This window comes from Triticum urartu, chromosome 6A (assembly GCF_056163025.1).
Source record: "Triticum urartu cultivar PI428250 chromosome 6A, HENAU_Tu73, whole genome shotgun sequence".
NCBI lineage: Eukaryota > Viridiplantae > Streptophyta > Magnoliopsida > Poales > Poaceae > Triticum > Triticum urartu.
Window position 1 is genome coordinate 37788667 of NC_141878.1, and position 144179 is coordinate 37932845.

Genomic DNA, 144179 nt, shown 5'->3' on the forward strand with positions numbered 1-144179 from the left:
CTCAGCGTGCCCCCACTGGTTCGACCAAAAAAAATCGACTGCCCGTAGCCGACCGTGTATAGTTCCATTCGACATGGCCTGACCAGACCGAGTGAAGAAGTTCAGCTAAAGCAACACAATATAAAGACCACATCGACTGCCAGCAGTCCACCGTAGTCTCGGGGACTACACCCAGTGGTGCACTTAGCGTGCCCCCACTCGTCAAAAAGATTAATAGACACACCCAGTGGGCGTACAGATATAAAGATCTTCGGAAAAGAGATTCTTCAGATAGCATATCCTAACAGAACAAGCGGTGAATCGTCTGACCTGGACGTTGCTCTGAAGAGCTGAGCTCGCGTCATAAGCTGCTTGGCTGGCTTCCCGAACCACCTTCACTTGCTCCATCATGATCCCCGCCTGGCGTATAGCCTCTTTAGCGGCACCCACTTGGTCCTCAGGGACGTGGTGTGTGGCAAAAAGCGAAGGCGGATTTGCAGTCGACGTCGAAGGCCGGACACTTGTCAGAGGTTCAGCGAAGGTCACAGAAACCCGAGTGGTATCACCACCCTCCCGGACTGCAGCCTCAGGCGCCGGAGTAGTTTGTGGGGTCTTGCCAGCCGGCGCCCTCCTGTTCCTTCGCGCCCTCAGCGGCACTTCGTCGTCATCATCAGGGAGGTCAATGACATGAGGAGGAGCTACAAGAAAAATCCAATCGACCAGAATTATAAGAAATCTTCAGTCGACTAAAAGCAGAGCATCAGTAATCGTACCGGGGTTGGAGGTAACAGCGTCTTCCATCTCTTGATCATCGTCCTTGGCGGAGATCTCCGAGGTGGCAGCACTGCAAATTTCGAAAGTCAGTCAGCTTATTCAATGAGTCGGCCAAGAGTCCGTCACGTTCGACAAAGGAAAACAAATTCTACTATTACCCAGAAATGGTGGGGACAGTTATCTTCATCTTGGGCAGAGCCTTGGGCGGCTTGGACGGCGTCGCGCGTGGGTGCTTGGGAGATTTTTCTGTCGGCGCTGGAGATGAGGTCCGAGGGCGCTTCGACGACTGCCCAACAGGGACAGTCGCCTTACCACGATCCCGCGTAGGGTCGTGTGTAAGCTTGGATCGCCGTTCCGAGCGGGGAGGTTCGACTTCTTCCTCCTCCTCTTCACTGGAGTCGTTGTCGTCATCCCCCTCTCCTTCGTCTCCACTTTCGCCTCCGCTCGCCTCTCCTTCCTCGCACCGCTCCTGTGCTCCATTGGGTGTCGAGTACATCTCAGTAGTGGCCTAGAGGACAACAAACGAGACAAAAGTCAATCGACTGATCCAAAAAGAACAAATAAAGAAAGCAAGATCACAGTCAGAAACGCAAGGTCAGACCTTGTCCACTTTGTATGTTTGGTCGAGTGGAGGAATCCTCCTAGCTCCTCGGGGGTTGTCCTTGTTCCCTGTGATACTCGACAGCCACCCTTCCAACATCTCGTCAATGACCTCCTCTGGGTGAATCCGAGTGGTGTCTTCGAGACCCGAGTACAGCCACATCGGGTGGTCACGAGCCTGAAGCAGTTGGATGCGCCTCCGAAGGAAGACTTCCAACAAGTCCATGCCAGTCACACCCTTGCGGACAAGCTGAACCACTCGACCGGCCAGCACCTTGACTTGCGCCTTTTCCTCCAGCGTCACTTTCAGAGAGGCGGGTTTTTATGCTCGATTCAGAGAAAAAGGGGGAAGCCCAGTCGACTGTCCTGGGGTCACCTGGTCTTTACAGTAAAACCAAGTCGACTGCCACCCACGGACTGACTCGGGAAAAGTGATAGACGGAAAGGAACTTTTTCCCCTCATCTGGATCGCCAGGCCCCCGCACAGCTGGATCACCTGCGTCCGTTTGTCACTCGACTTGGCCTTCTTGACCGACTGAGAGCGGCAAGTGAAGATGTGCTTGAAGAGTCCCCAATGGGGCGGCAACCCAAGAAGTTTTCACACAAGGAAACGAAAGCAGCAAGATACACAATAGAATTGGGAGTAAAGTGATGGAGCTGCGCTCCGAAGAAGTTCAAGAAGCTCCGGAAAAAAGGATGAGGAGGCAGAGAGAATCCACGATCGATATGGGTGGCGAGGAGGACACACTCACCATCAAGAGGCTGGGGTTCGACTTCTTACCCCGGGAGGCGCGTAGATTCATGGGGAATGAATCCCCCCTCGACCAGATCATCGAGATCATCCTGCCGAATCACCGACGGCATCCAGTCGCCCTGGATCCAATCCTTGGGTAGAGCAGTCCTCGAGGAAGATCCGCCACGAGCGGACTTCTTCCCCTTCCCCTGCACCGCCGCCTTCTTCGCGCGCTCCAGAGCCGACGTCTTCTCCTTCACCATCGTCGCCGGCGAAGCTCGAACAGACCTACGGCACCAAGGTGGGAGCGGAGGTGGCGGAGGATCTTGTGAAGGAAGGGGGAAAAGTGAAGGCGCACTGTTCGGGGGTCCCGAGCCGGCAGCTTATAAGAGGTCGCTTCCGAGTGGCTGACTGGTAGGCCCAGGCAATCCCGTCAAATCCCGCAACAGGCGCGTGCGCGGTACGTGGCGAAAAAGGTGGTGCGGGGATCGAGGAGCTTCCGTCCTATCCCATCCGATTACTGCAGTCGCCCCCGTCCCGCGCGCTTCCCGAAATTCAAATCCCGCAAAATCCGCGGGCCGCAGAACAACTCGTCAAACAGAAGATCCCTTTCACACCGTCACTCGGAACTTCACAAGTAAAGAAATTCACTCGACAAGAGGCCAAGAATGGATCAAGGCGACTGAAAGAAGTTGACGACGTCATCCGTGACAATTGATCCAAAACAAGACGTTCATATAACATGAAGAACCAGTCGGAAAGATCCCCAACTCCTTCCCCACTCGAACCTCGATCCATTCGGGGCTAATGATGAAGCTATGTACCTAGGATAGGGGCATGGACCTGTCCTAAGTACCCTACCCAAGGACATCCCTAGAAGAAGTCACCTTTCAATCGACTTGGAGGTATCCCACTCGACAGATTCAAGACACTCGACCACGAAGCAATCACTCGACCAAATTCCAACCACTCGACTGCCAAGAGATCTAAAGTCACCCTGCACGCAAACGGTCGGTCATTAAGTAGCTTTTATGGTCATCATAGCACTTTATTGGGGGCGTTACCAGTAACCCCCAGTCTTAATGTACTTTAAACCTTGCATTACTGAGGGCTGGAGGGGCCTGGCGAACTCTATATAAGCCACCCCTCTCCTCAGTATCAAGGGTTGGCACCCCTGTTATTCATACACACATAATTCAGTCGACCGCCTCCGGGCACCGAGACGTAGGGCTGTTACTTCCTCCGAGAAGGGCCTGAACTCGTAATCCTCGTGTGCTTACAACTCCTCTATAGCTAAGATCTAGCCTCTTCATACATACCCCCTACATCACTGTCAGAGTTAGAACCAGTCGGAAGGCTAAAACCCCTCTAAAGATCAAAGTCTTTCTATGGCAACTCTGCCAAGATCGCCTTCCTACCTCGATCAACCTTGCCAAGTGCAACGGCCCCGCCTCTGGCCCTTGTGCTTTGTGTGGGGTGCCGGAAGATGCGGACCACGCCTTCTTCCGGTGCTCTCTGTCGCGTTTCGCTTGGAGCGCGGTTTGCGAGGCCGCGGGGGTGCATTGGGATACCAGCTCCCGTGCCGCGCTTGTGTCTTCCTTGTCTTTGGTTCAAGGCCCGACATGCCCGGTCATGTGGACGTGTGCGGCGGCCATGTTATGGGCTATCTGGCATATTCGTAACAAGTTTATTATTGAGGGTGTGTTTCCCTCGCACCCTGTTGATGTTATCTTCAAATGCATCGTGTTCTTGCAGCAATGGGCACCACTGGGAAGGCAACAGGATTCTGATCTCCATCGTCATGCTATTAGCCGCCTTCGCTCTGTCTACGCCGAGTCCCGCGCCCCGTCGTCTGCGCCGTCTGCTGTCCCATAGGGATGGGCAGCCCCTTTTGGTTATAGTTTCAGCCGAGCCTGCGTGCTCGTTTCGCTAGGCCGGTCGCGCCTTGTAATGTACTTATTTCCGTCTCCGGTTTGTTGCTCCCCAAAACTTGCTCATCTTTAGTATGTTGTCGCGTGTTGTGGTTGTGCTACGCTGCCTATGTTGTGGGCTTTATTAATTTAAAGCCGGACGCCCCTGACGTCTTTGTTCTAAAAAAATGTATGCTCCCTGTCGCAGCTCATCGCTGGTGAGGAGCTTCCAACAAAAACCTTCCGATGTTGGGTCCCAGCATGGCGCATCGTCCCCTCGAAGCCAGCGTGGGCACGTCCAAGTTCTAGCGTAGTGGTTTGGAGCCTGCAAACGATAGCCCGCCGGGTCCGCACCCGCATGGCCCGAGTCAATAGCAGGGGTCTCGATTTTTTCGGCGCGCTGGGAAGGGGCTCGCCACAGTGGTGGCGGAGCTGTCGACGACGGCGAGCTCAGTGGTGCAGCCGTGAATGGAAGTGCAGATGCAAGAGATACAGAGAGGGAACCAGAGGGTTTAGGATGGAAGGAAAACGATGGGGAAGAAGATAAGGTTGGAGGGGCCCTGTGCGCGTGCGTGGCGGTGCAATGTCCTCTCATCTGATGGCTTGCGCGCGTCCGGTCGAAGACTCAGGCGGCCAGCCGGTGGCAAACGTTCCCCCCTTTATATTGAGTAAATAGCATAAAACTACTACTTTACAGGCTAGGGTTTCAAAAAACTACCTGTTTTTAATTTTTCTCAGATACCTACTAAACGAGTGGTCGGCTGTTTCAAAAAACTCAAATCTTCGAGTGATTTAAATTTGATCGCGATTATGACAAGTCGGGCCCGCAGCTAAACGAGCTGCCTATTTGACCGTTAGGTTGATCGTTAACTTACAAGTGGGGCCCACATGTCAGTGTCTCTACCTCATATTCAAACAAAAAAATCTTCAATCCCCCGGTTCATTTCCAAATTTACAAATATGTCCCCACCTTTTACAAAACAACCCCTATAAACATTGCTAAAAAAGCAATCGGGTCCCTGCTGTTTTTCTGAAAAAGCAATCGGGTCCCTATAGTTTTTCTAAAAAAGCGATCGGGTCCTTGTACATGGCCGCCGCCGCGCCATGCCGTGCTCCATGCCGCCGCCACGCACCTGCAGGACGCCCTCTCCTGCTCCTTGGTCGGAGAGACGGCCACTTCTGCTGCTCCTTGGCAGCCGCCGAGCTGTGGCGGCCTATACTGTTGCTCCTTGGCAGCCCCCGAGCCGTGGCGGCCTCTGCTGCTGCTCCTTGCAGCCGCCGAGCCAGGACCAGGACGACCTCTGTTGCTGCTCCTTGCAGCCGCCAAGCCCCGCCTCGCGAGTTGGTGCGGCGCGTGTCCGCCGTTGCCGGTGCCACAACCAAGTTGGTGCGGCATGTGGTGGCTTCCGGCGGCGCCCTGGTCGATCTGGCGCATCCGCCTGGCCGTTGGACCTAGTCGCTTCCGGTGGCGGCTAGCTGGTGGCATTTGGCGGCGCCGAGTTGGTGGCTTCCGGCGGCGGAGGAGAGAGGGAGGCCGGGGAGGGGTGGTGCCGGCTTGGGAGAGGACAGAGTCGCCAACTCGGGAGGGGGTGCGTATCCTGCTCGTGCTCGAGAGAGAGAGAGAGGGGAGGGAGAGAAAGAAAAGAGAAGGAAGAGACAGTGACATTTGGGCCCCACTTGTAAGATAACGGTCAACCTAACGGTCAAACAGACAGATCGTTTAGGTGCAGGCCCAACGTGTCATGATCGCGATCAACTTTAAATCACTCGATAATTTGGGTTTTTTGAAACAGCCGACCATTCATTTGGTAGTTATCTGAGAAAAATTAAAAACAGATAGTTTTTTGGAACCCTAACCTGTAAAGTAGTAGTTTTATGCTATTTACTCCTTTATATTGGCAGAAAAGAGAGAGTTTAACTTCCTCACTACCTTGTGTTAAAAAAAATACCACACTACCTCAGGTGCACAACTGAAGAACATCAGCTAGCCAGATCATGAGTGAGTATTGTCCTCGCAATTTGACAAGCATCTTAAATAGAGAATCTTGATTTACACTCATTTAAATCTGGGTTCTAGATTCTTCAGAAAATACACATTCAGTTTCTACATCTGATACTTCAGCCCTGTTCGGAACTTCCCCGCTCCGCGGAGTTGGGGAGCTAGGTTTTGGCAGCTCCGTCTAATTAAGCTAAAGTATGGTCCGCTTCGGGAGCCGAGTTAAATTAAAGGAGCCAAGAGAAACCGAACGCAGCCTTCACTTCAGGCTCGTGCTGCTCAGCTATTGGCTGCCTCCTCCAGCGTGTTGTGCTCAATCGAACATTGAACTGCAGGCCACGTCGCGCCCCAGGCTATGTGTTGGTAACCCTTCAGTAGGTTCATGCCTTCTTAACAAGGAAGAATGGTTCTTAGCTCGTGATGTTTGCGCAAGAGAAATTTCTGTTTGACCTGAGGGTGAGTTCGCCAATAAAAAAAGAGATTGAAGGTACTCCCTCTGTTTCATATTACTTGTCGCTGATTTAGTACAACTTTGTACTAAATCAACGACAAGTAATATGGAACAGAGGGAGTAGTATAGTGCTAAGGAAAGTTGTTCTTTTATCTTCGATATGGAATGTGATTTAGAATGTTTTGGATGACCGGTGATGTTTATAGACTGTTGCTAGATTAATAAAGAACCAAAAAAAAATCCTGCACCCATGCAAAACTCAATTTTCGGCAAGATAATTGTAATTCTTTTGTTGAACAGACATGTTTGTGCTCAAATGAAATGTATATGTTTGGTGCCATCTCTCGCTGCACATGAAGCTCATTTTTAATACCAATGCATGTTGTGCAGTGATCATTTTGTATTTAATAGTCAGTCTTAAAAATGATCATCTCAGGTTGTGTATCACCTGATATGCATGCATGTATGTTGACATCAACATTGTGCAGATTTGGAAACGGATGTGATTTAGAGGTCGTTACCGCAAAAGTCATGTATTATATCCATCTGTTAATAGGGTTGTGTTTCGTGAAGTGGGAGCAGATCCCTCTACCAGAATCTGTGCTGCCACTCATCTCCCATCCGACGGCCCAAGTTCATTTATTCTATTTTTTCGCACCTGAAGCTCAGATTCCATACTGGCCGCGCTATTCCGCGAGCTTGGTGCTACCTCTCCAACTGCATATAGACTCTCGAGCTTATCCCTGGTCAGTGCTAACTAGAAGGAGCTGCCCCACGTTCTGGCTTATTAAGGTCGCCCTCTTCGTCTCTTCGTGCATCGAGTATGGCTAAGAAATCATCTGTTTGAACCAAGCCACCGGCAGCCCCTACCAAAGCCCGGTTTGCGGGGCTGCGCTTCGCGTACTGTTCGAGGAAAGGTTCAGCTTCAGTAAGATATGTCGAGGATGACGGTTGCGCGTCCCCACACTCCTGTCTGATGTAGACAGCCCTGCCAACAGGTAAACCGATTGAATTAACAAAACCATTTGTAAGGATACAAATGCTTTGAAAAGAGAGGGAGGGAAATTAGCAATGTACCATTCGTCCAACATTTTGGCAAGCTCTTTTTGCTTACTAGGTGATGTTCCCCAGATCTCCATTTGCCTATAAACCATTTGTATTGATATCAGGGGAAGCGCTTTTTGTGCATTCAATACAAAAGCAGCAACGATCGTGTATGTATAGTAGTCACAATTGACAACTCAGCTACATCAACTGCATACGTCTAGAGTCTTCAAGCATGAAACCATGACTTACCCAAGGGAAATTCCTTGCATTTCAAAGACATTTGTGTGGCCATGTATAGTAGAGAAGCAGTGGAAGAAAACTGAAGCTTGAAAGTTAGGTAAGATTGGCCTACACAACATACCTCAGGTAGTAAGTTCTGTAAGCAGATGGGCCATCTTTGAAGAGGGTGGACAGGCCATTTCGAATTAAAAACGTCCTTATCTCTCAGGTAGAAATATAAGAAGGTAGTTACAAGATACATATTCATCTTCCATGCACAAGAACAGAAAATCTAGTTAAGAAAAGGAAGTCCAAAGAGAAAGTAACCAATCCAGGGTAAAGAGCATAGTATTCATATTTCAAAAAGTGACCACCGAGCAAAGTGCCAAAATAAGCTGAAAACAATGGCAAAGTACCTTATAGGTCAGGAATTTTAGTTTAACCATCAAATTTGAATCTTCATCAACCAGACCATCCTTAGTTGACGATCTTGAATTCGAAACACCATTGACATTTTCTGGTAAAGCGTTAAAACTGTCTTTGGGAAGTTCAGCAGCCTTGAACAAGTTTACATCAACAAAGAAACCTAGCCATGAAACATAGGTCAGTCAAAGGTGCATCAGTACAGGTATTAATTGCAAGAGCTGAGAATTAGTTGTCAAAAGAGGTGAGAGTTTTATGAAACAAAAGGTTCATCTTACCTCTGTACAGTGGCCACAACTCTTGATTTTTCCTAGAAAGAAAAATGCAGGATTCATGAGAATTAATAAATAAATATCAAAAAGAGAAAGCTAATGAGACACTTTCTCTATTTCATATTACAAGGCGGGCGTGGGAACTAAGAAGCCATTAATAGTATAAGAAAATGACCATGGTAGACAGGAACTCGTTGTATAGGGAAACAGAGCAAATAGTTAGTATGCGTATGTAACCATAAATGGCGAAGGGAGATGAGAGATAAACTATGGCAAAATCTTACCTTATCTCTTGCTGATAACGTCTAAAAGCAGAATCCTTGTGCACATGGATAACCATCTTGTAATGGAAAGATGTGGTGGCTCCCGGAAGTCCCGGCACCCTCTTATCTGGCCGTCCAGTCCAGCTGAGATTCGTGTTGGGCCTGACTAGTACGAGACCATTTGCAGCTTTGTCAGCTTATTTAATTCTTGTGATGCGGTAGCTGTAGGCACCTGTTTCCACAGTGGTTCCTGACAAAGGTTGCAGGTCACTGTAGCGCTGACAGGCCCGATGTAGGATCCTGTTCTCACTGCTAGTACATGATAAAACAACGGCACAGATAACTAAATGTACAGCACCTTTTTCCTTTCTCTCTCTTGTATCTCTGACAGAATACCTCTCTCCCTTCTCTCTCATAGCACCTCTCTAATTAAAAAGCGTCCTCTCACAACGTGAAAGAGACTGCTTATGGCAGTGGAAAAAGAAATGCTCTCTCTCTCCTCTCTTTTCTTCATATCTCAAGACTGCTTGTGACGTGAGAAAAAGCTTCACACATCACGGGAGATGGCAATGATGGGATGGGTCCATGTGCATGCATACAGTGGCACTGCCCCATGCACGTCAGTTGGCAAACACAAGGAATCGCAGCAGTGCAAATAAACAATGCCATGGCAGACCGGGGCACCAGATCACGAGGCAAGACAACCATAGAGAACGGGGAAGATAAGAGGGAGCTAAAAAGCCAGTCTCATCTTATAATGCAAGTTATCATTTGAAAAAGAATCAATTTTTTGGTAATTCCAGTAACATTTGAAAGCTGCAGGGAGATTTTTCTTCTTCATCAGACGCATCATCTCCTGTAACAGTCCAGAACAACAAGCTATTGACTTGCTGACGTTGCAGTCAAGAAGAATCTATTGTTGGACAAGAACCAATAACATCTGCTAACCTGCAATTTCTTAGTTGCATAGTCCGTGGGATGTGCTTGCAAAAAATGAGTGACAACTGATCTATCAGCATTTCGAGATTGAGCGTCAAGACCACTGTTTCCAAACCGATCGCAGTGGTCTGAACACAATGATGACCCAGCATTTTCAAGAAGTGCTTTAATTTGCTGTCATGTAAAAATATATGTTACAGCAAGATAGAACCAATACAAAAGTTAAGATAAGTCATGAAGGAGATGGGAATACCACTTCACAACATTAAATAATACCTGCTTCTCATCTGACCTATTAGCAGCGCATATTTCTCGTAAACTTGGTCCTAAATCAGAGTCGCCTGCATATAATAGAAACTTTCTGAATCAGTAGAACATATAAAGTGTTCACAAATTCACAGCTCAGAAGCATCAAACAATCTCGGAACATGTTTAAATGCATCAGAAAATCTTTGTTAGGATAGAATAATAGTGTACTGACATTAAGGTTCCCAGATCTGTGACACCCATTTCCAGGAGTCAATGTTTCCTCTTTTTTGTTAGTTTGAGCTTGAACCACATATGTTAGGCTGAGCTTAATACCACCCGCTGAACATAAGTTCATACTCCATACTTTCATGTTTGCTGGAATCACTTCTTTTGTATTCACTTATGCAGAATTGGTCAAATGTGATCAACCGCTGTGATCTAAAGTTCCAACCATGATATATCAATTGCTATTGATTAAAAATAGTTCCAATACATATAGTTGTGTGGGCACTTTTTTGGAAAATGGTGAATCTCCGTATATGCATCGGACTATCAGGTCAACAATATGTATTGACTATATGCATCAGTGTTTGAAAGTTTACCATGCTCAGAGTCAGAAGCAGACTAAGTGACTAACAGGAAAAGCACTACCATGCGGTATAATATTAAAACAACAAAGGTTGCCTGGTTTTCCTCAGATGAGAGGAAGTTTTACTAGGTGACTTCAAAAAATTAAAGAAAATTAAATTAGAGATGAAAGCTTGGCCAAGGTCATTTATAAATAAACTGAAATCTTCTTAAACAACTCATATATTCACTCAAACAACAAGACAACTTCATTATAGCGGCCTACCTCCGTCTAATGAAGGTTGTCGAAAGTCCCTCAGAACTCCCATTTGAACCGAACTTTCGCAACTGACAATACGGGCAACCAGACCTTCAAGTATCTCACCTTGCACAATTACATGATCCTTTGATCCTAGAACAAATAGTCAGTACTTCAATGATGGGGAGAGATGAAAATATACAGTCTAGTTTAGAGCAGCAGTAAAAGATAAAGAGTGCCAGGCAAAAACAAAAACTTTTTGAGATAGTCATACCTGGCACAGATATATCAGCTATTTTACCAAGGACTTTGCAAACGGGTGTGGCTGTCCCCTCTTCACACAATGTGTCGTAGGCAGTAAAGAATGAAGTGGCAGATTTCCTAATGGAGATGTAAACAGAAAGCATAATAATGTTATGAGCGGACCCAGTGCCAAATGCATATGTACGTTCATCTGAGAGTTATACTTGCATGCCATCAAACAGATGAATGACATGAAAATAGCTGCAAAGTGACATAGACACAAAAAAGAACCTAGCTGTTGAACAATTTCTAGCAATAATACAATACAGACAGTGCATTGAAGAGCTCCAATAGGCTATAATTCAAAGGATACACATCAATGTAAAGAATTCAGTAACATTGGTTGATCATCGTATTCAAGCAACACTTACTGCGGAAACATAATAACACTGCATTTGTTTTCGAAACACTGGTGTTGACACCTGATTTTGGCAAGATACAGATTGCAATGAAGATGGTCTCGAGTGAATGATTTTTCAGCATAAAAATATTCACGTCACCGAGTGGAACCACTTTGATGTTTCGGTTATATTCATTCGACTTTATCTTACGGACCGAAACTATACTCCGAGTGGCATAGTTCAATGTTCCGAGTGGTTTTTGACCAATCACGTCTTCAAGATGACCTCGGATGAAGGAGCACTCTTAAGGAATTGTCTTCGTCTCGTCGAAGCAATCGATTTTGATATATAAATCATCTCAATCCGAGTTCATATGCAAAAGTTAGAGGCAATATACTGCAGACTGAATCTCAACAGAAATATGGCGCGAGGTGCCAGACACTTGTCTGATAGGTTGCGCGAGTAATTTGGCCATCAATACGGCCTTGAATCGAAAAACCTTCAACATGGAAAAGTTTCGTCTCGTCGAGCCGATCGATTTTCATATATAATTCGTCTCGATCCGATATCATATGAGGCCTGGAGAGACAAATCAAGATCGGGCTATGTTTTCAGTCGGAAATCCGAGTGAAAAGTTTACCATCCGAGTGAAAGTTTACGGTCGAGTGAAAGTTTACGGTCGAGTGAAATTGTACGGTCGAGTGGAAGTTTGCTGGCCGGATGAACTTATTATTATCCGAGTGGAAATATAGTCATCCGAGTGAAAATATGATCATCCAAGTGAAATTGTCGTCCAGGTGAAAATATTCCGAGTGAAAAGATTACCATCGGGACGAAAACTTGCCGATTGAATAAGATAGTGCCTTCCGAGTGGAAATATAGTCATCCGAGTGGAAATATAGTCATCCGAGTGGAAATATAGTCATCCGAGTGAAAGATTGTCTTCCGAGTGAAAAAGTCCAATCGGACGATCCGTGTGAAAGTATCTAATATCCGAGTGGATGAGCTCAAGTCCGAGTGAAATTGAACATGTGCTCGAAAGTTTATCAAAATGACCTTGGATGAAGAAGTGTTCAATACAGAAGTTGTGCGTATCATCAAGACGGTAAATTTTGATTTTGGAGTCATCATCATCAGAGATAATATATAGCCTATAAATTCACTACGAGACTCGGATAATCCAGTCTACTGCAAAACCGAGTCCGACTGGAAGATAAAGATGACCATGAAAAGTATTCAAGATGGCCTTATTTGAAAAAATGATCAACATGAGAGTTGTTCGTATCGTCGAGGCGCACAAGTTTGATATTTGGGCCGTCTCGGTCGGAGATCATATGCAAGCCCGGCGGCCCGCGCAAGAAGGAAGACAGAGTTTGGGCCAGATTCAGACTGAATCCGAGTTGGAATAGAATTAGGACTTTAGGACGTGAATTGATGTAATTTTTCTTGTAAGGAAAGCCTAGATGAATCCTTTACTTGTACGGGAAGTCCAGCCGCCTCTTATATATGTTGGGGGTGACGGCCGATTGAACAACACACAATCGAACAAATCAATATACTACTTTTTCATCTACGTTTTATCTCTCCGCCGTTTTTCTATCTCGTTCTTCGTTGTTCTTTGTGTTTGGGAGCTGCGAATCCCGAGGCTCTAGGGGCGAGCGAATCGACCTAGGGCAGCCCATAGCCGCCGCACTCCCTGACGGGGTCCCTCCGGGGGTGTGGGGGTTTCAGGTCTGCAAAAGCGCCCGTCGACTGTCTTGCGTATCGCGCTGTCGGTCGGGTCTCCTTCGACGTGAACTACGGTGCATCACCCCGGCGTCGAGGGTACACGTGACGTGTTCGTGTGTCAACACACTTTTTGGCGACTCCGTTGGGAACCGAAGATCAATCGTCATCATCCATCATGTCTGATCTTCCCAAGCCATCTGAGGTAAACGCTGATAACATCATTAAGCCTAGTCTTGATGAGATATCGGCCGATCATCGCCAAGTCTATGAGGAGTGTTCGACGAGATTTTGTCACGCGAAGTATCTATGAGCGCGGAAAGTTTTTTTATAATGTTTTTCCTAACTTTTCTCTTAGAATCACAGGAGAAACAAATACGATAGTGTTTTGTATGTGCACGTGAATGGGAAAGCTTCTCCATGCCTATGTGTATCTAGCTAAAGCTCACAAGATGGCCATTGCTGTTTCACTAACTTTTTTTTCTAGTGTGGACTAAAGAATCAGAAACGGATGCATGCATACATTGCATGTTAACTAGCAGGCTTAATCATGGATATATAATTAAATATTACGGCCAGTGTTTCAACCTGACACGATACTAGTTCAAAAGCCACGCTCTAGCTCACCGCATAGATATAATTTGTACGTGTCTCAGCAGGTCCACCGTATAGTCATAGGCTGATTAGGCACAGATTAGTGGGCTGGTCAATGGTTGGGATAAGCATGCACGAGCAGCCACCGTGGGAAGAGATAAGCACCGCTCCACGCTTCTCGCTAACGAGGCGCTCGCCCAACTGAAAATCGGCGGCGTGCTACCTTGCCGCAGGGATCGCACGCAACCCTAGCCGCCTGCCTATATAAAGGCACAGATCCTTCACGCAGGGAGACCACGGAGAGACGCCACAAAGCCGCCGCCCTTCACAACGCACACACCCATCCATTAGGAGATCCATCCATTCATCACGCACATCCATTCGTCGCCGGTGCTACATCCATCCGTCGCCGGCGCACTCACCAGCCACCAAGCACGCATCCATCCAACTCACCAGCCAGCCATCACGCCCATCCATCCAACACACGGCAAACCCCTCACAAAACACCAGAGGCAAAACGCATCTTGCAGGAACCGCAGCCGCAACGGAGACCGACGGCCATTCGTACAAGGGCGGCAAGGACTTCAACGACATGAACACCAAGCTCACGTTCCCGAAGGGCGAGATTTTGATCTAATACATCTATTTCCTTCTGTCTCCTCTCTAGCATGCATGCGCTACGCGGAAAATATGTGCCGGTCACCGGAGATGACCCTCGTGTGATCCCATCGCCGCCGCAGGAGATGACGGCTCCGAAACAGCAAACTGCACCGACACCGCCGGAGATCGTCTACGCCAAGCCTTTTATTTTCAGGTGTCATGTTCTTAGCTGGAGATGACTCAGGAGCTGCCGGAGCTCGCCAACTACGCGGCGCAACCGCTAGCTCCGGCGCTCTACCATGGCGGCCTTCATGGCGCTCGGCGAATAGCCCACGGTGTACAGGTCGCGACGCATGGATTGCGACGAACAGGACCACTGTGAACAGGTTCACGGCAAAGGATACACAGGCGTACAGGTTTTGCATCACGTTCTTGGAGGAGACGGCATGGCGGAACCGGAGCTCGCTGACGACGCAGCCCGAGTCTCGCTTTTCCCTTCATGACGCATAGATTGCGATGAACAAGGCCACGGTGGACAGGTTTTGTGTCACACTCTTGCAGGGGACGGTGCGGCGGAACCGGAGCTCGCCGACAACGCAGCCCCCCGCCTTTCCCATCACGACGTACAGATCCTTGGTGGAACCAATATCCGCAACGACGGGTCTAAGACCGGTTCTTCCTTTAGGGGGCCCGCGTCCCCGACGAACAGGTCAATGGCGTACAGATCCATCACTGAACCAAAGATTGCAACGACGCTGTCCAAGACCGGTCCCTCCTTCGAGAGGCGCACCCACTATGGCGGACAGGTCCTTAGTGTACAGGTCCATGGCATCGCCGGCGCACAGGTCACTCTTTCGCGTAGTACCAGCCCAAGGCGACGCGGCCTTTGCGACACCACTTTCCACGGCCCTGTGAGGCGGTGCCTTTGCCTTGGCAGACCGCCAAATACTTGGCGTCTAGCCAAGATGAGGCGCCAACCACCCCGGCCACGCCAATGTGAGCGCGTGTCAGTTTATTTTTACACTGACGCCGGTCTCCCCAAACCGTTACTCCCGCAAGGCGTAGCCCCTTGAACACCCCGATGAAGCAACAGGTCATCAAGAAGTCTGAGCTGACCGCGACCCATGCTACCCCAACACCAACTACTCCAACGCCGCCAAGACCGACGAGGCACGACGGCGAGGGCGGGCGCGGCCACCGCTAAGGCCACGCCACTTGCGGCGCGTGTACCGACGAGGACGAGAAGCGAAGACGACGAAGACGACCACACAGCTTAATCGGAGGTATCTCGCGAAGCAACCCGCAGGAGTAATTAACCGGGAGCCTTCCGAAGCCCCGGGAACCAGGAGACATCAATCGCCATAGTCAGGCTGGCCGCGCTAGTAGGCCACAGAGCACACTTTTTCTTTACGGGATCTTGTACTTTTGTTTCTCCAATGAGATTAATGAAATCCTTGTTTCCCGCATCCTTTTCATTGTGTACTCAGTACACTGGCACGCCCGCAATTTTTCATTTCCCCTGGCGCATAGAGAGATAATTGTTGGAAATATGCCCTAGAGGCAATAATAAATTGATTATTATTATATTTCCTTGTTCATGATAATCATTTATTATCCATGCTAGAATTGTATTGATAGGAAACTCAGATACATGTGTGGATACATAGACAACACAATGTCCCTAGTAAGCCTCTATTTGACTAGCTCGTTGATCAATAGATGGTTACGGTTTCCTGACCATGGACATTGCATGTCGTTGATAACGGGATCACATCATTAGGAGAATGATGTGATGGACAAGACCCAATCCTAAGCATAGCACTAGATCGTGTAGTTCGTATGCTAAAGCTTTTCTAATGTCAAGTATCATTTCCTTAGACCATGAGATTGTGCAACTCCCGGATACCGTAGGAGTGCTTTGGGTGTGCCAAACGTCACAACGTAACTGGGTGGCTATAAAGGTACACTACGGGTATCTCCGAAAGTGTCTGTTGGGTTGGCACAAATCGAGACTGGGATTTGTCACTCCGTGTAAACGGAGAGGTATCTCTGGGCCCACTCGGTAGGACATCATCATAATGTGCACAATGTGATCAAGGAGTTTATCACGGGATGATGTGTTACAGAACGAGTAAAGAGACTTGCCGGTAACGAGATTGAACAAGGTATCGGGATACCGACGATCGAATCTCGGGCAAGTGTCGTACCGATAGACAAAGGGAATTGTATACGGGATTGATTAAGTCCTTGACATCGTGGTTCATTCGATGAGATCATCGTGGAACATGTGGGAGCCAACATGGGTATCCAGATCCCGCTGTTGGTTATTGACAGGAGAGTCATCTCGGTCATGTCTGCATGTCTCCCGAACCCGTAGGGTCTACACACTTAAGGTTCGGTGACGCTAGGGTTATAGAGATATTAGTATGCGGTAACCCGAAAGTTGTTCGGAGTCCCGGATGAGATCCCGGACGTCACGAGGAGTTCTGGAATGGTCCGGAGGTAAAGAATTATATATAGGAAGTGCTATTTCGGCCATCGGGACATGTTTCGGGGTCACCGGTATTGTACCAGGACCACCGGAAGGGTCCCGGGGGTCCACCGGGTGGGGCCACCTGCCCCGGGGGGCCACATGGGCTGTAGGGGGTGTGCCTTGGCCTATATGGGCCAACGGCACCAGCCCCAAGAGGCCCATGCGCCAAGAGAAGGGGAAAAGGAAGAGTCCTAAAGGGGGAAGGCACCTCCGAGGTGCCTTGGGGAGGAGGGACTCCTCCCTTGGCCGCACCCTTCCTTGGAGGAAGGGGCAAGGCTGCGCCCTCCCCCTCTCCCTTGGCCCTATATATAGTGGGGGGAAAGGAGGGCAACCATACCTAAGCCCTGGCGCCTCCCTCTCCCTCCCATGACACATCTCCCTCCTCCCACAGCGCTTGGCGAAGCCCTGTTGGATTCCCGCTACTTCCACCACCACGCCGTCGTGCTGCTGGATCTCCATCAACCTCTCCTTCCCCCTTGCTGGATCAAGAAGGAGGAGACGTCGCTGCTCCGTACGTGTGTTGAACGCGGAGGTGCCGTCCGTTCGGCGCTAGGATCATCGGTGATTTGGATCATGACGAGTACGACTCCATCAACCCCGTTCTCTTGAACGCTTCCGCGCGCGATCTACAAGGGTATGTAGATCCAATCCTCCCTCGTTGCTAGATGACTCCATAGATAGATCTTGGTGACACGTAGGAAAATTTTGAATTTATGCTACGTTCCCCAATAGTGGCATCATGAGCTAGGTCTATGCGTAGTTTCTATGCACGAGTAGAACACAAAGTAGTTGTGGGCGTTGATTTTGTTCAATATGCTTACCGTTACTAGTCCAATCTTGATTCGGTGGCATTGTGGGATGAAGCGGCCCGGACCGACCTTACACGTACTCTTACGTGAGACTGGTTCCACCGACTGACATGCACTAGTTGCATAAAGGTGGCTAGCGGGTGTCTGTCTCCCACTTTAGTCGGATCGGATTCGATGAAAAGGGTATGCTATGTGATGTGATATGGCCAAAAGGATGTGATGAATGATATATGTGATGTATGAGATGATCATGTTCTTGTAATAGGAATCACGACTTGCATGTCGATGAGTATGACAACCGGCAGGAGCCATAGGAGTTGTCTTAATTTATTTATGACCTGCGTGTCAACATAAACGTCATGTAATTACTTTACTTTATTGCTAACCGTTAGCTATAGTAGTAGAAGTAATAGTTGACGAGACAACTTCATGAAGACACAATGATAGAGATCATGATGATGGAGATCATGGTGTCATGCCGGTGACAAGATGATCATGGAGCCCCAAGATGGAGATCAAAGGAGCTATATGATATTGGCCATATCATGTCACTATTATTTGATTGCATGTGATGTTTATCATGTTTTTGCATCTTGTTTACTTAGAATGACGGTAGTAAATAAGATGATCCCTCACTAAAATTTCAAGAAGGTGTTCCCCCCTAACTGTGCACCGTTGCGAAAGTTCGTCGTTTCGAAGCACCACGTGATGATCGGGTGTGATAGATTCTTACGTTCACATACAACGGGTGTAAGACAGATTTACACACGCGAAACACTTAGGTTGACTTGACGAGCCTAGCATGTGTACAGACATGGCCTCGGAACACAAGAGACCGAAAGGTCGAGCATGAGTCGTATGGTAGATACGATCAACATGAAGATGTTCACCGATGTTGACTAGTCCGTCTCACGTGATGATCGGACACGGCCTAGTTGACTCGGGTCATGTAATCACTTAGATGACTAGAGGGATGTCTATCTGAGTGGGAGTTCAGAAGATGAACTTAATTATCCTGAACATAGTCAAAAGGTCTTCGCAAATTATGTCGTAGCTCGCGCTTTAGTTCTACTGTTTAGTTATGTTCCTAGAGAAAATTTAGTTGAAAGTTGATAGTAGCAATTATGCGGACTAGGTCCGTAAACTGAGGATTGTCCTCATTGCTTCATAGAAGGCTTATGTCCTTAATGCACCGCTCAGTGTGCTGAACCTCGAACGTCGTCTGTGGATGTTGCGAACATCTGACATACACATTTTGATGACTACATGATAGTTCAGTGCGTAATGCTAAATGGTTTAGAATTGAGGCACCAAAGACGTTTTTGAAACATCGCAGAACATATGAGATGTTCCAAGGACTGAAATTGGGATTTCAGGCTCGTGCCCACGTCAAGAGGTATAAGACCTCCGACGACTTTCTTAGCCTGCAAACTAAGGGAGAAAAGCTCAATTGTTGAACTTGTGCTCAGATTGTCTGAGTACAACAATCGCTTGAATCGAGTGGGAGTTGATCTTCCAGATGAGATAGTGATGTTTCTCCGAAGTCATTACCACCAAGCTGCTTGAGCTTCGTGATGAACTATAATATATCAGGGACATATATGATGATCCTTGAGATATTCGCGATGTTTGACACCACGAAAGTGGAAATCAAGAAGGAGCATCAATTGTTGATGGTTGGTGAAACCACTAGTTTCAAGAAGGGCAAGGGAACAAAGGGATACTTCATGAAACGGCAATTCGGCTGCTGCTCTAGTGAAGAAACCCAAAGTTGAACCCAAACCCGAGACTGAGTGCTTCTGTAATAAGGGGAACAGCCATTGGAGCAGAATTACCCTAGATACTTGGTAGATGAGAAGGCTGGCAAGGTCGATAGAAGTATATTGGATATACATTATGTTAATGTGTACTTTACTAGTACTCCTAGTAGCACCAGGGTATTAGATACCGGTTCGGTTGATTAGTGTTAGTAACTCGAAATAAAAGCTACGGAATAAATGGAGACTAGCTAAAGGTGAGCTGACGATATGTGTTGGAAGTGTTTCCAATGTTGATATGATCAAGCATCGCACACTCCCTCTACCATCGAGATTGGTGTTTGCATTGAGCATAGACATGATTGGATTATGTCTATCGCAATACGGTTATTCATTTAAGGAGAGTAACGGTTACTCTGTTTATTTGAATAATACCTTCAATGGTCTTGCACCTAAAATAAATGGTTCATTGAATCTTGATCGTAGTGATACACATGTTCATGCCATAAGATAGTAATGATAGTACCACCTACTTGTGGCACTGCCACGTAAGTCATATCGGTATAAAACGCATGAAGTCCATGTTGATGGATCTTTGGGCTCACTCGTTTTTGAAAAGTTTGAGACATGCGAACCATGTCTATTGGTGTATATGCATGAAGAAACTCCATGCAAATGGACCGTTTGGACTCACTTGATTTTGAATCACTTGATACATGCAAATCATACCACATGGGCAAGATGACTGAAAGCCTCGTTTTCAGTAAAATGGAACTAGAAAGCAACTTGTTGGAAGTAATACATTTTGATGTGTGCAATCCAATGAGTGCTGATGCATGTAGTGGATATCGTTATGTTCTTACTTCACAGATGATTTGAGTAGATGTTGAGTATATTTACTTGATGAATCACGAGTCTGAATTATTGAAAGGTTCAAGTAATTTCAGGGTGAAGTTGAAAGATCGTCGTGACAAGATGATAAAAGATCTATGATATGATCATAGAGATGAATATCTGAATTACGAGTTTGGCACAGAATTAAGACATTGTGGAAATTGTTTCACAACTAATACAGCCTGGAACACCATAGTGTGATGGTGTGTTCGAACATCATAACTGCACCCTATTGGATATGATGCATATCATGATGTCTCTTATCGAATTACCACGATAGTTTATGGGTTAGGCATTAGAGACAAACCGCATTCACTTTAAATAGGGCACCATGTAATTCTGATGAGATGACACCGTATGAACTATGGTTTAGAGAAACCTAAGCTGTCATTTCTTAAAAGTTTGGGGCTGCGACGCTTATGCGAAAAAGTTTCAGGCTGATAAGCTCGAACCCAAAGCGGATAAATGCATCTTCATAGGACACCCAAAACAGTTGGGTATACCTCCTGTCTCAGATTCAAAAGCAATAAGGGATTATTTCTAGAATCGGGTCCTTTCTCGAGGAAAAGTTTCTCTCGAAAGAATTGAGTGGGAGGATGGTGGAGACTTGATGAGGTTATTGAACCGTCTCTTCAACTAGTGTGTGGCAGGGCACAGGAAGTTGTTCCTGTGGCACCTACAACAATTGAAGTGGAAGCTTATGATAGTGATCATGAAACTTCAGATCAAGTCACTACCAAACCTCGTAGGATGACAAGGACGCGTACTACTTCAGAGTGGTACATAATCCTGTCTTGAAAGTCATGTTGCTAGACAACAATGAACCTACGAGCTATGGAGAAGCGATGGTGGGCCCGGATTCCGATAAATGGCACGAGGCCATAAAATCCGAGAGAGGATCCATGTATGAAAACAAAGTGTAGACTTTGGCGGAACGGCTCGATGGTCGTAAGGCTGTTGAGTACAGATGGATTTTGAAAGGAAGACAGACAATGATGGTAAGTGTCACCATTAAGAAAGCTCGACTTATCGTTAAGATGTTTACCGGCAACTTCAAGGAGTTGACTGCGATGAGACTTTCTCACTCGTAGCGATGCTAAGAGTCTATTGGAATTATATTAGCAGTCAATGCATTATTTATGAAATCTTGCAGATAGGATGTCAAAACATTGTTTCCTCGACAATTTTCTTGAGGAAAGGTTGTATGTGATACAACCGGAAGGTTTTGTCAATCCTGAAAGATGCTAATAAGTATGCAAAGCTCCAGCAACCCTTCTAAGGACTGGAGTAAGCATCTCGGAGTTGGAATGTATGCTTTGATGAGATGATCAAAGATTTTGGGTGTATACAAAGTTTATGAGAAACTTGTATTTCCAAAGAAGTGAGTGGGAGCACTATAGAATTTCTGCTGAATATATGTTGTTGACATATTGTTGATCAGAAATGACGTAGAATTTCTGGAAAGCATATAGGGTTATTTGGAAAGTGTTTTTTAAATGAAAGCCTGGATTAAGCTACTTGAACATTGAGCATCAAGATCTATAAGGATAGATCAAAACGCTTAATGGTACTTTCAAATGAGCACATACCTTGACATGATCTTGAAGGTGTTCAAGATGGATCAGTCAAAGAAGGAGTTCTTGCCAGAGTGGTAAGGTATGAAGTTAAGACTTAAAGCTCGACACGGCAGAATAGAAAGAAAGGACGAAGGTCGTCCCCTATGCTTAAGACATAGGCCCTACAGTATGCTATGCTGTGTACCGCACCTGAAATGTACCTTGCCATGAGTCAGTCAAGGGGTACAAGAGTGATCCAAGAATGGATCACAAGACAGCGGTCAAAGTTATCCTTAGTAACTAGTGGACTAAGGAATTTTCTCGATTATGGAGGTGGTAAAAGAGTTCATCATAAAGGGTTACGTCGATGCAAGCTTAACACCTATCCGGATAGCTCTGAGTAGAGATACCGGATACGTATAATGGAGCAACAATTTAGAATAGCTCCAAGTAGAACAGTTATTTGGAATGGCTCCAAATGTAGCGTAGTAGTTGCATCTAGGAGATGACATAGAGATTTGTAAAGCGCACACGGATCTGAAAGGTTCAGACCCGTTGACTATAACCTCTCTCACAAGCATAACATGATCAAACCCAGAACTCATTGAGTGTTAATCACATGGTAAATGTGAACTAGATTATTGACTCTAGTAAACTCTTTGGGTGTTAGTCACATGGGGATGTGACCTTGAGTGTTAATCACATATCGATGTGAACTAGATTATTGACTCTAGTGCAAGTGGGAGACTGTTGTAAATATGCCCTAGAGGCAATAATAAATTGATTATTATTATATTTCCTTGTTCATGATAATCGTTTATTATCCATGCTAGAATTGTATTGATAGGAAACTCAGATACATGTGTGGATACATAGAAAACACCATGTCCCTAGTAAGCCTCTAGTTGACTAGCTCGTTGATCAATAGATGGTTATGGTTTCCTGACCATGGACATTGGATGTCGTTGATAACGGGATCACATCATTAGGAGAATGATGTGATGGACAAGACCCAATCCTAAGCATAGCACTAGATCGTGTAGTTCGTATGCTAAAGCTTTTCTAATGTCAAGTATCATTTCCTTCGACCATGAGATTGTGCAACTCCCGGATACCGTAGGAGTGCTTTGGGTGTGCCAAACGTCACAACGTAACTGGGTGGCTATAAAGGTACACTACGGGTATCTCCGAAAGTGTCTGTTGGGTTGGCACGAATCGAGACTGGGATTTGTCACTCCGTGTAAACGGAGAGGTATCTCTGGGCCCACTCGGTAGGACATCATCATAATGTGCACAATGTGATCAAGGAGTTTATCACGGGATGATGTGTTACGGAACGAGTAAAGAGACTTGCCGGTAACGAGATTGAACAAGGTATCGGGATACCGACGATCGAATCTCGGGCAAGTGTCGTACCGATAGACAAAGGGAATTGTATACGGGATTGATTAAGTCCTTGACATCGTGGTTCATCCGATGAGATCATCGTGGAACATGTGGGAGCCAACATGGGTATCCAGATCCCGCTGTTGGTTATTGACCGGAGAGTCATCTCGGTCATGTCTGCATGTCTCCCGAACCCGTAGGGTCTACAAACTTAAGGTTCGGTGACGCTAGGGTTATAGAGATATTAGTATGCGGTAACCCGAAAGTTGTTCGGAGTCCCGGATGAGATCCCGGACGTCACGAGGAGTTCCGGAATGGTCCGGAGGTAAAGAATTATATATAGGAAGTGCTATTTCGGCCATCGGGACATGGTTCAGGGTCACCGGTATTGTACCGGGACCACCGGAAGGGTCCCGGGGGTCCACCGGGTGGGGCCACCTGCCCCGGGGGGCCACATGGGCTGTAGGGGGTGCGCCTTGGCCTATATGGGCCAAGGGCACCAGCCCCAAGAGGCCCATGCGCCAAGAGAAGGGGAAAAGGAAGAGTCCTAAAGGGGGAAGGCACCTCCGAGGTGCCTTGGGGAGGAGGGACTCCTCCCTTGGCCGCACCCTTCCTTGGAGGAAGGGGCAAGGTTGCGCCCTCCCCCTTTCCCTTGGCCCTATATATAGTGGGGGGAAGGGAGGGCAACCATGCCTAAGCCCTGGCGCCTCCCTCTCCCTCCCATGACACATCTCCCTCCTCCGACAGCGCTTGGCGAAGCCCTGTTGGAATCCCGCTACTTCCACCACCACGCCGTCGTGCTGCTGGATCTCCATCAACCTCTCCTTCCCCCTTGCTGGATCAAGAAGGAGGAGACGTCGCTGCTCCGTACGTGTGTTGAACGCGGAGGTGCCGTCCGTTCGGCGCTAGGATCACCGGTGATTTGGATCACGACGAGTATGACTCCATCAACCCCGTTCTCTTGAACGCTTCCGCGCGCGATCTACAAGGGTATGTAGATCCAATCCTCCCTCGTTGCTAGATGACTCCATAGATAGATCTTGGTGACACGTAGGAAAATTTTGAATTTATGCTATGTTCCCCAACAATAATAACATGATAACCATCGTTGTTTGTTATTATTTTTCATGTCAAACAAAATGGCTCGCCCAGTGGGACGTGGTTCTCCTCCCATCTTTGCTGCGCAACAATGGTCGTCGAATTCATCTTCTGGCTCTTCTCCAACTTACAAGATAGTGTGGATATTTCTCAACTCGGGTTATTCTTCCTGATGCCCTATCTCTTATGGAGGCTTCAATTAACCTATTTGTGATCCAACTCGGGTTGCTATTCTATGGAGAACCGTGGGTGCAATTTCAATATGCCCTGATCACAGGTTTCCTCCAATATTGCGCGGCCATGGCAAGAAGGCGCCGCAATTCGCTTCAAGTACCCAAGATATTGCATTTATCTTGGAGGCATTCTCGATGGTTGAACAAATAATCCATGTATCATCGTTGGCTTTGGCAACCTCGACCTCACGCCCAATGTGCTGGGGGCATTTCTTGAGGTGGCCACTACACCGAAGGCACTTCGTTGAACTTGACTATAAGCTCCAGTCGGCGAAGCCTACATAAAATGAGATGGTCTTTCATATGTAAAGAAGTCTTCCTGAACACACGCTCAATAGTAGCCAACCTGATAGGCCCATATCCTCCAACCGACTGGTGCCTTGACGTGATGGCGAAAAGTTGAGCGGACATCTTCACCGGGCGTAGGTTCAACTTGAAGAGCTATAACAGATATGGCCTTCTCATATTGCATTTCCTTTCAATTTACACCACACCCATCACATTTCATTCACATGTTTGCATGATTGGGGGAAATTTTGAGCATAAATACTGGCTTTCCTCACAAGTCCATGCTAGTGCTCCAGTAATTGGCTACCCGAGGGCTTGTTGACGGGCGGCACAATGTGCCATGTTGCAGGTGAAGCGGCTCCCACACCCATAATGCACCACACGTGCCAAGTGTATGCTTTTGGAGGTAGTAAATAAGACTACTTGGGCACTTCTGTTATCAGACCCCGCGCCCATCATGTTTTCCGGCATGTCTCAGGTTCACAGAAGCTCACGTCCCAGGGAAGACTATAGGAAAAGATCATGGAAGGGCTACCTGACCCAACACAAGTTGGGTTTGGTGTGTAGCCACATGGCAACCCTGGGTCATGCCACCAAAAGCCCCAGATAAAGTGCCAGAGGGTTTTCTTAGTACACATAGGTGAATGGTTGTCTTCCAAGTTCTGAAGGTGGGCCCCCGAGCAAATGTGGAAAGTGATCCCCGAAGAAGTGAAAAAAATAGTCATGAAGTCCAGGGTAATGCAGCCAGCCCATGCAAGCAATCCTCACAATAGAGGAAACCTCAAATTCCAAGAAGCAATCAAAAAGTCCCAAAAGTGCCAAGAAGCAAATCCGGCAATCTTGAGCGGTAGGGGAACCACTGGAAAGAAGGCGGAAGATAGCCATTCACCACCCCTCGTTAATGCATGAAAAAAAATAGCCAAACTGTTATCCCAAAACCATCACCCTTATCAACCTCACCTAAGTCTCTGGGTTCTTGAGGCATTGCGCGGGGGGCATGATCGAGCTGTGGGGTTTCTCGATACCATGATGGGCTAGGGTATGCTTTTCTACTTCCTGTCAGAGGCATCTCTGAAGCACGGTGTCCTCATACACATAAGCTAAAGCTTATTCAGTTCTTAACTTGCAACTGTCATGGTCGTTTCGACGGTCCCCAATGATAAGCCCTTTGGTAGTCTTTATTGATGACACATTATAGCTGGTTGATTGTCAGAAGGGCCAACATCTTCATCCAATCTAAGAAATACTTCATTTTTTATGACATTACATTTCATAAATATGCTTGCATGCACTCTTTTGTTCATCATCAGTGCAGCCATCACTAGTTAACGGCGCACACGTTGAGCCTGCGCCGACAGGATGGCTACTTGGACATCAAGAAAACTGCGTCATGATAATGTCGATGACATCCTGACATTTGATTGTCTACCCCAATATACGGCAGACACTGGGGGCAGCGAACCCGTGTGTCCACAATGTCGTCGACAACATACTCCATCAACATTGGGGGCAATTGCATAGTTCATCCACGACGTCGCCGACGGCGTCTTGGCTTCACCAACCAGCTCCATCGACATTGGGGGTTAACACTCATGTGTTCACAGGGTCGTCGACGACATCCCGACATAGAGCTTTCTACACCAACACATCCCATCGGCACTGGGGGCAGCGAACCCATGTGTCCGTGACATCGCCGACGACATCTCAGCATCGAATAATCTACACCAACAAACTTCACCAACACTGGGGGCTGCAACCCCAATGCATCTATTATGTCGCTGATGATTTTCCGGCGTACTTTTGGTCTACATCAACATGTGTTCTTAGCACTGGTAGTAGCAGCACCAGTACTCCTACAACACCGCTGTGGCACTACAGGCACCCTTATCTCCAACAACAACGACGGGAGCCGACGTCTATTCCGGCGCTCTCATTTATGACCACACCGATAGCCTTCTGGTGTAGATTCTGTTTTTCGATATCGACCCAACATCTTGGGTTGCCTCGACAATTACAAGGTGACCCACCAATGGCTTTCTGGTGGCTCATCTACATCAATGCGTCAACTTCACGGGAGCAGTGCAACGTGCCAGTGCGGCCAGCGTGAATCTGTGAAACCCTTCAGTTTAGTCGGCTGGCACCACGGTCTCAGTGGTCGCAACTAGACTGATAAATTTTCTTCAAGGCACAGCATGGTATTTCGCTGTCGAATGGAGATGCAGTAAGGTTTCTTTGTCGGCTGGCACCTTATTAGCAAATGGTCGCAATAAGGAACTTGAATATTTTTAGTCCATGGAATGGACTTTGCTCCGTAGCCTCATATAACTTAGTTGGTGCATATGCTCTTGTCTGGCATCATTTTCAATTTACAGCATGCATTATGTGGCATGGACACTCGCTACAGATGGCCATTAACTATCTGTGGCATGGTTTTGTCGTAGGATACATATTCCCATTGTGGCATGGTTTTGCTGCATTACACCACTATTACCCCGTTTCGGCATGGATCGCCGTAGTGTTCCATTTCTTTTCGCATGGACCTTCGCCACCTTTTGTCTCCCCCCTGTCTTTCCTATACACCCGAGAAAGACTATGCCTTGGTCAAAGGGAGGGCAGCAATTGATATTTGCGCCAAGTTAAAAAAAATGAAAAAAATGAGGTTGTTTGCTAATGCAACAGGATCATGATGATGATTTTACTTTGAAACAGAGGCACCAGTTTGATAGGCATCCGGATTAAAATTTTCACCAAGTCGAGTTCACCCTGCTTCGCAGGCGTACTCCACTTTGTGTGTGTGTGGGGGGGGGGGGGGAGGGGGGGGGGCATTTGTTCAACGAGATTTTGTCATCATTTATTAATTACATACACATGACAAGCTCAAAGGATAAAAAAATATACAAGGGATATTGTGTAAGTAAGGAGATCAGTACGTGCTTATTTCCACCAAATATTGTGCAAGTCTCCTGGCTTAAATAATTGGGTTGACACTATGCAGCCCAAAGCTTGGCCAGGATGGCCGGATGGTTGGTATTTATTTATTGTATCTAGCACTCCTAAATAGCATGCTTATCCAACCCAAGAGTTAACACGTACATGGTAGCATGCGTGGACTAGCTACTGCATGCGCACGGCTGAGCGGCCTGGTCGTTAGCTGCGTGCATGAGCTAGCTAATGTCATCTTTATCCAACTGATGAGCTAGCTAATGTCATCTTTATCCAACTAAACGGCCTGGTACTTGCAGCTTGACATGCAGCGTGACAAGGCTAACATGCAGGGGCAGCCACGGGAGAGTCGCACCTTCTCCAACTCCTCGCGGCGGCGCTCCGTGGATTTCTCATCTTCTGGCTGCTACCCTAGCTTCCCATTATAAAAGGCCAATGCTTGATTCACTCCTGGGGAGAGGCGGAGACAGATGGGCTGGCTGCCAGGCCGCTCTCACGCACGCAGCCGCAGCCGGCGGGCTACACACCGGAGAGGGGCACAGCTACACACACGGCCGTCAGGCTGCCCACGCACGCGTAGACGCCGCCTCCCTGCACATCCTCGCATGTCCGGAGAGGCAACTCACGCAAACTTTCATCCATCACGCAACACCTCCAGCATCTATCCATCCGTCAACGGCGCACTAGCCGGCCACCAAGCACCACATCCATTCATTCACCAACGCACACATCCATCCATCAATAGATCCATCCATCACGTAGCACACATCCATCCATCAGGAGATCCATCCATTCACGTACGCACGGCCGACGCACACACCCATCCATCCATACACCAACGCACGGCCGGAGAGGCAACTCACGGAGCAGACGGGAGAAGACTAGATCGCATAGGCGGACGAACGTAGCCGGGCGAGATCACCAGCGGCAGCGACATGGACACCAAGCTCACGTGCCCGGAGGGTGAGATTTTGATCTAATACATCTATTTTCTTCTTTCTCCTCCACATCCAGTATGCATGCACTACATGGAGAGTACGTGCCGGTCATCGGAGACGACACTCGTGTGATCCCGTCGTCGCCGCGGAGATGACGGCGCCGGAACTGAAAGCTGCACCGACACCATCGAAGCTTGTCTACGCCAAGCCTTTCATTTTCAGGTGTCATGTTCTGGCTAGAGATGACTCAGGAGCTACCGGAGCTCACCAACGACGCAGCCCAACCGCTAGCCCCGATGCTCTACCATGACGGTCTACATGTCCCTGGCGAACAGGTCACGATGTACAGGTCACAACGAACAGGTCACTGGTGCACAGGTCCATAGCGTTCCGATCGCGGTGCACATGTTTGGTGTCTTGCTTCCCGGATGAGACGGCGAGACGTAACCGGAGCTCACGATGATGCAGCCCAAAACCGTCCCCTCCTCCGAGAGGCGCACCCATCGCGGCGGACAGGTCGCGCCGGACAGGTCTCCGGTGTACAGGTTCATGGCGTCCCGATCGCGGTGAACGGATCTAGCATTTTGCTTCCCAGAGAAGACGACGCAGCCCGAGACTCGCCTTTCCCTTCATGGTGTACAGATTTTCGATGGAACCAGTGTCTGCAACGACGCGGCCAAGGACTGGCTCCTCCTTCATGAGGCGCACGTCCCCGACAGATAGGTCAATAGCAAACAGTTTACAGGCGTACATGCTTTGCACCATGTTTCTTAGAGGAGACGGGGTGGCGGAATCGGAGCTTAGTGACAACTCGGCCCGGGACTCACTTCCCCCTTCATGGCGTACAGATCTTTGGTCGAACCAGAGTTTGCAGTGACACAATACAAGACCGGTCCCTCCTTCTAGAGGTGCACCTACCGTGGCGAACAGGTCCTTGGAGTACAGGTCCACGGCGTCGCCGGCATACAGGTCACCCTTTGGCGTAGCACCAGCCCAAGGCGACGCGGCCTCTAAAATGCCACCTTTTCCACGGCCTTGTGAGGCGGCCCCCTTTGTCTTGACGGACCGCCAAATACTCGACGTCTAGCCGAGACGAGGTGCCAACCATCCCGGCCACGCCCATGTGAGCGTGTGTTAGTTTTTACACTGACGCCGGTCTCCCCAAACCATTACTCCCGCAAGGTGTAGCCCCTTGCACACCCTGATGAAGTAACCTATCGTCAAGAAGGCTAAGCCGAGCGTGACCCATGCCACGCCAACAACAAATATTCCAACGCTGCCAAGACCGACGAGGCACGATGGTCTGAGGTCTACATCGACGAGCTCGCATTTTTGTCATCTTGAAGCAACGCCGCCACCCGGCGACACTCGAATCTACTCCGACTTCTACGTCAACACACTCCCCCAACCCCGTCCAAGCTCCGACGAGGCGAAGTCACTTCACCGACATGTCTCCTTCCGATGAAGCTATCCATATCGTGCCGGGCACCGACGAGGCGAAGGCAAGACACACCGTGTCTGACACTGACGAGGCGGACACCACCAGGCCGGGCACCGACGAGGCGAAGGCCGACCATCTGTCTGAGCTGACGAGGCCAGACATCTTCATCATCGGACATCGACAAGCCGGAGGGATGTGACTAAGCATCGCTGGAGCGACGGACGTACCGCTCCACTCTTCTATTCCACCACTTCATCACCATCACCTACACCGAGCACTTGGAGAAGACGAGACTTGAAGACGACGACCATTGCAGCAGCTTAATCGGAGGTGGTCCGTGACTTTGACTCGTGGATGTAATTAATCGGGAGCCTTCCGAGGCCCCGTGAACCAGAACCTCACATCGCCCAAGTCATATCGGCAGCGCTAGCAGGCCATGGAGCGCTTATGTAATGGAAGCTTGTAATTTTGTTTCTCCAATGAGAGATTAATAAAGTGCAAGTTTACCTATCTTTTATTTGTGTACTTAGTACACTGACACGCCCGCATGTTTATTTCCTCTGGCGCGTAGAGAGATAATAACACGATAACCATCGTAGTTTGTTATTATTTTTCATGTCAAACAAAATGGCACGCCCGGTGGGACATGGTTCTCTCCCATCTCTGCTTCGTTGTGGTCGTCTGAATCGTCTTCGCCCGTCTCCCAATCCACACAGCATGCTGCATGACAAGGCATCGGCGAGGATTTCCGTTGATCGAGATCCCTTTTTCTGCAGGTGGACTCTCACACGGAAGCAACTGGGAGCCATCGGTGCTTCAGTTTAGATCGATGCCAGCAATGATCGTCATCGAGCTCGGTGACAAGGTCTACGTGCATGAAGCTCAAGATCCTGCGCAGTTCCAAACTGTGCAATCGAGGAAGGCGCAAAGGCGGCAGGCCGCCAAGGCGAAGAAGGAGCGTCGCGAGCTAATGCTCGAGGCACGTGCCTTGTTGAAGGAGTCGACAAGGGTGGATATGAAAGGAGACACGGAGGCGGCTCAACGCCTTCGCGCCAAGGCTCCCAACAGGCGGGCAAGAGCGGCGTCCCATCACGCCTCTACCCCATTTCCACACTTGAAGCCTTCACGACCAGCACCCCGACGCACCGAGGTTGAGCTGCTCGAAGGTTTGGAGGCCATCGCCCAGAACTTGCGGAAACTCATGGCGAACGCACATTTGTCAGAAAGCCCGCGCCCTCTTCGGAACTATAGGAGGAAGTATCGGAAGGTACAACGACTCCACCAACAAATTACCTCACGCCTTGCTCAGAGCACGGTGCCTGAGGAGGATTGGTCCCTCGAAGCAAGGGACTTGGCGGACAAGGTATTCACTTACCAGAGCACCCAGGCCCCTCCGTACGACTTGTTCCCTGACGACTGGGCGCACGAGCCAACCAAGATCAAGCAGCTGGTGAGGAGGGCCATTATGAAGGAGTTCTGGGAGCGGCGTTCACGCAAGGAGCCTGTTCTACCAGGCCCTACAGTCTCCATCAACCTTGAAGATACTCGAAGGGGGGCATGGGCGCCATGCCTCCACACCTCCGCGGTTGACGGACGATCTCTCACCAACAACAACAGGTTTTCTGTCCTTCGCCATGAAGCACCAGCGCCACGTGACGAAGACGCTCGGCGAGAATTTCGCCAACTCCAAGAGCAGATGAACAACATCCAGAGGCGGCTACTTGATCCCGCGGCACCAAGTACATCATCAACACAGGGTGCAGGAGGGACCAGATGTCAAGCCCTGAGTCATCGCCCTCAACATGAGTGCCACACGTTGGCACCTCGACGACCACCGTCACCAACCTGACACTTTCAACAATGGAGGCATCCCAACATGCCCCCACATTGGAACCGATGGTCAAGACACCAGGAGGAAGAAAGGAACACACAGCCCACTCAGCAATGGCGACCACGGGAGCCTTTGCGACCGACGCTTCCACCACGGCCATCTTCCCCTCCCAGATGGGGAGATCGTCCACAACTACAGGCAACGATGGACAGGACTTCCTCATCTGCGCGACGACCTGCACCACCACTTCTCCCCACGCCACCAGTGCCACTAAGAGTTGGCGCCGTTCCAACGGATAACCAACACAAGCGCGAGAGGCGTCGGAGAAACCGCCAAGTTCTATATAAAGAACTCGAGGACTTAGTCCTTCGACACACCCAGGTACGCCTACGACCAGATGGCGCGGTCGTTCAAGAAAATGATAGAATCAGGTTCCGCATCTCCCCCGACTTAGAACGGCACGAGCGGTATAACTACCTGCTCAGTCGTTTGGCGCCGAAACCGCGCAAGTCCTCCACACGCAGCGCAGAGCAAAGGAGCAAGGAGATGCCTTCTTCATCCCTTCCCCCAAAAGACGGTGAACAGGTGAAGGTGTCCACGACACCACCCCCATTGGAGGACCGGAAGACACCGCCCCCGACGGCCACACCGATGGACGGCATTGAAGTAACCAAGTTTACGACCTCCACCAACAACGAAGCGGCTCCTGATGCTACATCCAATTCCGCTCTCGAACCAGACGCAACACTTCCCACGAATCCTCCTCTTGTTCCTTCTGATAGGTTGGACCAAGATGGGGAGGCTAATAAGCTTCAGCACGAGGCAGACAAAGCGAAGGAGCCAGTTGAGAAGAACCTTGCTTTGTGTGGTACACTAGGAGTGCAACCTAGTCAAGAATCAAGTAATGGATGGTGACCTCCTCGCATCACCCAGGAGTTTGGCTATCCTTCAGATGAAGAGATAGTGCCAAACCCTAAGGCGGACTTCCGGAAGACTTTCTTACCCCGCCTCGGCCATGTGTGTGCATGGTTCAAAGGAGCACAGGGGGGCCCTAAGACAAGCTCTCCGACATCACAAGAAGGTGCAAGATCCAAGGCCCCATGTCTTCCTGTAACTGTAGGCAAAGGATCGCTAGCGGATGGAAGCACTTCACGACATCGAGACATATCACCATGCCGCTACACCGACATTAAGGCTCGTCTTCCTGAAGACCCTAATGAACTTCACCAGGTTGCAAGTCGGCCTGGAGCGAACACGCGACTGAGGTCCATTGCACGTCAGAGTGTAACTGATGGGCCTGTTGGAGATGGAGAGCACCAGGACGACCTCGACGACGAAGAGAGCTTCTCCAACTCATCTTCTTCGCCTTCGTTGGAGATGCACCCGAAATCTCCTCCTTACCAAGACCTTTTTCCGTCTGACTTATCAGATTCTGAAGATGGTATGGGAGATCTCCACACTGCGCCAGTTTGCATAGTGAACAGTGGCGGTGCCCCTGAAGATCCCGATGCAGTCGTCCAGGAGCCAGGTGCCGCAAATGCGGTAGCGACGCGTCAAGCTTCCTTAGAAGAACAGGTCAGGGACCAGCGTCAGACAATCAACCAATTGTCGTCAAAGCTTGACCAGTTCATCGAGCTCATGATGAACAACCAAGGCGCTCCATCACGAGGCGTGCCGCAACGGGTGGTGGATCCACAAGAAGAGCTACTTGGTGACACTCATGCAGTGCCACCACTTAATGATGTGCGTCAACGCCAAGACCCTAGCACGCACGCTCGACCATTGGTTAGCCCCGTTGGTTCTGCCAACATGGCGCCAAATGCGAGCATGTTGAAGGACTGCCACGACATCGTTGAAGATATGGTGGCCAAAAAGTTCAAAGCAAATGATGATAGATCAAGCCCCTCGCACCTCAGAGAGTGAGCTGGAGAAGCCTTATGAGGCGTGGCACGACATGGTCGCATACCCCTCAGGGTGGCACCCACCGAAGTTCCGCCAATTCGATGGAACCGGTGATGCAAGGGAGCACTTGGCGTACTTTGAGGCGGCATGCGGCGACACGGCAAACAGCTCGTCACTCCTCTTGCGTCAATTTTCAGGGTCGTTAACAGGACCTGCATTCCATTGGTACAGTCGTTTACCGGTTGGATCCATTGGAAGTTGGGCGGGCATGAAGGAAGTCTTCAAGAAGCACTTCGTCGCCATGAAGAAGGACTTCTTCATCGTCGAGCTGGCGCAAGTTCCACAACGACGAGATGAGTCCATCGACGACTACATCATCAGATTCCGCAATAGCTATGTGCGCCTCGCTAGAGAGATGCACCTGCCAGGACTTCCGTGACTTGAATCGAGCCTGCCCCAAAGATGACTTTCCCTTGCCGATCCCGGAGATAGTCGTCGACTCCACCACGGGACACGGCGCACTATCCTTCATGGATGGTTCATCAGACTACAACCAGATCAAGATGGATCCGGATGACGCCATCGACACCGCTTTTAGAACCCCAAAGGGCAACTTCTACTACGTCGTCAAGCCGTTCGGATTGAAGAACGCCGGTGCAACGTACCAGCGTGCCATGACGTACATTCTTGGTGATTTGATCCACTATTCGGTGGAGTGCTACGTCGACGACATGGTGGTCAAGACCAAAGAACGCGAGCATCATCTAGAAGATCTTTGAGTGGTCTTTGAGCGGCTATGACAACATCAACTCAAGATGAACCCGTTGAAGTGTGCCTTCGGTGTTCAGTCGGGCCTCTTCCTTGGCTTTGTCGTTCGTCATCGAGGCATAGAGATCGAGCCTAAGAAGATCAAGGCCATCATCGACATGCCACCACCCCAAGATCTTAAGGAGTTGAGGTCATTGCAAGGGAAGCTAGCGTACATCCGACGCTTCATCTCCAACCTCTCCGGAAGCATCCAACCCTTCTCGAGCCTCATGAAGAAAGGAGCTCCGTTCGTGTGGGATGAGGGATGCCAACGCGGCTTTGATGATATCAAAAGGTACCTCCTTAATCCACCTGTCTTGGCAGCTCCTGTCAAGGGGCGCCCACTCATTCTATACATTGCAGCGCAGCCTACTTCGGTGGGTGCTTTGTTCGCCCAAAACAATGACGAAGGGAAGGAAGTGGCCTGCTACTACTTGAGCCGCACCATGGTGGGGGCCGAGTGAAATTACTCTGCAATAGAGAAATTATGCCTGGCCCTAATCTTCGCGTTAAAGAAGTTGAGGCAGTACACGCTAAAGCACCAAATCCAGCTCTTCGCAAGAGCGTACCCCGTAAGGTACGTGCTAACTCAGCCCACGCTCATGGGACGACTGGGAAAATGGGCGCTTCTCATGATGGAGTTCGATATCACTTTTGTCCCTCAGAAGGCAATCAAAGGGCAAGCCTTGGCGGAGTTCCTCGCGGCGCACCCGGTGCCACATGATTCCCCTCTCATCACTGATCTTCCTGATGAGGAGGTCTTCACCGTCGACCTCGACGCACCGTGGGAGCTCTACTTCGACGGCGCCTCTCGCATGGAGGCCGATGCTGATGGAGCCCCAAGACGAAGGGCAGGCGCAGGTTTGGTGTTCAAGACGCCGCAAGGAGGGGTGATGTATCACTCATTTTCCCTCCTCAAAGAAGAATGCTCAAATAATGAGGCAGAGTATGAGGCACTCATCTTCGGCCTTCTCCTGGCGCTCACCATGGATGTCCGCTCTTTACGGGCCTTTGGTGACTCCCAGCTCATTGTTTGTCAAGTCAATGACATCTACGAAGTTAGCAAGCCTGAACTGGTGCTGTACTACACTGCGGCCCGGAACCTCATGAAGAAATTTCAACATGTTGAAGTGCTCCATGTCCCACGAAGCAGAAATGCGCTTGCTGATGCCTTGGAAAAACTAGCGGCAGCATTGGTGCTCCCAGATAATAAAACCATGCAGGTAAATATTGAAGAAAGGTGGCTCCTCCCAGCTGTTCTGGATCTTATCCCGGCGGAGTACGAAGTCAACTCCATCATGACGAACACCGTGGAGGAAGACGAGTGGCTGCAACCCTTCCTTGACTATTTCAAGCATGGCAGTCTCCCCGACGACCCCGTCGCGAGACGCCAACTACAACGACGACTCCCCTTTTATCTTTATGAAGCAGGTGTCCTATACAGGCGGTCTCATGGATAGAAGGTTCTACTTCGGTGCGTCAATCAAGGTGAAGCCGAGAAGATCCTCCAGGAGATGCACCATGGAGTCTGTGGCGGGCACCAAGGAGGAGCTAAGATGTATCATAACATACGTCTTGCAGGATACTACTGGCCCGGCGTCATGGCGGAATGCCTTCTGGTGGCCAGGTCATGCCACAACTGTCAAGTACATGGCGACTTCAAGCATCAGCCGCCGGTCCCGCTTCACCCTACAGTTCCCTCTTGGCCATTTGACTCCTGGGGAATCGACGTCATAGGCCTCATTGAGCCCCCGTCATCCGGGGGGTATCGTTTCATTCCTCGCCGCAACAGACTACTTCTCCAAATGGGTGGAAGCCGTCCCACTACGGGAGGTGAAGAGCGACAACGTCATCAAGTTCCTAGAGCGAAATATCATATATCGCTTTGGGATCCCACACCGCATTACCTCCGACAATGCCAAGGCATTCAGGTCCAACAAGATGTACAGGTTCAGGGAGAAGTACAAGATCAAGTGGAACTTCTCCACCGGCTACTACCCTCAAGCCAATGGGGCGATCGAAGCCTTCAACAAGACGTTAGGCAAGATACTCAAGAAGACGGTGACAAGACACAAGAGAGACTGGCATGATCGTCTCTTCGGGTCCTTATGGGCTTACCGCGTTACAGTCCGTACCCCGACACATGCTACTCCATTCTCTCTCATTTCTGGGAGTGAAGCCGTACTGCCATTGGAAGTCCAACTACCCTCTTTACGGGTGGATCTCCAGGAAGGACTCACCCATGATGAACAGGTACAACTTCGTTTCCAGGAGCTTGACGCCCTTGAAGAGGAGCGACTTCATGCCCTGCAAAACCTGGAGCTCTACCGCCAGAACATGGTGAGAGCCCACGACAAGCTCGTCAAGCAGCGCGTATTTCGGAAGGGCGATTTGGTCCTCGTGCTCCGTCGACCCATCGTCATCACGCACAAGACGAAGGGGAAGTTCGAGCCAAAGTGGGAAGGACCATATGTCGTCGGACAAGTCTACGACGGGGGTGCATACTAGCTGATTGATTCCCAGGGAGTCCGGCCTATGCCTCCAATCAACGGAAGGTTCCTTAAAAAAATACTTTCCTTAAAATGTTGCCTCTTTTGTTGCCTTTTTCTTTTCTTTTCTGGGGAAGACCCTTTTTCAGTGGGCTATCGGATCCATGATGCACTCTTCGTTGCATGTTGTGGATATTTTCTAGGTCTCCCCAGTTTTAACGGACTCAGTCCAACACCAAAAAAACTGGCTTTCCCCTACCACATCATGTTGTTGATTGAAGTTTCGGCTACCCCAGGACTTGTTGGAGGGTGGCACAATGTGTCAAGTTGCAGGCAGAGCGGCTCCTACACCGACAATGCACGACACGTATTAGGCGTATGCTTTCGGAGGCAGCGGAGACGATTACTTGGGCACTTCTGAGCGCCGAGACCCCGCGCCCTTCATGTTTCCTGTCATGCTTCATGTTCACTGAGGCTCGCATCCCAGGGGAGACTATAGGAAAAGATTCATGGTGGCTACCTGGCCCAATGCAAGTTGGTTCGGTGCCTAGCCACATGACAACCCTGGGATACGCCACCAAAAAGCTCCAGATAAAATGCCAGAGGGTTTTCTTAGTCCACAGAGGTGAACAGGTGCTTTCCAAGTTCTCAAGGTGGGTCTTCGAGAAGTCATGAAAGAAGAATCCCCGAGAAGTGCAAGAAAAATCCTCAAAAAGTTCAAGCAAGTTCATGAAGTCTGCGGCCAATCAATCCGCACAAAAAAAATCCAGAATCTCCACGAAGCAATCAAAAAAAGAAAAATCCCAAGAGTCCAAGAAGCAGTCAAGTTGTCCCAAGCAGTAAGAGACACACTGGAAAGAAGGCGGAAGGTAGATGTTGACCATCCCTCAATCAGGCATGAAGAAAAAACCGCCAAGCTGTTCTCCCAAAACCATCTACCCTAAACCTACCATACCCAAGTCCCTGGGTTCATGAGGCATGTACAAGGGGCATGGCGGGCTGTGGGGCCCCTCCGCACGATGATGGGCTAGAATATGAATCTCTGTTGCCTCTCGGAAGCATCCCGAAACACGGCGTCTTCATACACGTACACCGAGGCTTATGCAGTTGTTGAGTTGTAATCCTCATGGTATTTCGACGATTCTCGATGACAAGTCCTTTGGTAGCCTTCTCGGATGTCACACCTATAGCTGGTGTATAACGGGAAAGCCAACATTAAAAAAAACAACCAAACCTTCCTTTTCGTTTTCTTCCTCCTTGTTCGCTTTGTTTTTTTGGGTATTTCTAGTTGTTGTACTTCCCCAACATCTTTTGCAGGCAATGAATAGGTACTTCTCGGCGTTGCTGATGCCAACACGACGTCAAGTCTCTACACCAACCAACAACACAGGCATCGGGGGCAACCCCGTACGCCTGTGGATGTCGATGATATCCTGACGTCAACCTGCTATGTTGATGGCATCTCGGCAACCAATCATCTGCACCAACATGAACAATGGGTGTAGGAAAGAAGCACCTGAGCTCAGGAGGTGCCGATGTCACTCCGGCACCCTGTCTCCAACAACAATGAAGCTTGGGGGAAATATCATCCCTCGATCATCCATAAGGCTGATGGTGTCCCGGCATACCACCTGGCGATACACTATTCATGGTGAAACAGAGTTGTCGATGGTCTACTGACGCCTCACCTACATCATCACTGGAAGATCACGGGAGCAGTGTAATGCGCCAGTGCGGCTAGCATGAATCTGTGAAACCCTTCGATCTAGTCGGCTGACACCGCAACAGCTAGGCGGTCGCGACTAGGTTGATAAAACTTCTCCAAAATGTAGCATGGTATTGCGCTGCAGAATGGAGGTAAGCTGAGATCGCTTTGTTGATCGGCGCCATAGAAGCTACATGGCCCAACAAGCTGTCTCAGAAAGCGGAAGGATCTACCCGCGTTATCTTTAAATTAAAAAAAAAACAAGGCTACAAGTAAATTGCGCCCGTCGGTCGAACATTTTCATCAAGTCAAGTTTGATCGCTCCGCGCTCGAACTCAACTTGGCGAGGGGGCATTTGTTCGACGAGATTTTGTCGCGCGAAGTATCTATGAGCGCGGAAAGTTTTTTTATAATGTTTTTCCTAACTTCTCTCTTAGAATCACAGGAGGAACAAATACGATAGTGTTTTGCATGTGCACGTGAATGGGAAAGCTTCTCCATGCCTATGTGTATCTAGCTAAAGCTCACAAGATGGCCATTGCTGTTTCACTAACTTTTTTTTCTAGTGTGGACTAAAGAATCAGAAACGGATGCATGCATACATTGCATGTTAACTAGCAGGCTTAATCATGGATATATAATTAAATATTACGGCCAATGTTTCAACCTGACACGATACTAGTTCAAAAGCCACGCTCTAGCTCACCGCATAGATATAATTTGTACGTGTCTCAGCTGGTCCACCGTATAGTCATAGGCTGATTAGGCACAGATTAGGGGGCTGGTCAGTGGTTGGGATAAGCATGCACGAGCTGCCACCGTGGGAAGAGATAAGCACCGCTCCACGCTTCTCGCTAACGAGGCGCTCACCCAACTGAAAATCGGCGGCGTGCTACCTTGCCGCAGGGATCGCAGGCAACCCTAGCCCCCTGCCTATATAAAGGCACAGATCCTTCACGCAGGGAGACCACGGAGAGACGCCACAAGGCCGCCGCCCTTCACAACGCACACACCCATCCATCAGGAGATCCATTCATTCATCACGCACATTCATTCGTCGCCGGTGCTACATCCATCCGTCGCCGGCGCACTCACCAGCCACCAAGCACGCATCCATCCAACTCACCAGCCAGCCATCACGCCCATCCATCCAACACACGGCAAACCCCTTACAAAACACCAGAGGCAAAACGCATTTTGCAGGAACCGCAGCCGCAACGGAGACCGGCGGCCATCCGTACAAGGGCGGCAAGGACTTCGGCGACATGAACACCAAGCTCACGTTCCCGAAGGGTGAGATTTTGATCTAATACATCTATTTCCTTCTGTCTCCTCTCTAGCATGCATGCGCTACGCGGAAAATATGTGCCGGTCACCGGAGATGACCCTCGTGTGATCCCACCGCCGCCGCCGGAGATGACGGCTCCGAAACAGCAAACTGCACCAACACCGCCGGAGATCGTCTATGCCAAGCCTTTTATTTTCAGGTGTCATGTTCTTAGCTGGAGATGACTCAGGAGCTGCTGGAGCTCGCCAACTACGCGGCGCAACTGCTAGCCCCGGCGCTCTACCATGGCGGCCTTCATGGCGCTTGGCGAATAGCCCACGATGTACAGGTCGCGACGCATGGATTGCGACGAACAGGACCACTGTGAACAGGTTCACGGCAAAGGATACACAGGCGTACAGGTTTTGCATCACGTTCTTGGAGGAGACGGCATGGCGGAACCGGAGCTCGCTGACGACGCAGCCCGAGTCTCGCTTTTCCCTTCATGACGCATAGATTGCGATGAACAAGGCCACGGTGGACAGGTTTTGTGTCACACTCTTGGAGGGGACGGTGCGGCGGAACCGGAGCTCGCCGACAACGCAGCCCCCCGCCTTTCCCATCACAACGTACAGATCCTTGGTGGAACCAATATCCGCAACGACGGGTCTAAGACCGGTTCTTCCTTTAGGGGGCCCGCGTCCCCGACGAACAGGTCAATGGCGTACAGATCCATCACTGAACCAAAGATTGCAACGACGCTGTCCAAGACCGGTCCCTCCTTCGAGAGGCGCACCCACTATGGCGGACAGGTCCTTAGTGTACAGGTCCATGGCATCGCCGGCGCACAGGTCACTCTTTCGCGTAGTACCAGCCCAAGGCGACGCGGCCTTTGCGACACCACTTTCCACGGCCCTATGAGGCGGCGCCTTTGCCTTGGCAGACCGCCAAATACTTGGCGTCTAGCCAAGATGAGGCGCCAACCACCCCGGCCACGCCAATGTGAGCGCGTGTCAGTTTATTTTTACACTGATGCCGGTCTCCCCAAACCGTTACTCCCGCAAGGCGTAGCCCCTTGAACACCCCGATGAAGCAACAGGTCATCAAGAAGTCTGAGCTGACCGCGACCCATGCTACCCCAACACCAACTACTCCAACACCGCCTAGACCGACGAGGCACGACGGCGAGGGCGGGCGCGGCCACCGCTAAGGCCATGCCACTTGCGGTGCGTGTACCGACGAGGACACGGGCTCTGCCGCTACCCACACACACATCACCATCATCATGCATGGAGGACGAGAAGCGAAGACGACGAAGACGACCACATAGCTTAATCGGAGGTATCTCGCAGAGCAACCCGCAGGAGTAATTAACCGGGAGCCTTCCGAGGCCCCGGGAACCAGGAGACCGCAATCGCCATAGTCAGGCTGGCTGCGCTAGTAGGCCACAGAGCGCACTTTTTCTTTACGGGATCTTGTACTTTTGTTTCTCCAATGAGATTAATGAAATCCTTGTTTCCCGCATCCTTTTCATTGTGTACTCAGTACACTGGCACGCCCGCAATTTTTCATTTCCCCTGGCGCGTAGAGAGATAGTAACACGACAACCATCGTTGTTTGTTATTATTTTTCGTGTCAAACAAGGATTACAAGAAGGCGCGCGAGGAGAAGGACCTGCAGGAGTTTCTTGCAAAATTCAAGAAAGATCGCCAAGGCAACATCACTCCGATTGAAGAAATCAAGTTCCCTCCTCTTCAAACTGAACATGTTAAGCCTTCTGTAAGTACTGCCTTTTCTCCTGAGCAGTGGGCTGAGATTGAAAGTCGTATTGCTGAAGGTAACAATCTAGTCTATCAAACTTTTGTAGAAAATACTAATGCTCAGAAGAATATATCTCAATCGTCTAGTGGTAATAATGGTGTAGCTGTTAGTGTGCAAAACCCTAATCTGACTTTACCTATTGCATCGGCGCCTCTCGTGCCGATGACTTATTATCCTACCAAAACAAATCAGATTGTGGCTACACCCATTAATCCTATTATGAGCATGACAGGTTCGGTGGCAACGCCGAACCAAACTCTACCCACAGCTACAACCACTCGACCACTACCAAATTATGGGTCGAGATACATGCCACAATTCCTACCTACAGCTAGTAACCATACTCTTCCTATATCACTGCCACAAGCTTCATTGTCCACTACGGATGATGGTCTAGCTAATCTTAGAGAGGAGATGGCTAAGATGCTTAGAGAGAATTTTGGAGTTGAGTTACCTCGGAATCGGATTTACCAAAAGCCGTACCCTGAGTACTTTGATGCCATCCAGTGCCCTCCGGGATATAAGATTCCAGATTTTGTTAAGTTCAATGGAGAGGGCACAAAAACCACATGGGTGCATGTTAGTCAATACTTACCACAACTAGGTGAAGCAGGCTCACTAAATGAGTTGAAAGTGCGTTTGTTTCCTTTATCTTTAACTGGTACTGCATTTTCATGGTTTTCTTCTTTATCACATGGTTCCATTCGGGTTTGGTCACAGCTAGAGCAGAAATTTCATGATCACTTTTATAGCGGCAACAATGAACTCAAGTTATCACATCTAACATCGGTTAAACAGAAGCATGATGAATCGGTCTCCGATTACGTCAAGAGATTCAGAGAAACAAAAAACCGGTGTTTTAGTTTGATGATAACCGAGAGAGACTTGGCAGACCTAGTGCTGAGTGGTTTGAGAACTCCCATTAGAGAAAAGCTAGACGGTTATGAGTTCTTAAATATCAACCAAGTCTTACAAAGGGCTTTGGCTCAGGAAAGCCGAAGCAAAGATCTCAAAGAAGTGCATAGATACAAAGCCGATCGTCCAAAGATGAATATGGTGGAATATGATAGTGATCACTCGGACGATGAGGGTGATGTTTTTGCTACTGAATTTGTTTGGCCATGTAAGTCCAAACCCTTTACTTGCAATGATCTGAAACCGATTCATAAGAATCGTGATGAAGAGATGAAGTTTACTTTTAACATTGCCAAGTGTGATAGAATATTTGATGCTTTGCTGCAGGCTAAGATTATTAGAATATCTCATACTTTACCGCCGTTTGAAGAGCTAAAACGGCGTGCTTATTGCAAGTATCATAATTCTTTTTCTCATGCTACTAATGATTGCAATGTTTTTCGACGACAGATACAATCGGCCATTAATGACGGACGATTGAACTTTTCTGAGATGCAAGTTGATAAACAGCCTTTTCCAATGAATACCATGGATTTGGAGGGGAAGAAGCTACTCATTCGGCCGGAGGTAGCCGAATCTCCTAATAAAGCTAATGTCATTGTTGGTGAGCCCAGGAAAGACAAGGAGGACAACAAGGTCTTGGGGAGACAGGTTGTGCTTGGTAAGCAACCTGATGGCAAGGAAGTGATCAAAATCATCATCAAGAATCCTACACTCGGGGCAACTGCAAGTGCAAGAAAATGCTCATGTGAGATTTGTCAAGCCCAAGAGTCCAGAAATTGGCAAGTGGAAAAGGAATGAAGTTAAAGTACAGCGCAAGCGGATCAAGCCAACTTTTGATATGTTGTTGTCCAAGTACACCAACCAGTCGGCCGGTTCTAGCTTTAATCAGCCGACTCATCTGAAGCGACCAAGGTCACCATCAGCTGATATGTTCAGTCAGTATATGAAACCGAGTGGACCAAGGGTGCCGCTTCCAGAAGAGCATACGCAATCTGTTTGGGATCGACTTAACTATTCATATAGAGGCCGACTGAACATCGGTAACTATCGGTCGGCTGGTCAAAACATGCGACCGGATGGAAATTATCCGAGTGTAAGAATGCACCCAGGTGGAAGCTATCCGAGTGAAAAAATGTGGACGAGTAGATTCCATCCGACTGAATTCCATCCGAGTGATATTCATCCGAGTGGATTCCATCAGAGTAAAAAGGTGCGCCTGAGTGGAAATTTCATGCATCTGAAAAGTCGAAAAGAATGGCGTGTTAAATCACCAAGTGTTGCAGCAGTTGAGCCGGGAAAAGGCAAGGAGAAAATGGATGCCGACTCACTTATCTTGGGCACCGAAACATTCGCCATACAGCAGCCGATTGTGCATAGCAATCCGACTGAGCCGATACTTGCTATCGCGCCAAAGCACTCGGCTAATGACCATGAAGCAAGCACCAGCCGAGGAAAAACGAGAGATCCTAAATACACTCAGCCAAAGTTGTGTCCTCCAGGGCTAACAAAGACACAAAAGAGGAAACTACAGAGGTTAAGGAGTCAAGAGATGGCAGAACAGGAGGCCGAGAAACAAAGGGATAAGTTGTTCAATGACACTCGACCCATGGTTCCACCAAAACAAGTGTGGGGGCCTAAACAAATACAAGATACAGCAGCTTCTACATCTATCACAGCAATACCTACATCACCAAAGGAGGACGATGCAACATATATGACATCGTCTGCAACACTTCTTACTTATCCATCACTCGGACAAATTTTAGAATCGGTGGATGCACTCGAGGAGGAGGCTGATATGTTGGACTATGAGTCTACGCCGGTTCATGAAGGTATGGATATCAATATGGTGTACTACTTACCTGCTGAGTTTCGTGTTGTAGATGAAGAAGGGGAGGTGGCTCAGCTGGATTTTGGCCCTAAAAACGCAATATTCGAGAAGCCAAAAGAACCAGTAACGCATCTTAAACCATTATATCTCAGAGGTCATATCAATGGGTCACCGCTCACTCGGATGCTTGTTGATGGTGGTGCTGTGGTAAATCTTATGCCCTATTCGGTCTTCAAGAGATTGGGTTTGCCTGATGAAGAATTGATCAAGACCAATATGGTGCTCAATGGATTTGAAGGCAAAGAGAAAACTGAAGCCAAAGGTGTGATGTATGTGGAGCTTACAGTCGGAAGCAAAACTTTGGCTACTGCATTCTTTGTCGCTGAGGTGCAAGGTAACTACAACGTCATACTAGGCCGTGATTGGGTTCATGCAAACCAGTGCGTGCCATCCACTATGCACTAGTTTTTGATTCAATGGGTTGATGATGAAGTGGAAGTTATTCACGCAGATAACTCGGCCTGTGTTGCTTTGACCAATGCATCAGTGGATGGGCAACATCCCAATGCTACTTGCTTGACGGGACGTGACTTATCAGAATTTGATTTTCTCAGCGCAACCAAGAATGGTTTTGTGCCCGTCTCTTTAAAGCCGAGTGAATGCAATCGGCTCCAAGGTATGATATGTTTAAATGGATCCTAATTCCGAGTGGTTACAAAAATGTCTTGTAAAGTATCGGTCCAATGAGAACGATATGTATGAGTCTATAGAGGAGTTGGATGAAATGGATAAACTTGGACAAGGTTTTACATCAGCCGATCCATTAGAAAAGGTAGATATTGGAGATGGTTCAGTCACTCGACCGACATTTATAAACAAAAATTTGAAAGCCGATTGTAAGGCTAAGTTAATCGAGCTACTGAAAGAATATGTTTGTTGCTTTGCATGGGAATATCATGAGATGCCAGGGTTAAGCCGAGAGCTAGTGGAACATCGGTTGCCTATAAAGGCCGGTTTTAGACCTTATAAACAGTCGGCCAGAAAATTTAATCCGAAAACATATGACCGGATCAAGGAAGAGATCGGTCGACTGCTTGAAGCTAATTTCATTCGACCTTGTAGGTATGCCGAGTGGATTTCTAACATTGTCCCAGTAGAGAAGAAAGGATCTGGCAAGTTGAGGGTGTGCATTGATTTCAGAGATTTGAATAGGGCTACACCCAAAGATGAGTATCCTATGCCAATAGCCGATATGCTTATTAATGATGCTTCCGGACATAAGGTTATTAGCTTTCTAGATGGTAATGCCGGATACAATCAAATTTTTATGGCCGAAGAGGACATGTACAAAATGGCTTTCCGATGTCCTGGTTTCCTTGGTTTATTCGAGTGGACAGTGATGACATTCAGATTAAAAAATGCTGGCGCCACGTATCAAAGGGCTATGAATTTGATTTTTCATGATTTACTCGGTGTCATAATTGAAGTTTATATTGATGATATTGTTGTCAAATCGGATGCTTTTGAATCTCACTTGGCCGATTTGCGTTTAGCTTTTGAAAGAATGAAAAAGTATGGATTGAAAATGAATCCTTTGAAGTGTGCTTTCGGCGTGTCAGCTGGCAAGTTTTTGGGTTTCATTATTCATGAAGATGGTATAGAGATTGATCCCAAAAAGATAGAGGCTATACAGAAGGTGGAGGCTCCAACATGCAAGAGAGATATGCAAAAGTTCCTTGGCAAGGTCAATTATTTGAGAAGGTTCATAGCTAATCTATCAGGGAAAGTTGATGCATTTACTCCTATCCTTCGGTTAAAGAATGATGTTGATTTCACTTGGGGGGCAAAACAGCAAGAAGCATTTGATATGATCAAGAATTATTTGTGCACTCCTCCGGTGATGAAAGCACCCAAGCATAGGGAACCCTTCAGACTTTACATTGCAGCAGAGGAAGGAGTTATTGGTGTTGTTCTAACTCAAGAGACCGAAGGAAAAGAGCATGCCATCACTTATTTGAGCCGCCGTTTATTGGACGCAGAGACAAGGTATACATTTATTGAGAAATTATGTCTATGCTTATATTATGCTTGCACAAAACTGAGACATTATTTAATGCCAAGTGTTTGTGTAGTACCTTGTCAAACCGATGTCATTAAATACATGTTGCATAGGCCAATTCTTAGTGGTAGAATTGGCAAGTGGGCTTATGCTTTGATTGAATATGATTTGGCTTATGAATCTCTAAAATCCATGAAAGGCCAAATTGTTGCTAATTTCATTGTTGAACATCGGATTAATAACAAGCATGATGTTGATATGAACCTTGTTTCATTAGTACCATGGAGATTATACTTTGATGGTTCAGTTTGTAGCAATGGCCAAGGTGTTGGTATTGTTTATATATCTCCTCATGGTGCTGTTTTTGAAGCCTCATGCCGCTTAGAATATTTTTGCACAAACAATGAAGCCGAATATGAAGCATTGTTATTCGGCCTAGAGATGTTACTTGCTATAGGTGCTACACATATTGAGGCTTATGGTGATTCGTTACTAGTGGTGCAGCAAATATCCAAAGTCTTTCAGTGTTTGGACGAATCACTTAATGTTTATCTTGATAGATGTCTAGATATAATTTCTACTTTGGATTGCTTTAGCATTGCTCATATATCTAGACATGACAATTGGAAAGCAAATGAATTGGCACAACAAGCATCCGGATATCATGTTGATCATGGCATGTTTCATATCTCTCAAAGACTGATGTCTTGTCTTGCCAATATGGGAGAGGCCGAACCTGAACCCACTGATTCGGCCATTAACAAAAAGTCTAGTGCAGGTGACAATCCTGACTGGAGGAAGCCCATTGTTGATTACTTGTGCAATCCGAGTGAAAGGGTGGACAGGGCTGTTCGGCGTATGGCTTTCAAGTATACAATGAGAGATGATGGTCTTTATCGCCGAACCGTCGATGATGTTCTTCTAAAGTGTTTGGACGAGGACCAGGCAAGAGTTGCTATGGGAGAAGTACATGAAGGTATTTGTGGCACTCACCAGTCGGCTCCCAAGATGAAATGGTTATTGCGACGTGTTGGGTTTTATTGGCCGACTATGATTAATGATTGCTTCAGATATTATAAGGGGTGTGAAGCTTGTCAAAAGTTTGGTGATATTCAATTGGCTCCAGCTGCTATGTTACATCCTATTATCAAACCGTGGCCTTTCAGAGGTTGGGGTTTAGATTTGATTGGACAAATCCATCCGTCTTCCTCAAAAGGGCATCGGTTCGTATTGGTGGCAACCGATTATTTCACTAAATGGTCTGAAGCAGTACCTCTCAAGAACATGACGCATACGGAGGTAATTCAATTCATATCCCAGCACATTATTCATAGATTCGGTATTCCTCAAAAGTTAACTACAGATCAAGGTTCATCTTTCATGTCACACCAAGTCAGAGAGTTTGCCGAATCTTATAACATAAAGTTGCTCAATTCCTCTCCATATTATGCCCAAGCTAATGGACAAGCTGAGTCTAGCAATAAAATTTTAATCAAGCTCATCAAGAAGAAGATTGAGGATAATCCAAGGAGATGGCATGACTTGTTGTCTGAGGCATTATGGGCACATAGAATCTAAAGGCATGGTGCTACGAAAGTGACTCCATATGAGCTAGTATATGGTCAGGAGGCTGTTTTACCGATGGAAGTAAATTTGAATGCTTTGAGAATAGCCAAACAAAATGATTTATCGGCAATAGACTTCTATAACTTGATGATGGACAACATTGATGAGGTTGCTGATAAACGTTTGGCTGCTTTGAATGCCATAGAGAGAGATAAGTTGAGGGTGGCAAGGGCTTACAATAAGAAAGTCAAGTTGAAGAATTTTCAAGTTGGTGATCTCGTTTGGAAAGTGATTCTGCCGATTGGTTCAAGAGATAGAAAATTCGGGAAGTGGTCTCCAAGTTGGGAAGGTCCTTTTAGAATTACAAGAGTTGTTCCCGGAAATTCATATTTGGTGGAATCAATACAAGGGGCATTGTTACGTCGAGCTCTCAATGGCAAATATTTGAAGAAGTACCACCCGAGTGTGTGGCAGGAAGCCTAAGTGGGCATTGGCCGATATATGATTATCGCCCTTAGTACAAACATGGCCGATACATAATTATCGCCCTGAGAAAAATAAATGGCCGATGGAGTGTTGATATCGTCCTTAGAACAAACACTATGCATATTATTTTTCGGCGTGCAAGCTTTGCCGAAAAACAGGGGGGCATGTGTTGACACCTGATTTTGGCAAGATACAGATTGCAATGAAGATGGTCTCGAGTGAATGAGTTTTCAGCATAAAAATATTCACGTCACCGAGTGGAGCCACTTTGATGTTTCGGTTATATTCATTCGACTTTATCTTACGGACCGAAACTATACTCCGAGTGGCATAGTTCAATGTTCTGAGTGGTTTTTGGCCAATCACGTCTTCAAGATGACCTCGGATGAAGGACCACTCTTAAGGAATTGTCTTTTTCTCGTCGAAGCAATCGATTTTGATATATAAATCATCTCAATCCGAGTTCATATGCAAAAGTTAGAGACAATATACTACAGACTGAACCTCAACGGAAATATGGCGCGAGGTGCCAGACACTTGTCTGATAGGTTGCGCGAGTAATTCGTCCATCAATACGGCCATGAATCGAAAAACCTTCAACATGGAAAAGTTTCTTCTCGTTGAGCCGATCGATTTTCATATATAATTCGTCTCAATCCAAGATCATATGAGGCCTAGAGAGACAAATCAAGATCGGGCTATGTTTTCAGTCGGAAATCCGAGTGAAAAGTTTACCATCCGAGTGAAAGTTTACGGTCGAGTGAAAGTTTACGGTCGAGTGAAATTGTACGGTCGAGTGGAAGTTTGCTAACCGGATGAACTTATTATTATCCAAGTGGAAATATAGTCATCCAAGTGAAAATATGATCATCCGAGTGAAATTTTCGTCCAGGTGAAAATATTCCGAGTGAAAAGATTACCATCGGGACGAGAACTTGCCGATTGAATAAGATAGTGCCTTCCGAGTGGAAATATAGTCATCCGAGTGGAAATATAGTCATCCGAGTGAAAGATTGTCTTCCGAGTGAAAAAGTCCAATCGGACGATCCGAGTGAAAGTATCTAATATCGAGTGGATGAGCTCAAGTCCAAGTGAAATTGAACATGTGCTCGAAAGTTTATCAAAATGACCTTGGATGAAGAAGTGTTCAATACAGAAGTTGTGCGTATCATCAAGACGGTAAATTTTGATTTTGGAGTCATCATCACCAGAGATAATATATAGCCTACAAATTCACTACGAGACTCGGATAATCCAGTCTACTGCAAAACCGAGTCCGACTGGAAGATAAAGATGACCTCGAAAAGTATTCAAGATGGCCTTATTTGAAAAAAATGATCAACATGAGAGTTGTTCGTATCGTCGAGGCGCACAAGTTTGATATTTGGGCCGTCTCGATCAGAGATCATATGCAAGCCTGGCGGCCCGCGCAAGACGGAACACAGGGTATGGGCCAGATTCAGACTGAATCCGAGTTGGAATAGAATTAGGACTCTAGGACGTGAATTGATATAATTTTTCTTGTAAGGAAAGCCTAGATGAATCCTTTACTTGTACGGGAAGTCCAGCCGCCTCTTATATATGTTGAGGGTGACGGCCGATTGAACAACACACAATCGAACAAATCAATATACTACTTTTTCATCTACATTTTATCTTTCCACCGTTTTTCTATCTCGTTCTTCGCTGTTCTTCGTGTTTGAGAGCTGCGAATCCCGAGGCTCTAGGGGCGAGCGAATCGACCTAGGGCAGCCCATAGCCGCCGCACTCCCTGACGGGGTCCTTTCCGGGGGTGTGGGGGTTTCGGGTCTGCAAAAGCGCCCGTCGACTGTCTTGCGTATCGCGCTGTCGGTCGGGTCTCCTTCGACGTGAACTGCGGTGAATCACCCCCGGCGTCGAGGGTACACGTGACGTGTTCGTGTGTCAACAACTGGATGATTGCAAAACATGACATGTCAAAATTAAAAAGTGGTTAGGAGGTCTTCTGTATAGTGCAACTACATGAGGTGTCTCCCATTTAAGCAAGTCAGCCACACACTCTGGACGGAAAACTTCCCACATAAAGTTATCAGATGGGCACCTCGTGGAGAATAGCCAGACATGGTTTGTTGGTAGGCGCCATGCCCGACAAAATTTAATCAACTCTGGAGTAGAATAGAACTGAGGCTTGCCATGACCGAATTCCGTCACAGCTGTAATCACAGCTACAAAAGCCAAAATAGAATTGATAATGTGGAAATTGATGAACTGGAACAAATGCAGCAAGTGACTTCATAGTTCAGAAGGAAAATGAAAGGATAATACAACATTTATAGCCTGAATACAATATCAGAGTGAACTAACAATGACAAACAAAGTATACACTGAGCACTATTTAGTCAGGAGAAAAATAGGCATACCATAATAATCCTTAGGCCTTTGCCCATGGTCTCCTAATACAGCCGTGACAAGTTCCATTGAAACGCTTATTCGGTTTTTCTAGAACCACAAAACAGAGGCAAAATCAAAAATCTTAAGAGAACTGCTGACAACAAAAGGCACAAAGGATAAAGTAAGCATATGCTTGTTTGTGCTTAATTCCAACAAACTAGCTCCAACAGTGAACTAAGCACCAAATCGTGTTGTAATTTAATAGCTAGGCTTTAGATTTTATATTTTGCTTATGTGAGTTTGTACTAGTTAAGAAAGATGTCAAATTAAAGAGCCATGCTGACTAAAATACAAGTGCAAAAATATATATAAGAAAATAATATTCCCCTAGTTGCACCCAAACTGTGTGCTAAAGAATTGACGTGTATCAAGTACTGAAAGGCTAACAGACACATGAACATGGAAAACAGAAGTCAACACATGAAATTCTTGACAAAACCTGCATTGGGTGTGGAATACCTCGAGACAATCATTGAATTCCGCTTGCATCTTAGGAGCTTCTCTCCCCCAAGCTTCACGAAACAAGCGACCCAAAACAAAAACGCCCACAGCAGTGTAGCTACAAGCAGAATTTTGCCTTCAGTCAAAACACAAATAGCTCAAGAATAATGCAGATAAAAGAGCAGAACGTACATATGTCCAAAGCTGTTCTTGGAATATGCACCACCATGGTTACCAGCATACATGAACAAAGACCCTGAATGCTTGAGTGTAACCTGAAGAATACAAAATATCTTAAGCAGGATAAACACTTCTTTTTTAGGCAGCAGGGTAAACACATCAAACAATCAGTATAGGCTCTAATTTTAGAACAGTTAATAAGGAAAAAATGACGAATTAGATATACCTCCATGGTAGCTAATCCATGCGACACCATCTCAATCATCCGGGTCCTTGACTGCAATCACACAGGGGAGTCACAGTACAGATTCTAGAGTTAATATCGAATTTACTGAATGGGGATAAGAGACCCCAAATGAGCCAGAACTCGCTGTGTTACTAAAATGGTCTACTGTACAGTCTGTTCATCAATATATTTTTATTAAGGACAATAAATACGTTTGTATTGATCGAACCCATCAAGGTCTCTGCAGCGCTGTTAAAGACTTACAAGGACAAAAAGAAAAAGGGGGGACATCCAATGGCTGAAAAAACAGTGGAGCGCATGCATTACTCAGAAATAAAACTCATATCACCACAGTGCGATGGAAACCAAGAAAGTGAGCAATGTTTACTGATTTAAGGAGTTAAAAAAAGAATCACTGGAAAACAGAATCTATCTATTGATCAGATTTACTGAACACAGTAATAGTAGAATCGTCACACGTTATTTTCCGAACCAACTTAGACAAACTGAGCCCAGTTCAGGTGTACCAGGAGCATTAAGGCAGCCAGTCCCATCAGCACTAGCTAATGTAACTAATTAAAGTTGGGTCGTCAAAGTAATACTTCCTCCATTCTAAAATATAGTGCGCCCGCGCTTTCCGAGATCTAACTTTGACCATTAATTTAACCAACGAGACCGACTGCGACAGGAAAAAAAATTGTATAATTGAAAACTTCTTTCGAATACGAATTCACTAATATAACTTTCGCTCCCGCCGTAATCGGTCTTGGTAGTTAAATTTACGATCAAAGTTGAAGCACGAGGATAGAGGAAGCACTATATTGTGAAATGGAGGGAGTACTGACTAACGGAAACTGTGGAACTGCTAGCAGCAAACGGCCGAGCAATTCCCCACGCCCACGGTTACTCGGGGGGCACTTTGTGCTGTGAAGCAACGAGCTAATGAGCTGTTCAACAAACACCCATATGCTGCGGGGAACCCAACCAACGAAGCACGCACCTCCTGATCGGATTCCTCGTTCTCGAACTTGGGGTAGAAGGTGGCCCGGATCCGCACCTCGGCGAAGGTGCTGCTGCTGTCTAGCGAGAACTCGTTGAGCAGAGCGGAGAGCTCGTCGCCGGCGCCGCCCTGCTCGGCCGCGTTGCGGGGCGCAGCGTCCATCTTCTCGTCGATGCCCCCGGCGGCCGTGGACGAGGGGGCGGGGGTGGGAGCGGCCGTCTGCTGCGCCTGCTTGCCCTGCGAGGAGAGTCGCGGTTAGGTTCGGGGAGCCGGAGAGGAGGAGCAGGGTCGAGAGGCGGCGTACGTGGTCGCGGCGAGGAGGCATTGCGAGGCTCCGCGGCGGAGGTGCAAGTCGAAGGGGGCAGCGGCGCCGCCGGCGCGGCGCACGGCGTGTTCCGGCGGATTTGGCAGTGGAAGGACCTTCAGTTGACTGTTTTTTTTATGGGTTTTTATCAGTTTTGCCATCGGCTGTCTAACGCTACTCAGTTTTGCCACTAAATGTTTTCACTAATCAAAAATGCCACTGTTCCGTTAGACACAAACTCGAAAATGCCATTTTTCACCGTTACCGTCTGGTCAATGCACGTTGACTGGAGGTAGATGACAAAAATACCCCTGTCCCCCGTCTCTCTGTGTTGACTTGTGGGACCATTTATAAGGTGTGCATGAAAATAGAATAAAAATTGTCGTCTTGGGGCAACCTCCAGTAAAGAGCGAGCAAACCAACTGAGCTAAGGAGATGTTATGTTGCAGAAGGAGATATATCCATTATATGTTATATGAAATAATATTTCAACACATCAACGTCTCGTATATTTTCCTGTTGCTAAATAGTTGAACTTCGGTTTGAAAGTTACTATAGACAACAGATCCGCACGAGCGGCTGGCCGGCTAGAAGAAACTGTCTGGTACTAGTAGACATAAACAAATGAGGCAGACCGCCACGCCCAAATTTTTTGATGGTCACACGCTAATTGACAGAAACAACACATATAACAGCACGATCACATATTATTCTATATTTCTATGAAAATTTCAGCATGGTTGCTGCCCATTTTTCTGAAAATGACACAAACACAAAGTGGTTCACAGCCATAAATAAGGTTCGAAATATCAACTTGTTGTTTTTTCAGCACACACAAATCAGGTTCACAAACATAAATAAGGTTCAATAACATCCACTTGTTGGTCGAAATATAAAGGTCCAAATTCTCAAACATGCATAAGGTTGAAAGGAAACATGTCCAGGTTCACAAGCAAAAGGTCATGATCACACAAACTTCACATATGTAGCTTCTTTTTGCTTCTTGTGTTTTTAGCAGGACTGTCTGGTGGTTCCGCATTTGCAATTCGAATATGCATGGGAGACGAAACAAATCCACTTGCAGGTCCATCGGTTGTGGTACAAACTTCATTTTGTATGTCCTTCCTTTTCCTAGTGTTCTTCACACTTGTTTTCTTCACACTTGTTTTCTTCACACTTTTCTTTGAGCTGTATAGAAGTTAGTCATGCTGCAGAAAAGAATAAAAATAGATGTTGAAAATACATATAGAAAAGCACATGTTCTTTTGATGTTACCTAGCAGAACTTGCAACCATTGATAGTTCAGGGTCGCCTTCTCCTGCCACAAAAGGGGCTTCCCTAGCTTGGAGGTCAGCCTCATCTTCTCCAAATGCTGGGTCAACTGGATTTGTGCACAATCTGGCAATGTGCCCAAAGCCTCCGCATCGCTTGCACTTCCTTTTCCTGGCGCCCACGCTAGCACCTTCAGCACTAGATCTAATTCTAGTCTTCCTTGGTCTGCCTTTTGGCCTCCTCAACACTGGAGCATGTAGTTTGAAGCCAGGGTCAACAATGTCCCATTGTTGCTTGCCTACCATTGCAGGTATGTTGTCCGCATACGCAGCCTTAAATTTTGCAACAGAGTAGAACTCATGTACATATGGTTCAATTTCTGATACTGGACCTCGTAGTGAAGTAATAAAGTACAGGGCATGGATACATGGCAAACCCTTGACCTGCCATTTCCTGCAGCTACATGTTTCCTTTGCGATGTCAACAGGGTACCTCCATTCCCTATTCTCTTTGTCCACTGCAGTAATTTCTGCCTCAACATCACTGCATCTAATTACCATCATCTTCAGCCCTGAAAAGAACACAAAACATTAATTATTGAATTGAGTTGTTATGAAATTAATCAATTGAAAGAGTACAAGATATTTACCTTTGGATTTGGCATGCAGTGCCTTTATCACACTTGGTATTATGAGATGGCCAAGCCATTTTTCTAATGCTATCCTCATCCGCAGATCAAACTTCTCCATTATCATCTGCCTAATCTTGTCCAACATGTCGACAATAAGAAGAGACTTAACTTTTCTGACTTTGCTATTAAATGACTCTGCGAGGTTGTTGTTGACGTAGTCAACCTTGCATATTTCATTGAACTTGCTTCTATACCATATCTTTGTGTGGTGTTCAGCCATATATTTTTGGACACTCTTCTTAGCAAGGATCTGTTTCATATGCCAGTTGTGCTTTCTAGAGCTGAAAGTTAAGCTTGCAGCCCAAAGATTATCATCATAGACCTTGCCCTTGAATTTTTTTCGAAAATTTGCAGCAAGATGCCTCATACACTCCCTATGCTCCACTCCAGGCCACACTTGTTCTACTGCTGTCTCTAAACCTTTGCAAGCGTCAGTGTGTATGACTAGTCCTTCAGGATGCCCAATAAGCCCATGCAGATTTTGAAGAAACCAAGCCCAACTTTCAGATGATTCTGTCTCTAGCACCCCATATGCAACTGGGTAAAGCCAATTACGACCATCAATGGCACAAGCAGAAGCTAGTTGCCCTTTGAATCTCCCATTTAGTGCAGTTGAGTCTACGGCCAAGTATGGTCGACATCCATTTAAAAAGCCTTGCCAACATGCCTTGAATGAAACAAACACCCTCCTAAAGCATTTCTCCCTCACTTTTCCTTTGATCTTGTACTGCACTATTTCTTTGTCTGTTTCCACTACACTACGAGGAGAACACTTCTCCACCTCAGCCTTGAAACTATAGAGACGATGGAAGCTATCTTCCCATTTTCCACTAATCATATCCATTGCTTTGTCCTTACCACGAGATACATGCATGTATGGCACCGTGAAGTGGTACTTCTCATGGATCTTCTCTTGAAGAGCAGTAGGGCCAATATCTGGGTTCTTTCTCACCCACTCCAGCACAACATCAGCAACCCACCTGCTCTTTGCCGGCTTGAACTTCTTGTTGGGGAACGTAGTAATTTCAAAAATTTCCTACGCACACGCAAGATCATGGTGATGCATAGCAACGAGAGGGGAGAGTGTGATCTACGTACCCTTGTAGATCGACAACGGAAGCGTTTAGTTAATGTAGTCGTACGTCTCCACGGCCTGACCGATCCAAGCACCGTTACTCCGGCACCTCCGAGTTCTTGGCACACGTTCAGCTCGATGACGATCCCCGGGCTCCGATCCAGCAAAGCGTCGGGGAGGAGTTCCGTCAGCACGACGGCGTGGTGACGATCTTGATGTTCTATCGTCGCAGGGCTTCGCCTAAGCACCGCTACAATATGACCGAGGTGGAATATGGTGGAGGGGGGCACCGCACACGGCTAAGGAACGATCACGAAGATCAACTTGTGTTCATGGGGTGCCCCTTGCCTCAGTATATAAAGGATGGAGGAGGAGGAGGCCGGCCAAGGCAATTGGTGCGGCCAGGATGTGGAGTCCTACTAGGACTCCAAGTCCTAGTAGGAGTCCACCAAGAGGGAAGGAAGGGAGAAGGAAGTGGAGGAGAAGGAAAGGTGGCCGGCCCCCTTTTCCCTAGTCCAATTCGGACTAGAGGGGAGGGGGGGCGCATCAGCCCCTTGGCCCTTTATCCTCTTCCCACTAAAGCCCATCAAGGCCCATTGCTTCTCCTGTAACTACCCGGTACTCCGAAAAATACCCGAATCACTCGGAACCTTTCCGATGTCCGAATATAGTCGTCCAATATATCGATCTTTACGTCTCGACCATTTCGAGACTCCTCGTCATGTCCCCGATCTCATCCGGGACTCCGAACTCCTTCGGTACATCAAAACTCATAAACTCATAATATAACTGTCATCGAATCCTTAAGCGTGCGGACCCTACGGTTCGAGAACAATGTAGACATGACCGAGACACGTCTCCGGTCAATAACCAATAGCGGGACCTGGATGCCCATATTGGCTCCTACATATTCTACGAAGATCTTTATCGGTCAGACCGCATAACAACATATGTTGTTTCCTTTGTCATCGGTATGTTACTTGCCCGAGATTCGATCGTCGGTATCTTAATACCTAATTCAATCTCGTTACCGGCAAGTCTCTTTACTCGTTCTGTAATACATCATCCCGCAACTAACTCATTAGTTGCAATGCTTGCAAGGCTTAAGTGATGTGCATTACCGAGAGGGCCCAGAGATACCTCTCCGACAATCGGAGTGACAAATCCTAATCTCGAAATACGTCAACCCAACATGTACCTTTGGAGACACCTGTAGAGCTCCTTTATAATCACCCAGTTACGTTGTGACGCTTGGTAGCACACAAAGTGTTCCTCCGGCAAACGGGAGTTGCATAATCTCATAGTCATAGGAACATGTATAAGTCATGAAGAAAGCAATAGCAACATACTAAACGATCGGGTGCTAAGCTAATGGAATGGGTCATGTCAATCACATCATTCTCCTAATGATGTGATCCCGTTAATCAAATAACAACTCTTTTGTTTATGGTTAGGAAACATAACCATCTTCGATTAACGAGCTAGTCAAGTAGAGGCATACTAGTGACACTTTGTTTGTCTATGTATTCACACAAGTATTATGTTTCCGGTTAATACAATTCTAGCATGAATAATAAACATTTATCATGATATGAGGAAATAAATAATAACTTTATTATTGCCTCTAGGGCATATTTCCTTCAGTCTCCCACTTGCACTAGAGTCAATAATCTAGTTCACATCGCCATGTGATTTAACAGCAATAGTTCACATCACCTTGTGATTAACACCCATAGTTCACATCGATATGTGATCAACACCCAAAAGGGTACTAAGGTGTGATCATGTTTTGCTTGTGAGATAATTTTAGTCAACGGGTCTGTCACATTCAGATCCGTAAGTATTTTGCGAATTTCTATGTCAACAATGCTCTGCACGGAGCTACTCTAGCTTATTGCTCCCACTTTCAATATGTATCTAGATTGAGACTTAGAGTCGTCCAGATCTGTGTCAAAACTTGCATCAACGTAACTTTCTACGACGAACCTTTTTGTCACCTCCATAATTGAGAAATATTTCCTTATTCCACTAAGGATAATTTTGACCGCTGTCTAGTGATCTACTCTTAGATCACTATTGTACTCCCTTGCTTAACAGTGTAGGGTATACAATAGATCTGGTACACAGCATGGCATACTTTATAGAACCTATGGCTGAGGCATAGGGAATGACTTTCATTCTATTTCTATCTTCTGCCGTGGTCGGGCTTTGAGTCTTACTCAATTTCACACCTTGCAACACAGGCAAGAACTCTTTCTTTGACTGTTCCATTTTGAACTACTTCAAAATCTTGTCAAGGTATGTACTCATTGAAAAAACTTATCAAGCGTCTTGATCTATCTCTATAGATCTTGATGCTCAATATGTAAGAAGCTTTACCGAGGTCTTTCTTTAAAAAACTCCTTTCAAATATTCCTTTATGCTTTCCAGAAAATTATACATTATTTCCGATCAACAATATGTTGTTCACATATACTTACCAGAAATGTTGTAGTACTCCCACTCACTTTCTTGTAAATACAGGCTTCACTGTAAGTCTGTATAAAACTATATGCTTTGATCAACTTATCAAAGCGTATATTCCAACTCCGAGATGCTTGCACCAGTCCATAGATGGATCGTTGGAGCTTGCATTTTTGTTAACACCTTTAGGATTGACAAAACCTTCTGGTTGCATCATATACAACTCTTCTTTAAGAAATCCATTAAGGAATGTAGTTTTGTTTATCCATTTGCCAGATTTCATAAAATGCGGCAATTGCTAACATGATTCGGACAGACTTAAGCATATATACGAGTGAGAAAATCTCATCGTAGTCAACACCTTGAACTTGTCGAAAACCTTTTGCGACAATTCTAGCTTTGTAGATAGTAACACTACTATCAGCGTCCGTCTTCCTCTTGAAGATCCATTTATTTTCTATGTCTTGCCGATCGGGAAAATCCATCAAAGTCCATACTTTGTTCTCATACATGGATCATATCTCAGATTTCATGGCCTCAAACCATTTCGCGGAATCTGGGCTCATCATCGCTTCCTCATAGTTTGCAAGTTCGTCATGGTCTAGTAACATGACTTCCAGAACAGGATTACTGTACCACTCTGGTGCGGATCTCACTCTGGTTTACCTACGAGATTCGGTAGTAACTTGATCTGAAGTTACATGATCATCATCATTAGCTTCCTCACTAATTGGTGTAGTAGTCACAGGAACAGATTTCTGTGATGAACTACTTTCCAATAAGGGAGCAGGTACAGTTACCTCATCAAGTTCTACTTTCCTCCCACTCACTTCTTTTGAGAGAAACTCCTTCTCTAGAAAAACTCCGAATTTAGCAACAAAAGTCTTGCCTTCGGATTTGTGATAGAAGGTGTACCCAACAGTCTCCTTTGGGTATCCTATGAAGACATATTTATCCGATTTGGGTTTGAGCTTATCAGGATGAAACCTTTTCATATAAGCATCACAATCCCAAACTTTAAGAACCGACAACTTTGGTTTCTTGCCAAACCACAGTTCAGATTGTGTCGTCTCAACGGACTTAGATGGTGCCCTTTTAAACGTGAATGCAGCTGTCTTTAATGCATAACCCCCAAAACGATAGTGGCAGATCGGTAAGAGACATCATAGATTGCACTATATCCAATAAAGTACGGTTATGACGTTCGGACATACCATTATGCTGTGGTGTTCCATGTGGCATGAGTTTGTGAAACTATTCCACATTATTTTAATTGAAGACCAAACTTGTAACTCAAATATTTGTCTCCGCGATCAGATCGTAGAAACTTTATTTTCTTGTCACGATGATTTTCCACTTCACTCTGAAATTCTTTGAACTTTTCAAATGTTTCAGACTTATGTTTCATCAAGTAGATATACCCATATCTTCTCAAATCATCTGTGAAGTTCAGAAAATAACGATACTTGCCGTGAGCCTTAACACTCATCGGACCGCATACATCAGTATGTATTATTTCCAATAAGTCAGTTGCTCGCTCTGGAGAATGGAGTCTTAGTCATCTTGCCCATGAGGCATGGTTCGCAAGCATCAAGTGATTCATAATCAAGTGATTCCAAAATCCCATCAGCATGGAGTTTCTTCATACGCTTTACACCAATATGACCTAAACGGTAGTGCTACAAATAAGTTGCACTATCATCATTAACTTTGCATCTTTTGGTTTCAATATTATGATTATGTGTATCACTACGATCGAGATCCAACGAATTATTTTCATTGGGTGTGTAACCATATAAGGTTTTATTCATGTAAACAGAACAACAATTTATTCTCTTACTTAAATGAATAACCGTATTACAATAAACATGATCAAATCATATTCATGCTTAACGCAAACACCAAATAACACTTATTCAGGTTCAACACTAATCCCGAAAGTATAGGGAGTGTGCGATGATGATCATATCAATCTTGGAACCACTTCCAACACACATCGTCACTTCACCCTTAACTAGTCTCTGTTTATTCTGTAACTCCCGTTTTGAGTTACTAATCTTAGCAACTGAACTAGTATCAAATACTGAGGGGTTGCTATAAACACTTGTAAAGTACATATAAATAACATGTATATCAAATATACTTATGTTCACTTTGCCATCCTTCTTATCTGCCAATCACTTGGGGTAGTTCCGCTTCCAGTGACCAGTCCCTTTGCAGTAGAAACACTTAGTCTCAGGCTTAGGACCAGACTTGGGCTTCTTCACTTGAGCAGCAACTTGCTTGATGTTCTTCTTGAAGTTCCCCTTCTTCCTTCTGCCCTTTTCTTGAAACTAGTGGTCTTGTCTACCATCAACACTTGATGTTTTTCTCGATTTCTACCTTCGTCAATTTCCGCATTACGAAGAGCTTGGGAATCGTTTCCGTTATCCCTTGCATATCATAGTTCATCACGAAGTTCTACTAACATGGTGATGGTGACTAGAGAATTATGTCAATCACTATCTTATCTGGAAGATTAAATCCCACTTGATTCAAGCGATTGTAGTACTCAGACAATCTGGGCACATGCTCACTAGTTGAGCGATTCTCCTCCATCTTTTAGCTATAGAACTTGTTGGAGACTTCATATCTCTCAACTCGGGTATTTGCTTGAAATATTAACTTCAACTCCTGGAACATCTCATATGTTCCATGACGTTCAAAACGTCTTTGAAGTCCCGATTCTAAGCCATTAAGCATGGTGCACTAAACTATCAAGTAGTCATCATATTGAGCTAGCCAAACGTTCATAACGTCTGCATCTGCTCCTGCAATAGGTCCGTCACCTAGCGGTGCATCAAGGACATAATTCTTCTGTGCAGCAATGAGGATAAACCTCAGATCACGGATCCAATCCGCATCATTGCTACTAACATCTTTCAACACAATTTTCTCTAGGAACATATCAAAATAAACACAGGGAAGCAACAATGCGAGCTATTGATCTACAACATAATTTGCAAAATACTACCAGGACTAAGTTCATGATAAATTTAAGTTCAATTAATCATATTACTTAAGAACTCCCACTTAGATAGATATCCCTCTAATCCTCTAAGTGATCACGTGATCCAAATCAACTAAACCATGTCCGATCATCACGTGAGATGGAGCAGTTTCATTGGTGAACATCACTATGTTGATCATATCTACTATATGATTCATGCTCGACCTTTCGGTTTCTGTGTTCCGAGGCCATATCTGTATATGCTTGGCTCGTCAAGTATAACCTGAGTATTCCGCGTGTGCAACTGTTTTGCACCCGTTGTATTTGAACCAGCCTATCACACCCGATCATCACGTGGTGTCTCAGCACGAAGAACTTTCGCAATGGTGCATACTCAGGGAGAACACTTCTTCATAATTAGTGAGAGATCATCTTAAAATGCTACCGTCAAACTAAGCAAAATAAGTTGTATAAAAGATAAACATCATATGCAATCAAAATATGTGACATGATATGGCCATCATCATCTTGCGCCTTTGATTTCCATCTCCAAAGTACTGTTATGATCTCTATCGTCACCGGCATGACACCATGATCTCCATCATCTTGATCTATATCAATGTGTCGTCACGTGGTCGTCTCGCCAACAATTGCTCTTGCAACTATTGCTATCGCATAGCGATAAAGTAAAGCAGTTATTGGGCGCTTGCATCTTATGCAATAGAGAGACAACCATAATGCTTTTGCCAGTTGCCGATAACTTCAACAAAACATGATCATCTCATACAAAAACTTATATCTCATCACGTCTTGACCATATCACATCACAACATGCCCTGCAAAAACAAGTTAGACGTCCTCTACTTTGTTGTTGCAAATTTTACGTGGCTGCTATGGGCTTAGCAAGAACCGTTCTTACCTACGCATCAAAACCACAACGATAGTTTGTCAAGTTGGTGCTGTTTTAACCTTCGCAAGCACCGGGCGTAGCCACACTCGGTTCAACTAAAGTTGGAGAAACTGTCACCCGCAAGCCACCTATGTGCAAAGCACGTCGGGAGAACCGGTCTCGCGTAAGCGTACGCGTAATGTCGGTCCGGGCCGCTTCGTCCAACAATACCGCCGAACCAAAGTATGACATGCTGGTAAGCAGTATGACTTATATTGCCCACAACTCACTTGTGTTCTACTCGTGCATATAACATCAACATATAAAACCTAGGCTCGGATGCCACTGTTGGGGAACGTAGTAATTTCAAAAATTTCCTACGCACACGCAAAATCATGGTGATGCATAGCAACGAGAGGGGAGAGTGTGATCTACGTACCCTTGTAGATCGACAACGGAAGCGTTTAGTTAATGTAGTCGTACGTCTCCACGGCCTGACCGATCCAAGCACCGTTACTCCGGCACCTCCGAGTTCTTGGCACACGTTCAGCTCGATGACGATCCCCGGGCTCCGATCCAGCAAAGCGTCGGGGAGGAGTTCCGTCAGCACGATAGCGTGGTGACGATCTTGATGTTCTATCGTCACAGGGCTTCGCCTAAGCACCTCTACAATATGACCGAGGTGGAATATGGTGGAGGGGGGCACCGCACACGGCTAAGGAACGATCACGAAGATCAACTTGTGTTCATGGGGTGCCCCTTGCCTCAGTATATAAAGGATGGAGGAGGAGGAGGCCGGCCAAGGCAATTGGTGCGGCCAGGATGTGGAGTCCTACTAGGACTCCAAGTCCTAGTAGGAGTCCACCAAGAGGGGAGGAAGGGAGAAGGAAGTGGAGGAGAAGGAAAGGTGGCCGGCCCCCTTTTCCCTAGTCCAATTCGGACTAGAGGGGGGGGGGGGCGCAGCAGCCCCTTGGCCCTTTCTTCTCTTCCCACTAAAGCCCATCAAGGCCCATTGCTTCTCCCGTAACTACCCGGTACTCCGAAAAATACCCGAATCACTTGGAACCTTTCCGATGTCCGAATATAGTCGTCCAATATATCTATCTTTACGTCTCGATCATTTCGAGACTCCTCGTCATGTCCCCGATCTCATCCGGGACTCTGAACTCCTTCGGTACATCAAAACTCATAAACTCATAATATAACTGTCATCGAATCCTTAAGCATGCGGACCCTACGGTTCGAGAACAATGTATACATGACCGAGACACGTCTCCGGTCAATAACCAATAGCGGGACCTGGATGCCCATATTGGCTCCTACATATTCTACGAAGATCTTTATCGGTCAGACCGCATAACAACATACGTTGTTCCCTTTGTCATCGGTATGTTACTTGCCCGAGATTCGATCGTCGGTATCTTAATACCTAGTTCAATCTCGTTACCGGCAAGTCTCTTTACTCGTTCTGTAATACATCATCCCGCAACTAACTCATTAGTTGCAATGCTTGCAAGGCTTAAGTGATGTGCATTACCGAGAGGGCCCAGAGATACCTCTCCGACAATCGGAGTGACAAATCCTAATCTCGAAATACGTCAACCCAACATGTACCTTTGGAGACACCTGTAGAGCTCCTTTATAATCACCGAGTTACGTTGTGACGTTTGGTAGCACACAAAGTGTTCCTTCGACAAACGGGAGTTGCATAATCTCATAGTCATAGGAACATGTATAAGTCATGAAGAAAGCAATAGCAACATACTAAACGATCGGGTGCTAAGCTAATGGAATGGGTCATGTCAATCACATCATTCTCCTAATGATGTGATCCCGTTAATCAAATAACAACTCTTTTGTTTATGGTTAGGAAGCATAACCATCTTCGATTAACGAGCTAGTCAAGTAGAGGCATACTAGTGACACTTTGTTTGTCTATGTATTCACACAAGTATTATGTTTCCTGTTAATACAATTCTATCATGAATAATAAACATTTATCATGATATAAGGAAATAAATAATAACTTTATTATTGCCTCTAGGGCATATTTCCTTCACTTCTCACTTCTCAGCTTAGTTGGGCATGTATGAGAGAAAGGACACACCTTGATCTGTAGGAAACAACAAAATCAGTTAGTATTTGCTAGTATGTTAAACTTGCCACATTTGTATAGTTACCAGTTCCACAAAATAAAGGGTACAATAAACAAATCAATTAGATGTTAGCAAGTTATACCTGAAATATTGTGCTATTCCTCATATAAGAGCCATGAATTCTCCACTTACACCTCTTATATGCACAACTTGCTCTCAGCCTCTTAGAATCACTCTTTTCGACTGTATAGTCAAATTCACGTTTAATTGCAAAAGTAGAAAGTGCATTCTTGCAGTCCAACAAAGAGGGGAATACCGAGCCTTCTGCAAATAATGGGTTCTCCTTGTTATATACTACAACAGGTCTGTCCTCCTCCTCCTCTTCCTCTTCATCAACTAAACCCATGTCTCTATTCTCTTCTTCCTCTTCAGTGTCAGTGGATTCATATGCTGGAGGATTATCTTCCTCTTCCATATCTGCCAAATCATCTTCTTTGGTAGACTTCTTGACCAAGTCTGGATACTGCCGCTCATCATCATTATCCGAGAGAATAGCATCATCAGGTATAGCATCATCAGTTATGTCTCTATTAGCATCATCAACACTATTAGACTGCTTGACTCCCTGTATGTTGACTGTATCAACATCAACTGCCTGACTCCCTGTATGTTGACTCTCACTGTAACAAGGTTGTGTAGGTGGATTATGGCTAGGTGTGCTAGGAGTTTGGGATTTTTGAAGAACCTCAATTTGCATAGATATTTTCTTTGAATCTTGATGTTTTCCAAACATCAAAGCTGCATCATCATCACATACAACAGCAACCCATTTATTCTGCTCCCTGTCATAGTACTTCAACTCAACGTAATCACGCCACCCCCATGGATAGGTATCACACAGTTTGTGCAGCAATGTTTTGTGTGTGATACTAGGTTCTACGAATAGATGAAAATCAAAGCCGCCAACATATCGCTTGAGACCATCGCTATTCTCACGGCTTGTTTCCATCCTAACTGTCAGCATACAAGCAGTATCTGCATCCATCCTGACCATCAGGAACACAAGTACCAAATTGCACACGATTATCAGTAAGGCAAAGTCAGCTACTACAAATTCTATGTACAAATTTCGACCTCTACAAGTTATATTCAACCGCACACGCACACTAAGAATTAGTATACTCACAATGCAGGAATTTCAGAGCATATGTCATGTTGGGGCGTCCTGTGGCCGATGCAAGCCTCCGATTCGGTCCTGCTGTCCGTCGCCATTGCCGTGGAACAATTGCACTTCAAGACTCGGGAGGAGCCGCGGAGTCAGCCGGGAGAAGCGCCGGAGCTGCCTGCCTCCGGTGGCGGTGCCGGGCGGGAGGAAGAGCCGAAGCTGGGATGGGTGGCGGCACTCGGCGGGAGGTGCCGCAGTTGCGGCGAGTGGGGGCGCGCCGGAGCTGGGCGGGCAGCCCGGCAACCGGCGGTGCCAGGTGAGGATTTTGGCAGGCGGCGGCGATGACTGGGGATATTGGTTCCGGCTGGGGAAAGGGAAACTGCCACGAACAGATCGGGTCAAGGATTAGATAAGATTTTGTTTAGTTACGTTCAGACATCTGTATATAAGATCTGTATCTCCTCACAAAACAAGTTTTTTCCATGGTTCATTTGGTTAGCTCGTGCGCCTGTGTAGCCCGTGGTCTTGGGTTCGAACCCCCAGCTTCCCAATATTTCTTCTCTTTTTCTCATGCGGCCCTTACAAATGGGATAGGGGTAATTTCGTCATCTAACTTCAGTCAACGTGTATTGACCAAACGGTAACGTTGAAAAATGGTCTTTTTGAGTTTGATTTAACAGAACAGTGGCATTTTTGAGTAGTGAAAATGTTTAGTGGCAAATTTGAGTAGCGCTAGACAGCCGATGGCAAAACTGATAAAAACCCTTTTTTTTCACGCAAAAAGGGGCGGGCACAGATCGACGGGCTCCGAGAGAATCGGGTTGGGTTTGGGCTGTTGACAATAAGGCCTATTTCTGGGCACATCTACTACGGTAGTGTACCAGTCCGTGTGTGTGGCCTCAGATTGCTTGGAAGTAGTGACGAGTATACAAGCTGAAGTTCCTTGTCGGTATTATTCCATCGTGCAAGACATCAAACACCAGAAGAGGCTATTTCAGGATATCAAGTTCATTTATAAAAATAGGAAGTATAACGGGGAGGCCCATGCCTTAGCAAAGGCAGCTGCTTCTCTTAGTCCCGGGCGCCACGTGTGGCTTAGCTGTTTGTCCTATATAATATGTATCCCAATGTGTTTGAACGCTTAATAAAGGATGTAATTTGTTAAAAAAATATACATTATACAGACCACATACATAATATATAGTTTTTGCGTCCTGACTTCTCGAAACTGATAATGCCTCCGAAAACAAAATTAAAACTATTGCATATAGATTATTGATGATTGTCATTAATAAGCTGTTCCATCATCATCTTTTTTTTCAAAGACGATTTACTGGTTCCTGTGAAAAGGACTCCAACAAAACCAACAAAAAATATATATGATGATAACGATGAGCGGTTGAACTTCATCAATAGAAAAAAATCACAGCATTGTTCTTTATTTCGAAATTGCGCATCAGCTGGCGCATTAGCATGATCACTTGGAACACGATAAAATTGATCAGGGTGTATGGGACGGCAAAGGAGGATGGGCCGGCGTCGCCGATGCGCCTGGAGAAGAATATGTTCTTTTGCACGCATCCATACATTCGTCCACTGAAATATAGCAGAAGTCGTTTAGTAAACAGCAGTCTAGACCATTCTTATGCACGCACAGTCCATGTGGTAAATGAATCTTCTTGTTGACTTGGTCATCCATGATTCGGCCTATGGGACAAAAAATATATATCAACCGTTAATATCCACAAGCTAGCATTATTTGTAAAGACAAATATGCACGAGTAGGGCATACTAGTTTGCAGAGACGAGGGTTAAACTCGTTTTCATTTCTATCATTTTGATGCGATTATAATATTAGCTAAAGATTTCGTTATAGTGAGGAGGGGAAATACTAGTAACTCAGGACGTGACTTACAATGTACATGGATAGAAAAGTACATCAGAAGCAGCAGCGAGAGCAGTGTTGGTGCATTAGCAAGGCCGGTGCGCTTGTCCATCAAGATGATGCAATTAAAATTGCAAATTCTTCCTTGGGGAGTGTGTATGTATGTTTTCTGATCGAAGTACACTACAATATGCTTGTTCTATCTACACATTGTTTCCATATATATACACACACACACGAGAGAGAGTGTGTGTGAGAGAGAAAGAAGCAGAGAGAGAGAGAGGAAAAAATCAATTCAGGGATACAATACCATACCCAACAGATATGTTTACCAATATACTATATGATTACTTAGAATACATTAATTGTAACCAATGTATATCCTTAGAATACATTAATTGTAACCAATGTATATCCTTAGAATTCAGGCTGCAGGTGAGACTGACCGTGGGCTCCCACCACAGTCCACTCAGTTCCACCAAGATTTGGTGGGTGATAGCCAACATCCCAGTACGATTTAGGTAGATTAGATGGGCATAAGTGGGATCCCACTTCCCTGAGTACTTAGCACTACTGGCTAGCTACTCAATCACACTTGCCCACTTCGCCTCTGTGAATCACTGGAAGTTTACTGCCATGCTTGATGCAGAAAGAACTCTAACTACCGCATATGGTGGTCGTCGTGCTCGTGCTTCATCAGTGGCTTACCTGCTGGAGGTTGCTTGACTAACAGTAAGAGCGCGACGAGCGCAACAGCCTCGCGCCACAGTGATGACGGCCATTCAAGTACATGCTCGTCCAGGTGCTCGTGGATGAGCGCGGCGGCTCCATCTACGCCGTCGTCCTCGCATGCATGGGACAACCAGGCTGCGCTGCCCGACTACATCCCGCTCCGCCCCACCTGTGCGCCCCACATGCGGGGAACCAACCAAGCAAGCACGCACCTCCTGGTCGGATTCCTCGTTCTCGAACTTGGGGTAGAAGGTGGCCCGGATCCGCGCCTCGCCGAAGGTGCTGCCGAGAACTTCTTGAGCAGAGCGGAGAGCTCGTCGCCGGCGCCGCCCAGCCCGGCCGCGACCCCTGTAGCGTCCGCGTTGGGATCTGCAGGGTCCATCTTCTCCTCGATGCCCCCGGCGGCCATGGACGAGGGGGCGGGGGTGGGAGCGGCCCTGTGCTGCGCCTGCTTGCCCTGCGAGGAGAGACGCGGTTAGGGTTCGGGGAGCCAGAGAGGAGGAGCAGGGTCGAGAGGCGGCGTACGTGGTCGCGGCGAGGAGGCATTGCGAGGGGCGGAGGCGGAGATGGAAGTCGGCGGGGAAAGGGGCGCCGCCGGCTCGGCGCACGGCGTGTTCCGGTGGAAGGACCTTCGGTTGACTGGGTTATTTTTTCAGGCAAGCGGGCGGGCACGGATCGACAGGCTGCGAATAAGCTTGGGTTGGGCCCGGTTGCCTTGCCCATAGCGAATAAGGTCCAGGGCACATCTTCGATCCATATTACATATTAATTATCGTTCATATATGCCTCGAAAAAAAATTAATTGCCGTTTTCAAATGCATTATCAGTTTCGGGAGCTCAGGGCGTTTTTTTAAAATTAAAACCATTACATGTAGACTCTTGTTGATTGTCATTAATAAGTGGTTCTAGCATCATCTTTTTTTGTTTGTTTCGAGACGATTTACTGGTTCCAGTGAAAAGAACTTCAACAAAACCAGCACAATTATATATTATGTAACGATGAGCGGTTGAACTTCATCAGTAAAATGATCACACCATTGTTCTTTATTTCGAAATTGTGCATCAGCTGGCGCATTAGCATGATCACTTGGAACACCATAAAATTGATTAGGATGTATGGGATGGCAAAGGAGGATGGGCCGACGCCGCTGATGCGCCGGAAGAAGAATATGTATTTTTGCACCAATCCATGCATTGGTCCATTGAAACATAGCAGAGGTTGTTTGTTAAACAACACTCGCAATGAGATGCACCTGCGCAGTCTATACCACTCTTATGCACGCACAATCCATGTGGTAAATTAATCTTCTTGTTGACTTTGCCATCCATGATTCGGCCTATGGGACAAAAAATATAAATCAACCATTAATATCCATAAGACCCCGTTGGTTACCAAATCGAATGACGACTATGGATCTAGCAGGGCGAATACACACACCTAAATCGCAACAGGAATAAACTACAGACAACCTTTGTGGTAGTGCACGATCAACTAGAGAACAAGCTAGCATTATTTCTAAAGACAAATGTGCACGACTAGGGCATACTAATTTGCAGAGATGAGGGTTTAACTCTTTTTCAGTTCTATCATTTTTATGCGATTACAATATTAGCAAAAGATTGTGTTACGGCGAGAAGGGAAAATATTAGTAACTCAGGACGTGACTTACAATGTACATGGATAGGAAAGCACACCAGAAGCAGCAACGAGAGCAGTGTTGGTGCATGGGCAAGGCCGGTGCGCTTGGCCATCAAGACCACGATGCAATTGAAATTGCAAATACTTCCTTCGGGAGTGAGTATGTATGTTTTCTGATCGAACTACCCACAATATGGTCGCTCTATCTACACATTGTTTGCATATATATACGAGAGAGAGAGAGAGAGAGAGAGAGAGAGAGAGAGGAGGATATCGATTTAGGGATAGAATACCCCACCTCTAAAAATATGTCTACCAATATAAATGATTACTTAGTATACATTAATTGTAACCAATATATATCCTTAGAATACATTATATCCTTATAATACATTAATTATATATATTCTTAGACTACATTAATTATATATATATATATATATATATATATATATTCTTAGAATACACACACACACACACACATATATATATATATACATATATATATATATATATATATATATATATATATATATATAGGACAAATGTTTCCTACCACTGTTAGTTACGCTCATGTGAGTCTTTTATGTTGTATGTCTCTGTCAAAAATGAGAGTATGTACGTGCAGTATATGTCGTATTAAGAATATTTGGGTAATATATATCCGACTTTTTAGGCAGTATGCACTACTTCTTTGGTATATTGTTTTATACGTACAAATATGAAGGTATTTCAAAAAATATATATGAAAAACTGTGGGCTCACACGAATATTTTTCGTGTAGTTTGCTTTGAAATATCTTATATATAGTACATGCACATACTTAAAATGGTAAAGTACTACCCCAAGTGATAGGATATATTTTCCATAACTGGGGCACCCCCTAGGTAACTGGGCACCTAGCTGGGTTTTCATTAATGCATCATGATTTCCAAACCCATTAAATTTTGCATGCAAGAGTTTCCATATATGATATTACTTCCCTTCCAAATTTACCACATATGCATTTGTATCCAAATAATAAACACATGCACAACTTCCCTTGCGTGCACGATCTTCATTTGATTCTTTCAAAAACATAAGTTTGTACCTTAGCAGATATGACGTGTCGATGATATGTCACCTTGAAATGATATACCCGAGGTACGATGTAGAGAAATCATACACCCAGAAACACGTCCCAAAAATGATATACCCCAAAATAATAATTAAAGCGTGACATACTCAAAAATTATATACCCAAAATCAATATACTCGAATGTGAAATGTCCAAAATTTTGTGAGTATGGACTATCGTTCCAAAATACTTCGAAGTAGGTACTCCCTCGTTTCTTTTTAATCCGCATATAAGGTTTGGTCAAAGTCAAGCTTTGTAGAATTTGACTAACTTTATATTAAAAAATATAAACATTCACAATATGACATCAACATTATCAGATACACCATGAAACGTATTTTTATACTATGTAGTTTTAATATTGTAGATGTTCATATTTTTTTATATAAATTTGGTCAAAGTTTATGTAGTTTGACTTTGACCAAATATTATATGCGGAGTAAAAAGAAATGGAGAGAGTATATATATCTCCAAGATATTAGTACGTGCATACATATAGTACTATGCATGAGAATTACGCATGCATACCCCCCAAAAAGTAATAGGGTTCTATGCATATACCTTACACAAATTATACCCCAAAAAGATGTTACATATTTCAAAATTCTGATATTTGGATATCCTACAAACAAAATTATGGGTAGATACCCATATTATATTTTGTAGCATATTCTCGTATTACAAGGTATAAAACATCATAAAAAGTGTGCAACAAGCTTTATAAATAATCTAATGAATCAAACAACATATAATAATCTAATATCATATTCTCATACGTGGACACATGCCCGAGGTATCAATCTATTATATACTTAAGACAGAAGACAAATAAGACACCACATTGATCCATGTATATTAAATTATATCAACCATTAATTTTGGAGATTGACGGTTAAGATTTAAAGATGTAAACGTTACATACAAATATTGTGTACGTGCCTGCTTATCACTAAAAAAAGCATGTACAACTAGAAACGTCTAAAACTATCCCATATGCAGTGGACTTGCCTGGGGATGTATTACGGTGGATTTGGTTGGGTACGTATTATGGTGGAGTGCTTACTAGCGCGCTCCTTCGCAGAGGCACGTCAGGAAGAAGCGCCGGGCTAGCGCAATAGCAAATCATGAGCTGGCCGATAACGGAGGTTGTCAAGATCGCATCATGCTTAGGTCCGGCCAGTTCATCTACCACGACCACGTAGTCGCCCACATAGATTGCATCAATGCAAGTGGCGAGGAGATGCACTAACTTGATCATGGAGTGCTCCTCCTTGCATCCACCCACTTCCTCAGAAACCGTGAATGCAGACGGGAATGTCGGGTAAATGAGATGCTACATGACTAGTCTATGTAGTACAGCATGCCGACACTATTGGTGGTTGTAGTACCTTCGATATATGGGACCAACTACTAGTCTGTAACATGAACCAGGTGTGAAGACTTCTGATGCACATCATGTATGCATGAAATTGAAGTCCTACACATACATTTCTTTCAATTCGAATAGAATGTGGTGCTATATGGAAATAGGGCTGCCGTTAGAGGTCGATGGTCAATATATATGGCGGAGAATAGATGGGGGCTTGCGGGTGGATTTAGGATTTATTGTCAAGGTCAATCGCATAACTACACATACTTGATTGCGTCACACTTGCATATACGAGGTCCGGTCATCCAAAGAATCTTAGCACGTCTAATCTAAATAGGTTTATTTTAATTTCAATGCATAAAAGACCTGGGTACATGTACATACATACATGGACTCGACACCAATTGAAGACAAGCATTTGCAGGTAACAAATGAAAACTATACAACAATATTATCCTTATCAGAACATCAAATACATGTCAAGGATGGTGAACGGCCTGCCGAACACATAAAACAACATGGAGGATGAAAAGAAAACCTACGGTGAGTGAGGTCAGCTTCATTACCCAAAGCTATGGCTACATGGGGGAAAATTTTGGTAGTATTGCATGTGTTCATGTCCGGCGGGATGTGAGCAAAATACTTGGGTTGTGATTCACATTTTTTTATTTGTTGCATCTTCGAGAACCAATCTAATACTCCCTCCGTCTCACAATGTAATATGTTTTTGCAAGCTATGTTAGCTTGCAAAACTGTCTTATAACATGGGATGGAAGGAGTAAATGATAATTTTAGTATACTAAACTTTCACATTTATCTTATAAACATTTTATGTCTTCCAAGATTTGACCATGGCAATCAAGAATATTTGCTTAAAAATGGTAAAAAATTCCACTCGCAATATCATTTTCTGTTGTGGAAAGTTTATAATAAATCTAGGAGAGGAAAGACTTGAGAATGCAGAAGTGTCAAACGCTTCACAAACTGGGACAAAACACATAATTATAATTAAAAATCCATTTAGCAAAATCAAACATGTGAAAGTTCTATGTCCTATTAACATATGTTTTCCCCACGGCTCTGGTGACTTCTGCTCTCTTAACCATACCAATGCCATCATAGCCTGGGTTTGGGAAACTGGGTAAAAGCAATGCATAGTAAAATACTAATTATAAGCTTAGGGGTTAAATGTTGTTAATTAGGGACATGACTTTGTGGATAACTAAAACCATTTTACTTGGGAGGGGAGGGACACTAATCCATGGTGCTTGCAGATTGAGAGATAGATAGATAGATAGATAGATAGGTAGGTAGGTAGGTAGGTAGATAGATAGATAGATAGATAGAAGATAGATAGATAGATAGATAGAGAGAGAGAGAGAGAGGGAGAGAGAGAGAGATTTGATATTAGGGAGCAAGGAGACAAAAATACACATTGCAGTTGCCACAATTAGGCTAAAAAATAAATAATGATATGCTTAGTATTGGACCATGTAGAAGGCCCTAAAGTACAAATGACAATATGCCAATAACACCACAAGTAATGAGAATTTATTAGAATTAAAGCACGGAACAACAACACATTTTGTATGGAACTACCACCTATGTTACATCGTGATTGATCCCATAAGATATTCCAAGTTTCTCATGGAAATAATAATTTTTTTAAAACTTTGTAGTACAATTTCCCTAATAAACAACACAGACATATGTAGCTAATGTAGGCAGACAAGGTAACTAGTTCATCCCAATCCTATGAGGAGAGAGGTCTTGATGATCCTATGATGGGGATCTTTCCCTAGATGGGGGGCTTGAATCCACTAGGGATATTCTCCATAGGAGGTCTTGATCTCCATAGGAGAGGTCTCTCTCTCACAAGAGGAGGTACAAGGAGCAAAGCTCACCAAATAATGTCATATACTTTGCTATCCTTCTAATGAGCTAGGGGAGGTGTTTATATAGTCTAGGGACGAATGGTGAGGGAGAGGGGGATACAAGGGTCCAAAACACAAAAGTGCACGCAGGCACACGGAGGGGTCTGGGAACCCGGGGCAAAGGGACCCAGGCACCCGGAGGTGGCGCGGCTGTAGGGGGCCGGGCGCCTGGGGGTTGAGGGCCTGGGCACCCGGACCGGTTAGGGGCCCCGGCCGGGGTGCTGTGGGAGGCGGGGCTCCCGGGGGATGAGAGCCCGGGCACCCGGAGGGGCGGCTGGCGAGGCCCAGGTGGCAGGCCGGGCACCCGGGGCGGGCTGGGCGAGGCCCAGGTTGGTGGCCGGGCACCCGGGGCCGGCTAGGGCGCAGCCCAGGCTATGGCCGGGCAGCCGGTGCCGAAAGTCGGGCACCCGGGTTGTCCAGGGGCTTTAGCCCTTCGTTCTTCTCTTCCTCTTCTCCTTTCCCTTGCTTCGTGGATGCTTGAGTCTCTGTCCTCTCCTTCTCACACTCCTCTTATTGGTACCTAAGAATGCATAGCAAGTCTCATTGAGGTAGAACCCAATTCATATGTGAATCTGAACGAAACTCGAAGAGGAAAGAGTTCACCTTGTTTTCGATGGTACGTGCGTGAGCTCTTGTCAACGGTCCTCTGCGTCCTTGCGGTGGTGGTGTGACGTCCATTGTGATGGTCGAGGATGCTCTGCATCACAATTGCTCTAGTATTGTCACAAAATATTTTCATTGGACCCGATGCACTAGGTATTACACCTATATCGGATATGAACTCCTTCATCCAGACTCCTTCATTTGCTGCTTCCGAAGCAGCTATGTACTCCGCTTCACACGTAGATCCCGCCATGATGCTCTGCTTGGAACTGCACCAACTGACAGCTCAACTATTCAATATAAATATGTTACCGGTTTGTGACTTAAAGTCATCTGGATCAGTGTCAAAGCTTGCATCAAAGTAACCATTTACGACAAGCTCTTTGTCACCTCCATAAACGAGAAACATATCCTTAGTGCTTTTCAGGTATTTCAGGATGTTCTGTTGACCGCTGTCCAGTGATCCACTCCTGGATTACTTTGGTACCTCCCTGCTAAACTTATAGCAAGGCACACATCAGGTCTGGTACACAACATTGCATACATGATAGAACCTATGGCTGAGGCATAGGGAATGTCTTTCATTTTTTCTCTATCTTCTGCAGTGGTCGGGCATCGAGTCTGACTCAACTTCACACCTTGTAACACAGGCAAGAACACTTTCTTTGACTGATGCATTTTGAACTTCTTCAAAACTTTATCAAGGTATGTGCTTTGTGAAAGTTCAATTAAGCGTCTTGATCTATTTCTATAGATCTTGATGCCCAATATATAAGCAGCTTAAAGGAGGTCTTTCATTGAAAAATTCTTATTCAAGTATCCTTTTATGCTATCAAGAAATTCTGTATTATTTCCAATCAACAATATGTCATCCACATATAATACTCCCTCCTTCCATCTATATAGGGCCTAATCCGTTTTTCAGGACCACCTTTGACTATTCACAAAATTAATACTACATGAGATGTATAATGTGAAAATTATATCATTGAATGCTCCTTTTACATACGAATTTAACAATATGCTTTGTGTAAGTTGCATGTCATATATTATTGCTCTAACATTTGGTCAAAGTTAGCCTCGAAAAACGCATTAGGCCCTATATAGATGGAAGGAGGGAGTACTAAAAATGCTACAGAGCTCCCACTCACTTTCTTGTAAATACAGGCTTCTCCAAAAGTATGTATAAAACCATATGCTTTGATCACACTATCAAAGCATATATTCCAACTCTGAGAGGCTTGCACCAGTCCATAAATGGATCGCTGGAGCTTGCACACTTTGTTAGCACCTTTAGGATCGACAAAACCTTCTGGTTGCATCATATACAACTATTCTTTAAGATATCCATTAAGGAATGCAGTCTTTACATCCATTTACCAAATTTCATAATCATAAAATGCGGCAATTGCTAACATGATTCGGACAAACTTAAGCATCGCTACGGGTGAGAAGGTCTCATCGTAGTCAACTCCTTGACTTGTCGAAAACCTTCCGCAACAAGTCGAGCTTTGTAGACAGTAACATTACCGTCAGCGTCAGTCTTCTTCTTGACGATCCATTTATTTTCTATGGTTTGCCAATCATCGGGCAAGTCAACCAAAGCCCACACTTTGTTCTCATAAATGGATCCCATCTTAGATTTCATGGCCTCAAGCCATTTTGCGGAATCTAGGCTCATCATCGCTTCCTCGTAGTTTGTAGGTTCGTAGGATTCTCATACCACTCTGGTGCGGATCGTACTCTGGCTGACCTACGAGGTTCGGTAGTAACTTGATCTGAAGTTTCATGATCATCATCATTAGCTTCCTCAATAATTGGTGTAGGAATCACTGGAACTGATTTATGTGATGAACTACTTTCCAATTCGGGAGAAGGTACAACTACCTCATCAAGTTCTACTTTCCTTCCATTCACTTCTTTTGAGAGAAACTCCTTCTCTAGAAAGGATCCATTCTTAGCAAAGAATATCTTGCCTTCGGATCTATGATAGAAGGTCTACCCAATAGTTTCCTTTGGGTATCCCATGTAGACACATTTCTCCGATTTGGGTTTGAGCTTATCAGGTTGAAGCTTTTTCACATAAGCATCGCAGCCCCAAACTTTAAGAAACGACAGCTTAGGTTTCTTGCTAAACCACAGTTCATATGGTGTCGTCTCAGCGGATTTAGATGCTGCCCTATTTAACGTAAATGCAGCCGTCTCTAAATCATAACCCCAAAACGTAGTGGTAAATTGGTAAGAGACATCATAGATCGCACCATATCTAATAAAGTACGGTTGCGACGTTCGGACATACCCTTACGCTGTGGTGTTCCAGGTGGCACGAGTTGCGAAACTATTCCACATTGTTTCAAATGAAGACCAAACTCATAACTCAAATATTCACCTCCACGATCAGATTGTAGAAACTTTATTTTCTTGTTACGATGATTTTTCACTTCACTCTGAAATTCTTTGAACTTTTCAAATGTTTCAGACTTATGTTTCATTAAGTAGATATATCCATATTTGCTCAAATCATCTGTGAAGGTCAGAAAATAACGATACCCGCCGCGATCCTCAACACTCATCGGACCGCATACATCAGTATGTATTATTTCCAATAAGTCAGTTGCTCGCTCCATTGTTCTGGAGAATGGAGTCTTAGTCATTTTTCCCATGAGGCATGGTTCGCAAGCATCAAGTGATTCATAATCAAGTAATTCCAAAAATCCATCAGCATGGAGTTTCTTCATGCGCTTTGCACCAATATGACCTAAACGGCAGAGCCACAAATAAGTTGCACTATCATTATTAACTTTGCATCTTTTGGTTTCAATATTATGAATATGTGTATCACTACAATCGAGATTGAAAAAAGTAGACCACTCATCAAGGGTGCATGACCATAAAAGATATTACTCGTATAAATAGAACAACCACCATTCTATGATTTAAATGAATAACCGTCTCGCATCAAACAAGATCCAGATATAATGTTCATGCTCAACGTTGGCACCAAATAACAATTATTCAGGTCTAAAACTAATCCCGAAGGTAGATGTAGAGGTAGTGTGCCGACGGCAATCACATCGACTTTGGAACCACTTTACACGCGCATCGTCACCTCGTCCTTAGCCAATCTTCGTTTAATCCGTAACCCTTGCTTCGAGTTGCAAATATGAGCAAAAAAACCAGTATCAAATACCCAGGCGCTACTATGAGCATTAGTAAGGTACACATCAATAACATGTATATCAAATATACCTTTCACTTGGCCATCCTTCTTATCCGCCAAATACTTGGGGCAGTTTCGCTTCCAGTGACAAGTCCCTTTGCAGTAGAAGTACTCAGTCTCAGGCTAAGGTCCAGACTTGGGCTTCTTCCCTTGAGTAGAAACTTGCTTGTTGTTCTTCTTGAAGTTCCACTTCTTCCCTTTGCCATTTTTATTGAAACTAGTGGTCCTGTTAACTGTCAGTGTCAAAACCGGCTGATCTCGGGTAGGGGGTCCGAACTGTGCGTCTAGGATCGATGGTAACAGGAGGCAGGGGACACGATGTTTTACCCAGGTTCGGGCCCTCTTGATGGAGGTAAAACCCTACGTCCTACTTGATTTATTCTTGATGATATGAGTATTACAAGAGTAGATCTACCACAAGATCAGAGAGGCTAAACCCTAGAAGCTAGCCTATGGTATGATTGTATGTATATATTCTCTATCGACTAGCCTGGCCTCGGTTTATATAATGCACCAGAGGCCTAGGATAACAAGAGTCCTAGCCGAATATGCCGGTGGGGAGGAGTCTTTGTCTTGATCGCCAAGTCTTGTGGAATCTTCCATGTATGCGGCAGTTGTCCGGACTGTCCCATGAGTATACGGCCATGGGGGTCCTCGGCCCAATCTAACAGATCGGGAGACGACGTGGTGAGTACCCCCTAGTCCAAGACACCGTCAGTAGCCCCCTGAACCGGTCTTCAAGTTAGGGACGCTCCTCGATTCTTTCGAACCATTCTTCATCTTCGGTCGTCGGTCTTGAAAACTGGTTCAATATATCTTCTCATCTTCGATCTTGAGGATCGCCGAAATGCATTCGACGAGTTTACATGTCGGGTATCCGAGGAGACCCTTTAAGTTTCTGGCCTTTATCAATGCCTTGTTATTTTTATGTCACACCTCGGGTTTGAAGTTGTTCCCGGGCAGCAGCGTCCTCTTGCGTCCGAGCTCTAACGCCGGACTACATTCGAGGTATCTTTTGCAGCCGAGCACCAATGCCGGACCGCTTCCGAGCTCTAACGCCGGAATGTATTCGAGCTCCAACGCCGGACTATGTATCCGAGCTCCAACGCCGGACTGTATCCGAGCTCCAACGCCGGACTATGTATCCGAGCTCCAACGTCGGACTGTGTCCGAGCTCCAACGCCGGACCGTATCCGAGCTCCAACGCCGGACAATATCCGAGGTGTCGTAAATCACCTTGGTTCAAAGAAGTTTGAAGGAGTTTAGCCGAGCTTAATGCTGGAAATGCCCTCTATGGAGCCAGCCACTAGCACCCGAGCTTTATGCCGGACTGCTTCCGAGGTAGTGCACCACCCCGAATGTGGGCCAATTTTTGTCAATATTTTTGATTGGTGCAATTTCTTCTCTGCCGAGATATATAGCTAGTAGCCCTCAAGGTGAGTATCATTCTAAAACCCGAGATGCACCTGAAGGATGACGTAAGACCGCTGATCCAAGTAGCCGTTGAGACTCAGGTTGATTTGCAAAATCGGCTTGAGGATCAAGTCCTAGCTCGGCGGAATACTTCGGGACACTAAAAGCGGTGTGCTCAGTCCTCGAGACTCAGGTTGGGTGCGGCCGACCAACCTGAGGATCAAAATCTCCTCAGAAACTATATTGCACATAAATTTTCTGCATTGGACATGCAATGCAGTAGCCCCCGAGACACTGGTCGGGTGGCAACACCAGATCAGGGGATCGATGTACCCCTTTAATATTTGTAAATAATAAGCCCGGAGCCCAGTAGCCCCCGAGCCTTAGTCCGGGCACGGGTGGCCGAATTAAGGATCGATATCCGTAGTAAAATCAAAAATTATGTGTAATGACTCTATGTATCCATGTACTTATGTCATTAATGCTCAGATCCGCATTGTACAAAACTTTGTTGACCGATCATCGGCTTCCACCTCCTCTGCTAGTAGCCGAGGAGTGTTTGTCCTACTTTATAAAGCCTTTATGAGGGCAAAGATTTACGACAAACAAGGCAATATGGCCATACGGTTTTATAAACAAAGGTACGCAGAGAGATATGTTATATTACTGTTTAACAGAAGAAATGTCTTCCAAAGAAAATAGTCCCGCTATTGGTACCTTTCTTTGGGTTGTCATGCTAAGCATGATCATGAAACCTCAACTCTAATGTAAGAGCAAAATATTGAGGATTTAGTTTGGGAGGCCAGTTAATAGCCCTCGGTAGTGTTCGGCGACAGTCGAGGTCAAGCCGTAAACACTTCGGCCATTGTTATGAATGGCCCGTCATTTAACACCATCATCGGATCGCTGACCAGTTTACGCTTATTGTGACAGTCAGTTTTCGGCTTTCTCCACTGAGGTGCTTAACCATGTGAGCTGGAAGCACAATCGCAGTGGTTCTCCCTTTGCACACCTAGCCGAACAAAGCGGAACGTAGGAGGCAAGCGCAGGAGCCAGGCAACCCAACTATTGACCGAAGACACAATTCAAAACCGATGCATATATAGCAATATCCGAGAATGTTTTTTCTGAATCTCTAAAGTTGTCCGGCGTTGCACTGCGAGACTTGTGCTGAAAACACACAAATAGTTTAAAAGTGCCATAAGTTTGGAAAACCAAAAAACGTCAGTAAAAACTTGACGTCCGAACAAGATCAAGTGTTCGGTGCCAATCCGAAAATTGGCCTTAGCAAAAGAAGTGCTTCTGTCATGCTTTAACATGATACATCCTATATCAAGACTGCAAGCGGGTCAGCCTACGGCTTCAACCTCCTATCCCGAGGGCGGAGTACTTCTTATAGGTCAGTTTAGCAAACTAAACTCTAGCGGCTTTGAGAGAGAAATTAGGCTCCCCGGCTAGTGACCACACGCTCGTGTCGAAAAAAGGAGTGATAGATAATAATAATAGTAATAAAACTTTGCAACGACTAAGAAGAAGAACACTTATCATAAAACGGCTCATATAAATTTAAGAGCCCCCAAGTGACTTGGGTAAAAGAATGATTGCATGTACCGAAGTACTTAAATCATATCTATGTTCAACCCAACTTTAAACGTGTCTTAACCGACCATCGGCTTCTCCCTCTTCTGTCAAGGACCGAAAAGTGTTATGTACTCCATCTGTCGAGAATATCGACGGTGTTTCCAATAATCAGGCAATCAGGCCATAAGGCTGTAACAGACAAAGCTCGCTCAGGGAACTTATGCTATATTACTGCGAAGTGTAAGAAGCATCTTCGAAGAAAATAGTACCCCCACAGATACCTTTCTTCGGTGCTCATTGTTATTATGAGACTTGTGCAATAGATTTTTTATACTCATGAGTTCCGTTGTGTGCCGACCATCATTGAAAACTATAAGAGCGCTAGCTTTCGGCTTCACCCAGTCTGAGGTCCAGCTCGGATGACCCGATCGTGACAATCGCAGAGGTGCTCCCTGTACTCCCTAGCGAACAATCGGGAACATAGGGGTAAATACAGGAGCGAGGCAACCCAGCTTGATAATCGCTTAGGTCAATATGGTGCATATTGTGGCGTAATACACGAACAAGGAACAAAGCCGTACAAGTATAATCATATGCAAGAGGAAAAGCTTCATGAAGGAAGCCCCCAAATGAAGTGGGTATTTGAATTTATGCGTCACAAATAAAGTTCGGACAAGGAAATTTTTTACAAGCAACTTTTTTTCCAAAAAAGTATAATGCTTGGTCGAACCGAACCCATGTTAGAAATTAAAGCTTTGAGTATGAAAGCGACTTAGCTGGTTAATGTGTTTGGTATTGATGATGCGGTCCGAGCTTGATGCGGGACAAGGTTCCATCCCCCAAGCCGGTCCTGAGGTGGCGGAGCGGAGAGCTCGACACGCCGAAGTGGTGACATAGCACGGTTAATGCAGACCGACAGAGTGACGCCGAAGTCCCCGTTATGGGGTAATGAAGTGTTGCCGAAGCCCCCCGTCCAGCCGAGGTGACGCCAAAGGATATAGTCCGGCTGGATCATTCTCCTGTGCACAAAAAATAGTGCAAACCAGAGATAATAGTAAAAATAATAAAAAAATCGTTGCATAATAAATAATTTATGCAAAGTGAGTAATAAAAGAAATATGGCCTGGCGCCGAAGTCAATGTCGATGCAGGGCGTCGGCGTGATGCGGTAAAGGCGTGGCAAAGCCTGAATTCATAGATCGGTCCGAGTTCTGGATGCGGCGTTCGCCGGACTATGTACGGAAACTGACCGAACCACCACGCGACCGTCGTTAATGCGGCCATCATTTGATAGACCTGTGTACAGATGATGGACGAACCAGAGTAATAATTCCTTGGGAAAAATAAACCCAAACAAGCAAAAAATACTAGGATTAATAGCTCCTGGTTTATTTGTTTTAGTAATCCGAAGAAAGATGATTCCTAAAATTAGGACTCGATCCGCACATCCATTGCCTGATGGGTGATAAAGCGACGGCATGATGATGCTGGCAAAGGTTGGCTCGCCGAGGCAAAGCCCTCGGTCCAGCTAACGTGACGGAGCTAGTTGGCTAGTGATGTCGAAGTCTTCGGAGTAGGTTGATGAAGAGATGGCGAAGCCCCCGGTCCAGCCGAGACGTCGAAGCCTCGATGTCAGCCGATGAGTCGAAGTAGGTCGGCGTGATGGACACCGGCTTGAAAAAGCAACAGTGCGGCCCTGTCGATGCAGGTCGTGACGTGGTCAATGCCGGCTTGATGAAGCGACCGTGCGGCGATGCTGGTATGCCCGCTCTATGTAATCCGTGTGGCGGCGATGTTGGTGATGATTTATCCTTCGCGATGCTGGACTCTTGTTCGGCTTGCCGAGATGATGATCTGAAGAAGTTGATCTTGGCTCAACAAAGTGACGACGTGTCTAGCGCAGGTCGGCAGCCGTGGAGCAATATTGCCGGACTGGTTTGACACCAGCATAATGTTGAAGATCATGTTCAAAAGATCTTAAAGTTAGTGGGATGTGTTCGGGAACAAAACACAATACCCCATACAAAATTTCCTTCAAAAGGGATGTCCGAAATCCCGTTCATAAAAAAACGAACTCGGGTCGAATTCGTTTTCGCGCAGAAAACAGATCCGAAAAGTGATGCACTAATCGGAAGGTTCCCGGAGTTTGGACGGTCGGATCGAGCTGAAATTTTGAGAGGTGGTAGATATAGGAATTCCACAGCAGAGCAACGGTTGGATCTTCCAAAGGACGTCTGAGCTAGAAGCTGGACACCACGCCCTAAACTCATCCAGATTCCCGCCCAGATTTGACAGGGCTCCGGTATATCGTGGATTGCCAGAGATTCCTCCATTGGAACTCGACGAAATTTTCCAGGGTTGTTGTAGACTTAATTCCACAAAATTCCACCAATGTGATCATCAAAAAGACACTCGAGGAGGCGGTGGCGGCAGACACAAGTTTGCTGTCCAGAAAAACAGGACGGTTGCCCGAGGCCAATGTTGACGTTGAGCCCCCGAGCTCCCTGGATGATTCCTCCATGATCTTGATAGAGATCGGAGTTGATGTTTATAAAGGCGCTCGTCCAAACATGACGATCGGAGGTAGGGCGCAGTCCTTGGTCGAGTCAAGGTGACCAGTCGAGCCGGTGACGAAGATGCCTAAGTCGCAGTTGATCTGCAGGCGAGCCATCGACCCTTTGCGGAACACACATCGGAACTCTCAATGAAAGCACCAATGTAGGTGTCAAAACAGGCGGATCTCGGGTAGGGGGTCCAAACTGTGCGTCTAGGATCGATGGTCACAGGAGGCAGAGGACACGATGTTTTACCCATGTTCGGGCCCTCTTGATGGAGGTAAAACCCTACGTCCTGCTTGATTTATTTTTGATGATATGAGTATTACAAGAGTAGATCTACCACGAGATCAGAGAGGCTAAACCCTAGAAGCTAGCCTATGGTATGATTGTATGTATATATTCTCTATCGACTAGCCTGGCCTCGGTTTATATAATGCACCAGAGGCCTAGGATAACAAGAGTCCTAGCCAAATACGCCGGTGGGGAGGAGTCCTTGTCTTGATCGCCAAGTCTTGTGGAATCTTCCATGTATGCGACAGTTGTCCGGACTGGCCCATGAGTATACGGCCATGGGGGTCCTCGGCCCAATCTAACAGATCGGCAGACGACGTGGTGAGTACCCCCTAGTCCAGGACACCGTCATTAACCATCAACACTTGATGCTCCTTCTTGATTTCTACCTCCGCAGTCTTTAGCATTGCGAAGAGCTTAGGAATTGTCTTTTCCATCCCTTGCATATTATAGTTCATCACGAAGCCTTTATAGCTTGGTGGCAGTGATTGAAGAACTCTGTCAATGACACTATCACTGACAGAACTATTCTGCTCCATCTTGCAGCTATAGAACTTGTTGGAGACTTCATATCTCTCAACTCGGGCATTTTCTTGAAATATTAACTTCAACTCCTAGAACATCTCATATGCTCCATGACGTTCAAAATGTCTTTGAAGTCCTGATTCTAAGTCATAAATCATGGCACACTGAACTATCGAGTAGTCATCAGCTTAGCTCTGCCAGACGTTCATAACATTCGGATTTACTCGTGTAGCGGGTCTTGCACCTAGAGGTGCTTCCAGGACGTAATTCTTCTGTGCAGCAATGAGGATAATCCTGAAGTTACGGACCCAATCCGTGTAGTTGCTACCATCATCTTTCAACTTAGCTTTCTCTAGGAATACATTAAAATTCAAGGGAATGGTAGCACGAGCCATTTATCTACAACAACATAGATATGCAAAAACTATCAGGTACTAAGTTCATGATAAATTAAAGTTCAATTAATCATATTACCGAAGAACTCCCACATAGATAGACATCCCTCTAGTCATCTAAATGATCACGCGATCCATATCAACTAAACCATGCCCGACCATCACGTGAGATGGAGTAGTTTTCAATGGTGAACATCACTATGTTGATCATATCTACTATATGATTCACGCTCAACCTTTCGGTCTAAGTGTTCTGAGGCCATATCTGAAGGAAATATGCCCTACAAGCAATAATAAAGTTATTATTTATTTCCTTATATCATGATAAATGTTTATTATTCATGCTAGAATTGTATTAACCGGAAACATAATACAGGTGTGAATACATAGACAAACAGATTCTCACTAGTATGCCTGTACTTGACTAGCTCGTTGATCAAAGATGGTTATGTTTCCTAACCATAGACATGAGTTGTCATTTGATTAACGGGGTCACATCATTAGGAGAATGATGTGATTGACAAGACCCATTCCGTTAGCTTAGCACCCGATCGTTTAGTATGTTGCTATTGCTTTCTTCATGACTTATACATGTTCCTATGACTATGAGATTATGCAACTCCCGTTTACCAGAGGAACACTTTGTGTGCTACCAAACGTCACAACGTAACTCGGTGATTATAAAGGTGCTCTACAGGTGTCTTCAAAGGTACTTGTTGGGTTGGCGTATTTCGAGATTAGGATTTGTCAGTCCGATTGTCGGAGAGGTATCTCTGGGCCCTCTCGGTAATGCACATCACTTAAGCCTTGCAAGCCGTTGCGGGATGATGTATTACAGAACGAGTAAAGGGACTTGCCGGTAACGAGATTGAACTAGGTATTGAGATACCGATGATCGAATCTCGGGCAAGTAACATACCGATGACAAAGGGAACAACGTATGTTGTTATGCGGTTTGACCGATAAAGATCTTCGTAGAATATGTAGGAGCCAATATGAGCATCCAGGTTCCGCTATTGGCTATTGGCCGGAGACGTGTCTCGGTCATGTCTACATAGTTCTCGAACCCGTAGGGTCTGCACGCTTAACGTTACGATGACAGTTATATTATGAGTTTATATGTTTTGATGTACCGAAGGTTGTTCGGAGTCCCGGATGTGACCACGGACATGACGAGGAGTCTCGAAATGGTGGAGACATGAAGATTGATATATTGGAAGCCTATGTTTGGATATCGGAAGCGTTCCGGGTGAAATCGGGATTTTACCGGAGTACCGGGAGGTTACCGAAACCCCCCGGGAGGTAAATGGGCCTTAGTGGGCCTTTACGGAGAAGAGGAGAGGCGGCCAGGGCTGGGCCGCGCGCCCCTCCCCCTAGTCCGAACAGGACAAGGAGAGAGGGCGGCGCCCCCCTTTCCTTATCTTCCTCCTCTTTCCCCCTCCCGAATCCTATTCCAACAAGGAAAAGGGGGGAGTCCTACTCCTGGTGGGAGTAGGACTCCTCCTGGCGCGCCCTCTCCCTGGCCGGCCACACCCCCTTGCTCCTTTATATACGGGGGCAGGGGGCACCCCATAGACACAACAATTGATCAAGTTGATCGTTTAGCCGTGTGCGGTGCCCCCCTCCACCATAGTCCACCTCAATAATACTATAGCGGTGCTTAGGCGAAGCCCTGCGTCAGTAGAACATCAACATCGTCACCACGCCGTCGTGCTGAGGAAACTCTCCCTCAACACTCGGCTGGATCGGAGTTCGAGGGACATCATCGGGCTGAACGTGTGCTGAACTCGGAGGTGCCGTGCGTTCGGTACTTGATCGGTCGGGTCATGAAGACGTACGACTACATCAACCGCGTTGTGCTAACACTTCTGCTTTTGGTCTACGAGGGTACGTGGACAACACTCTCCACTCTCGTTGCTGTGCATCACCATGATCTTGCGTGTGCATAGGAATTTTTTTGAAATCACTACGTTCCCCAACAGTGGCATCCGAGCCAGGTTTTATGCGTAGATGTCATATGCACAAGTAGAACACAAGTGAGTTGTGGCGATATAAGTCATACTGCTTACCAGCATGTCATACTTTGGTTCGGCGGTATTGTTGGATGAAGCGGCCCAGACCGACATTACGCGTACGCTTACGCGAGACTGGTTCTACCAACGTGCTTTGCACAAAGGTGGCTGGCGGGTGTCAGTTTCTCCAACTTTAGTTGAACCAAGTGTGGCTATGCCCGGTCCTTGCGAAGGTTAAAACAGCACCAACTTGACAAACTATCATTGTGGTTTTGATGTGTAGGTAAGAACGGTTCTTGCTAAGCCTGTAGCAGCCACGTAAAACTTGCAACAACAAAGTAGAGGATGTCTAACTTGTTTTTGCGGGGCATGTTGTGATGTGATATGGTCAAAACATGATGCTAAATTTTACTATATGAGATGATCATGTTTTGTAACCGAGTTATCGGCAACTGGCAGGAGCCATATGGTTGTCGCTTTATTGTATGCAATGCAATCGCCCTGTAATGCTTTACTTTATCACTAAGCGGTAGCGATAGTCGTGGAAGCATAAGTTTGGCGAGACGACAACGATGCTACGATGGAGATCAAGGTGTCGCGCCGATCATGATGGTGCTTCGGAGATGGAGATCACAAGCACAAGCTGATGATGGCCATATCATATCACTTATATTGATTGCATGTGATGTTTATCTTTTATGCATCTTATCTTGCTTTGATTGACGGTAGCATTATAAGATGATCTCTCACTAAATTTCAAGATAAAAAGTGTTCTCCCTGAGTATGCACCATTGCCAAAGTTCGTCGTGCCCAGACACCACGTGATGATCGGGTGTGATAAGCTCTACGTCCATCTACAACGGGTGCAAGCCAGTTTTGCACACGCAGAATACTCAGGTTAAACTTGACGAGCCTAGCATATGCAGATATGGCCTCGGAACACTGAGACCAAAAGGTCGAGCGTCAATCATATAGTAGATATGATCAACATAGTGATGTTCACCATTGAAAACAACTCCATTTCACGTGATGATCGGTTATGGTTTAGTTGATTTGGTTCACGTGATCACTTAGAAGATTATAGGCATGTCTTTCTAAGTGGGAGTTCTTAAGTAATATGATTAATTGAGCTTAAATTTATCATGAACTTAGTACTTGATAGTATCTTTCTTGTCTATGGTTGATTGTAGATAGATGGTCCGTGTCGTTGTTCCGTTGAATTTTAATGCGTTCCTTGAGAAAGCAAAGCTGAAAGATGATGGTAGGAATTACATGGACTGGGTCCGTAACTTGAGGATTATCCTCATTGCTGCCCAGAAGAATTACCTCCTGGAAGCACCGCTGAGTGCCAGGCCTGCTACTGATGGAACTGACGACATTAAGAACGTTTGGTAGAGCAAAGCTGATGACTACTCGATAGTTCAATGTGCCATGCTTTACGACTTAGAACCGGGACTTCAACGATGTTTTGAACGTCATGGAGCATATGAGATGTTCCAGGAGTTGAAGTTAATATTTCAAGCAAATGCCCGGATTGAGAGATATGAAGTCTCCAATAAGTTCTACAGCTGCAAGATGGAGGAGAATAGTTCTGCCAGTGAACATATACTCAGAATGTCTGGGTACCATAATCACTTGACTCAGCTGGGAGTTAATCTTCCGGTTGATAGTGTCATTAACAGAGTTCTTCAATCACTGCCACCAAGCTACAAGAGCTTCGTGATGAACTATAATATGCAAGGGATGGATAAGACAATTCCCAAGCTATTCGCAATGCTAAAGGCAGCGGAGGTAGAAATTAAAAAGGAGCATCAAGTGTTGATGGTCAATAAGAGCACCAGTTTCAAGAAAAAGGGCAAAGGGAAGAAGATGGGGAACTTCAAGAAGAACAGCAAGAAAGTTGCTGCTCGGGAGAAGAAACCCAAGTCTGGACCTAAGCCTGAGACTGAGTGCTTCTACTGCAAGCAGACTGGTCACTGGAAGCGGAACTGCCCCAAGTATTTGGCGGATAAGAAGGATGGCAAGGTGAACAAAGGTATATGTGATATACATGTTATTGATGTGTACCTTACTAGAGCTCGCAGTAGCACCTGGGTATTTGATACTGTTTCTGTTGCTAATATTTGCAACTCGAAACAGGGACTACGGATTAAGCGAACACTGGCAAAGGACGAGGTGACGATGCGCGTGGGAAATGGTTCCAAAGTTGATGTGATCGCGGTCGGCACGCTACCTCTACATCTACCTTTGGGATTAGTATTAGACCTAAATAATTGTTATTTGGTGCCAGCATTGAGCATGAACATTATATCTGGATCTTGTTTGATGTGAGACGGTTATTCATTTAAACCAGAGAATAATGGTTGTTCTATTTATATGAGTAATATCTTTTATGGTCATGCACCCTTGAAGAGTGGTCTATTTTGATGAATCTTGATAGTAGTGATACACATATTCATAATATTGAAGCCAAAAGATGCAGAGTTGATAATGATAGTGCAACTTATTTGTGGCACTGCCGTTTAGGTCGTATCGGTGTAAAGCGCATGAAGAAACTCCATACTGATGGACTTTTAGAACCACTTGATTATGAATCACTTGGTACTTGCGAACCGTGCCTCATGGGTAAGATGACTAAAACGCCATTCTCCGGTACTATGGAGAGAGCAACAGATTTGTTGGAAATCATACATACAGATGTATGTGGTCCGATGAATGTTGAGGCTCGTGGCGGATATCATTATTTTCTCACCTTCACAGATGATTTAAGCAGATATGGGTATATCTATTTGATGAAGCATAAGTCTGAAACATTTGAAAAGTTCAAAGAATTTCAGAGTGAAGTTGAAAATCATCGTAACAAGAAAATAAAGTTTCTACGATCTAATCGTGGAGGAGAATATTTGAGTTAGGAGTTTGGTCTACATTTGAAACAATGTGGAATAGCTTCGCAACTCACGCCACCCGAAACACCACAACGTAATGGTGTGTCCGAAGGTCATAATCGTACTTTACTAGATATGGTACGATCTATGATGTCTCTTACAGATTTACCGCTATCATTTTGGGGATATGCTTTAGAGACGGCTGCATTCACATTAAATAGGGCAGCATCAAAATCCGTTGAGACGACGCCTTATGAACTGTGGTTTGTCAAGAAATCAAAGTTGTCATTTCTAAAAGTTTGGGGCTGTGATGCTTATGTGAAAAAGCTTCAACCTAATAAGCTCGAACCCAAATTGGAGAAATGTGTCTCCATAGGATACCCAAAGGAAACTATTGGGTACACATTTTATCACAGATCCAAAGGCAAGACATTTGTTGCTAAGAATGTATCCTTTCTAGAGAAGGAGTTTCTCTCGAAAGAAGTGAGTGGGAGGAAAGTGGAACTTGATGAGGTAACTATACCTACTCCTTTATTGGAAAGTAGTTTATCACAGAAACCAGTTTCTGTGATGCCCACACCAATTAGTGAGGAAGTTAATGATGATGATCATGGAACTTCAGATCAAGTTACTACTGAACCTCGTAGGTCAACCAGAGTAAGATCCGCACCAGAGTGGTACGGTAATCCTGTTCTGGAAGTCATGCTACTAGATCATGATGAACCTACGAACTATGAAGAAGTGATGGTGAGCCCAGATTCCGCAAAATGGCTTGAGGCCATGAAATCTAAGATGGGATCCATGTATGAGAACAAAGTGTGGACTTTGGATGACTTGCCCGTTGATCAGCAAGCAATTGAGAATAAATGGATCTTCAAGAAGAAGACTGACGCTGACGGTAATGTTACTGTCTACAAAGCACGATTTGTTGTGAAAGGTTTTCGACAAGTTCAAGGGATTGACTACGATGAGACTTTCTCCCCCGTAGCAATGCTTAAGTATGTCCGAATCATGTTAGCAATTGCCGCATTTTATGATTATGAAATTTGGCAAATGGATGTCAAAACTGCATTCCTAAATGGATTTCTCGAAGAAGAGTTGTATATGATGCAACCAGAAGGTTTTGTCGATCCAAAGGGAGCTAACAAAGTGTGCAAGCTCCAGCGATCCATTTATGGACTGGTGCAAGCCTCTCGGAGTTGGAATAAACGCTATGATAGTGTGATCAAAGCATTTGGTTTTATACAGACTTTTGGAGAAACCTGTATTTACAAGAAAGTGAGGGGGAGCTCTGTAGCATTTCTAATATTATATGTGGATGACATATTGTTGATTGGAAATGATATAGAATTTCTGGATAGCATAAAGGGATACTTGAATAAGAGTTTTTCAATGAAAGACCTCCGTCAAGCTGCTTATATATTGGGCATCAAGATCTATAGAGATAGACCAAGACGCTTAATTGGACTTTCACAAAGCACATACCTTAACAAAGTTTTGAAAAATTTCAAAATGGATCAAGCAAATAAAGGGTTCTTGCCTGTGTTACAAGGTGTGAAGTTGAGTAAGACTCAATGCCCGACCACTGCAGAAGATAGAGAGAAAATCAAAGATGTTCCCTATGCTTCAGCCATAGGCTCTATCATGTATGCAATGCTGTGTACCAGACCTGATGTGTGCCTTGCTACAAGCCTAGCAGGGAGGTACCAAAGTAATCTAGGAGTGGATCACTGGACAGCGGTCAAGAACATCCTGAAATACCTGAAAAGGACTAAGGATATGTTTCTCGTATATGGAGGTGACAAAGAGCTCATCATAAACGGTTATGTTGATGCAAGCTTTGACACTGATCCGGACGATTCTAAATCGCAAACCGGATACATGTTTACATTTAACGGTGGAGCTATTAGTTGGTGCAGTTCTAAACAAAGCGTTGTGGCGGGATCTACATGTGAAGCGGAGTACATAGCTACTTCGGAAGCAGCAAATGAAGGAGTCTGGATGAAGGAGTTCATATCCGATCTAGGTGTCATACCTAGTGCATCGGGTCCAATGAAAATCTTTTGTGACAATACTGGTGCAATTGCCTTGGCGAAGGAATCCAGATTTCACAAGAGAACCAAGAACATCAAGATGGGAGACATAGAAATTTTCCGGGATTTAGTCCAGGTGGGAGACATAGAAATTTGCAAGATACATACGAATCTGAATGTTGCAGGCCCGTTGACTAAGCCTCTTCCACGAGCAAAACATGATCATTACCAAGGCTTGATAACCCACAAGTATAGGGGATCGCAACAGCTTTCGAGGGTAGAGTATTCAACCCAAATTTATTGATTCGACACAAGGGGAGCCAAAGAATATTCTCAAGTATTAGCATCTGCGTTGTCAATTCAACCACACCTGGAAACTTAGTATCTGCAGCAAAGTGTTTAATAGCAAAGTAATACGATAGTGGTGGTAGCGGCAACAAAAGTAAAGACAACAATAGTAATGTTTTTGGTATTTTGTAGTGATTGTAACAGTAGCAGCGGAAAAGTAAATAAGCGTAAAAAAGTATATGGAAAACTCGTAGGCACCAAATAAGTGATGGATAATTATGCCAGATGCGGTTCATCATGTAACAGTCATAACATAGGGTGACACAGAAATAGCTCCAATTCATCAATGTAAAGTATGCATGTATTCCGTATATAGTCATACGTGCTTATGGGAAAGAACTTGCATGAAATCTTTTGTCCTACCCTCCCGTGGCAGCGGGGTCCTATTGGAAACTAAGGGATATTAAGGCCTCCTTTTAATAGAGAAGCAGGACAAAGCATTAGCACATAGTGAATACATGAACTCCTCAAACTACGGTCATCACAGGGAGTGGTCCCGATTATTGTCACTTCGGGGTTGCCGGATCATAACACATAGTAGGTGACTATAGACTTGCAAGATAGGATCAAGAACTCACATATATTCATGAAAACATAATAGGTTCAGATCTGAAATCATGGCACTCGGGCCCTAGTGACAAGCATTAAGCATAGCAAAGTCATAGCAACATCAATCTCAGAACATAATGGATACTAGGGATCAAACCCTAACAAAACTAACTCGATTACATGATAAATCTCATCCAACCCATCACCGTCCAGCAAGCCTATGATGGAATTACTAATGCACGGCGGTGAGCATCATGAAATTGGTGATGGAGGATGGTTGATGATGATGACGGCGACGAATCCCCCTCTTCGGAGCCCCGAACGAACTCCAGATCAGCCCTCCCGAGAGGTTTTAGGGCTTGGCGGCGGCTCCGTATCGTAAAACGCGATGATTTCTTCTCTCTGGTTTTTTCTCTCCGAAAGCAAATATATAGAGTTGGAGTTGGCGTCGGAGGGTTTCTAGGGGGCCCACGAGGTAGGGGGGCGCGCCCTAGGGGGGGCGCCCCCCACCCTCGTGAGAAGGGTGTGAGACCCCTGGTCTTCATCTTTGGCGATGATTTTTTATTGTTTTTTCTAAGATGTTCCATGGAGTTTCAGGTCATTCGGAGAATATTTGTTTTCTGCACATAAAACAACACCATGGTAATTCTTCTGAAAACAGCGTCAGTCCGGGTTAATTCCATTCAAATCATAAGAGTTAGAGTCCAAAACAAGGGCAAAATTGTTTGGAAAAGTAGATACGACGGAGACGTATCAACTCCCCCAAGCTTAAACCCTTGCTTGTCCTCAAGCAATTCAGCTGACAAACTGAAAGAAAGAAAGAAAAACTTTTACAAACTATGTTTGCTCTTGTTGTTGTAACTATGTCAAGCCAGCATTCAAGTTTTCAGCATAGATCATAACTAACCACATTTGCAATAATTCTCAGGTCTCATGATTACTCATATCAATAGCATAATCAACTAGCAAGCCATGATGATAAATCTCGGATGACAACACTCTCTCAAAACAATCACAATATGATATAACAAGATGGTATCTCGCTAGCCCTTTCTGAGACCGCAAAACATAAATGCAGAGCACCTTTAAAGATCAAGGACTAACTAGACATTGTAATTCATGGTAAAAGAGATCCAATCATAGTCATACCCAATATAAATTAACAGTGATGAATGCAAATGACGGCTGTGCTTTCCAGCTAGTGCTTTTTAATAAGAGGGTGACGACTCAACATAAAAGTAAATGGATAGGCCCTTCGCAGAGGGAAGAAGGGATTTGTAGAGGTGCCAGAGCTCGGTTTTGAAATAGAGATAAATTGTATTTTGAGCGGTATGCTTTCATTGTCAATGTAACAACTAAGAGATGGCGATATCTTCCATGCTAAACACATTATAGGCGGTTCCCAAACAGAATGGTAAAGTTTATACCCCCTCCACCAACAAGCATCAATCCATGGGTTGCTCGAAACAACGAGTGCCTCCAACATACATCAGTTCCCAGGGGGAGTTTTGTTTGCAATTAATTTTGATTTAGTTTTCATAAAGCATGGGATTGGGCATCCCGGTGACTAGCCATTTTCTCGTGAGTGAGGAGCGGAGTCCACTCCTCTTGAGAATAACCCGCCTAACACGGAAGATAAGGACAACCTTTGTTGATACATGAGCTACTCGAGCATACAAAACAGAATGTTTATTTGAAGGTTTAGAGTTTGGCACATACAAATTTACTTGGAACGGCAGGTAGATACCGCATATAGGAAGGTATGGTGGACTCATCTGGAATAACTTTTGGGTTTAAGGGATTGGATGCACAAGCAGTATTCCCGCTTAGTACAAGTGAAGGTTAGCAGAAGACTGTGAAGTGACCAACTAGAGAGTGACAACAGCCATGTACATGCATTTAAATTAATAAACATTGGATGCAAGCATGAATAGGATATAATCCACCATGAACATAAATATCGTGAAGGCTATGTTGATTTTGTTTCAACTACATGCGTGAACATGTGCCAAGTCAAGTCACTTAAATCATTCAAAAGAGGATACCACCCCATAATACCACATCATAATCATCTCAATAGCATGTTGGCATACAAGGTAAATCATTGTAACTCATAGCTAATCAAGCATGGCACAAGCAACTATGATCTCTAATTGTCATTGCAACCATATTTATTCATAATAAGATGAATCAAGAATGAGGGACTCATCATATTTACAAAAACAAAAGAGGTCGAGTTCATACCAGCTTTTCTCATCTCAGTCAGTCCATCATATATCATCATAATTGCCTGTCATTTGCACGACCGAACGGTGTGAATAATAATAAGAGTGCACGTGCATTGGACTAAACTGGAATCTGCGAGCATTCAATAAACAGGAGAAGACAAGGCAATATGGGCTCTAGGTTAAATCAACAATAATGCATATAAGAGCCACTTCAACAATTTAATTATGGTCATCTCCTACTGACCCCCAAATAAAAGAAAAGAAATAAACTATTTACACGGGAAAGCTCCCAACAAGCAAAAGAAGAATGGGAAATATTTTTGGGTTTTCTTTTTAATTATTACTACTACAGAAGAAAAATGAACTACTACTATTTTTTGGTTTTCTTAAGGTTTAACAAACACATAAGAAGAAAGCAGGAAAAGGAAAATAAACTAGCATGGATATTACAGTGAAAAAGTATGAGCACCGACATCTAGCAATGAGTGTGTGTGAACATAAATGTAATGTCGGTGAGAAATATGTACTCCCCCAAGCTTAGGCTTTAGGCCTAAGTTGGTCTATGGCCACGGCTGGCCTGGCGGATATCCATTATAATAGTTGTTGGGGTCGTATTGTGATGAGGAGGAATAGTCGGGATCATACTGATGTGCAGCGGTTATCGCCTGCTGAGCTGCAGCATGGAGTCGAGCTGCCTCCGCTCTCCTCTCGTACTCTTCTGCCTCCTCTCTGGTAATAACATATCTTCCTTTTGTCTGTGAATCAAAGAAGGCAGGAGCAGGGAGAGTAATACGGAAAACACGTCATTTATCAAAAATTAACCAATATAAGAGAGGTGATTCAGGTCTCTTGACAAACTGGTGCAAAGCCATAGAGTTATAATCTAAATATGCAGGAGGCAACTCCATATCACCCTCACGAATGTCTATTTCAAGAAAATGAGCTAAGAGGGTTGCATAAATTCCTCAAAGAAATCTCCATTATGTCTATTATGATGCAACCTACAAGCTACAATGGCTCCCATATGATATGATTGGTCTCCTAACACAGAACTCCTAAGAATTCTAAGATCAGGGACACACATGTGACATGCTTCATCCTTAGCATTTATGCATCTACCGATGAAAAGAGCAAAATAATGTATAGCAGGAAAGCGAATGCTCCCTATGGTAGCCTGCGTTATATCTCTGGATTCCCCCATAGTTATACTAGCAAGAAAGTTTCTAAATTCAGATTTAGGGGGATCCCTAATACTACCCCATGATGGAAGTTTACATGCAAGAGTGAAATCCTCTAGGTCCATGGTATAAGATTTTTCATAAAGATCAAACATGACTGAAGGAGAATTACGCGAAGATGAATACTCAAACCTCCTCACAAATGAACTTGTAAGATCATGATACTGGGGGCATTTGTTAGCCTCAAAATCCTCAAGACCGGCATTGCGCAAATATGCTTTGAATTCTTCTTTAATTCCCGCACGATCCATAAAATTTTCCAACGGCCATTCGCAAGGCCGTACTAGAGCGTCTCTTGGTGGATCCTTGTCAGCATCGCGCATAGCAATCCTGGGTCCTTGCTTCTTAGAGGAACCACCTTGGAACATCTTCCTAAACATATTGTTTTTCTCTGAAAAATTCTGACATTTTTAGTAACTTCAAAATAAAAGTGAACCAACTTCAATAATATTGATAGCAACTACTCCTACAAGTGCCTAGAGCCTATATCAAGCATTAGAACTACTTGGAACCATATAAATTTGACATGCAAGCTCTAGAATATGGTCACCTATGCAGCACAAATTTGCAAAGAATAAAGCACTAGAACAAAAACTAATTGGACCAATGGAGGAGGCACATACCAAGGAACAATCTCCCCAAGCAGTTTTACGAGAGGTGCTTTGAGCAAGGAGATCGAAAATCACAGCAAAAGTGGCTGGAACTCGTGCTTGAGTTGGTTTTTCGGGTTTGTGTGAGATAGAGGAAGAAGATGGGTGCTGGGATAAGTGGAGGAGCGCCACCGTGGGCCCACGAGGCAGGGGGGCGCGCCCTAGAGGGGTGGGGGGCGCCCACCACCCTCGTGACCAGGTGGCAGCTCCTCCCGTGGTAATTTTTACACAGTAAATCCTCAAATATTCCTGAAAAAATCATATTAAATTGGCATGGCATTCTGAGGACTTTTATTTTTGGGATATTTTTATATTGCACGGATAAGTCAGGAAACAGACAGAAAAATACTATTTTTACTTTATTTAATATAAATAACAGAAAGTATAGAAAGGGTACAGAAGTTTGTGCTTCTAGTTTCACCCATCTCATGCTCATCAAAAAGAATCCACTAACAAGGTTGATCAAGTCTTGTTAACAAACTCATTCCGATAATCATGAAACCGGAGAAATTTCGAATAACACTAAGTTACCTCAACGGGGATATGCACATCCCCAATAATAAGAATATCATATTTCTTCTTGACAGTAGGAAGAGGAAATCCAAAACCTCCAAATATAATCGATGGAATTTTTCCAATAGAGTTGATACTATGAACTTGAGGTTGTTTCCTCAGAAAGTGTACCGTATGCTTATTACCATTGACATGAAAAGCGACATTGCCTTTGTTGCAATCAATAACAACCCCTGCAGTATTAAGAAAAGGTCTTCCAAGAATAATAGACATACTATCATCCTCGGGAATATCAAGTATAACAAAGTCCGTTAAAATAGTAACATTTGCAACCGCAATAGCCACATCCTCACAGATACCGACATGTATAGCAGTTGATTTATCAGCCATTTGCAAAGATATTTCAGTAGGTGTCAGCTTATTCAAGTCAAGTCTACGATATAAAGAGAGAGGCATAACACTAACACCGGCTCCAAGATCACATAAAGCAGTTTTAATATAATTTCTTTTAATGGAGCAAGGTATAGTAGGTACTCCGGGGTCTCCGAGTTTCTTTGGTATTCCACCCTTAAAAGTATAATTAGCAAGCATGGTGGAAATTTCAGCTTCCGGTATCTTTCTTTTATTAGTAATGATATCCTTCATATATTTAGCATGAGGATTTGTTTTGAGCACATCAGTTAATCGCATACGCAAAAAGATAGGCCTAATCATTTCAGCAAAGTGCTCAAAATCCTCGTCATCCTTTTTCTTGGATGGTTTTGGAGGAAAGGGCATGGGTTTCTGAACCCAAGGTTCCCTTTCTTTACCATGTTTCCTAGCAACAAAGTCTCTTTTATCATAACGTTGATTCTTTGATTGTGGGTTATCAAGATCAACAGCAGGTTCAATTTCTACGTCTTTATCATTACTAGATTGAGCATCATCATGAACATCATCATTAATATTTTTATTTGGTTCATGTTCATTACCAGATTGTGTTTTAGCATCAGACATAGAGATATCATTTGGATTATCAGGTGTTTCAGCAATAGGTTCACTAGAAGTTTGCACAGTTCTATCATTTTTCTTTTTCTTCTTTTTAGAAGAACTAGGAACATCAATATTATTTCTTTGAGAATCTTGCTCGATTCTCTTAGGGTGGCCTTCAGGATACAAAGGTTCCTGAGTCATTCTACCAGTTCTAGTAGCCACTCTAACAGCATAATCATTTTTCTTGCTATTCATTTCATTAAGAACTTCTTTTTGAGCCTTAAGTACTTGTTCTACTTGAGTGGTAACCATAGAAGCATGTTTGTAACAAGTTTAAGTTCACCTTTAATATCAGCCATATAATCACCCAAGCGTCTAATCATATAAGCATTTTCTTTTAATTTTCTACCAAAATAAGCGTTGAAGTCGTCTTGCTTATACATAAAGTTATCAAACTCATCCAAGCACTGACTAATAATTTTAGTAGGAGGGACTTCAGCTTTATCATATCTATAGAGAGAATTTACCTTTACTACCTGTGTCGGGATATCGGGATCAGGAGGTTCCTCAGTAAATAAATAATTAAGATCATATGTTTCTTCAACAGGCGATATATTAAGACCATGTATTTCTTCAATAAGAGGTAAATTCTTAACGTCTTTAGCTTTAATACCTTTTTCTTTCATATATTTCTTTGCCTCTTGCATATCTTCGGGACTGAGGAATAGAACACCTCTCTTCTTCGGAGTTGGTTTAAGAATAGGCTCAGTAATTGGAGCAGGAGATGGCTCAGGAGCTGGCTCAGGAGGTGTGCAATTATTTTCATTTGTCAACATATTATTCAATAGAATTTCAGCTTCATCCGATGTTCTTTCCCTAAAAAGAGAACCAGCACAACTATCCAGGTAATCTCTGGAAGCATGGGTTAGTCCATTATAAAAGATATCAAGTATTTCAGGTTTCTTAAGAGGATGATCAGGCAAAGCATTAAGTAACTTGAGAAGCCTCCCCCAAGCTTGTGGGAGACTCTCTTCTTTAATTTGCACAAAGTTGTATATTTCCCTCAAAGCAGCTTGTTTCTTATGAGTAGGGAAATATTTAGCAGAGAAGTAATAAATTATATCATGGGGACTACGCACACAACCAGGATCAAGAGAATTAAACCATGTCTTAGCATCACCCTTTAATGAGAATGAAAATATTTTGAGTATATAAAAGTATCGCGATCTCTCATCATTAGTGAACAGGGCAGCTATATCATTTAACTTAGTAAGATGTGCCACAACAGTTTCAGATTCATAGCCATAAAACGGATCAGATTCAAACAAAGTAATTATATCAGGATCAACAGAGAATTCATAATCCTTATCAGGAACACAAATAGGTGAAGTATCAAAAGCAGGGCCAGTTCTCATTTTATCTGTAAGTGATTCTATGTTCCATTTAATTAATAACCTCTTAAGCTCATATCTATCTCTGCAAGCAAAAATAGCGGCAGAAGATTCCATATCAAAAAGATAACCCTCAGGAATAACAAGCATATTTTCATCATCACTATCATCATCGTATTCAGATTCAATAATTTCTTTTTCTCTAGCCCTAGCAATTTGTTCATCAAGAAATTCACTAAGGGGCACAGTAGTATCAGGCATAGAAGCAGTGTCATCATAAGTATCATGCATAGAAGAGGTGGCATCATCAATAACATGCGACATATCAGAACGAATAGCAGAAGTAGGTGTAGGTGTCGCAAACTTACTCATAACAGAAGGTGAATCAAGTGCAGAGCTAGATGGAAGTTCCTTACCTCCCCTCGTAGTTGAGGGAGAGATCTTGGTTTTTGGATCTCTCAAGTTCTTCATAGTGTCTAGCAGATATAAATCCCAAGTGACTCAAAGAATAGAGCTATGCTTCCCGGCAACGGCACCAGAAATTAGTCTTGATAACCCACAAGTATAGGGGATCGCAACAACTTTTGAGGGTAGAGTATTCAACCCAAATTTATTGATTCGACACAAGGGGAGCCAAAGAATATTCTCAAGTATTAGCATCTGCGTTGTCAATTCAACCACACCTGGAAACTTAGTATCCGCAGCAAAGTGTTTAATAGCAAAGTAATATGATAGTGGTGGTAGCGGCAACAAAAGTAAAGACAACAAAAGTAATGTTTTTGGTATTTTGTAGTGATTGTAACAGTAGCGGCGGAAAAGTAAATAAGCGTAAACCAGTATATGGAAAACTCGTAGGCACCGGATCAGTGATGGATAATTATGCCGGGTGTGGTTCATCATGTAACAGTCATAACATAGGGTGACACAGAACTAGCTCCAATTCATCAATGTAATGTAGGCATGTATTCCGTATATAGTCACATGTGCTTATGGGAAAGAACTTGCATGACATCTTTTGTCCTACCCTCCCGTGGCAGCGGGGTCCTATTGGAAACTAAGGGATATTAAGGCCTCATTTTAATAGAGAACCGGAACAAAGCATTGGCACATAGTGAATACATGAACTCCTCAAACTACGGTCATCACCGGGAGTGGTCCCGATTATTGTCACTTCGGGGTTGCCGGATCATAACACATAGTAGGTGACTATAGACTTGCAAGATAGGATCAAGAACTCACATATATTCATGAAAACATAATAGGTTCAGATCTGAAATCATGGCGCTCAGGCCCTAGTGACAAGCATTAAGCATAGCAAAGTCATAGCAACATCAATCTCAGAACATAATGGATACTAGGGATCAAACCCTAACAAAACTAACTCAATTACATGATAAATCTCATCCAACCCATCTCCGTCCAGCAAGCCTACGATGGAATTACTCACGCACGGCGGTGAGCATCATCAAATTGGTGATGGAGGATGGTTGATGATGACGACGGCGATAAATCCCCCTCTCCGGAGCCCCGAACGGACTCCAGATCAGCCCTCCCGAGAGGTTTTAGGGCTTGGCGGCGGTTCCGTATCGTAAAACGCGATGATTTCTTCTCTCTGGTTTTTTTCTCTCCGAAAGCAAATATATAGTGTTGGAGTTGGCGTCGGAGGGTTTCCAGGGGGCCCACGAGGTAGGGGGCGCGCCCTGGGGGGGGGGGGGGGGGGCGCCCCCCACCCTCGTGAGAAGGGTGTGGGCCCCCTGGTCTTCATCTTTGGCGAGGATTTTTTATTGTTTTTTCTAAGATGTTCCGTGGAGTTTCAGGTCATTCCAAGAATATTTGTTTTCTGCACATAAAACAACACCATGGTAATTCTGCTGAAAACAGCGTCAGTCCGGGTTAGTTCCATTCAAATCATACAAGTTAGAGTCCAAAACAAGGGCAAAAGTGTTTGGAAAAGTAGATACCACAGAGACGTATCAAGGCTCCATGGGTGTTAGAATCATTACTGTGTAATCTAGATTATTGACTCTAGTGCAAGTGGGAGATTGAAGGAAATATGCCCTAGAGGCAATAATAAAGTTATTATTTATTTCCTTATATCATGATAAATATTTATTATTCATGCTAGAATTGTATTAAGCGGAAACATAATACATGTGTGAATACATAGACAAACAGATTGTCACTAGTATGCCTCTACTTGACTAGCTCGTTGATCAAAGATGGTTATGTTTCCTAACCATAGACATGAGTTATCATTTGATTAATGGGGTCACATCATTAGGAGAATGATGTGATTGACATGACCCATTCCGTTAGCTTAGCACCCTATCGTTTAGTATGTTGCTATTGCTTTCTTCATGACTTATACATGTTCCTATGACTATGAGATTATGCAACTCCCGTTTATCGGAGGAACACTTTGTGTGCTACCAAACGTCACAACGTAACTGGGTGATTATAAAGGTGCTCTACAGGTGTCTCCAAAGGTACTGGTTGGGTTGGCGTATTTCAAGATTAGGATTTGTCACTCCGATTGTCGGAGAGGTATCTCTGGGCCCTCTCGGTAATGCACATCACTTAAGCCTTGCAAGCATTGCAACTAATGAGTTAGTTGCGGGATGATGTATAACAGAATGAGTAAGGAGACTTGCCGGTAACGAGATTGAACTAGGTATTGAGATACCGACGATCGAATCTCGGGCAAGTAACATACCGATGACAAAGGGAACAATGTATGTTGTTATGCGGTTTGACCGATAAAGATCTTCGTAGAATATGTAGGAGCCAATATGAGCATCCAGGTTCCGCTATTGGCTATTGGCCAGAGACTTGTCTCGGTCATGTCTACATAGTTCTCAAACCCGCAGGGTCTGCACGCTTAACGTTACGATGACAGTTATATTATGAGTTTATATGTTTTGATGTACCGAAGGTTGTTCGGAGTCCCGGATGTGATCATGGACATGACGAGGAGTCTCGAAATGGTGGAGACATGAAGATTGATATATTGGAAGCCTATGTTTGGATATCAGAAGTGTTCCAGGTGAAATCGGGATTTTAGCGGAGTACCGGGAGGTTACCGAAACCCCCCGGGAGGTAAATGGGCCTTAGTGGGCCTTTACGGAGAAGAGGAGAGGCGGCCAGGCTGGGCCGCGCGCCCCTCCCCCCTTGTCCGAATAGGACAAGGAGAGGGGGGGCGGTGCCCCCCCTTTCCTTCTCTCCCTCCTCTTTCCCCCTCCCGAATCCTATTCCAACTAGGAAAAGGGGGGAGTCCTACTCCCGGTGGGAGTAGGACTCCTCCTGGCGCGCCCTCTCCCTGGCTGGCCACACCCCCCCTTTCTCCTTTATATACGGGGGCAGGGGGCACCCCATAGACACAACAATTGATCAAGTTGATCTTTAAGCCGTGTGCGGTGTCCCCTCCACCATAGTCCACCTCGATAATACTGTAGCGGTACTTAGGCGAAGCCCTGCGTCGGTAGAACATCAACATCGTCACCACGCCATCGTGCTGACGAAACTCTCCCTCAACACTCGGCTGGATCGGAGTTCAAGGGACGTCATCGGGCTGAACGTGTGCTGAACTCGGAGGTGCCGTGCATTCGGTACTTGATCGGTCGGATCGTGAAGACGTACGACTACATCAACCGCATTGTGCTAACGCTTCCGCTTTCGGTCTACGAGGGTACGTGGACAACACTCTCCCCTCTCGTTGTTGTGCATCACCATGATCTTGTGTGTGCATAGGAATTTTTTTGAAATTACTACATTCCCCAACAATATCTGCATATGCTAAGCTCATCAAGTTTAACCTTGAGTATTCTGCGCATGCAAAACTGGCTTGCACCCGTTATATGTGAACGTAGAGCTTATCAAATCCGATCATCACGTGGTGTCTCGGCATGACCAACTGTAGCAACGGTGCATGCTCAGGGAGAACATTTATACCTTGAAATTCAGTGAGGGATCATCTTATAATGCTACCGCCGTACTAAGCAAAATAAGATCCATAAAGGATAAACATCACATGCAATCAAAATATGTGACATGATATGTCCATCATCATCTTGTGCTTTTGATCTCCATCTCCAAAGCACCATCATGATCTCCATCGTCATCAGCTTGACACCTTGTTCTCCATCATAGCGTCGTTGTCGTCTTGCCAACTATTGCTTCTACGACTACCGCTACCGCTTAGTGATAAAGTAAAGCAATTACATGGCAATTGCATTTCATAAAATAAAGCGACAACCATAAGGCTCCTGCCAGTTGCCGATAACTTATACAAAACATAATCATCTCATACAACAACTTTTACAAAACATAATCATCACATCTTGACCATATCACATCACAACATGCCCTGCAAAAAAAAGTCAGACGTCCTCTACATTGTTGTTGCAAGTTTTACGTGGCTGCTATGGGCTTCTAGCAAGAACCGTTCTTACCTAGGCATCAAAACCACAACGATTTTTCATCAAGTGTGCTGTTTTAACCTTCAACAAGAACCAGCCGTAGTCAAACTCGATTCGACTAAAGTTGGAGAAACATACACTCGGATGCCACTGTTAGGGAACGTAGCATGCAATTTCAAAAAAATTCCTATGATCATGCAAGATCTATCTAGGAGATGCATAGCAACGAGATGGGAAGAGTGTGTCCATGTACCCTCGTAGACCGAAAGTGGAAGTGTTAGATTAACACGGTTGATGTAGTCGAACATCTTCACGATCCAACCGATCCAAGTACCGAATGTATGGCACCTCCGTGTTCAGCACACGTTCAGCTCGATGACGTCCCTCGAGCTCTTGATCCAGTAGAGGGTCGAGGGAGAGTTTCGTCAGTGCGATGGCGTGGCGACGATGATGACATGATCCGCGCAGGGCTTTGCCTAAGCACTACGACACTATGAATGGAGGATTAAACTATGGAGGGGGGCACCGCACACGGCTAAGAGACATCTTAGTGTTCCTTTGGCGTGCCCCCCGCCCACATACATAAATGAGGGGGAGAGAGGCTGGCGGCCAGGAGGGGCGGGCCATGGGGGGAGTCCTACTTGGACTCCAAGTCCAAGTAGGATTCGCCCTCCCCTTTTCCTTTCTCCACCGGAGGGAATAGGAAGGAGAGGGAGACGGAAAGGGAAGGGGGGCGCCGCCCCCTCCTCCATGTCCTATTCGGACTCCCTAGGAGGGGGGCGCGCGGCCACCCCCCGCGAGCTTCCCCCTCTCTCCCTTAGGCCCATGTTGGCCCAATAGTTCCCCCGGGGGTTCCGGTAACCCCTCGGTACTCCGGTAAAATACTGGAATCACTCGGAACCATTCCGATGACCGAATACTACCTTCTTCCAATATATGAATCTTTACCTCTCGACCATTTCGAGAATCCTCGTCATGTCCGTGATCTCATCCGGGGCTCTGAACAAACTTCAGTCAGCAAAACACACAACTCATAATATAAATCATCATCGAACGTTAAGGGTGCTGACCCTACGGGTTCGAGAACTATGTAGACATGACCGAGACACATCTCTGGTCAATAACCAATAGCGGAACTTGGATGCTCATAATGGCTCTTACATATTCTACGAAGATCTTTATCGGTCAAACCGCATAACAACATACACTAGTAGAAAAAGGGTCAAATGTGAAGCACATTAGTGCCGGTTTGAATTTGAGCCGGCACTAATGTGACCATTAGTGCCGGTTCCAATGGCTAGGCGGGTGGGCATCATTAGTACCGGTTCGTGGGAAACCATTAGTACCGGTTCATGCCACGAACCGGTACTAATGAGGCTGTGTCAGGCTATGGTCAGGCTAGGGCCCCCACGAAGACCTTTAGTACTGGTTCATGCCCTGAACCGGTACTACAGTTTCTTAGTAAGGTGATTTTTAGTCCCACCTCGCCAAGAGAGAGGCAGTATGAGCAGTTTATAAGCCGTGAGTGCACAGACAATGACGAGGAGTTGTAATGCTCACCTGCATGTTGATTAGCTTCAAGCCTTGCGGAATAGCATAGATTGCACTCAGTTATGTGTAGTGCAGTCTACACTATTCCGAATGGCTTGAAGCAAATTAACCAGCATTGCACCTCTTTTTTATTTTTAATAATTTATTTGAACTCCGGACTTCTTTTGTGTTCAGTATGCAACATTCAAAGCGACGTCATCAATTTCCAACATGTTCTGACATCATTTGTTGTTTTTCAGTCATTTACCTAATTGTTTAGAGAGCTAAATGACCGTGAAATTGAAAATCACTACAAAATGACTTCTGAAAATGTTGAAACTTTGCATGGTATCATCATTTCACCCGCATAGCATATGCGAAAGAGTAGAGAGGGTCACGGCAAAAACTGGACGCACTTCGTGTACAAACTGGACAAACTCTTTCGGAGTATGAGGGTTTCGGACGAGAACTCATCTGTTACACGGGCACTTCAATGTTTTTTAAACTTATTTGAACTCCGGACTTCCTTTGTGTTCAGTATGCAGCATTCAAAGCGACGTCATCAATTTCCAACATGTTCTGACATCATTTGTTGTTTTTCAGTCATTTACCTAATTGTTTAGAGAGCTAAATGACCGTGAAATTGAAAATCACTACAAAATGACTTCTGAAAATGTTGAAACTTGGCATGGTATCATCATTTCACCCGCATAGCATGTGCAAAAGAGTAGAGAGGGTCACGGCAAAAACTGGACGCACTTCGTGTACAAACTGGAAATAGAAGAAAAGAAATAATGCAGAAAAGAAAAAAATTGTACAAAAAAATTACTCAAAAATAAATAGAAGAAAATAAATAATGCAGAAAAGAAAAAACTATATAAAAAATTACTCAAAAATAAATAGAAGAAAATAAATAATGCATAACAGAAAAAAAAACTGTACAAAAAAATTACTCAAAAATAAATAGAAGAAAATAATAATGCAAAAAAGAAAAAAACTATATAAAAATTACTCAAAAATAAATAGAAGAAAATAAATAATGCAAAAAAGAAAAAACTATATAAATTTTTTTTGGCGCGCTGCCCAGTGGGCCTGCCAGACCTAGGGTGTGCAAATGCAGGCCCAGAAGGGCGAGCAGACTCACAAGGCAGCACACCCTAGTTAGGCCCAGAAGCCTGCAATATAGAGAAGCTCGAAGGAGCAGCCGCGGCTGGGTTTATAAACCAGGGTTTATAAATCAGTGCGGCTGCCCTTCACTCGGCGAGGTGGGACTAAACATTTGTGCACCGCCGGTGGCAGCGCACAACCATTAGTACCGGTTGGTGACTCCAACCGGTATTAAAGGGGGGGGGGTCTTTAGTACCGGTTCGTGGCACGAACCGGTATTAAAGGTGTCGTTTCCCGCCCCTTGGCCTGGCGAAAATTGGCCTTTAGTACCGGTTGGTGGCTCCAACCGGTACTAAAGACCCCTCCTATATATATGGCACTTACAAAAAAATCAGTTTCATCGACCACCAGTACTTCTTCTCGATCCAACTTCTTCTCCGCGCCCGTCGCCCATCGCGCGCCGACCTCGCCGCCCCCGCCGCCCGTCGTCGCCGTCACCGCCGTCGCCCACGCCACCCATCGTCGCCGTCACCGCCGTCGCCCCCGCCACCCGTCGTCGCCGTCACCGCCGTCGCCCCCGCGCGCCGCGCCCGTCGCGCCGCCACCTCTCGCCCCCGCCGCGCCCGTCCCCGTCATCGCCCGCCGCCGCCCGTACGCCGCCGCCCCCCGCTCGTACACACACACATACACACACACACACACACCACACACCACACACACACATAGACACACACACACATTGTTTTTACTTATTTTCTATTTTCTGTTGTTTAGATTAATGTTAGATAAATTACGTAGATAATAATGTTAATGTTAGATGAATTATATGGAAAATATGTTAAATATTAATGTCAAATATATTTTACATGAATTAGAACAACTTGAACTAGTTGAATTAGTATAGCTAGATATTAATTAGCTATACATATGAGATTTGAACTAGTTGAATTAATATAACTAGTTTATTTTTAGTAAATGCTGAGTTGAATTAATAGAACTAGTTTATTTAGTTGAATTAATAGAACTAGTAAGTGTTTAATGTTTCACCTATATATGAACGTATATATGTTAGATATTAGATATAAATTATATGTTAGATATATATTTAATTTAGTTATATGAGATTTCATTATCTAATTAACATTTTATTATATAGAACTAGCTACCTAATTTTTAGTAAGAAAATTAATAGAACTAGTTTAGTTAAATTAATTAGTTGAACTAGTTAGTTGAATTAGTTCAATTAATTAGGTATATTCTTCATAAGTGCTTAGTTGAATTAGTTCAATTAATTAGTCGAACTAGTTGAATTAACAGAATTAGTTGAATTAATAGAACTAATAAGTGTTTAATGTTTCACCTATGAACATAGGAATGTCGTCTGACGACGAACACGATTTCATTATGTGCGAATACTGCGAAGACCAGTGCGGCCTGTGCGGCAGAAATTTTCTAGTTGATGATAGACGCTTCAGCATCAAGCTGGATGAGAACTTCGAAGTGGATACAGTAAGTCACAATGACAAGTCTTTTTTTCGTAATTAAGCATGACTTATGCTTCATTTTCTTCACCTTTTAATTTTATTTTTTCACTATTCTACTAGCGTATCCCCTGCCATGCAAGAATTTTTGTCTTGGATAAGATAGGTTTCAGTCCTAACGAAACTATGGAGGTAAAAAGAGTTTACTTGAAGACCGAGCATGGTTATACCTTCAATGTCAAATTATACAATGCAGACACATACACCTATTTTGAATGCAAAACTTGGCAAGCACTATGCAAGGCTTATGCATTTGAGCCTGATATGGTTATCACCTTTGATATTCGTCCGGAAGATGATATTGAAGGTAATAGAGACATCTGGGTCGATGTGCAGACGCCTCCAGTTCTACCATTATGTGAGTTTCTCAACCATATTTATGTCTTCGATATGAGATTATTTGAACCAGTTGAATAATTAATAGATCTCAATTTATATTGATAGCTTACTTCCAATCAAGCAAACATGTCCGGCGCTTGGTTGACAGGACCGTCCACTGTCCCGGGGCTGAACTAAACTGCGAGGAGACAAGTCATTATGTTTCATGGCTTGAGGATCTTGATGTTGTCAAGACAAATTTCTTTCCTGCACTTAGAAATGTTAGTACTCAAAACATGCGACGAATAGTGTTTGTACTGAACTACGGTGACATATATTTAGGAAAGATGGTAAGATTTCTACTATTTCTCCTCAGTGCATCTTTTGCATACATTATTTTTTAAGCTAAACTTCATTGCTAAGTATGTTACTATACGATGTTCTTCAACAGGGACTCCCGATGAATGTTGTGCCTGATTGGATCGAGACTAAAGGTACCATCAATATTGTTAACTTACGGCCAAGATATCCTACAATGCACTTTAGTGCATTCAGGATTTCTAATAGCAAGGAATGCTTAATAGTAAAAGACTGGAGCAAAATTGTGAACGATCACAGAGAAGTACTAGGGGGCAGCAATCAAAAGCGCAACCCACGATTAGGAGACAGGTTCATCTGCATGCTCCAATATGATGAATCAGCAAAGCTATACATGTTCTATGCTATTTTACCTGAGAGAGAGCAGCAGGAGTGATTAATTAGCTAGTTCATGCTCTTAGTACTTGTCCTCTCATGTCCGTGTTCTTCGTCCTGAACTTAATCTCAAAGAGTGATTTGCTTTTGTGGTGTTATGAACGCTTATAATATCATTACCATGTTGAACTCGATGATATCTTTGCTATGAAAACCGTTGGTGATGATATATATGATGCAAGAGTTTTTATATTAATTAATATGATGATGATGATGAGTTATTATATCATTTATGAAAGAAATTGCTTATTAGTTTCAACTAGATGGATTCTAGCTAAGTGATCAATTATATGCCATATCCATATTACATCGATCACTTAAGTAGGTGATCAAGTATATATAATAAGGATATGACATATACTTGATGACTTAGCTAGGATCCACACGCATCCAGTCAAACTAATCACCTAATGATTTAACAACTCATTATAATGTAAAAAAATCACCAATTTAGATTGAAAACACAAAATTAAAGTAAAAATAAAAAATAAAACCAAAACACACCAAAACATTTAGTACCGGTTGGCGTTACCAACTGGTACTAATGTCCTACGCGCCCACGGAGCTGGCTTGTGCCACGTGGTTGCCCTTTAGCACCGGTTCGTGCTGAACCGGTACTAAGGGGGGGGGCTTTAGTGCCTACAATTTAGTGCCGGTTACCGAACCGGCACTAAAGGCCCTTATGAACCGGTGCTATTGCCCGGTTCTGCACTAGTGATAGGTCATTCCCTTTGTCATCGGTATGTGATACGTCTCCAACGTATCTATAATTTATGAAATATTCATGCTATTATATTATCTGTTTTGAATGTTTATGGGCTTTATTAAACACTTTTATATTATTTTTGGGACTAACCTATTAACCTAGAGCCAGTGCCAGTTTCTGTTTTTTCCTTGTTTTAGAGTATCGCAGAAAAGGAAAATCAAACGGAGTCCAATTAACCTGAAACTTCACGGAACTTATTTTTGGACCAGAAGAAGCCCACGGAGTATCGGAGTTGGACCAGAAGAGTCCCGGGTGGCCCACGAGGGTGGGGGCGTGCCCACCTCCCTAGGCGCGCCCCCTGCCTCGTGGACAGCCCAGAGGTCCACCGACGTACTTCTTCCTCCCATATATACCCATATACCCTAAAAACTTTGGGGGGCAGAATAGATTGGGAGTTCCGCTGCCAGAAGCCTCCGTAGCCACCGAAACCAATCTAGACCTGTTCCGGCACCTTGCCGGAGGGGGGGAGGACCCTCACCGGTGGCCATCTTCATCATCCCGGTGCTCTCCACGACGAGGAGGGAGTAGTTCTCCCTCGGGGCTGAGGGTATGTACCAGTACCTATGTGTTTGATCTCTCTCTCTCTCTCTCGTGTTCTTGAGGTGATACGATCTTGATGTATCGCAAGCTTTGCTATTATAGTTGGATCTTATGTTGTTTCTCCCCCTCTACTCTCTTGTAATGGATTGAGTTTTCCCTTTGAAGTTATCTTATCGGATTGAGTCTTTAAGGATTTGAGAACACTTGATGTATGTCTTGCGTGGGATAACCGTGGTGACAACGGGTTATTCTATTGATTCACTTGATGTATGTTTTGGTGATCAATTTGCGGGTTCTGCCCATGAACCTATGCATAGGGGTTGGCACACGTTTTCGTCTTGACTCTCCGGTGGAAACTTTGGGGCACTCTTTGAAGTACTTTGTGTTGGTTTGAATAGATGAATTTGAGATTGTGTGATGCATATCATATAATCATACCCACGGATACTTGAGGTGACAATGGAGTGTCTAGGTGACATTAGGGTTTTGGTTGATTTGTGTCTTAAGGTGTTATTCTAGTATGAACTATTGAATAGATCGATCCAAAAGAATAAATTTGAGGTGGTTTCGAACCCTACCATAATCTATTCATTTGTTCTCCGCTATTAGTGACTTTGGAGTGACTCTTTGTTGCATGTTGAGGGATAGTTATGTTATGCAATTATGTTATTATTGTTGAGAGGACTTGCACTAGTGAAAGTATGAACCCTAGGCCTTGTTTCCTAGCATTGCAATACCGTTTATGCTCACTTTTATCATTAGTTACCTTGCTGTTTTTATAATTTCAGATTACAAATACCCATATCTATTATCCATATTGCACTTGTATCACCATCTCTTCGCCGAACTAGTGCACCTATACAATTTACCATTGTATTGGGTGTGTTGGGGACATAAGAGACTCTTTGTTATCTGGTTGCAGGGTTGTTTGAGAGAGACCATCTTCATCCTATGCCTCCCACAGATTGATAAACATTAGGTCATCCACTTGAGGGAAATTTGCCACTGTCCTACAAACCTCTGCACTTGGAGGCCCAACAACGTCTACAAGAAGAAGGTTGTGTAGTAGACATCAAGCTCTTTTCTGGCGCCGTTGCCGGGGAGGCTAGGTAAGCGGCACTAACACCCGGTCAACTAAGCTCTTTTCTGGCACCGTTGCCGGGGAGGTGAGTGCTTGAAGGTATATCTTTAGATCTTGCAATCAAGTCTTTTAGTTTCTTGTTTTATCACTAGTTTAGTCTATAAAATAAAACTACAAAAAAATGGAATTAAGGGTACCTCATATGCTTCATCTTTTAATATCTATCATGAAAATAAGGATTCCGGTAATTGCACTCAAGTGCTAGAAGAAGAATGCATTAGAATGTTTGGCACTAAATATTTGAATGATGAGTATGATTACAATGTTGTTAGTATGAATTCCTTGAATGTCTATGATGCTAATGATATGTAAAGCCACTAGCTTGGGGAAGCTATGTTTGATGAAGATGATATTTTTTGTCCCCCAAGTTTTGATGTGCAAATTTATTATGATGAAAGCATGGCTCTTATCTATGATGATTATTGTGATGACACATATGCTTTAAAGAATAATGATAACAATGAAACTTGTCATCTTGATTTCAATTTTCAATCCCATGATAGTTACTTTGGTGGGTTTGCTCCCACTACTATTCATGAGAAGAAATTTGCTTATGTGGAGAGTAATAAAAATTCTATGCTTGTAGATCATGAAAAGAATGCTTTATGTGATAGTTATATTGTTGAATTCATTCACGATGCTACTGAAAATTATTATGAGGGAGGAATATATGCTTGTAGGAATTGCAATAATACCAAGTTTCCTCTCTATGTGTTTAAAATCTTGAAGTTTTGCTTGCTTTACCTTCCTATGCTAATTGATTATTGTTTCCATAAGTTGTTTGCTCACAAAATCCCTATGAATAGGAAGTGGGTTAGACTTAAATGTGCTAGTAATATTCTCCATGATGCTCTCTTTATGTTACAATTCTTATCTTTTATGTGAGCATCATTGAAATCATCATGCCTAGCTAGGGGTGTTAAACGATAGCGCTTGTTGGGAGGAAACCCAATTTTATTTTTGTTACTTGCTTTTTGATACTGTTTAGTAATAAATAATTCATCTAGACTCTGTTTAGATGTGGTTTTATATTTTAATTCGTGTTTGTGCCAAGTAGAACCTTTGGGAAGACTTGTGTGAAGTCTTTATGATCATGCTGTAAAAAACAGAAACTTTAGCGCTCACGAGATTAGCTAAAACTTTTTACTGGAGAATGCTATTTAGTTGATTCTTTTTGAAAATGATTAATGGATAAATTCCTCAGGTCCACCAATTTATTTGAGAATTTTATGAGTTCCAGAATGGTCAAAACCTACAGATTACTACAAACTGTTCTGTTTATGATAGATTCTGTTTTCATCGTGTTGTTTGCTTATTTTGATGAATCTATGAGTAGTGTCGGATGGTCTGAACCATAGAGAAGTTGGAATACAGTAGATATTACACCAACATGAATTTATAATGAGTTAATTACAGTACCTTATGATGGTGATTTGCTTTCTTATACTAACGGAGCTTACGAGTTTTCTGTTAAGTTTTGTGTTGTGAAGTTTTCAAGTTTTGGGTAAAGATTCGATGGACTATGGAATAAGGAGTGGCAACATACTAATATTGGGGATGCCCAAGGCACCCCAAGGCAATATTCAAGGACAACCAAGAGCCTAAGCTTGGGGATGCCTCGGAAGGCATGCCCTCTTTCGTCTTCGTTCATCGGTAACTTTACTTGGAGCTATATTTTTATTCACCACATAATATGTGTTTTGTTTGGAGCGTCAATTTATTTTGTTAGGATTTGCTTTCTGTTATTTAAAACAATGTTTTGCATCTTTTATTTCAATAAAAGTGGCATTGATAGCCTTTACTATGCCTATTTTACAAGTCTTCATGTTGCTGTTCGAAAACAGAAAGTTTACCGCTGTTGCAATAATTCCCTAGAAAAGTCAGAATGTGATAAAATGTTGAAACCATTTGCATATTAAGCTCTGATAAATTTACTACAGTGGGATTTTTTTTTATAATTTTTGGAGTTAGGGAACTATGGATCTTGCTGCACTCTTTACAGGCTGTCCTGTTTAGGCAGATTGCTGTTATGTTTACATTGTTTGCATATGTTTGCTTCTTTAATGATTCTATTTGAGGATAGGACTATTAAATATGCAGAGGCATTTAGTATGCAATGTTGAATAATAACTTTAGTGATTTTCTACAGTAGAGTATGATAAGGTTTTTGCAATGGTTTATACTAACTTATCTCATGAGTCCTTGTTGAGTTTTGTGTGGATGAAGCTTTTGAGATTTAGGGAGACCGTGGTATGAGAGGAATTAAGGAGACACAAAAGCTCAAGCTTGGGGATGCCCAAGGCATCCCAAGATAATATTTCAAGAAGTCTCAAGCGTCTAAGCTTGGGGATGCCCCGGTTGGCATCCCACCTTTCTTCTTCAACAACTATCGGTTACTTCGGTTGATCCTAAGTTTTTGCTTCTTCACATGATGTTTGCCATTCTTAGAATGCCATTTTATTTTGCTTCACTTGCTGTTTGAATAAAATATCAAGATCCGAAATTATTAAATGAGAGAGAGTCTTCACATAGCTACATAATTATTTAACTACTCATTAATCTTCACTTATATCTTTTTGGAGTAGTTTTTCATTTACTCGTGTGCTTCACTTATATCCTATGAGTAAATAGTTGAATGAGCGAATATCATAAATCCGAAATTATATATGTTTCATATGCTTATCCCATGGGGAGTAATGACTTCACACATAAGAAGTAGAGGTGGTAAATTTATTGAAGGTTAGCAAACATTGTATTGGTCACTTGAACAATTCATGAAAGAATATTGAAGGAATAGAGATCTCACATATAAATATACTATCTTGGACATCTTTTGTTGTTGTGAGCACTCATTAAAATATGACATGCTAAAAGGTTGATGTTGGACAAGGAAGACAACGTAATGGGTTATGTTTTCTTATATCTAAAATAAAGTATATTGTCATGGATCATCCAACATGTTAAGCTTGCCTTTCGCCCTCATGCTAGCCAAATTCTTTGCACCAAGTAGAGATACTACTTGTGCTTCCAAACATCCCTTAAACCAGTATTGCCATGAGAGTCCACCATACCTACCTATGGATTGAGTAAGATCCTTCAAGTAAATTGTCATCGGTGCATGCAATAAAAATTGCTCTCTAAATATGTATGATCTTTTAGTGTGGAGAAAATAAGCTTTATATGATCTTGTGATATGGAAGCAATAAAAGCGACGAACTGCATAATAAAGGTCCCTATCACAGGGGACAATAAAGTGACCGTTCTTTTGCATTAAGATTTTATGCATCCAACTATAAAAGCGCATGACAACCTCTGATTCCCTCTATGAAGGGCCTATCTTTACTTTTATCTTCTACCCTTATGCAAGAGTCATGGTGATCTTCACCTTTCCTTTTTACATTTTATCCTTTGGCAAGCACATTGTGTTGGAAAGATTCTGATATATATATCCAATTGGATGTAAGGCATCATGAACTATTATTGTTGACATAACCCTTGAGGTAAAAGGTTGGGAGGCGAATCTATAAGCCCCTATCTTTCTCTATGTCTAAAACTTTGAACCCATAAATATCGCAGGAGTGTTAGCAATTGTGAAAGACTACATGATAGTTGAGTATGTGGGGTTTGCTAAATCAAAGCTCTGACATAGACTCTTCCTGAAAATAAGATGAATTGTAATTGTTTGATGACTGATAACACGGTTTGTTAGTTTTCAAGAAAGTTTATGATCTATACTTTAACATGTGAATAGCTTGTTACTTGATCATGAGAAGATTTATGAGATGAGCTACTGTTATGATATATAACGATGCTAGAAAAGGTGATTGAAATTATCATTGATCAAACTTGTGCACCTGCTAGCATTCACACTTCATAAATTATTTCTTTTATCATTTACCTACTCGAGGACGAGCAGGAATTAAGCTTGGGGATGATGATATGTCTCCAACGTATCTATAATTTATGAAGTATTCATGCTATTATATTATCTGATTTGAATGTTTATGGGCTTTATTAAACACTTTTATATTATTTTTGGGACTAACCTATTAACCTAGAGCCCAGTGCCAGTTTATGTTTTTTCCTTGTTTTAGAGTATCTCATAAATGGAAAATCAAACGGAGTCCAATTGACCTGAAACTTCATGGAATTTATTTTTGGACCAGAAGAAGCCCACGGAGTATCAGAGTTTGACCAGAAGAGTCTCGGGTTGCCCACGAGGGATGGGGGCGCGCCCCCTGCCTCGTGGACAGCCCGAAGGTCCATTGACGTACTTCTTCCTCCCATATATATACCCATATACCCTAAAAACTTTGGGGGGCAGAATAGATCGTGAGTTCCGCTGCCAGAAGCCTCCGTAGACACCAAAAACCAATCTAGACCCGTTCCGGCACCCTGCCGGAGGGGGGGGGGAACCCTCACCGGTGTCCATCTTCATCATCCCGGTGCTCTCCATGACGAGGAGGGAGTAGTTCTCCCTCGAGGCTGAGGGTATGTACCAGTAGCTATGTGTTTGATCTCTCTCTCTCTCTCTCTCTCTCGTGTTCTTGAGGTGATACGATCTTGATGTATCGCGAGCTTTCCTATTATAGTTGGATCTTATGATGTTTCTCCGCCTCTACTCTCTTGTAATGGATTGAGTTTTCCCTTTGAAGTTATCTTATCGGATTTAGTCTTTAAGGATTTCAGAACACTTGATGTATGTCTTGCTTGGGATAACCATGGTGATAATGGGTTATTCTATTGATTCACTTGATGTATGTTTTGGTGATCAACTTGCGGGTTCCGCCCATGAACCTATGCATAGGGGTTGGCACACGTTTTTGTCTTGACTCTCCGGTGGAAACTTTGGGGCAATCTTTGAAGTACTTTGTGTTGGTTTGAACAGATGAATCTGAGATTGTTTGATTTATATCGTATAATCATACCCACGGATACTTGAGGTGACATTAGGGTTTTGGTTGATTTGTGCCTTAAGGTGTTATTCTAATATGAACTCTTGAATAGATCGATCCGAAAGAATAACTTTGAGGTGGTTTTGTACCCTACCATAATCTCTTCGTTTGTTCTCGGCTATTAGTGACTTTGGAGTGACTCTTTGTTGCATGTTGAGGGATAGTTATGTGATCCAATTATGTTATTATTGTTGAGAGGACTTGCACTAGTGAAAGTATGTACCCTAGGCCTTGTTTCCTAGCATTGCAATACCGTTTATGCTCACTTTTATCATTAGTTACCTTGCTGTTTTTATAATTTCAGATTACAAATACCCATATCTATTATCCATATTGCAATTGTATCACCATCTCTTCGACGAACTAGTGCACCTATACAATTTACCATTGTATTGGATGTGTTGGGGACATAAGAGACTCTTTGTTATTTGGTTGCAGGGTTGTTTGAGAGAGACCATCTTCAGCCTATGCCTCCCACGGATTGATAAACCTTAGGTCATCCACTTGAGGCCCAACAACATCTACAAGAAGAAGGTTGTGTAGTAGACATCAAGCTCTTTTCTGGTGCCGTTGCCGGGGAGGCTAGGTAAGCGGCACTAACACCCCGTCAACTAAGCTCTTTCCTGGCACCGTTGCCGGGGAGGTGAGTGCTTGAAGGTATATCTTTAGGTCTTTCAATCGAGTCTTTTAGTTTCTTGTTTTATCACTAGTTTAGTCTATAAAAGAAAACTACAAAAAAATGGAATTAAGGGTACCTCATATGCTTCATCTTTTTAATATCTATCATGAAAACAAGGATTACGATAATTGTGCTCAAGTGCTAGAAGAAGAATGCATTAGAATGTTTGGCACTAAATATTTGAATGATGAGCATGATTGCAATGTTGTTAGTATGAATTCCTTGAATATCTATGATGCTAATGATATGCAAAGCCACAAACTTGGGTAAGCTATGTTTGATGAAGATGATATTTTTTGTCCCCCAAGTTTTGATGAGCAAATTTATTATGATGAAAGCATGCCTCCTATCTAGGATGATTATTGTGATGACACGTATGCTTTAAAGAATAATGATAACAATGAAACTTGTCATCTTGATTTTAATTTTCAATCCCATGATAGTTACTTTGTTGAGTTTGCTCCCACTACTATTCATGAGAAGAAATTAGCTGATGTGGAGAGTAATAAAAATTCTATGCTCGTAGATCATGAAAAGAATGCTTTGTGTGATAGTTATATTGTTGAATTCATTCATGATGCTACTGAAAATTATTATGAGGGAGGAATATTATTGCTTGTCTTCTTCTGAAAGAAAAAAAATTCTTACTTTAGATAGATACTTGTCTAATTTTCTTACTTTTATTATTGCTTGTTATCATTGTTGAGGAAATCGTTAACTGGTAGCTGCTCGGTCGGCTGGAGAGTAGGGGATTAATAGGCTAATCGGCAAGTTAATCGGCCATTTAGTCAATTAATCGGACGATTTATCGAGTAATCGACTACTCGGGGACCCTATGAGTAGGGATTAAGCGGCAAGTTAACTGGTTAATCGGATGAATTCTTGAACAGGGCTTGTTATTATATAGTGCGATGGTTTTGGTATCCGCCCCCGTCGGCCCTCGTCCTGGCTATGATTTAGATGTGGTATATATGATCTTTTATAACTATTTGGTTCATTTATTATTTATGACAATTATGCCCATCAAGTTGACATAGATTTTATTTATGTAGGAGGTAGTTGAACTGGAAATTCCAACCGACCCTATTGTCGAGAGGTTAAATTTAGTTGAAGAAGAAAACAATTACTTGAAGGAAAAAATAAAAAAAATTGAGGAGGAGAAGATGATATTGGAATTGCATATTGCGTATGTCGTCGATGATCACAAGATCAAGATGGATGCAATGCGGTTGAAGATGAGAAAGATTAGAAAATATGCCATTCATACAGAGGCTTGGTATCATTATGCCGTTGGATCAATTTTCACCTTGGTTGTGATTATGATTGCATTTATTGTTGCATTGAAAGGTTTTACATAGTTTCAATGTATGGTTTAACTAGATGCTCTGAAGAGCTATATGTTGTTCAATGAGAACTATGTATGTACTTTGTTTTTAATGTGCCGATGAACTTCTATTAATTTGGTCACTTATCTATCCATGTGAATCTGTAATGGTTTTTGACACACATAATGTGATGATGAACTTCTATTATTTTGGTCACTTATCTATCCATGTGGCTTTGAATGGTGCATTTTGAAAACACAAAAATTCTGGAGTTCAAATAAGTTTAAATAAATGAAATCCCTTTGTAACAGATGAGTTTTCGTCCGAAACCCTGATACTTCGAAAGAGATTGTCCATTTTGTACACGAAGTGCATCCCGTTTTTGTCGTAACCCTCTCTACTTTCTTGCATATGCTATGTGGGTGAAATGATGATACCATGCGAACTTTCAACCTTTTCAGAGTTCATTTGTAGTGATTTTCAATTTCAAGGTCATTCGGCTCAAAAAAAATCAGTAAATGCATGAAAAATAATAAATGAAGTCAGAAAGGGTTGAAAAATGATGATGTGGCTTTAAATGATGTGTTTTGAACATAGAAAAAGTATGGAGTTCAAATAAGTTCAAAAAATGAAATCCCTTTGTAACAGACGAGTTTCTGTATGAACCCTTATACTTCGAAAGAGTTTGTTTGTTTTGTGCACGAAGTGCATCTAGTTTTTGCCGTAACCCTCTCAACTTTTATGCACAAGCTATGTGGGTGAAATGATAATACCATGCCAACTTTCAACATTTTCAGAGTTCATTTGGAATGCTTTTGAATTTCAGGGTCTTATAGCTCAAAAAAATTAGTAAATGCATGAAAAATAACAAATGAAGTCAGAAAGGGTTGAAAATTGATGATGTGGCTTTTAATGGTGCATTTTGAACACACAAAAAGTCTGGAGTTGAAATAAGTTCAAAAAATGAAATCCCTTTGTAACAGACGAGTTTCTGTATGAAACCCTGATACTTCGAAAGAGATTGTCCATTTTATACACGAAGTGCATCCAGTTTTTGCCGTAACACTCTCTACTTTCTTGCACATGCTATGTGGGTGAAATGATGATACCATTCCAACTTTCAACCTTTTCAGAGTTCATTTGTAGTGATTTTCAATTTCAAGGTCATGCAGCTCAAAAAAATCAGTAAATGCATGAAAAATAACAAATGAAGTCAGAAAGGGTTGAAAATTGATGATGTGGTTTTGAATGGTGCATTTTGAACACATAAAAGTATGGAGTTCAAATAAGTTCAAAAAAATGAAATCCCTTTGTAACAGACGAGTTTCTTTATGAAACCCTGATACTTCGAAAGAGATTGTCCGTTTTGTACACGAAGTGCATCCAGTTTTTGCCGTAAGCCTCTCTACTTTCTTGCACATGCTATGTGGGTGAAATGATGATACCATGCTAACTTTCAACCTTTTGAGAGTTCATTTATAGTGCTTTTCAATTTAAGGGTCTTATAGCTCAAAATAATCAGTAAATGCATGAAAAATAGCAAATGAAGTCAGAAAGGGTTGAAAATTGATGATGTGTCTTTGAATGGTGCATTTTGAACAGAAAAAAAGTATGGAGTTCAAATAAGTTCAAAAAAATGAAATCCCTTTGTAACAGACGAGTTTCCGTATGAAACCCTGATACTTCGAAAGAGATTATCCGTTTTGTACACGAAGTGCATCCAGTTTTTGCTGTAAGCCTCTCTACTTTCTTGCACATGCTATGTGGGTGAAATGATGATACCATGCCAACTTTCAACCTTTTCAGAGTTCATTTGTAGTGCTTTTCAATTTCAGGGTCTTATAGCTCAAAATAATCAACAAATGCATGAAAAATAACAAATGAAGTCAGAAAGGGTTGAAAATTGATGACGTGTCTTTGAATGGTGCATTTTGAACACAGAAAGAGTATGGAGTTCAAATAAGTTCAAAATAATGAAATCCCTATGTAACAGACGAGTTTCCGTACAAAACCCTGATACTACGAATTACAGGGTCTTTCAGCAAAAATAATTATCATAAAATAAAATAAATAAGTAATTTGAAACAAAATAATATAAACTTTAATAAAATATATAAGTAGAAACAAAATAAAATAAAATTTAATAACATAAATAAAATTTATGAAACTAAAATTATCAAAGTATTTTCTGTTCAAAACATTATAAGCAACCTCTAAAATTTATGAAACTAAAATTATATAAAATTGGTGCAACTAAAATTATCAAAGTATTTTCTGTTCAAAATCATTAAAAGCAAAAAGAATTTTCATAAAGAACTTTTTTGTTAGAAACTTTAATAGCAAAAAGAATTATCATAAAATAAAATAAATAAGTAATTAGAAATAAAATAAAATAAAATAAATAAGTATTTTGTTGTAAGTTGAAACAAAACAAAAAAATAAAGCAAAAAAGAAAACAAAAAACTGGGAAGAAATAAAAAAATTGCCACCTACTGGGCCACCACGGCCTGAATACGACTAGAAACCCATCCATGGGCCAGGATTCAGGCCCGCGGAGGGCCTAGTAGGCCCATCAGGCATAGCAGTCACAATTAGGCCCGTAAGCTTGCAATGGAGAGGAGCTCGAGAGGTGTGCGGCAGTGGGGCTTATAAACCACTGCGCGCCCCTCTCGACTAGCGAGGTGGGACTAAACTCCCACCACCACCCCGCTGTGCAAGGACTTTGGTCCCGGTTGGTGGCACCAAACGATACCAATGCCCCCCCTTTAGTCCCGGTTGGTGCCACCAACCGGGACCAAAGTCCATCGCTTCCCACCCTTTGGTCTGCTGAAAAGAGACCTTTGGTCCCGGTTGGTGGCACGAACCGGGACCAAAGGGGGGTATTCGTCCCGGTTGATGCCACCAACCGGGACCAAAGGTTCTACTATATAAGCCCACACTTAGAAAATTTGGCAGTTTCACCGCCAATTGCCTCCTGACGACACCGAGCTCATCGACGCCGCCAGGCTGCCCCGACGCCGTCCGCCACCCCTGCCATCGCCCCCGACCGCGTCATCGCCGTCGCCCGTGCCTTGTCGTCACCGTCTCCGTCGCCGTCGCCGACGTCGTCCCCGAGCCCGCGCGCCCCTGCCCTCTCCCCCGAGCGCGCCTTCGCGGTCCGCCATCCCCGAGCCTTCCCCGTCGCTGACGCCACCTCGCTGTGAGCGCCGCCCCGATCCCCTGCTCCTCCTCCCTGTATTGGCCGCCGTCGCCGCCGCGCGCTGCCACCGCGCCGCCGCCACTGCCCTTCGCTGCCGCCGCGCGCCGTCCCTGCCCTGCACGGCCGCCGTGCCACCGCCCCTGCCCTGCGCAGGCGCCGCATGCTGCCCCGCGGCGCGCTGCCCCTGCCCTGCGCTGGCGCCGCACGCCGCCCCTCCGCGCGCCGCCCCTGCCCTACTGTGCCGCCGCCCCTGCCCTGCGTTTTTATTTCATAGCATTTTTTTCATAAATGTATTTTTTTGTATATGTGTGTGTATGTGTATATATGTGTGTACATGTTCATAGCATTTTTTTCATAAATGTATTTTTTTTGTCAATTTATGTATATGTTCATATATATGTGCATATTTGTAAAACAATTGTGTATGTATAGGAAAATTTATGTATATGTTTTTGTGCATATTTTTTGTCAATTTATGTATATGTTCGTATTTAGAAGAAAAAAGTGGAGTGGAAAAAGAAGGTCAGTGCATTTTAGGTTAGTGTAGAAGAAAACATAAAATAAGGAAAAGGAAGAAAAGTTTTATATATCTAGCTAGGAAAGGAAGAAGAAGAAAAAGAAGGAGAGGAAAAACGAAAATAAGAAGAGGAAGAAAGGAGAAGAAGAGGAGAGGAAGAAGAGGAGAAATAAATAAGAAGAGTAAAAAAGAAGAAAAAGAAGAGGTGAAGAAGAAAGGAATAGAGGAGAAGAAGAAAAAATATTTTATTTTTTCTTCTTCTCATCTATTCCTTTCTTCTTTTCCTCTTTTTTTTCTTCTTTTTTTCTTTGATCTTCTCCTCTATTCCTTTCTTCTTATCTTGTTTTTATTTCTTCTTCATCTTCTTATTTTTTTATCGGGTATGTCATTGTCGATATACCCCCTCCCCGATAACATTATTTTCCCATGTATGTATGTCGTCGTTGTCGATATATATAACTCCCTCCCATATAACTTCGACATGAGGGGCGGTCGATATATATACCCCCTCTCGACCGTGATAACTTATACCACGGGAGCACCCCCCGGCCCTCTCGCTCGGCAAAACTCTCGAGGACACCCAAACCCTAGAAAAAAACAATGTTGGTCTCCTACCCCCTCCCGCCGCACCCCTACCCGATCGACAAACTCTCTTGAGGCCGCCCAAATTTACCAAGTTAAAAGAGCATTGTAGTCGAGGCCATCCCGAACCCTTGAAGCGTTGTTGAGGCCACCCCAAACCCTTGAAGCGTTGCCGAGGCCACCCCAAACCCTAGAGAAGCGTCGAGGCCAGGCCACTAATTTGATTCCTTATTGTTCTTAGCTAGCTAGTTCTATCTTTGCCACTAATACATCCATCTGTCATGTTTGAATAATAATTGCCATGTTGTAAATATTTGCAGAAACTATGGATCCGCACCCCCGAGATGAAGCAATAGAAGTGGTGTTGGGGGAGATAATCGCAGACGGAAGTGATGCCGTCTTGTCGTTTCTCAACGTCACATGCACCGATGGTCTGGAAAGACAGGATGAAGAAGCAGGCTACGACGATGATCAAACAATGGAGGAGGAAGGGCACCGTGATGACGGCTCCGGTGACCGAATGAAGGGGGAAGGACACCATGATGAAGGCTCCGATGACCGAACGGAGGGGGAAGGACACCGTGATGACAGCTCTGGTGACCGAACGGAGTCCGGCCAGGTATAAATATATATGTATATATTAATTAATTAAGCATGTGCTGACTATAGCTAATTGATGCATTAATTGTTTTTGGTATGTACACATATTAACTCTCTTCTTTTTCTTCTTTTCTAGCCCTCCGGATTGAGCAACACTTCGGTACCGAGACGAGGCCCGAAGAGAAAGTTGCGGACGGATGAAAGGTACACGATCATCGAAATTGCTCGCGCTGGCCAGCCGATTGAACCTCTCCGGACCAAGCAAAAATTTAATGCTCAGTGCGGGGTTCTAGTTCGGGACATGATCCCGATCAGCATTGAGCAATGGTTGAAGCGCAAGGACAAAGACTCTCAGGTGTCTTATGTCAGCGATAGGCAGAAAGCTGATCTTAGGACCGCGCTGCAGGAAAATTTCACCTTCCTGCCAGAGGAGGATTCGGAGAATCCAGTTAAAAAGCCAATGATCAAGGCTTATGCTCTTAAGAAGATGGCTGAGCTATTCAGGAGGTGGGAGAATGAGCTGAAATCATCGTTTGTCGACCAAGACAAGACTCCAAAATTCGTCGGCCGATTTGAGAAGATCAAAGATCAATGGCCCGCATTTGTCACCAAAAAGAAATCTGAGAGAGCAGCGAAGATGTCAGCGACAAACAAGAAAAATGCTGCAAAGAAGAAGCATCACCATCGCACGGGGTCAGGTGGCTACCTGAAAGCCCGGCCGTTGTGGGAAGAGGCTGAGAATGAACTCATTGCTAAAGGGATCGAACAAGAGACACGACGCTGGCCAGACCGTTGCAGGACTTGGTTCTTCGGGGTTGGGGCAAAATTGGACCCTGTAACAGGGAAGTGCGTTTGGACCAACGAGCAGCTGAACACACCCATCGAGAAGCTTCAGGAGTATATCGAAAAGGCGCAGCAAAGGACGTTCGTTCTGGACAGAGAGAACGACGAGCTCATAGAGGCCCTCGGGAATCCTGAGCACCCCGGACAGACACGAGGCACGCCAGGCTCCCTTTCGTGGAAGGCTGGATTTCTCAAGGCGGGCGGTTACAAACGCCAGGAGAGGAAGAAGAAAAAGGAGTTGACCCAACTATAGGAGCTGCACGCAAGGGTACAAGCGTTAGAGGAATGATACGAGGCTCGCAGCACGCGACCTGCCCAAGGTGCTACACCCAAAGCTACACCGCCATCTCAGCGGAGAAGCAGCGTGGCTTCCATGGAGCTGCTTCAGGAGCCTATCTTCACGGCTCCTGCCAGCTACCCCGTGGACTTAATCACCGAGTCTCACAATTGCCACCTTATGACGCAATGGATGAATATGAAAGTTAAGGCGGCTGTTGGCTCTGTTGCACGTCCTGAACCTGGCGCAACTTTTCACTGCCGGCCGATTGCAGAAGGATATGCTAGGGTGATGGTAGACGAAATAACGGAGGGATTTGAGGAGCTCGAGCTTGACCACCCTACCAGTGAAGGGGAGACTTGGCTGGGTTCTGCTCTGAAGACTCCATGCCTATGGCGGAAGGAGCTCATCAAGCTTCCGAACTGGACGCCTCCGCCTCCTCCTCCTCCTCCTCCGGCGAGTCAGGGCACTCCGCCTCCTCCTCCGGCGAGTGATCAGGGCACTTAGCCTCCTTCTCCAGTGTGTGGCGGCACTCCGCCTCCTTCTCCGCCTGCGTAGGCGCGCCCGAGCAGCCACCAGCCTCCTCCTTCTCTAGTGTGTGGCAGCACTCCGCCTCCTTCTCCGCCTGCGCCGGCGCGCCAGAGCAGCCACCTGCCTCCTCCTTCTCCGCCTCGTCAGCAAGGGCGGAAGAGACCCGCCGCCGCCCCGGCTACTCCGGCGTGTCGTAGTCCTTCTCCTCCACCTCCTAAGCAAGCATGAAAGAAGACAGCTGCAACCGCTCTGTCTGCTCCGGCGTCTAGCAGTACAGCCAAAGGCGGGAGGCAATACAGATTTGGTCCACCTCTCAAGCCTATAGAGAAATTATCATACGAGAGGACCATGGAAGAAAACGCGGAGATATATCGAAAAGGCGCAGCAAGGGACATTTGTTCCGGACAGAGAGAACGACGAGCTCACAGAGGCCCTCGGGAATCCTGAGCACCCCGGACGGACACGAGGCACGCAAGGCTCCCTTTCGTGGAAGGCTGGATTTCCTGACGCACGCGGTTACAAACGCCGGGAGCGGAACAAGAAAAAGGAGTTGACCCAACTATAGGCGCTGCACGCAAGGGTACAAGCGCTAGAGGAACGAGATGAGGCCCGCAGCATGCGACCTGCCAAAGCTGGTACACCGGAAGCTACACTGCCATCTCAGCGGAGAAGCAGCGTGGCTTCCACGGAGCTGCTTCAGGAGCCTGTCTTCACGGCTCCTGCTAGCTACCCGGTGGACTTAATCACAGAGTCTCACAATTGCCACCTTATGACGCAATGGATGAATATGAAAGTCAAGGCGGCTGTTGGCTCTGTTGCACGTCCTGAACCTGGCGCAACTTTTCACTGTCGGCCAATTCCAGAAGGATATGCTAGGGTGATGGTAGACGAAATAATGGAGGGATTTGAGGAGCTCGAGCTTGACCACCCTACTAGTGAAGGGGAGACTCGGCCGGGTTCTGCTCTGAAGAATCCATGCCTATGGCGGAAGGAGCTCATCAACCTTCCAAACTGGATGCCTCCGCCTCCTCCTCCTCCGACGAGTCAGGGCACTCAGCCTCCTCCACCGCCTCCTCCTCTGGCGAGTGATCAGGGAACTCAGCCTCCTTCTCCAGTGTGTGGCGGCACTCCGCCTCCTTCTCCGCCTGCACCGACGCGCCCGTGCAGCCACCAGCCTCCTCCTTCTCCGGCGCGTGGCGGCACTCCGCCTCCTTCTTCGCCTGCGCTGGCGTGCCCGAGCAGCCACCAGCCTCCTCCTTCTGCGCCTCGCCAGCAAGGGCGAAAGAGACCCCCCGCCGCCCCGGCTGCTCCGGCGCATCGTAGTCCTTCTCCTCCGCCTCATTAGCAAGCACGAAAGAAGACAGCCGCAGCCGCTCCGTCTGCTCCGGCGTCTAACAGTACAGCCAGAGGCAGGAGGCAATACAGATTCGGTCCACCTCTCAAGCCTCTAGAGAAGTTACCATACGAGAGGACCATGGAAGAAAATGCAAAGACCGTGGAAAAAGAAGTGAATGACTTCTTTGAAGGGGTGAAAGCAAAGAGACATCCACCTCTGGAGGAGAAGGTAGACCGGGTGAAAGCAAAGCGCACTGTCGATGCCCTGAGGAAACTACCAAAGTCTCCACTGAGAAATAACTATGAGTGCATTACTGCAAAGGTATATATCGAATCGGAGCGGTCGGGAAATACTATCAGTGATCGAAGGTTAGCAGAATGATGAGTTGGGAAAAAATTGCCCATCTCGGCGAACAAGCGGACCAATCGTGCCCCCTGCTCAAGGTGTCTAGCGATATCATCGCTAATGATCCGGGGATGGTACCCGGTTATAGCAATCTTGAAGATTACCTGCCCGAAGATGTACATTATGATTTCTTGGAGGTGGAAGAACACCAATACCATTACGGGAAGCCTCTTTCAAAGATGAAAAATCTTTAACAATGATGATGCGAAGATTCCATGATTGGTACATGAAAACCTGCAGAGAGTCTGGGGGGACGAATACTTTGTATCTGAGAGTTAAAGAGGAGCACGACCTCGTTGGAATTGATTTGTTGACTGTTCCATTTGAGGAGTTCTTCTAGTGGTTCAATCAAAAGGCCCTCGATAAATTAACGGTCACTTGCTACTGTCTGTAAGTACTACTTCTGTCATTAAGTCTCTATATATAGCTCAGCTCTTTCATTGCATGTATATATGATTATCCTCACTATATTATGCAGATTGAAGATCGCCGAGTGCAGAAAAGCAGAAATGTATGATATTGGGTTCATTAACACAAATCTCATAGATAAATCTGAGGTTGAAAAGAACACCGATGATGCTGAGGCCAACTTTCTCAAATCATTGATAGTAAATCAAAACAAAGATCAAATACTCTTTCCTTACAACTTCGAGTGAGTGTTACTGTCTTGTGCATATTCAGTTTCCCTTATTACTCGAGCAAGGTTATAGTAATGTAATTGATGAGTTATGCATGCGTGCGCAACTTCACTATATTCTCCTGGAGATTAAGCTTGAGCAGGGACTATTAACCGTCTTAGACTTGAGACGAAAATCTCCCGAGACCTATGCGGACATGACTAAAATTCTCGAGAAGTAAGTTCAATTGATCATTATCGCACAATATCGACAACTTTTTGTTCATTTCCTGATATCAAGTAATTGTTTTCTTTGTCTCGCAGGGTTTGGAAAGTATTCACCGCACAAGCTCCGGGACTGCCGGGGGAGCTGCGATGGACATACCCGAAAGTAAATAGTACTAGCTAGCTAGTTCCGCGCACTCGATCCCGTTGATTGTAGCTACTTTCATCAATGCCATTTATAATGCTTCATTATCAGTTTGATTGACCTCTATTTCTCGTAAAGTGCTTGTGGCGAGAACAAGGGAATGCTTTCTGTGGATACTATGTGTGTGAGTTCATCTACAACGCGACTTGCAAAGATAAGCGGGGCTACTCTAAAAGACAATTTGATGTGCGTAAGCAATAATATTCACACTTTCATTTTATTACACCCATCATTTCTGTTGAGTTTCATTCATATATGTGTATTAACCCCCGTCTTCAAATTAGACGTGGGAGATGCGCAATGAACTCCTACCGGAAGATCGCATGAAAGCAATTCAAGAGGAATTAGCGGGATTCTTTCTTGACCACGTCATCAATAAAGCCGGAGAATACCATGTGGAACTTGATTTCAGATGCTAGGGGATTGTAACAGATCTTACATATTGTATATGTATGTAGCCAGTAGCGTCGAATAGATAATATGAAAACTTGTTGTTCGACCAATCTCTCGGAGAAGAAGAGGTCGATCACTTCTCTCGGTATGCATGGCGAACTTCTGTACTTAATGGTTTCCTTCATTTTCTTACTAGCTAGCGTGTCGACGGCCTCTCTATACGTATAGTACGTAGCGTCGACCAAGCACGGAGATAAGAGAGGACACTTCTCTCTATTAATTAATTAGCTACCTAACACAATATATGAAACACCTTAATTAACCATACAAAACGCCCAATTCCACCCCCCCTTTCAGAAAAAAAACCCTAGCCCCTGAACAGCTGACGCATGGATGCCTATTGGTCCCAGTTGGTGCCACCAACCGGGACTAAAGGCCCTCCTGCCTGGGCTCGCCATAGCAGCCACATGGAGGCCTATCTGTCCCGGTTCGTATAAGAACCGGGACTAAAGGCCAAGGGGATTAGTAACGACCCTTTAGTCCCGGTTCCGCAACCGGGACAGATGGGCCTTATGAACCGGGACAAATGGCCCTTTTTCTACTAGTGATATTTATTGTTGCTGATTTAGTACACAACTTTGTACAAAATCAGCGACCATTAATATGGACCGGAGGGAGTAGTATATTCATGTAATCAAATACTGACACTCTTGAAGGGGTTGACATCAACTTTGTGCAGATATGGAATCAAATGAGAGTTAGAGGTCGTTACCGCAAAAGTCATGTTTTATATCCGTTAATAGGGTTGCATTTCATGAACTAGGAACATATCCCTCTACCAGAATCTGTGCTGCCACACTCATCTCCTATCCGAGCAATTGATAGAAAAGCGCATAGTTATGAGAATATCTAGGCATGATCATGTATATATGCATCACATCCGCGACAAGTAGACCGAAACGATTCTGCATCTACTACTATTACTCCACACATCGACCGCCACTACTAGAAAAAGGGCTATAGATGGGATTGATACTAATGGCGCACCAGACAAGCGGTGCGCCATTAGTATATACTAATGGCACACCACCTACTGATATGCCATTAGAGTTGAAACTACTAATGGCGCACCTGGCCCAGGGTGCGCCATTAGTATCAAATTTTTTTTAACTAGTGCGCCTGTCCAAACATACTAATGGCGCATCCAGATACAGTGCGCCATTACTAGTTGTAACTAGTAATGGCGCACCAGACAGAAAGTGCGCCACTAATGTTGTTTTTTTTATTATATTTTTTATTCCCTTTTTTGCAATACTACTAATGGCGCACTGCTCCACCATGCGCCATTACTAGTTTAAACTAGTAATGGCACACTGTGGGACAGTGCGCCATTAGTATTTTTTTTGTGAAACTACTAATGGCGCACCACCAGGAGGTGCGCCATTAGTAACCTGGATTACTAATGGTGCATTTAGAGTTGGTGCGCCATTAGTAAGTGGGCAGCAACAAGATATTTTGGACAGCCTCTCCTACCCACACTCACTTTCTCCCCACTTCATTCTCTCCACCTCCTCCTTGTCTCGGGTGCCTCCTCTTTTTCACCTCATTTCCACCATAGATTCATTCAATTTATGTCGTTAAATTACCTTGTTTTGATAGGTAAGTAAGGGGGGAAGCTATATTTATGTTGTTCTCCCTACAACAATGTGCACATGCACTTTTTATGGCCTAGCTAGATCTATGTATGTTCGTGGTGTTGCATATGTTTGTGGTGTTGCATATGTGTTTGTGTTTGGAGGTGTACCGGTATTTGAAATTCGATAGTTGCCAATATTTTGCCGGAATGTTGATTCATTTCCGTTTCGGCGAGAATTTTGGCATTAAGCATTCTTTTTGGTCCTATTTTTAGGGAAAGTCATGCCAAATTTTTTCTTGGTTCTAAAATATCGTTTTGCTCTACCCCGCAGGCGACCATGGTCCGCATGATGACCGAAGGCATCGTGAATAGGTTTTTGAGGTCCGCGAAGGCCGAGATGCTTCAAAAGAACGAGACGGAGATAAGATGTCCGTGTCGAAGATGCAAGCTGAAGAGCCTTATTGCGGACCCAGAATCTGGGCAGGTGCGGGACCACCTGCTCTTGCGTGGTTTCATGGATGGCTATCGGTGGCAAGGTGATGAAGATGACTACGAAGTCGTCCATGGGGGCCGGGCAAGAAATGAGGAAGGGCAGCAAGACAACCACCGCGGCTCGGGCGGGCGAGAAGACGAAGAATCCCGAGGAGATGATCACGACGGTGATGTTGTACACAGTCATCATGTAGAAGATGCAGGACATGATGATGAGGAAGATGCCGGAGAAGTCGACGGGCATGATCATGAAGATGATGATGCCGGCGGAGCAGACGACGCTGGATCATCGATGGGCTGGGTGCAGGACCCTCATATTCAAGAGCTGCTTCTCAAGCAGACGGATAACACAAGAGCTGCCGCCCGAGAGAAAGCCAAGATGGATCAACTTGAGTTAGACGCGGTTACTCCATTGTATGAGGGATGCAGGCCCGAGGATACCCGCCTAAAAGTAACGCTCATGGCTCTGGAGATGAAGGTAAAACACAAAATGACCGACGCATGCTTCGACGAGAACATGTCATTCTGGCACGAACGTCTTCCCAAGGGGAACAAGTGCCCGACCAGTTTGGAGGAGGCGAAGAAAATCGTGTGTCCTCTGGATTTACCGCACGTGAAATACCATGTGTGCATGAACAATTGCATCATTTATCGGGATGAGCACGCGGAGTCTACCATATGTCCGGTGTGCGGCGTCACTCAATACAAGAAGAGGAAGAAAGCTCCTCGAAAAGTGGTGTGGTACTTTCCGATCACTCCTCGTCTGCAGCGGTATTTCGCGGACCCTAAGGTAGCAAAGCTCCTGCGTTGGCACGCGGATAGGGAGGAGAAGAAGCGAGAAGATGACGCAAATGATCCGGAGATAGATAAAAAAGACAAGATGCTGGGTCACCCTAAGGATGCGAGCTAGTGGAAAGCGTTGAACTTCGAAGACCCAGAATTTGGGAATGATCCAAGGAACATCGTGCTGGGCGCGAGCACCGATGGAGTCAATCCGTTTGGCAGCCAGAGAAGCACACATAGCACCTGGCCTGTGTTTGTGTGGATGTACAACCTTCCCCCTTGGTTGTGCATGAAGAGGAAGTACATTCACATGAGTATGCTAATTGAAGGACCGAAACAACCAGGGAACGACATCAATCTGTATCTGGGGCTGCTGAAAGAGGAGCTTGACAAGCTGTGGAAAACGCCAGCCAATACGTGGGACGCCGCAGAGAATGAATATTTCCCTATGAGAGTCGCGCTGCTCACGACGGTGCACGACTATCTTGGTTACGGATATGTCGCGGGGCAGGTGGTCCACGGATTTTCTGGATGCGTCAGGTGCATGGATGACACAACGTATCGCCAGCTAGATAGAGATCCCGGGTCTTCGAAAACCGTGTTCATGGGACATCGAAGGTGGCTTCGCGACGATGACCCGTGGAGAAAACGCAAGGATCTGTTCAATGGTGAAACCGAACCCCGAGGACGCCCGCGTACGAGGAGCGGCGAGGAAATAGACGAGCTGTTGAAAAATTGGAAAGACTGCCCACTGCCGGGAAAGAAGCAAAAGGCGCCAGAGCCGGTAAAGAAGCGAAAGGCGCCAGAGCCGCTGCTGAAGGTATGGAAAACGAGGTTTGTTTTCTGGGACTTGCCGTACTGGAAGATCCACCGTGTGCCTCACAGCCTTGATGTCATGCATATCACGAAAAACGTGTGCGAGAGTCTGCTTGGTACCCTGCTCAACATGCCAGAGAGGACCAAAGATGGGCCGAAAGCAAGGGCATACTTGAAATCAATGGGCATCAGGCAGGAGCTTCACGCTATATATGATGATCATGATGATGATGATGATGATGATGATGAGGAGGCGAAGCAGGACACGGAAAGTCGTCACAAAGGCAAAAAGGCGAAGAAGACCGGAAATGACTACCCTCCCGCGTGCTTCACTCTAAGTCAGGAGGAGATCGAGCAGTTTTTCACCTGCCTCGTAGGAGTAAAACTTCCTTACGGTTACGCGGGGAAGATAAGCATATACCTAGACCCAGCGAAGCTGAAGTTCAGCGGGATGAAGTCTCACGACTGTCACGTGCTGATGACGCAGATACTTCCAGTTGCAATCCGTGGGATCATGGACGCGCACGTCCGTGAAACCCTATTTGGCCTATGCAACTTTTTCGACGTCATCTCTCGGAAGTCTGTTGGCGTGAGGCAACTCAGAAGGCTACAGGAAGAGATCGTGGTGATACTATGCGAGCTTGAGATGTACTTCCCGCCCGCATTCTTCGATGTTATGGTGCATCTGCTGGTCCATATCGTGGACGATATCATCCAACTCGGGCGGACGTTCCTGCACAGCATGATGTCGTTCGAAAGGATGAATGGTGTCATCAAAGGATACGTTCGCAACATGTCATGTCCAGAGGGAAGCATAGCCAGGGGCTTTCTGACCGAAGAGTGCATCTCCTACTGCACGAATTATCTAGGCATCGAGAACCCCGTTGGTCTGCCCGTCAACAGGCACCTCGGCAGGCTCGCTGGATGGGGTCACCGTGAGGGTCATCGCGAAATGCATGTCGACTTCGAGGGTCGACTCGCCGACTTTGAAAGAGCAAACCTAGTCGCGCTACAACACATAGACGTGGTCGATCCTTGGGTGGTACAGCACAAAACCTTTATTAAGAAGACGTACAATGACCGAGGCCAACAGAGGACGGACGGAGATATACTCAAAGAGCACAACTCATGTTTCACGCGTTGGTTCAAGCAGAAGCTTCTATCGTACCCTTTACATGAGGATTCTTCCGCAGAAGAACAACTCATATTCGCCTTGTCATAGGGCGCCGAGCACAACCTGATGACCTATGAGGCGTACGATATCAACGGCTACACATTCTACACCGAGGCCAAGGACATGAAGAGCGATGGTTATCAGAACTCCGGGGTAAGGATGGAATCCTACACCGGTAACGACAAGGACAGATAGTACGGAAGGATCGAGGAGATCTGGGAGCTGAGCTACGCTGGAGAGAAGGTCCCGATGTTCCGTGTCAGATGGGCCAAGAGCGTCCTAAAAGAAGACTGGTATTTCACCACCATGGTTATACCCGAAGCCAAATCCAAGACCGCGGGCGCAAACGTCACCGCGAAAAATGAGCCATGGGTACTGGCTTCCCAAGTGGACCGATGCTTCTTCATTACCGACCCGTCAAAGCCCAGTTGTGTTGTCGTGAGGAGAGGCAAAAGGAAGATCATCGGAATGGATGGAGTAGCCAATGAGCAAGACTTCGACAAGTATGGCGACCCGAGGATCGAACATGACGATGATGATGAAGTAGCAGCATACACCACAAGAAGAAGCAGGACCACCCTACCTAAAGGACGTCCGTTCCACAGAAGAACTCCATTTGCGAAAAAGAAGGGCAAGAAGATTGTGAACAGATAGCTAGATAAGATCGATTGTATTTAAATCGTAGCCTTCATTTCTCGATTGTATTTCATGGGAACTTTTTGAACTATCATGAATATTTTTAAATTTCATGGACACTCGATCTCGATCCCCCTCCATCTCGATCGCGATCCCACCTCTCCAGATCCGGCCCCCCTCGCTGCCGAGCACCCCCCGGTCCACCGGCCGCCGCCGCCGACCCCCCGCACCCTCGATTCCCCTACTCAACCGCCGCCGCCGACCCCCCGCACCCCTCCCCTACTCAACCGCCGCCGCCGACCCCCCTCACCCCTCCCGTACTCAACCGCCGTCGCCGACCCCCCGCACCCGGCGCACCCTCCCCCGCTCCACCGGCATTACTGTTTGATTTAATTTTTAAAAAAATTATTACTGTATTATAAAAAAATATTACTATTATGATTTAAACAAGTTTGAACATATTTAAACACAAATAAGTATCAAACAACATTTTAAATGGATAAAAAAATTGTGGAGACTGGGAATCAAACCCAGGACCTCCTAGTGTGAGAACTGGCTGCTGACGAGTCGAGCTAGTAGAGGGAACTTGGTGTGGATCAGTTCAGGTGGAAGATAACCTGTTGGCTCGAGCAGAAAAAAAATACTAATGGCGCACCACGGTGGGGTGCGCCATTAGTATGGATATACTTATGGCGCACCGAGGGGTGGTGCGCCATTAGTATTGTGCCCAGCCCCATCCATATTCCCCTCCCTCCCCGGCCCCTCCCTATCCCCTTTCTCTCCCTCGCCCTCGATCCCCTTCCCCTCTCCTCTCCCGACGCCGCTGCCCCGCCGCCTCGACGCTGCCCCGCCGCCCCGACGCCGCCTCGACGCTGCCCCGCCGCCCCGACGCCGACTCGACCCCGCCCCGCCGCCCCGACATCCTTGGTGGGAGCCCCTACATTGCCGGATTCGTCGTCGTCTTCAACCTACAGTCACCGGCGCGTCCGCCACGATTGTCGCCGTTCTGCTGCTCCTAAGCCACCAACGGGCCATCGTGTGCCTCCTCGGTGAGGCACTCAACCATTCCCTTCTCCTTCCCGTGCGGAACCGCCGTCGTATTCATCGCTCTGTTCGAGGCCGAAGCCATCGTCCGCTATGGCCACGAGCTCGTCGTGGCCGTGCTTTTTCCCCGCGTCTCTGGCCGCCCCAGTTCGCCCCCTCGCGCGTGTGCACCTGCCCACGGCCGCGCCCCGCCCGCTGCCTTGCAACAGCTGCTGCTGCGCGCGCCTGTAGCCGCCACTGCCGTGTCTAACAGCTGCTGCTGCTGCTAGACATTGAATCGTGCTGCTTCCTTCTTCAGTTAACCCAAGTGTCAATTTTTTTTTAGTTTCGTCAGAATAAAAATGTACAAGGAGTCATTCTGTCCAACTCTGCTGAAAAATAGTTTTCTTGAGTTTTGATCATCAAGAGGACTCATCTTGTAAACGAACTCGTGCTGATAGTTGCAGCTTGCATTAGCTACAGTTTCAAGTCTTGTGGTTGTGATTACTTGACTACCTTTTTGGTTTTCTGGAAACACGCAGTGAATAATTTCCCATACTGATTCATCCCATATATCATCAATGACAAAGAAGTACCTAAAAAAGTTTAACATCAAGCATGCACCCTGCTCTTTTGTGTGATATGGGACTTGGGACTTGGGACTTGGTTCTTTCTTACTACAGTCTTGCTGCTACAGTATGGCTCTGTTCTTGGTGGAGTATAATTTTGTATAAAATGAAATGCAAGGTTGCTGATACTGTAACCCAGATCACACAGATCAATTTTTTTTCAATTTATGCAACTGTAAGAGTACCAACCAGATTACACAAATCATTTTTGATCTGCAAGGTTGTTGTTGCTGTGATGGAGTAACTCTGTAAGATGGAGTACATGAGTACTGTAGTAGTAACTCTTGATTAATTATGGCATTGTGTGTCATAATTTGCTAGGTTGCATGGCATGTGCTGGATGAAGCTTATGGTGTAGTATCTTAATTGACTGATGTTGATGAACCTTTCCTGTACATATTTGGTTTGGTTGATTACCTGGCATGAGCCAGATGAAATGATCTATTTCTCCTGATGTGAAATGATCCCTTTCTCCTGAAATGTTGATTAATTTCCGTTTCGGTTGAGAATGGGGCACTCCTAGGTCAAGAAAATTAGCAAAGGTCATGCCCAATTTTCTTTACCTAGAAGGTGCCCGATTCTCAACCGAAACTTTTATTTGTGAGCCTTGAGAAGATTAATTGGTTCCACAATGCAAGCCAACTTTTATTTCTCTTGCCTGGTTCCACTAAGATGTGTTATTGCAAGCTATTAATTATTTTTCAGTTGTGAGCCTTGAGAAGATTAATTTTTTCCTATATTGTAGCTTTAACAGTTTTCAGTGTTCCATCTTTCTAGTCTCCTATGTTGAATAGAGACATACAATTTTCAGTGTTAAATCAATTGTGTGATCTCTTTTTCTATGTTTCAAGGACTGCCCAATACAAGTAAAGCAATTCCATCCGCCTCGCCCTCTCACCACGGCCACAGAGGCTCCTGGATCTAGACCAGCCGCCGCCGGACAGCAGCAGGTCAGTAAGCCTCTCTCTCTCTCTCTCTCCATTCATGTACCTTCCCCTGGCCTACTGTGACTCACTCAACCCCCATTTGCATCTAGGCAGGCGGCATCCGTCACCGGCAGGCAGGCGACATCCATCACCGGCAAACGTCCCACGCACCGTGCCTCGGACGCACAGCAGCAGGTCAGACCCCCCTCCCTCTCTCTCTGGCACGATGAGTTATAGGATCAATGCCTAAGTTTTGTTGAGCACAGAGATTTCTTTTCTGTAAGCATTGGTATTATGTGCTTCCCATAGTTGGTATAAGATGATTTAATCTTAACAAACAAAATGCACACCGAAACACCCCCAATTCGAGCTCCTTGAATTCTTAGAACTATGGATACCCAGCTCCACTAATTCATGGGCCTGTTTGCGAGAGCACCAGCTCTAAATAGCATTGCAAAACCAAACATGTATCAACTGAAAGGAGGAGAAGTAGTTTATTTCATAGAGTAAACATTAGCACTATTTGACAGTAAAAGGTTTTAGCTAATTTGAATTAACTGAAAGCAGCAGTACATCATTTTTATTGACAGTAAAATGTTCAAAGAAACAGATATGTAAAACCCCCATTGTTATGTCTTTCGTACAATATGCCATGAAAAGGTGTGCCATTTTCATAGAAGAGCAAACCGGCCTGCCTTTCGGCCTTTTGGTTGCAAGTGCATTTCACTCAAATCACTCAGTAAGTGATGGCATTCCTTGTGAAATGTTCAAATTAGCTAAAACCTGTGCATATGTAAAAGGTTCAGTAAGTGATGACAGTAAAATGTTCAAAGAAATAGCTGAAACTCCTCTACCGGTGGTTGCACTTGTCTGCAGGATATGTAAAACATTTTTATTGACAGTAAAATGTTCATTTAGTTTCAGTAAACAAATATTGCCAAGCATGACATGGCCTTTGTGATCTCCTACTCCTGAATTTTCATGTCACTTGTGCTATTAGTAGTTTTTTGACAGTAAAAGGAATTTTCATGTCACTTGTGCTATCAGTACACTACAAGTGAATTTTCATGTCACTTGTGCTATTTATGTGGTCTGAAACTTGTCAAGTGATGCTGCTGCTGCTATCTGCGAGTTGCTGCTGCTAGTTGTGATTTTGTCAAGTGATGCTGCTACTACTTGTGATCTTCTAAAATAACCCCTTTCTCCTGAAACGTTGATTAATTTCCGTTTCGGTTGAGAAATGGGGCACTCCTAGGTCAAGAAAATTAGCAAAGGTCATGCCCAATTTTCTTGACCTAGAAGGTGCCCGATTCTCAACCAAAATAAAAATTAATTTTCTTTAGTGGTTGGATTAGTTTAGTATTTTTTTCACACACTCAGACACCCTTGCTTGCCATGTGTGTGAGAGAGATAATGAGAGGAGACAAGAAGAAGGGGGTTAGGAAGATGTTGCCTGCTCATCAAAGCTAACCATCTCCCCCTTTTCACCCCTTTTCCTTTGTCTTTTGTAGGTTGCAAGGAAGCTACTGTCTTAGCTAGCTTAGCTTGTGCACAAATCCCAGTGTTACAACCTTGTATCTTTGCAGCAACCAACTTTCTAGACACACCCCTGCATCATGCAACAGTGCCTTCAAGATCCAAGGCAATATCGCAAACATCATATGCAATTTGACCAAACTCACAACCTTGTATCTTTGCAGCAACCAAGTTTCTAGACACACCCCTCAAGAACTAGGTTACCCTGAGAACGTGGACTTGGACCTTAGCAACAACACACTAACAGGTTCTATCCCAAAACACCTAGGCAATATCACAAACATCTCTCAATTGTTCCTTGACAATAACCAACTTTTTGGCGACATTCCTCGAGAATTAGGTTATTTGGTCAACTTAGAGATCTTGTTCCTTGACAATAACCAACTTTTTGACCAAACTTTGTTCCTATTTATAGAGAAACATGGCCAACAACGATGAGGCCGGGGGTTCGGGCGGCAAGAAATTCTGGGAGTTGTCCCAGGAGATGGAGGAACAACCTCACTTGTATGAGGACGCCGCCTTCCCCACCGATCCTGAGACCACTGATGGTACCGCCGAGGATGACCCCACTGATGCCACCACTGATGGTGCCGCCGAGGATGCCACCACTGATGATGGCGGCGCACGCACAGATGGCAGCCAACCGAAGAGGCAACGGAAGGACCGGCGCCCGACCGTGCTCCGCACCCTCAAGGAGGAAGTTACTGAAGTGGACTCCAACGGGAATCCAACAGCGCCCGAACGAATAGTCAAGGGGTGCTCGCTTCAGCTCGGGTGCATTCTCCGGAGCACCGTCTCGATCAACACCAAGAACCTCAGGCATCCTGACCGAGGGAATTTGCGCAACCTCCTCTTCACAAAGCTGCACGAACGATACAAGTTCCCCGCTGAATTTGAAAACACAAGCCTCAAAGGGAATAAAGTGAACAATGCTGCCCTCACGAAGATGAGCATGGCCCTGTCTACTTGGAAAAGCAATGTGAAGAGAATGATCGAGAAAGGTGAGAGTTATGAGAAGATCAAGGAGAAAAATCCTTCGATCACCGAAGATGACAACAACGACTTCAAGATCAATTGCTCGAGCACCGCAAGCTCCGAATCAAGTAGGTGGGGGAAAGAAATGCGGGAGCTGAACTTAGGGGAACACACACTCGGTCCCGGCGGTTACAGAGTGGCAGAGCCTATATGGGACAAGGAGGAGGCGGACCGTGCCAAGCAAGGCCTACCGCCCCTCTTCGATAAATACGGTGACAAGCAGACCAGGATCTTTGTCAGGGCCCGGTACAAGAAGGAACCGAAAACAAAGGAGCTTACCACGGATCCGAAGACCAGGGCGCTTGAGCTTGTTCTGGTAAGGAATACACCCCCGCGTAATTAGCTCCATATGGTTGCATTCTAATTAATGAAGCCAAATTTCTAAATGGTTCACATTCCTTCCGCAGGCGACTGAAAGCAGTAGCGCGGGGTCGACTAAGAGCAACCCTTGGGACACCACTCTGAATAGGGCGTTGAATGTAATGAAGAACAAGGATAAGCTCAGTAAGCCGACGTCAGCTGGTCGTGTGGCCGGCAAAGGCTTGTCGACAAAATGGTCGTCATACTATAACACTGGTGGGCGAAAGGAGAAAAATACCAGCACGGAAAGCCAGGCGCGCGAGGTTCAAGAACTCAGGGCACAGGTGGCGCGGATTCCAGAGATTGTCCAAGAGCAAGTGCAACAACAACTCGGAGCGACGATCACCGCCATTGTGCCTACCTTGATCCAGGGTATTAGTGCGTGGATCGCGGGCGGCCAACAGGGGCCGCCCCCGATTCCTAGCTTCACGGCCAGCAACTTGCAGAACGCGATGGCGGGGCCATTGGTGTCTCCGGCGGAGGCGGCATTGGTGTCTCTGACGCCGGCACGGGAGCTTAATGCACCCGGGTATACGTCGGCCGGCACCTCTGCAGCAAGCGGCCCCTCCGTCAACTGCACGCCCGCCGTTGGCGGTGCCTCGACATTAGCCGAGCTCGACGCCATCATCACAGTAACTAATTAAGCCTCTCTCGGCCGAGGACTTCATCTCCTTGCCTTTGACTGGGCATCCCTGACGCCCTACATGTTTTCGCAGGGCGCCGCTGACGTTCCGTGCACTCTCCTGCACTTCGTGAACAATGAGTTGGTCGATGTCGCCAAGGGCAAAATCGTTCAACCGGGCAACCCCTTGTTCCACGGTACCCAGATGCCACCCAACTTGTTTAGGGTTCAACTGGTTCGGGTGCTGCCAGGCTGCGACGAGTTGTTACCTCCGATTCGACCCGTCGGGGCCGACGATGATGACGTGATGACCCTCAGCGCCTGCCTGAGCTGGCCCCTGCTTTGGCCGAAGAGCCAGATTCCTTTAGGGGCGGGGGACACCACCCCAAAGACAACACCGCCAGTCATGCCGGCACCAAGTCGGCCCCATGGCAAGACCGCCGCAACGGTGCCGGACATCCCTATGCCACTGGATCCAAACATGCATATGGCACAGGATCAGAACGACGACGATGATGATACATTTGCCAACGTCGATCAGTACTTTGCCGATCATGGGTACGGTGGTGACTTCATGGGGCCTCCTTCTCAAGAACCCAACCCAACAAAAGACGTGCGCGATCTAGCTGGTACCGCGGAGAAGCCAAGTTGCAACAGGCGTCGTCTGCAGTTCAGCTCTCAAGAGACGCCTCCAGCTGCCGACTTCACCGAGCCTCAGATAGGCGAGGTGCGAAATATGATCAGCCCCAACACACTCAAGAAGGCGGTCTGTGAGCAGAACTCGGTCCCATTACAGGAGAAGAAGAAGGCACGCAAAAGAAAGACTAACAAGGGTGCGGGCCAGCCGGCACCGAGTACGATCCGTGCTCAGGACGGGCCACCTTCACCTGAGGATATCTCGATGAGGGTGCATGTGGCGGGTAGGCCAATGCTACCGAGAAATATGCTCGATGCTGCAACCGGTGCTATGCGGAGTCTGCATGACAATGTTCTTTCTTTGGAGAAGCTGCATCTCGGAGAGAAGGATGTGGCATACCCGGTTTTCGCGGCCAAGGTGCCAGAGGGCAAGGGCTTTGTGGATAACTCCATCGGGGGTACGATCGTCCTGCGGTTTGATGACATCCACGCTATGTTGAACCTTCATCCGCTACACTACACCTTCGTTCGGCTATTTTCGCTGAGTATGGAGATGCGGATCATTCGCGACAAGACCCCAGACATCGTGATAGTCGACCCCTTCTACATGCGTGCCAAGATCTTGGGCAGCGCTGGGGACCGGCATGTCGCGAGTTCTTACCTCGAAGGCGTCATTCTGGCAAACCAAGATAAGGATAACTTCCTCGTGCCATACTTTCCCGAGTAAGTCCTCCCCTCAACCGCCCCGTAACATATGAATTCTTAGATTTCAATCATTTTTCTTTTAACATTCCGTGTTTTCTGCAGTGACACACGTTGCACGCTCATCCTCCTAAGCCCCAAATATTCCATGGCCACGTATTTCGACCCGGACCGTCAGTCGAACGTAGACTACACAAATGTCAAGAAGGTTCTTGATGATGTTCTCCCCGGCTACGTCAAATCTGGAGGCACCATCACTAGGCCTATTCGTCAGTACGGCAAGCACGTGTTCTCCCACAATACGACGTTCTGCTGCGTCAAGCAGCCGCCTGGCAGTCAGAAGGGTGCCTACTACGCCATCCATCACATGCGGGCGATCGTACGGGACCATCATCACCTTCTGCTACCGAGTAGACTCAAAGATTGGGCCGCGAGCGTGTCGGCAATCCAGGACGCGGACATCAGACAAGAATTCTTTCGCATCCCGTCGGAGTTTGTGGAAATCATCCATCAAGATGTCCTTCGTACCTCGGGGCAGTTCTACCTCAGAAATCAACCGTCCAACAGTGACATCGACACAATCCTACAAATGCAGGCTGACAACGCCCGTTCTTTCATGACTCCCACGATAGACGGCGGCTTCATCCACGCTCCGGTCCCTTGAGTCGAGTCGAAAGTAGTGATGCTGTGTCTAGTTCTGAAACATCGATTGGCTCATGTTGTAATTAAACTTTAATGAACTTGTAGTATGTCTCTTTGGTTTCGAGAGTCGTTCAACTTAAGATGTAATCGATGCTATTAATGTCTTGTTTTTCTCTTCCGATCGTTCTGTTGCATACTTATATATTGCTTATGTATTGTCTGTGAATTGGTACTAACGTTTCGTTTGGCTACTGCATAGCGATGCCGTGGTATGTCGTGTACAAGGGTAAGGTTCCCGGAGTCTACGACGACTGCGAGGAGTGTCGGAGACAGGTTCACCGATTCAGCGGTAACAGTTACAAAGGGTACACCACTAGGGCCCAGGCCGAATCTAGATACACCCGCTATCTAGCGGGAGAGGGGAGGGAGCGTTGGAGGAACCGGATGAAGACGAGTTTCATCGTGATGACCACAGCTCTCTTCTATGTGATGGTAGTTTAGATGATCGATATCGACTTGTAATGTGAAGACAAACTCACGGTCTCGAGACTTGTAATATAATGTTCTATCTTTGTTCGGTCTTTTCAATTCGGAGACTAATATGATGAATTGTATTCGGAGACTAAAATGATGAATTGTATTCAGAGACTAATCTTCTATTGTATTCGATGAATCTGTTGTTGATGTGTGCTGTTTATATTTTGTTCAATTATACATTTTGTAACCTGTGCAAAAAACAGAAAATAAAAAAAATAAAAAAAACCTAATATTCATACTAATGGCGCATCACACGATAGTGCGCCATTAGTATGCCAAAGGATACTAATGGCGCATCATTAGACAGTGCGCCATTAGTATGCCGAACTTACTAATGGCGCATCTCGTTGTCGTGCGCCATTGGTATGCCAAAGCACCTGGGTATACATGGCCCCCTGGGAGCCATACTGATGGCGCACTGTTGTATATACTAATGGCGCATCTGAGGTGCGCCATTAGTATACCAGATACTAATGGCGCACCCGTGGTGCGCCATTAGTAAAATATACTAATGGCGTGCTACTAATGGCGCACCACTAATGCGCCATTAATGGCCAAATTAGGTGCGCCATTAGTAGGCCTTTTCCTACTAGTGCGCTATCCAGCATGCATCTAGAGTATTAACTTCATAAGAACAGAGTGACGCATTAAGCAAGATGACATGACGTAGAGGGATAACTCAAGCAATATGATATAAACCCCATCTTTTTATCCTCGATGGCAACAATACAATGCGTCCCTTGCTGCCCCTGCTATCACTGGGAAAGGACACTGCAAGATTGAACCCAAAGCTAAGCACTTCTCCCATTGCAAGAAAGATCAATCTAGTAGGCCAAACAAAACTGATAATTTGAAGAGACTTGCAAAGATATTTAAATCATGCATATAAGAATTTAGAGAAGAACCAAATATTTTTCATAGATAATCTTGATCATAAACCAACAATTCATCGGATCTCAACAAACCCACCGCAAAAAGAATTACATCGAATAGATCCCCAAGAGAATTGACGAGAACTTTGTATTGAGATCCAAATAGAGAGAAGAAGCCATCTAGCTAATAACTATGGACCCGAAGGTCTATGGTAAACTA

General features: G+C 45.1%; 1 protein-coding gene and 1 pseudogene across 1 annotated transcript; one reads left to right on the forward strand and one right to left on the reverse strand.

The window, feature by feature from the left end:
- Positions 1–7196: 7196 nt before the first annotated feature.
- On the reverse strand, positions 7197–53404 carry LOC125516447 (tRNA ligase 1-like). Its single transcript, XM_048681885.2, has 18 exons — positions 53384–53404; positions 53080–53316; positions 52080–52130; positions 51866–51948; positions 51692–51791; positions 51202–51280; positions 50883–51006; positions 10956–11062; positions 10709–10834; positions 9883–9947; positions 9616–9780; positions 9410–9523; positions 8689–8744; positions 8411–8442; positions 8126–8295; positions 7852–7931; positions 7521–7586; positions 7197–7431 (listed from the first exon to the last, which is right to left on the reverse strand). Exons 1-18 carry the CDS (start codon positions 53402–53404, stop codon positions 7197–7199), a joined length of 1911 nt encoding a protein of 636 aa, XP_048537842.2.
- Positions 53405–88490: 35086 nt separating this feature from the next.
- On the forward strand, positions 88491–122376 carry LOC147963611 (uncharacterized; annotated as a pseudogene).
- The last annotated feature ends 21803 nt before the right edge of the window (positions 122377–144179 follow it).

Bases quoted from the DNA above. Each gene is read 5' to 3' on its own strand.
- LOC125516447 (XM_048681885.2), bottom strand. From the start codon at position 53,404: ATGCCTCCTCGCCGCGACCAC. The intron at 51,792-51,865 runs GTACGTTCTGCT...TTCTGCTTGTAG, and splicing joins AAGAACAGCTTTGGACATAT to CTACACTGCTGTGGGCGTTT. The intron at 8,296-8,410 runs GTAAGATGAACC...TTTCATGGCTAG, and splicing joins GTTGTGGCCACTGTACAGAG to GTTTCTTTGTTGATGTAAAC.